At 41.6% G+C, this 118,827-nt stretch overlaps 1 protein-coding gene and 2 long non-coding RNA genes across 8 annotated transcripts; 2 read left to right on the top strand and 1 right to left on the bottom strand.

Moving 5' to 3' along the window:
* Positions 1-3,012: 3,012 nt before the first annotated feature.
* Positions 3,013-69,499, bottom strand: TAF1B (TATA-box binding protein associated factor, RNA polymerase I subunit B). 4 transcript variants are annotated; one of them, XM_025454686.3, is made up of 15 exons: positions 69,342-69,499; positions 67,628-67,726; positions 64,670-64,757; positions 62,256-62,353; positions 60,327-60,422; positions 54,813-54,966; positions 48,595-48,751; positions 42,266-42,365; positions 19,744-19,891; positions 17,548-17,725; positions 16,927-16,973; positions 14,998-15,088; positions 12,630-12,700; positions 11,391-11,613; positions 3,013-6,084 (listed from the first exon to the last, which is right to left on the bottom strand). In XM_025454686.3, exons 1-15 carry the CDS (start codon positions 69,357-69,359, stop codon positions 5,886-5,888), a joined length of 1,767 nt encoding a protein of 588 aa, XP_025310471.1. In that variant the 5' UTR covers positions 69,360-69,499; the 3' UTR covers positions 3,013-5,885. The 4 variants fall into 4 exon arrangements, with proteins under 4 accessions (XP_025310471.1, XP_048951493.1, XP_048951494.1 ...); XM_049095536.1 differs by lacking the exons at positions 16,927-16,973; positions 17,548-17,725; positions 19,744-19,891 and adding an exon at positions 40,411-40,482 and having other exon boundaries at positions 42,262-42,365; XM_049095537.1 differs by lacking the exons at positions 64,670-64,757; positions 69,342-69,499.
* Positions 48,750-51,107, top strand: LOC112664854 (uncharacterized). 3 transcript variants are annotated; one of them, XR_004806119.2, is made up of 4 exons: positions 48,750-48,961; positions 49,293-49,397; positions 50,261-50,354; positions 50,932-51,107. It is a non-coding gene; the product is annotated as an uncharacterized LOC112664854 (long non-coding RNA). The 3 variants fall into 3 exon arrangements; XR_007402934.1 differs by having other exon boundaries at positions 50,261-50,357; XR_004806118.2 differs by lacking the exon at positions 50,932-51,107 and having other exon boundaries at positions 50,261-50,900.
* Positions 69,500-82,122: 12,623 nt separating the features above from the next.
* Positions 82,123-97,012, top strand: LOC112665109 (uncharacterized). The gene is made up of 5 exons (XR_004806116.2): positions 82,123-82,241; positions 84,207-84,615; positions 86,182-86,295; positions 90,448-92,758; positions 95,247-97,012. It is a non-coding gene; the product is annotated as an uncharacterized LOC112665109 (long non-coding RNA).
* The last annotated feature ends 21,815 nt before the right edge of the window (positions 97,013-118,827 follow it).

Raw genomic sequence — 118,827 nt, 5'->3', positions numbered from 1 at the left:
CAGGCTCCATGCAGGGAGCCTGATGTGGGACTCGATCCTGGGTCTCCAGGATCAGGCCCTGGGCTGAAGGCGGCGCTAAACCGCTGAGTCACCTGGGCTGCCAAGTGTTCTGTATTCTTATGGGAAAAAATTCTCATTGTACCTCACTGGTTTAATTCTTTAATTTCAAAAATTTAGAAGTTTGTATGTTAATCTACTATGGTCAAACTTTTAATTCTGCAGATGAAGAAGGATAGATTTATCTGGAGACAGTGAGAAAACATGCAAAATGTTCAGTAGGTAGATAGATGTGGAGTAAGTGTGCTTCACACAGCTGTTTTCCATGAGGTTTTGATGATCCAAATTTGATAGACAATGAAGAACATAAAATTCTCTCTACTTCAGCACATATATCCTGTATTTGCATGGCTCTGAGCATAGACTGATGATCACTGACACAATTGAAAGACTGTTTTCCCAGCAGTAACTTGCTTTCTATTCTCACTCCCCTGGAAGTATCTGCTTTCCCACTATTACAATAGTTACTGGAACTGAGATCATATGAAATATTACTTGGTTTTATTTCCCTTTAGGGTGGTCACCTAATTTGTAAAATTGTATTTCATTGTAGAGGTAAGGAATTTAATTAAAAAAAAAAAACAAGTTTTGTTCATAAAAGAGATGCCACCCAAATCAACAAATATCACAAGTCACTCTAGTGGCAAAATAATTTATTTGCTCCCCCTGAAAGGAGATTAAAAAGTTGCTTCCTGCTCCGGGCAGGGGCAGCCTGGGAACAGGGGCACACCTCCCCGGAAGCCCAGCACTTCCATGCCACCTCTGCCAGCTGTGTTCTCTCTTCCTCCTCTGTGGTGCTGCTGGCCTCGATTTGTACACCCGGCATGGCACTCAGCCTGCTTCTCCCTTATTTCATCATTGCGCACCTTTCTAGTTTAGAAATAAACTGAGGCAAGTATTCAGGCAGAGATAGGCTGTGAGGAGACCACTTCAGAGTGCCCTGTGCCAACATGGTGGGGGAGGGCTCCAGCAAAGGAGAAACGGCTGTCCCCTCTGCTAAGGCACCCTTGAGCATGGAGGTGATGCAGAAGCACCTTCATTCTCGCAGTCGGAGTATGGGGGGCGCTGGTGGAGCTGAGCGCCAGTCTTTCTGAGCTAGTGGGGGCTGAGCAGAGGGATCAGCACCCATGACCATCTGCAGAGGTGCCAAGGCCCTAGAGGACACATATAGGGTGGAGCTCTTCTCTCATCTCACCCTTGAGCCCAGAGGCCATCTAGGGAAGATGGATGAGAAACAGCCTTAATAGGGATTTCAACTTTCATTTTGCTATTTATTCCGAGATGGCTGTTTTAACCCTGAAGAGATGAAGATATCTTTCAGTGGTAAGACTAAAGATTCAAAGCAGTATCTTTGCTGCCCTCCACCCTTCTCCTACAGAATGGAGAGTAGGGAAATTTACAGATAATAAAATCAAGTGGCATTAATTTTGCCTATCGAATGTGGTGAAATAAATTTGACACTGCTGGGGCACCTGGCTGGAGCATGTGACTCTTGATCTCAGGGTTGTGAGTTTGACTCCCACGTTGTATTTAGAGATTACTTAACAAATCTTTAGGGACACCTGGGTGGCTCAGTGGTTGAGCGTCTGCCTTTGGCTCAGTGTGATCCTGGGGTCCTGGGATGGAGTCTCCACATCAGGCTCCCCATGGGGAGCCTGCTTCTCCCTCTACCTATGTGTCTGCCTCTCTCTGTGTGTCTCTCATGAATAAATAAAACCTAAAAAAAAAAAAAAAACTTTAACAAAAAATTTGACTCTTCTAACATTGTAAACTTTGGGAGCAAAGACTAAGTCTCAGGAAAGAGTGTAGTACAGCAGTTTATTTCTAGCCTTGCTGTGCAACTTTGCTCAAATTATTCAACCCCTCTGTGTCTTGGGTTTCCCATCTGTAAAATGGAGTAATAGTGCTTACATCATGCAGTTGTTGTGAGGATAAATAACTAATCTATTAATTTGACTCCATTGTTAATATATATGAAAAAATATATGAAGCACTGAGAAAAATGTCTGGCACATCAGACATTATGCAAGCATTTATTACTATTAGGTCATTCTGTAAGACTAGAACAGATCTGGATGCTAAGAGTTAGAAAGCTCCTAACAGAATGCACTGGCGGTAGACAATCAACAGACATTAGGAATTGTTTTACCCATAACATCGTATTTTGCACATATAAAATGTTAAGACTAGAGAGGAGGGCCACATGTACAGACATTCTTATTGCCTATCAACAGTCCCTTTGCCTTTCCCTAATTGCACCCAATTTTGCTCAAATATTAGAAAAAGATCCTTCAGCCTAGGGTAGGTAGAAATGCCTACCATGTCATGATCAGCTAAAGCAGTCATGGTGATCCTACTCCCCTCTGCTAGGGATGGTGCAGTTCTGGCCAATGGAATGTAAAGGAAACTCTGCCGGGGGGCTTCTAGAAAAGGTTTTCTCATCAAAGAGACTCTTGAGAAAGTATTTAGTCATAGTTCCCTCTTTCTACCAGGATTTGTTTGTGTGGAATCGTAGCTTCCATCTTGTTTGTGATTGTGAAGCAGCAGCTGAAGAACAAAAGACCAACATGCCCAGAATGGCAGAGCAAAAACAATCTGGGTCCTTGATAACACTGTTGAGCCACTGAACCAAATCTGGAATGCCTTACTTCCAGAACATTTCTTATGTTACAATAAAAAAACACACACTTCTGGTTTGATAGTTAGGGATTTTGTTAATTGCAGCCTAAAAGCATTTCTTCCCATTCTATGTCGTTTATTTTTGGACCTTACTGATATGTGATTCAGCAGTGGTTTTCACATTAGTGTGCATCAGAATCACCTGAAGGGTATGTGGAAACATAAACTGAGTGTCCAAATTGGCAGGTCAGCGATAGGGCCTGGAATTTTGCATTTCTAGTAAGTTTTCAGGTGACATCAGTGTTGTTGGTACAAGGATCACACTTTGACAACCACTGTGATAACTACTCAAGACATTTTTATTGAATTAAATTTACCAAAATATCTACAACTCTTCCTTCTGGTAATGGAGAAAAGAAAGCTACAGAACATTTCTTACAAACATGGATGCAAAAATTCTTAATATTTCAGTAAATCAAACTCAACAATATGTAAAAAGGATGAAAGATCATGACCAAATGGGTTTATCCTAGGAATGCAAGGCTGGTTTAACATTTGAAACTCCATTGAATTTCTTATTAACCATATTATGAAAGCCATATTAATTGGCTAAAAAAGAAAAAAACATACTATCATCTCATAGATTCAGGAAAAGCATCTGAAAAACAACAACAAAAACACAACATAATTCCTGATTAAAAAAAAAAAAAAAAAACCTCACTGCAATCTAGGAGTAGAAAGCAACCTGGCTGAACAACAATTAGCATTCATGGAGACCTCAAACTCTCCAGAAGATCCTATCTGGCTTCACAGTTTGTTTTTTTTTTTTTTTTTAATTTTTTTAAATTTATTTATGATAGTCACACACAGAGAGAGAGAGAGGCAGAGACACAGGCAGAGGGAGAAGCAGGCTCCATGCACCGTGAGCCTGATGTGGGATTCGATCCCGGGTCTCCAGGATCGCGCCCTGGGCCAAAGGCAGGCGCCAAACCGCTGTGCCACCCAGGGATCCCGGCTTCACAGTTTTTAAATATGACTTATATTCTGATGCTCCCTACATTTACATTACCCCAGACCTCTGAACTATAGACCCCTTGCCCCTCCAGCTTTAGACTTGGATATCTCTCTGATGTCTAACAGGCATCCCAAACTCAACATGCCCCGAACACTTCCCGATCCCCACTCACCTGAGTTCCCCTGTGATGTAGGGCCTAAAATTAAGGCCTGGTATCACGTGCTGCCTTGACATCTGGTGAAACTGGGAAGGCCCCAAAATGGCTTAACTTTGACTTCCCCTCCCCACTCTGGTCCCACAGATCCGGGGGCCTTAATCAAACACACCTTATCAAGAGGACCAGGGGAATTCCTGCAGGCCCATGGGATTATTCAAATAAGCCAGTCACACCCTCTGGCAGGAACCAGGGGACACTCCATTCCCCAGTACAACAAAGCCTGCCTCCCTATCCCTGGTTGTTCACTGTTCCAAGCATGACCCTCGTTGGGCCTGCATAGTGTGCTACATCCTCTGCCAGGTGGGAAGTACATGTGATTAATTACTTAGTCAATCTCATCTATTCAATGCTGGGTAGCCTGTTTGGCTATTCCTGCAACCCTATAACACAAACTGGGTGATTAAGGGGAAATTAAAGCAGCCCCATCTTAATAAATGGTACAGGAAAAAAATTGGGGCATTTTGATTTCTCACACAACCAATCTATCACCAAGTCCTTATTTCATAAGTGTAAACTATACCCGGGACTTAATCCCTTCTTAACACTTCCACTACAATCTCTGTAGTTCAAATCACCATCTCTTGCCCAAACCAGAACAGTAGTCTGTATTGTGGCCTCTACAATCTATTTTCCCCTGCAATCTATTCAGCACAGAGCAAAGTAGTCCTTTTATGACATAGATCTCATCACACCATTCGTTTGCTCAGAATTTTCTAACGGCTTGGCTTCCTGAGACACTCTTGGGATAAAAGCCAAAGCTCTTACCATGGCCTTGAATGCAAACTCTTCCATTTCATGTGCTACTACTTTCCCTGACAACCCTAACACTCCAGCTGCCCTGAACAGCCTATTCCTTGAATCCATCAAGCGGAAATAACCTTCCCCCAGAGGGCAATGTGGCTTACTCCCCTGATTGAACTTCAAACCAGTTGATTTCTGCTCAAGGTCACCTTCCAGGCACCTTAACCACTTTTTATAATCACCCCTACCTACCTTGCTTTTTTCTTCATTGCACCTCATTGGCCCAACTATCATATATTTGTTTACTATCTGCCCCCACCCAATTAGAATAGAAGAACCTTAAAGACAGGGACCTCGTTTAACTATTCCATCTCCAATGCCCAGAATATGCCTGGAACACGGCTGCTATTTGTTGCACGAATAATCTCTGAACAAGAATGCCTCATTTTTCGATATCCTCACCAGATCTTATAGACCTTTATAAATCTCTGGTAATCTAACATGTGGGAAATAGTATATATTTTAATTTGTATCATTTTTTTGGGTTGGCCTTTGTATCTCTTTTCTTCCCCTTGAAGGCTATCTTTTCATATTCCTTGCTCAGCCTGTCTTTTTCCTCTTGCTTTGCAAGAGCTATTGATACTTTAAAGAAGTTATTCCTTTGTCTGTCATATGCTGCAAATATATTTTCCTAGTTTGCCATTTGCCTGTGACTTTGTGGTCACATTATCAATTTTTCCTTTTTGGCTTCTGGTTTGGGGGCATGCTTAGAAAGTTCTCCCCTGTTTCAAGATCATCAAAGCAGCCATACTTGTTTTCTTCTAATACTGTAATATATATGTATATGTAAAACATTATGATATTTAGATCTTTGATCTGGGATTTTCTTTAGGGCATAAAGAGTAAGGAAGTGATCTAGTTTAAAAGCAAAGTTAGCCTAAAAAAAGGGCAAAAAAAAAAAAAAGGCAAACTTAAAATACAATGAATAGAAATTTCTGGATACCATTTATAAAACTTACTGTTTTAATCTTCTCAAAAAATATTCATAATTTAAAAAATAAATTCAAACACTGTTTACTTATTTTCCAATACACATGTTATAAGCACATTTGATACATATATATGTGTGTACATACAATAAAATTCTATTTTCCATAATTTTCTAGAATATTATAATTTGACATTATTATCACTATTAAAATATTTTCCCAAGAAAGTTTGTTTCATTCTTCTCAGTTACTTTCTCCCTTTCCTGGATCTTGATTTCTTTTTCGTTTTACTATATTTTGCTTTAAAAAGTCTCTTTTCAATTAAGCTCACTTCTTCATGGAGAGAAGATGTCTTTATTCTTAGCAGGAAGGAGAAGAGATTTATTATAAACTGATAGCTCCGTGAAAAATTTGATTCTTCATAGGTTGTCACATGTTTACAATAGCTAGAAAGGGAAGAAAAATAAGTTATCTTAAAATGACCATATGAAAAAAAAAAATGACCATATGACATGTATCTATCCCTGAAACATCCCCCAAACTAGCAAATACATATAGTTAGGCTTAAAATAGTACTCAGAGTTGGAATGAAACTTGGAACAATTTGGTAAAACAACTTAATTTTACAGAGGAAAAAATGTTAGCACCGTCCCTGGGTTAGCTACCGTGCCAGGATAATAGAGCCAGGTCTCACAATTCCTTACCCACAAGTCCTTCCATTCCAAATGGGCTGCTTCTTTTTACCATGCTCAAGGCAAACAATAGCACACAGGAAGAGATTCTGAGCCTATTTTTAAAATAATCCCTAATCCCCACCCAAAATAACACACCAGACATGATAATGTAGCCTATAATCTTGCACTATTATAGAAAGAAGAGATTACAAAGCAATTTCACTTATCTTAAAAGTAGATCAAGTGCCCAACTACCACCAAATCTCTAATTATGAATCTTTAACACCCCATCTCTAACTATACCAAGGTGTAGGCAATCCAGGGGACAGAGGAACATGTTAAATGGTATCAGAGGTTGTAATCAGCAAAAGGCAGACTACGAAATTGTATAGGACACAAGACCTGGATTATTCAACAAGTAATTTTTTCCCTGCAGGGAAAAAAAAGACCTAAAAGGGGAATTTACCAACCCCAACAATTAAAGGATATCTTAGCTACTTGCAAAATAAGGCCCAATGTATGGGCCTTATTTGGATTGGCTTATATTAAAAATTTCATAGCAATTGGGAAAGCCTAAACATTGACTGAATGTTTGATAATATTAAGGAATTACTATTCATTTTTTTAATGTGTGATTGATGTTTATTGTGGTTTTGTTTTTAAAAATACTATGACATTTGAAAAAAAATACTATGACATTTGAGATATGCTTCCAAATAATCTGGGGGCAGAGGTGGAGGAGTGGGTTGGCATGTCCAAAGCAAGTCTATAGTAATATTGACAAATGTTAAGGCTGAATGACAGGCACATTATACTATTCTATTTTTTAATATACTTGAAATTTTCCATAATAAAAAGCTTTAAAAAAACCTTAACCCTACAGAAGATATGAACCTTTAGATATTAGGACTTATATAACATATATGGTCCTAAGTTCCTGAAAGTTTATGCATGCCTGAAAGTTTGTATGTACATCACAAAATTCTGCCCCCAACAGTTGTGACTAGGATAACTAGGCTTAGTTCTCTCACCTGTAAAACAGGAAAAAATAACAGTGCCTACCTCACAGATTGAACAAAAGTATCGAATGAGAATACATATCAAGCACTTAACCCAGTGGTCAGCACACAGTAAGGGCTCAAAAATGTTCACCTCCACTAGGTTCTTTTCAAATCAGTTTTTGTTTTCACTTAAAAATCTTAAGATTACTTTAACAATCTACAATAAAGCCAAAACCCTACCATATTCACTAATAGGGCATTTAGCCTCAACTACTCATTGCGGTAACAGAAATCAAATATAAGCCATTCACAGGAATTCTCACAAACTGGTGGCCTCTTGCTTTTCTTTTCTTTTCTTTTAAATTTCAGCAATTGTAAGAGAGATTCTTCCAGACAAACAGTTATAACAAAAAGGGTAAAAAAGTAATGTTTCTTTTACTTAGGGAAGCTCTATTTCTACACCAGAAAGATAAGGTATACAAATTATTTGCTCCCAAATAATTGAATCATGAACAATACCTTGTAAGAATTACACTCTTTATCACAAACTCAGAAAACTATCCTAGAGTTAAAAGCCATAAAACTGAATATAACATACAATTTGTTATTGCCAAGTATTTTGCTGTGCATAGAACATGTGCCAACAGATGTTCTTGAGCCCTGACATGGAAAATAAATGTGTGGCAAATGGATGCTGTCAGAATACGTTCATACAATTTTATGCAAAGGGATAAGCACAGGTTTACATTTAAAAGAAGGGTGTAAAGTCTTTAAAAATAAATAAATAAAAAAATAAAAAATAAAAGAAGGGTGTAAAGGTACATTTGAACTTCCTTATGAGAACTTCCTTGTGAGAAGTTCGAATGTATGCAAAAGGTATAGTCTCCCAAGTCCGTATACATATAAAAATAAATAAACCTGCTAACACAAGTTAATGTTTTGGTGGTCTGAAAGATACTAGATGTTCAAATTTGACATATGATTATTTGAGTACTTTTTTTTTTTTTTTAACTCTAAAGTATTAGTTAAAATCTTTTAAATTCAAATCAAATGTTTGTGGGATGTGTATGTATGGGGGAGTAAGAGGGCATCCAAAGCCTCTCCATTTCCTGTGGATGGCAATTTGAAGTACTTCTTCTTATGGAAGGAAAGAGGAACCACCTGCCCTACTCACGGAGGCCTAGGATAGATACTTGATTAGCCAGCGCCTACAATGGGTTGTTAGACCTAGCTAATTGTCAGTAACTGGCCTACTTACAGATCGGTACTTCTACAAATGTGAGGAATATTAAGGGTATTTAAATTCATGAAGACTGTTAGTTCTGCCTCAGATAAGAAGCATAAACAACTTTTTGTATCTGAAGTGCTCTTATGGCCTTTCTCTGCTTAGTTCTTAAGGCTTGAGTGTGAATGTTCTCATAATTATTTTACTGTACGATGCTTGTCTCTTGAACCCTCAGACATGAGTCCTTCTGTGGAACAAAATTCTCTATACAGTTGAAGATTTGCTTTCTGAAGCATCAAAACACTTCATTTTAACCATATTGTATGGACATCTTTTAAAACTGAGTTACATGCTATTTGGTTATTTTAAACAGAGCACACAGCATTTCTTTCTTTTTTTTCTTTTTTTTTTTTTTTTTTAGCCTTTACAATTATGGTATTATAAGTTGTTCATTTTTACTGTAAAAACATTAGAAAATACAGCTAAGAGAAACAAACCCAAAGAGAATGCACACAGCATTTTGGGTCATGCTCTGTGTTATAGCTGAGACCCCATTAGGCTTATTTTGTTAGGTGGAGCAATTAAACAGTGGTCATGAATGAACTTTCAGTCTGCTGGAACTTGAGTTCTTTTGTCTGCTTCTGATTCTGATGCTGGCTCCTCTCTCGTTTGTCAAGTGGATGTCATTTATGTTTGCAGTCAAGATGATTATCAGCAGAGCACCTCACAGTCTCCGTCCTTTGTTTCTTTTGATGATTAGGAGTTTGGAAATCAGACATCTCAGCCTGACAGAAACACACCTGAAGGCAGAGTAAGCTGGCTCGGAGTGAGGGGCTCAGAGGTTTTCTGAGAAAAGTGCATTAGCTCTAGTCAGGGACTTTGTGACATTTTTATTGGTTAGCAGGAGCCTTTTTGGCTTACTCTGTGGTTCTAGGCTATGGTCTAAATAAGCAAGGTTGACAAAATTTTGGTGCATAAAGTCATGATATCCCTAATGCTTCATCTATAGGTTATAATTTTTAGCCTTATAGTTCATGCAGAGAAAAAAATCTCAGTTGTTTCATCTCCAACTATACAAGGTCTATTTGTAACTAATTTTCTTATATTACTGTATTAAATCTGTGAAGATTTAGAAAGACCTAGAAATACACTGATTGCACCATAAAGGTAGAAGCTCCCCCCTAACTCACTCAGGACTAATTCCGCAGGCATGAGAGACAGAAGGGTGCCAGAACACCACTTCCTAACTTACAGGTCTCATGCCGGTGCTCCTCACCAGCCAGCACACTACAACCTTTTCTCTTCCTTCTGATGAAATCTTAAAATCGGAAAAAGCCATTGCACTGACCATTGCACAGGAATGTAACACCTCAGACGTGGAGTTGACCCTGGGGTTTGGATTCCAGCCTTTCCCTGTTCCTGTTGTAAAGACAGCGCCACTCTGTAGTCATTCTAGACTCAGCTAAACTTTTGGTGAGTAGTAAATTTTCATACAAATTGCTTCATTTTGTTATCTCCTAATGTGTTTTCTACATTTTACTTATCTTTGATTGATACTCAACTCAGGAAGAGAAACTCTTTAATAGAAAATTATGTTTTATTTAAAGTAATGATCAGTTACCATGTATTGAGAATTACTATATGACAGACACCAAAATCTCATTTAATTCTCATACTCTATTTTCTACACATTCAATCAGCAAAAGACTGGTGAGCACCTACTATATACTAGGCTCTGTTCTAGCCTCTGGGATTTTTCATTAATTAAGACAGAGTCTCTGTACTCAAGGACCTTATATTCTATTCTAGTGTGAGGAGGTAGACAAAAAAGCAAAATAAATATATAATAATCTATTCAATACTGATAAGAGCTTTAGGAAATAAAACACAGGCATGGGGAGTAGAGAATGATGAGGTGTGCATGTGAGGGTGAGGGGAGAGTAGGTGCTATTTTAGACAGGATGGGGAAGTGGAATTTGAGCAAAAACCCAACAGGACTGAGTCCATGTGGATACATAAGGAAAAGCATTCCAGGCTGGAGGCCTAACATGTGCAAAGGTCTGTGTGGGAAGTGTGCTTAGCAAGTTCAGGGAACAGTGAGGAGGTCGATGTGAACAGGGGCAGTGAGCACAGAGCAAAGGAGGTAAGCGAGGAAGGTCAGAGAATTGTAGGGGCCTGTAGGTCCCTCAGGGTCTTTGAACTTTACTCTGAATAAGATGGGAGCCATTGGAGGTTTTAAGAAGAGAAAAAAGATCAGTATTACATGCTCTCTGTGCCATGGGAAAAAGATAAAGATATAAGCTCCCTCATAATTCACTCATAGGCTGGTTTTACAATTGGGACGAGAGAGCTACAAGGATGGTCAACAGCTTTCTCACAATAAGCAAGCAGCAGCGTTGGGATATGAACAGCCCAATTCATTCGCACGTCCTCTTCACTGCTGGGAAATTGCCTTATAAACAATTTCTATGTATCAAGAGTGAGATTAGTATAAAATGAAATTAGTATAAAAATATGAGGTCACAATGAAAAAAGTCTTTATAATCTAAAACTTTTTCCAGCTTTATTGAGATACTTTCAACATGCAATGTTGTGAAATGATTATCACAATAAGGTTAGTTAACACCTTCCTCCCTAAAACTCTTAAACAAGACTCAATGTATAATCCCAATTTTCATGCTTATAAGCCCAACATCTTCTAATTCCAAGAAATAACCTATCTGGTTCTTATTATAGTCAACTGTAATTTTACGTGATTTTTTTTTTTTAAACTAGAAAAGAATACTACTTCATGCCAAACTGGATATTTCACGATGTTTTTTTATCCTTTGATTTCTAAAAGCATCACATACCTTCTACAGAATTTCTGTGTGCTAAGCCAATATAGTGAATTCTTGGTTGTCAGTGACTGGCCTTTCTTCTTCAGAATCCCCTGGAGGCCATGTCCGTGGAAACAGGTTCTTGTAGAGTCTCCTTCAGTCCAGTTGAACTGAAAACTTGAAGGCCTTTTTTTTTCAACAGTTGGTACTGAATCAACAAGTGTGCTAAATTGTTTTTGTAGATTCACCACCATTTCTGGAAATGGAGGACAAAAGGAAAGAAATCAAATAAAAAGTAATGTTAAATCATAGATGAGTTTAGTTGTTAGTCAAGTACTAATATTACTTTCTTAGTTTTGATAAATTCATCATGACAATGCAAGAGGACAACAACAGGAGGGAGTTGAAACTGGATGAGGGGCATTGGGGAACTACTTTAAAAAGGTTAAAATGGTAAATTTTGTTATATATTTTTAACACAATGAGAAAAAAATGAACAAGACAATCTACAGGCAATTCTCCACTTTCTCTCTGAAAGTCATACAAATATAGGGTGATTTTAGATTTTGGTGGGAACTTAAGTTCTGTTTTAAAGAATGCAACGTTCCTGAAACAGATTCCTCTGGAGATTTACGGAGGATGATATTTCTTTGGATGAGTGTTGGAATATTTGTTGAAGAAGTAAAATAATCCCTTAGTTTTTTTTAAGTTTATTTATTTATTTAAGTATTCTCTATACCCAATGGGAGCTTGAAACACAACCCTGAGATCAAGAGTCACATGCTCTAAAGACTGAGCCAGTCAGGTGCCCCTAGGCACACTATTCAAGATATTTATTTATTTTTAAAGATTTATTTATTTGAGAAAGAAAAGGAGAGCAAGAGAGAATCACAAGCAGGTGGGAAGGATAGAGGGAGAGGCAGACTCCCTGCTGAGCAGGGAGCCCAATGCAGGACTTGATCCCAGGACCCTGGGATCATGACCTGAGCCAAAGGCAGACACTTAACCGACTGAGCCACCCAAGCACCCCAAGTCAAGATATTTAGCTTTTCTTTCTTTCTTTTTTTTAAAATTAATTAATTATTTATTTATTAGAGACATAGAAAGAGGTAGAGAGAAGCAGGCTCCTCGAGGGGAGCCTGACATGGGACTCGATCCCAGGACCTCATGAGCCAAAGGCAGATGCTCAATCATTGAGCCACCCAGGTGTCCCGATATTTAGCTTTTCTACAACAGTATTGCTATATGGTGTTAAGAGAAAATGCAACTCACCTCTTCTTTTATATACTACTGCTTTGTCAATGGATGAGTGGTAGAGGGGCTTTTCGCTTTTCCATAGATACCTGTACAATATAGAAAAACATTTGGAGCAGGTTGGAGAAGAAATATATACAATGGTTTTCTGTTTTCTCATGGTATGAGAATTATTTATACATTCTGGATACAAATCTTTTACCAGATATGTAATGTACACATATTTTCTTCCACTGTATGGGTTCTCATTCTCTTAACAGTGTCTTCTGAAGAGAAGATATTCTTTCTTCTGATGAAGTCCAATTTATAATTTTTTTTATAGATCATACTTCTGGTATCATATCTACAAAATTCTGCCTAACCCAAAGGCTGCAAAGATTTCCTGTACATGCCTTTAAATTTTCCTCCATGTTCTTCCCAACATCTTCCATGACAATGGGAAGTCATCAAAGCAACCTCTTAAGCTGTTATTAGGTTTTCAACTACTGTTTACCAGTGTTTTTCGTAATCTCATACATAGGGACCCATACTTAGCTACAGAAATTGCTTTAATAACCTTCATCTGACAACATGGAAGATGATGATCAGAATAACAGGTAAAAATTACAAATTTATGTCAACAGTGAGGGTGAGGTAGGGTAAAACAGACAGGTAACAGATCACATACACAGGGGCTTTGTGCCCAAGCCCTAGTCAGCAGTGACTTACATATGGTATCTCACTTAGCCCAAAGCACCTACTCTATACAGAAGAATCTTGGTAATGTATCCCCTGGACAATCTCTTCCCTGACCCCTGGGCTCTCCCTGGAAGATGCCATTTTAAAAACAGACTCTCTTTGGTCACTAAATTCTCCCCAAAAGAGTCACTAAGAGTCACTAAGTCTAAGATGTGTAACTGAACACTGCCCAATTTGGGTTCTAATAGCTATGTCTGCAGTGTAAGTTGGTGCTCAGCTTGAGCTAATGAATTAATTCCTAGTTACCAATGAGATGCCTGAGTGGCATCATTGTTGAATACCTGGCCTCAGTATCAGTCAGGACAATCCCTGTTGACGCCATAAAAAGGAAGACCCAGTGGCTGGTTCTCCAAGATAGCCTAAGACAACAGAATGAACTTCTGTTCTTCCTGCTACTCTTGTACCACTGAGACCCAATGACTAAAGAGACATTCTTTCTCTGACAAGGAAGAGGAAGGACCCAGTTTCCTGGGTACCCATAGGCTGTCAGAATAAGTTCACACCCCACCTCTTTTCTTTCATCATTGTGTATCAAACCTGAATAGTGAGAAACTACTACACCTCTCCCCTTTTTGGCAAGGAGCCTCTTCCCCACAGTGCTTTATTCATCCCCAAAGTCTGTTTCTCTATTTAAAAGCTCTCTTAATATAGATGATAAATAATCCAGTTCTACCTGTGAAAACTAAATTTAGTTCTCAGAACACAAAGTGGCATTACTATCCCTATTTCATTGATGAGGATCCTGGAGCTGAATGAATTATCATTTTAACTAATTTGAAGAGCCTTGATTTTTCTCAAAGTATATAAGGTTAGTTGATCAAATGAGTATTACCATAAAGTTACATGAAATCCAGAGATGTTAACTTTTTCTTTAAGTCTTGTAAAGACTCAAAGTTCTAAGGATAGATATAAAACTGTTCAGAGATTAATAGAAAGATCAATACTCTATATTATGTAAGATATAGATAGCATCTATGAAAATTTATGAGCAAACTAACTTTCAGTGCACAGAGGCTAAGAAATCAAGCAACTTGCCCGTGGTCACACAACTTGTCTTAGTGCAATCAGGATTCAAACCCAGCACTGTCTGTCTCTACAGCCATCCTCCTTCCACCCTATCAATGAACCTACATCAGAATGAGAGTTCAAAGTCAAATGGCAAGACTTACTGAATTAAATATCCTCTCTTTGTGCTTTCCTCCATTTTGATTTTTGTAGGGATCTTTATTTGGGGGGAATATGCCAATTATGTATGTCACAGACTGATATTTATAATCTTTCTAATATTGGAAAACAGACGGGAAATGATCAACTTTAAGAAAGGAAGGAGGAGGAATATGAGAAATATAAGTGTGACTCATGCAAATTATAAAAAATTAATAACTAAGTATAATGTGGTACTCTGGATTGGATCCTGGATTGGAAAGAGGACATTAATGGAAACACTGGTCTAATCCAAATAAAATCTAGAGTTTAATTAATAATAACATACACACACAAAAAAGTTAATGAGAACACAGGGGTTAGTATTTGTAGAAAAAATGTAATAATGCTAAGGAGTCTAACTGATGAAACTTCAGCTTTCAAATACAAGGTAACAGATTTGGAAATCAAGCAGGTAAACCTAAAACCAGAAGAGACAACATACTTAGCCCTGGCTTCCTCCCACTTTTGTTTTTTCTCATCAATAGATCTCTTCATAACTTGGTACCATTTTCTGAAATCAAACCATGGCTTATCTGAAAGAAATGAAATCCTTGATTAGTAACCAAATCAGTCACATTTATAGCCATATATATTACTCATTTGAGTCTTCATGCACTGATATAACTAAACATTATGGAGTCACTGTCTCCTTTAACATGACTCCTGAATTCCTATCTATACTGTGGCCCTACCCAGATTATACTAAAAACTATCTTTTTTTTTTTTTTTTGAGACAGCATAAGAAGAGACATTAGAAGATACCTTGTTCAACCTTTTACTTTGTGTAGAGGCTGACATGAAGCAATGTCACAAATTGACTTCTAGCATTAAATCCAAGCTCCTAAAACCAATGAACATATATGTGAAATCTTGAAAGAAAAGTCAAACTCTTAGAGAGTAGAAAAGTAGTTTCCAGGACCTGAGGGATGGGAGGCTGATACAAGGGTACAACATTTTGGCTTTAAGATAAATAAGGTCTGAGAATCTAATATAAGACGTGGTGACTGCAGTTGATCATACTGTATCACACCAAGGAAGTCTGATAAGGAAACAGGACTTAAATGTTTACAAAAGGGACTCCTGGGTGGCTCAGTGGTTGAGTGTCTGCCTTCAGCTCAGGGCTTGATCTCAGAGTTCTGGGATCGAGTCCTGCATTGGGCAGGGAGCCTGCTTCTCCCTCTGCCTGTGTCTCTGTCTCTCTCTGTCTCTCACGAATAAATAAATACAATCTTAAAAAAAAAATGTTCACACACAATTACAAAAGATAAAAATGTGAGGTGATAAATGTGTCAATTAACCAGATAGGAGAATCCTTCCCCAGTGTACAAATATATCAAATTATCACAATATGCACTTTAAAGATCATATATTTTTATAGGTCAATTATACTCAATAAAGCTGAAGTTTAATTTAAAAACAATGAACATAAATCCTAGTGAGGGAGTTAAGAAACTAGAATTGAATTTAAGAACTCTTATCTACCCAACTTTACCAAATTGCTCTTAGACCAGACACTGTTAGGCACTAAAGATACATTAAATAGGGGATGCCCAGGTGGCTCAGCGGTTTAGCACCTGCCTTTGGCCCAGGGTGTGATCCTGGAGTCCCGGGATGGAGTCCCACATCAGGCTCCCTGCATGGATGGAGCCTGCTTGTGTCTCTCATGAATAAATAAAATCTTAAAAAAAAAATACATTAAATAAAACATAAAAAAATAAAAAGATGGCCCCTCCCTCTAGAAACTCACAGCCTACCTATCTTTCTATCATTTATCTTGTGCTTTACTCTACATCAGCTATTCCTAGCACTTTACAGGTACCGGCAGTCTAACAGGGATAGACACATTCGGTCCCCCAGTTTTAATTCCATGTGCTAAACCTGTAACAGATGTGTGAGTAGGAGTGGTTGTGGCAGGAGTGATTAGCTCTGATTGGAAGTGGTGAGGTCAGGAGTAGGTGTGAAGAGAAAGTAGAATCTTGAAGAATAAAGGTGGATGTGAGAGGGATTGAGGGAGGTGGGGAAACATTTCAGGTAGAAGGACCAGCATGAGCAAAAGTTGAGGCATTTGAACAGATGGTACAGTCACAAAACTGCCAGTATCTTCACAGTCTAGTACAGCTAGTGAAGAGAAGCTGGGAGTAAAAAAGCAGGCTGCTCTTTACACATAGTAGGAAATCACTGAAGTTTAGCAGCCTAGGTATATAATTGGATAATTATATGAAGAAATAATTCTGGTAAAAGGTACAATTTGTATACATGTGTATGTATACGTGTACTTGTATATTTTTCAAAGTTTCTTCCTCACATTTATTGCATCTTTTAATCTACCACTTACAATCACTTTGAATTTGAATGATAAAAAATTAAATACCTTCTTTGTTCTTTTCATTATATTTCTCAGCAATATTAGATAAAGTCCTGGAAAAAAGCAAATCAATTTATTTTGAAGTCACTTGTTTGAAGATAAATTTTGAATTCTGAAAAAAAAGTATGGAATACTTGAAACTGATGCTAATTTTTTTTTTTTTTTTCTGATGCTAATTTTTAATGGAGAAGCAATCACTATACACCCTGCCATTGTTTATTGGCATTTTGGGGGAAGAGACCCTTTTGTTTATTTTCCAAAATAAATAAATAATAATCTTTGAAGTTACATAGCACCAGGAACCTAAAGGCATACAGAAAAACTGCTACGAGATTCCTTAGGATTTGTGTATGATGATTTAAACTCAGGAATCAGTGAAGCAAGAAGAACATGTGATGTACCTAAAAAATAGGAATAAAACATGACACAAATAACTTACTAAGGTAGAATTAACTCTCTGACAGCTGAGTCAAAATTCATGTTAGAAGTAATTGTCACTACTAGTCAGTGTTCTATAAACAACAGAGGGCCTCTATTTTCTGTTGAGATAATATGTGGATTCCTTTACTCTGAATAATCAGGTGAAAACAGTACAATTTTTTCTTCATAAAACTGACATACACTTACCATTCTAAATTGTCATCCAATAAAAAGAGCAGTTTCAATACTACTACAATGACAGCAACAGCTTGAACATCATATTTAACAGTTTTTGCCATTTTAGCTATGGGATCAAATGTCAGAAAATCCACTTCTCCTATTCCAGTCATTTTTACCACCTGGCAGGTTAAATCATTCATTTCATCTGTTGAAGAATAAAACAGTAAAATATGAATTAAATTCTTCGCCTAACTAGATCATATTAATGTGTACCTCTGTAAGATAAGCTTTATCATCTTAAAACAGGGTACCATGCTAGAACTCAGGATGTGAATAAAATAAACTAAAAAATGATATCTGTATAGAAACACTAATGGTGGAGTCCTGGCAAGGCCTCTCTTTTCCTATTTGGACTTCCTAAAAACATCTACTATGTATAGGATACTTTCTGATACCTAACACACACCACAGGCTAGTTTTCTATCATTTTATACAACTCTCCTGTCTGTGTTTCTATAGCAATTTACATTTACTTGAAACAAAATCCCCTATAAGACCAAAAGCCTGTCTAGGAATGTATACTAACTAGCTGGCTGGCACCTTGGCTAGCACACTAGAAGCCTCAATGTATATTAAACTTGATGTACTGTTTTCCCAAAGAAATTATATGGTACCTTAGCCTCCATCCATTATTCAAGGCTGAATAATGTGGCACTTGGAACCAGAAAGCCTACCTAGTGCCTATATATTTAGGCTTTCCAATCATCAGCTTTGTGACTCTGCATTAGTCACTTAACTTCAGTTTCTTCATTTATAAAATGGGTTGTGAGAGAGTAAATTGAGATTAAATAAGATAGTGTAAGTGAATATACTTTGAAAACTCTAAATTACTAAGCACATTTCTTTACTCAGTAATCTAAGTACTTAAGATTTACAACGTTCTATTTTAATTAATTTTAAGTGAACAGTTAGTTATTATTTGGAAGAACATAATAAATTATACTGAATTAAGTTGCATTTCCTACACATATTCAGTCACCATGTCCTGCGGACTCTAGTCCCCCTCTCCATCCAACAGCAAGCATAGGAACCAGACCTTGCCATGAGCCAGTCTGTATCAGTTACATTTTGATAATCCCTTATGTTCTTTCTATTACCTAGTACTACATTTGTATATATATACACACATATATGTATGTTTGTGTGTGTATATATATATAACATATATATGTTACTACATATTTATTTTTATTTTTACTGTTGGAATTACACTATATATATATATATATATATATATATATAGTTTTGTATATTGCTTTATTAACATATGTATTTTCCTTCCTATTAACAATATCTTCAATCATTTTTTATATTGCTTAAGCAATAGGATAGCCACACCATGTTTGTATTTTCTCTTAAGAATATAAGTCCTGAGGGGGATCCCTGGGTGGCGCAGTGGTTTGGCGCCTGCCTTTGGCCCAGGGCGCGATCCTGGAGACCCAGGATCGAATCCCACGTCGGGCTCCCGGTGCATGGAGCCTGCTTCTCCCTCTGCCTGTGTCTCTGCCTCTCTCTCTCTCTCTCTGTGTGACTATCATAAATAAAAAAAAAAAAAAAAAAAAAGAATATGTCCTGAATTTCTCACATTTCTAGTTTTGTGAGAAATTCAGGGATGGATTCCATCGGCAGATTCCATCAGGTTACCTGCATCTTGGTATACTGTGAACAAGGTCTGTGTTTCATTGCCTTAAAGAGTTCACTGTGATCCTATCAGACTTTGACCTCCATTTGTTTTAGGGACTGGAAATAGCATTATGTTACCAAACAATAAAAATATTACCATAAGTTAGTTAACTTCTGCCATACTGTTTATTAGAATTCATTATATAATAATCATGCTTCATGTAAATGATGACTTGCTGTTTTTTTTTTTGGGGGGGAGGAAGGTGTCCAGCTGATTAATTATTGAAACATTTGTTACTTTAATTGTACTCAGCAAACTTACTGTAAAAACCAAGCATATCCCCAAATCAATTATTTATGAACAATGTCCTTTTAACATTTTTCAATAGCCTGAAATATTTTAAGAAAGGATTCTGAAATTAAGCTTCATGTTACGATGGACTCTGTCAGATGGGTCTGTGATTTGAGAGGATTCTATATTTTGCTCATTGTAATTCTACAATTCTATAAAAGCTTCCTCACCACATACACCACACGTACCAGGGAGATTGACTTCCATCAAGTATTTCATACACAAGATGTTTGGATGAAGATAGCAGTCTTCAGTTATGTCTGGAAAACGTGGCAAATCTAAGAATTTGCCAATTTCAATCGTTTTTTTATAGATATCCTCATAAGTAGGCCAAGACTGAAACAAAAAATAATCAAGGTAGCAACTTTTGCAACATAAACTATTTTTTAAAATATTTTCTGATTTTAGAAGTAGTATGTATTTACTGAATGAATTTTAGAATGTGGAGAAAAGTTACATTAAGGGGAAAACACCCATAAATCCCTAATATCCTAACAGCAATTTAAAATAGTAATAACACTAAATTAAAAAACCACTAAAAAATTCCATTTGGCTCATAAAACTCTTACTGGTCTTCCCCGTGATAGAGTGAAATCATTACTCCTTGCCAGTCACAGAAGAACCAGGGGAAGGGACAAAGCTGTGACCAAACTAGAGATCTAAAGCCGTCAGGACTGCTCTACAGAACGACTTCCCTCTCACACTTCCTCGCCACACCCTCTCATTCACCTTCAAGTTCACGGCTAACAAATTTAGCTGTTTCACAATATTCAGAAGCTTCTATGTGGGAGCTAACACCAGGGTTTAAGTCTAATAGTTAAAAATGCATAATCCAGGGACACCTGGGTGGCTCAGCGGTTGGGCGTCTGCCTTTGGTCCAGGGTGTGATCCCAGTCTGGGGATTGAGGTCCACATTGGGCTCCCTGCGGGGAACCTGCTTCTCCCTCTGCCTGTGTCTCTGCCTCTTTGTGTCTCTCATGAATAAATAAATAAAATCTTTTTTAAAAAATTAAAATACACAATTCAGGGATGCCAGGGTGGTTAACTGTCTGCTTAGGTCATGATCCCAGGGTCCTGGGATTGAACTTCCCTGTGTGTCTCTCTCTCACAAATAAAAATCTTAAAAAAAAACTCTGCATAATTCAACTTCATGTTCTCTCATGTAACTGCATATAAAATTGTCTTATAGAATCCAGGAAAATCTATGAGCTACTATTAATAAATTTGTTTCTGTTCACTTTAAGATTACCTCTGTAGCTCATCTAGTATGCTATTTTTATTTTTGCAACTTATAAACATCCTTGAAATTAATACTACATATGATTTTTCCTCATTTCCTCATCCATTTACATAAAAACACTTGATTTGGAATCTATGCAATGTACTTTGGGAAATGTAAAGATGAATAAAACAATGCCTTTAAGGGGTTTATAATCTAGAAAGGGAGATAAGGTGCGCGAACATATAGTATAAAATAGAAAGTTATCAAGTATCTCTAGTAAGATGGGTTTTTTTGTAAGTCTTGTGGAATTTTGGAAAAACTAACATTTCTGATAGGGTAGAAGTCTATTACAATTGCGCCTGAAGACAAACATTTGGGAAACCTGTTTGGCAGTATTAAAGTTGAGCACATGTACATTCTGTGGCAAAGCAATTCTACCCCTAGCTACATATCCCCAAAAGAAATGTGCATGATGTCCAGGGAAAGACATGGATTTGAATGTTCTTAGCAACACTATTTGTAAAAGCCCCAAGCTGGAAACTACACAAATGCCATTAACGGTAAGAAAATTTTGATATAGTCTCATAATTGAACATTTTATAGCAAGGAAGTGAATGCTCTGCCTGCAACAACATGAATGAGTCTTCAAAACATCATGTTAAAAGAAAGCAGACAGACGCAAAAGAGAATGATTCCAGGTATATAAAGTACAAAACTCAAGCAACTCAGCACCAAGTTCTATAGAGTGAGAAGCCAGGGTAGTGACTACTCTGGAGTGGGGGAGGTAACGAAGGGAGTGAACATCAGGGTGGAGCTTCAGGGGTGCTAGTAATGTTTCTCCATCTAGGGACTGGTTCAGGTTGTGAAAATTCATCAACTATGTACATTTGTGATATGCTTACTTTTCTGTGATCTAGTTTACCTCAAAAAGTGGCAAGGAAGGAAAGATAATACCAGGTAAGTAAAACCATGTTGTGTAATAGAAATACTTCATACATCACTTTGTAGGAGAAATAATCTAACTGGCCTATTCAGAATTGGGGACACCCTTAGAAGTTTATGGTCCAACTTTACAAAATCCCTAGCAGGCAGATGTCTGACCCCTCTTACAAATCTCCAGGGACAGGAACTCAATACCTTCCCCAAAGGTAGTCTATTTCACTGTTAATGGGTTTAATCATTAGAAAGTTCATCTGTATTCTAAGAAAAAATTTTCCCAATTTGAGCTAATAGTCAATTAAAATTCCCCAAGTTGTTTGTGAAAGTACGGCTGTTAAATCATGTCTTGCCCATCTTCTAAATGTGTGAGTGTGTTTGGGAGCCAACTAAAGGAATAAATATTTCTCTGCTAAATTTTACTTTGCAAATTCAGGTAAAGCACAAGGAAATGCTTTATAATGGTACTGGGATATGCTTATAGAAAACAATTACACTGTTAATTTCTAGAAAGTATAAGTGTGCTTGATTTTACTTTGCCTGAAGCTACAATCTCATTTGTATTTATTTTGCATTTATTTTGATATCACTATTTCAATATCTAAACTTTCAAGTTTTATTAGAAAAAAAGGTCTTTGGTTTATGCTGTATTATTAACAAATCATCAACCTGTAGCTGAAGACTACAAAATAAATTTCTGTCAATCCAAAGTAACAATGTTGCCTTTTAAGTTTTTTTAAAATGTTGAGATGGAATAATTCTACTTGTACACTCAAGTACTATAAACTGTATTCTAATCTGTGAATTTAAAAGAGAAAAAAAGGAAAAATTCTCAGTGACCTTTGGGAGGAAGTAGTCTTTTTTCTTTATAAAATGAACTCATTTAGAATGTTGCTTCATTTTGCACAAGATCTGAAGAATCTTCTCAAGATAATTTTAACATTACTGACAAGACTTATGGCAACTAATCCTTTCAAATAATGCAGGTAGGAGACGTAATTAAGCACTTTTATCTGCAAACAAAATAAGCACCAGAGCAGTGAATGTTTCCCTTAGAAAAATAATCATCTCAAAAAATCAATTTAATGTATGAATTCATGGACTAGTAATTGTAAGGAATGAAAAGGAATTGTAGTAAATGAAAAGGAATCTGTTAAGCCACAAAGATTTAATGTATTTTCAAATGTCCACCCAAAAAGCTGATATGTCAAACTAAGTATCTGGTGAAAAATAGGCTACCATTCTTTCACATGTGAACTGAAGATAAAATAATTATTAATAATGAAGGTCTATAGATTTATATTATAGTTTACAATAGGTTCTAGATTCTCATAGTCTCAAGTCAGTATGGTAGACTTCACTTTCAACATTTTCATTTATTCTAAACGGAATTTTCCTTTTTGAATAACGCTGAAAACTTTTTTTTTAAGTGCCTACAGAGTTTTCAATATCATTCTTATTTTTTTTACCAATCTTCAATCATTGTTATGCATATAAGTTGTTTCCAATTTATAAATAACTATAAATAACCCCATAATGAATGTATTCTAGCAACACTTAAATTTGATTATAAAAACAATACATGATTACAGAAAATTTTTGAAATATAAAATACTATGATAAAGACAATAAAAATTGCTCCTAACTTAGAGAAAGCCATTGTTAGCATATTGGAGACTTTTCTCTCAGCTGTTTGGGGCATATCCACATTTATAACACTGGGAATTTCAATTCAACAGCCTCTTTGACACCTCCACTAGAATATCTTTCCACTATGTCAAATGTACATGTTCCAAACTGAGTTTTTCATCTTCCATACCCCTGAATCTTATCCCTCCATCAGAGTTCCTTACCCTGTCACAAAACCCAAACATTTAGGAATCATCCTTGGCAGCTCCATTTCCTTGCACACCATATGCACACGCACTGTTTACCTCAAAGCTGAGTCTAGAATGCTATTTCTTATCACATCCACAATTGTTTCCTACACTAAGCCTCCAGAATGGACTCCCAACCAAACAGTATCCCCATATCTGCTTTTGCCACTTTGAAGCTACCAGCAAGAGTGATATTTCAAAATCCAAATCTGATATGTCACTCCTCTACTAAAATCTAATCATTTATCTTGCTCTTAGGCTAAGCTCACATCTGTCTGAGAACCTTTGTACAAACCGAGTTAGATGTAAATGGCTTTATCTCCTACATTTTCACCTAAAATTATATTTTGTATATATTTTCTAATGTCATGAGATAGCCTTTGAAAACATAATTTTTAGTGGCTGAAAAATATTTCCCTCTATGAACCCATCACTTCCTTATTATTGGGCACCTATGTTAGGTATACATTACATACATACATATTAAACAGCTATTAAAAAGTGTTTTCACAGGCTGTTCCATGACTTAGGAAAATACTCATAATGCAATACTGAGTTTTAAAAAGCAAGAGAGAAGTTTGTAGATAGTCTTGAAGTCTAATTTTGCAATTATGTACATTAAATAAGACAATCAAATATAACAAATATTAATGGCACCTAGGAGAAATTGGATTGTGGGTGATTTTTATTTCCTTCTTTATACATCTCACTGTTTTCTACATTTTTAAAATCACTCTGAATATATTTCTTTTATAAGAAAAAATAAATATTCAAAAACACAGTGGTCTAAAAAATTACACATAGAATTACCATATGATATAGCAATTGTGTTTCTGTGGAGATGCCCAAAACAACTTAAAGGGACTCTAACAGATATTTGCACACTAATGTTCATAGCAGCATTATTCACTATAGCCAAAGGTGAAAACAACCAAAGTGTCCAAGGATGAATAAACAAAATGTAGTATATACATACAATGGAATATTATTTAGACTTAAAAAGAAATTTTCATTTCTGACATATGCTATAACACGGATAAACCTTAAAAACATTATCCCATGTGAAATAAGTCAGACATAAAAAGACAAATATTATATTATTTCACTTACATGAAGTACTAAAATATCTACCGAATCTCTTGCTCTGGGTCTCTTTATATAGGAACTATTACTTAATGGTTCTAGTGCAATACCAAAAGGGATGGTCTTTTTACCGCCTCAAATGAGGGAAGAGTCGGAACTGAACATGACCACTGGATGCCATTCCTGACCCAGAGGACATCATCAAAAGAACCAGAATGCTACCCTTAGCTTCCAAAACACTTGAAGTGGTGGTCCAACTGTCCTTAGAGGGCTTGGCTATGAGCCAACCAATGTATACATCTGCTCCAATTCCAACTAAGACAGGCTAATTTGTGGGGCCTGCATTGCTAGTGCAGCAGAGTACCTAACCTCGGGCAGGAGACTGGGAGCACTGTTACATAGTACTGTTTTACAGAATAAGACCACAATGAAGCTTTTTTGTTCCTATCCCGTTGTCCTCAGCCCACAGAGTTGAATCAGGCTCTCATTTTGACAGGATTCTAAAACATGGATAACCATCATATAATATAGTAAACATTTAATGGCTGGGTTAGTATAGTCTTACTTTGGACTTAGAAAATGCATTCATGTAGAAAACACACCCAAGGAAAGGGTCTCACAGAAGTTGTAGGTATTCATACCGTATTTTCATTTGGTGTATATAATCTCCGGGATATTCAAGCAGAGTAAGAGGACTACCAGAATCCTGTTTAAAACTCTGCAGGTATAGTAAGGTATAACGACATTCTGTTTGATACTGGCCCTTTGGTTATCTAAGTAGTCTAATTCTACCTGGAATCTTCTGTGCAACAAGATGGAATAATAACAAAAGAAAGAGAGAAGACTAGTCTGTACTGTCCAAAGCACCATCTTTATCAGAATCACCTGCAAGATACTTGTTAAAAATGCATATTCCAGACTTAATGAATTTCTGACATCCAGTCAAAGAATCTATGCTTTAAACAAGCTCTCCAAGATATTCTTAAACGCACACCTCAAAAATAATAAAATAAAACGCAGTGGCTTCCAATCCTCATTTTTCTTGCAGCCTAGAAGAGAGCCTCAGATGGCTTTACTTCACAAGCTTGAAAAGAGAAGTGTGCCCACAAATCCTAGTGATGGTTAGGATATGGTGGGAGGTCAGGGACAAAAGAAAACATCAGCTGGTTTCTATTCATGCTGTCTGGCAGTGGTGACTCTGGAAGGAGGAGTGGGAGTGAGGGAAACTGAGAACACCTGTTCTTATTACACTCACCTCAATTTCCCTAGGGTAGATTTAAACCTGCCAGGTTATTACTCTAACAAAGGTTGCACAAACTATCTGAAGAGCTGCATATGGCCCACAGAGTAAGATGGCAAACAAAGCTAGGGTGAAGTTGGAAGACTCAAAGACCTTCACTTGGAGGTTCTCAGGGAGTAACCGACAGCTCTGGGGCAGTCTTTTTTCTCCTTCAACCGACAGGGACCTAGTTTCACAAAGGTGTAAGACTGCTCCAAGCCAGGATGAATCACCTTGGCAAAGTGCCACTCCGTGGGTTTGGCTAAACCAGCATTACATCTTTTCTTTTTACTCATTCAGAGAGAAGATCAGAATGTTGCTGATCAACATTCAAAATACGGGAGATGTACTTCAGAACGAATTTCCAGTTTCCTCCTTATCCCTTCTTGCTGAGTCTGGTGAGGGATGACGAAATGCCTAACTCTGGAGAGGATTTAGAAACACTGTCAAGGAGCACAGCAGAGTAACATGTATATGACATATTCTCTGTGTAGAAATCAGTCTGTGAGTTTAACATATCTAAAAATAAAATCAATACTGAAAAGATAGAAGTATCTTACTGTAAGTCATCAGCAGAATAAGGAGCACCTGTAATAGAGACACGTGTGTGTCTAGGCTCAGCTTTAGTTTGAGCTGTTTTCTGATTATTTGGGACTGCACAGAGATGGTCCCTGAAAGAGACTACATTTTTACCTTATTCCCCCAGAAAACCTGAAAGATTTTTGATAGAAGTAACTGATGCTCTGAATCAGCACCATGCTCCAGAAACTGAAGTCAAAAATAAAACAGCAAAAGAGGCAGAGGCAAAAAAAAGAAGGAAGAGGTTATTTTTAAATTAAATAAGTAAATAAGATGAAGAGCCTATCCACGTGGAGTTAGGAATGGGAACTCAGAAAAAGGAGACGGTGTGAAACACTAAAACTTGACTCGCACACCTTTGCCTCTTCTCCTGAGCTTTGCTCTTCAGGGAGAGTAATGGCAGGAAGACTTAAGTGCTCACGGCCTGCTTGGAAAAAGAAAACAAACCACATCAATGCTCTGTATTCTATAGTCCATTCCTCTCGGTTTTAAGTGAGTTCTGTCGGATTTCTTGTCCCTGGGACAGAGGAGCCCACTTAAATACTAACGAACAACTTAATGGAAAAAAAGAGGTCACCCAGTATAAAGGTTCAAGGGTCTTTAAAACTCTTTTTGGGAGTAGTGGTTTGTTTTTAAGGTGTGCTCAACTTTCTAGAATAACAAAAACAAAACAAAACCAAACACAGAAGAAAAACAGTCCCCAGCAGCCCACACACAAAACTCCACCAGCATTATCTTCACCGCCATCTCTTAGAACAATTGCACCTTTTGTCATTTCTGGTGGAGGTACAGCTGCTGAAGAAGCCAAGACTTACTGGAGAAAGCGAAGACATGGAAGGAGGGAAGAAAATGCTTCCTTTGTTAACAAAAAGCCATTTCCATTGAAAAGTTTCAACATACTATGGAACAGTGAATGCACTTTTGTGAGCAAAGGCAAAACATACAATGAAGAAAAGCTGCCTGTCAATTAAATAAACAGTCGTTTGAAGATATCTCAAACCTTCACCCTTTTTCTTGAAAAAAGGAGGGGACAGGAGAGGGGGAATGTGAACTATTACTAGACTTGGCCGGAAATATGTCTAAAAGGTACAGTAAATATGATACATAGGACTTCTGTAGTGATACAAATTCATTTAATTCTAACAGTAAGAAATCACAAGGTTAATATGTTTTTTAAAAGACCACAAAGCTATAATAAATTCTTGTAGCATGCATTAAAAACGAAGTGCTTGGGAAAGCATTTTATTGAATTTCACAAATATTCCAGTGAGTTTATTTTCCTTCATGAGGCAATGCCTTGAGACAGGTAAGGACAAGCTAGAGTTTCTGTTACACAACAGCAGGTTCTGGTGATAAACCTGATTACAATACCCTGTCAGAGGTGAACTTCCTGCTTAGCTATTTAAAAAAAAAAAAAAAAAAAAGTACAGTGCCTCACCCTTACTTATTCTTATGATTGTTTTGAAGCAAAGATTCAGCTAAGAAAAAGCTAGCGAATGGTACATGCACCAGTATGCAACCTCCAAACTTAAAACAAGACTTTCTATTATAACGGAAAATTAGTAAGAAATAAAAGTAAAGTCAGAAGTAATGACAAGGTATGTAATATTTATGAAGGAAGAATAAAATGATTTCCACATGTATTATGATTCACAAAACAGTTCACTTTGCATTTTTAGTCTGCTAGAATTATCTTAATGATTGTAAATTTACCATGTAGTAACATAAAATACTTTTTTATGTTCATAGTTGAGTCTGGAAGTTTGTGGTGAACACATTATTTTATGTGAGCTATAGTCTTGGTCCTGGGGATGAGACTATTTTAGAAATACATCATCAACTTGCACAGACAGACCTTTTGAATAAACACAAATTTACAAACTGATAACCAATTAGGACTTGTCAACTAGATGGGAAATTGCAATTTGTTCTGGGCCCACGATGAGAGCTGGGAAAAACCTACTGGAGTCCACCTTAAGATGTCTGTTGTCTAAATATTCTCCTGACTGTTGCTTAGCTATATTCAAATTTCACATATCTGTACTAACGAAGATTAAAAGTTAGTATCCAGAAAAGCACATGATCCCCGAATAATCTCTATTTGATTTTGGAAGGGTTATGCAATTATTTTTGCAGACTGACTTCTGTCATTATCCAGTTTTCTTTAGGCTAGTGTAAAACCTATCACTCCATCTCTCTTCTCCTGGGAAATAGAGATGAGGGGAGACCTGGGCTGAGCATGCTGGGTCCTGCGGATACTGGCCAAGAATCAAACTAATTAACAGATAATCCACATGAAATCACCAGTTTCACATAGCAGATATGAAGTATAATTTTCCCAAAAGAAGCATCCTCGACGTAGCCTCACATACGTATTTTCTGACCAGAGTAATATATTACTGGTTTCAGTATGTTGGTGAACAGTACAAATTAACTGATGAGATGATTTCTCTCACACACTGGTATTCATGAGTGATACTGACACACCCATAACTTGCATTTTTCAATGTCCTTGTTTATACATCGAAGTCATGTCCCTTAAATACTTATTGCTAAAATATCAGTAGAATGATTTTTATTTTTTCCATCAAATGCCACTATCTAATGGCCTCCTCATATTTTATGTAATAAATACATCTGAAAGTTTCCTAATAGATGAATTTGAAATCTCCTGAAAATAAAGCATTTGAATGTATTCTGTTTTTTAGCTTTTTTTTTTTTTAAGATTTTATTTTATTCATGAGAGACACTCACAGAGAGAGAGAGAGGCAGAGACACAGGCAGAGGGAGAAGCAGGCTCCATACAAGGAGCCTGATGTGGGACTCAATCCCCGGTCTCCAGGATCACTCCCTGGGCTGCAGGCAGCACTAAACCGCTGCGCCACTGGGGCTGCCCCTGTTTTTTAGCTATTTCAAATCACTTAATCAATAAACACAGACTGAATCCTTGCCATATATTCAGAATTATATTAGGTCTTATGGATAAAAAATAGAAGCATTAAATATAGTTCAAAGAGTAGTTGAGGATGCAGGACATAGACAAACCCATGCACCACATATTGCATGTTACTTCTATTTTAGAAACTCTATTTGGACAACATCTTCTAGTTGCCTTTACAGTCTTGAAAAATATAAAAGAATACATGTAACATATCTGTAATCTTGAAGCATGGTAATAAAATAAATACCCATAAATCCACTACCTGATTTAAGAACTAGAACACTGGATCCCTGGGTGGCTCAGCTGTTTAGCGCCTGCCTTTGGCCCAGGGCGCGATCCTAGAGTCCCGGGATTGAGTCCCACGTCGGGCTCTCGGCATGGAGCCTGCTTCTCCCTCCTCCTGCGTCTCTGCCTCTCTCTCTATCATAAACAAATAAATCTTAAAAAAAAAAAAAAAAAAAGAACTAGAACACTACCAACGCTGCTGCATCTACCAGTAACCTCCTTCCCTACCCTTCCCTCTGCTTCCCCTCCTTTTACATGTATAACTAGTATCCTGAATTTTGCTCATCACAAACTTACTTTTTAAAAAATACTATCATACACGGGCAGCCCAGGTGGCTCAGCGGTTTAGCGCAGCCTTCAGCCCAGGGCGTGATCCTGGAGACCTGGGATCAAGTCCCATGTGGGGCTCCCTGCATGGAGCCTGCTTCTCCCTCTGCCTGTGTCTCTGCCTCTCTCTCTCTGTCTCTCATGAATAAATAAACATCTTAAAAAAAAAAAAGATCCCCAACTTACTTAAAAAAAAATACTATCTTACACTAAACATACCTAAATAAATATACTTAGTTTACCTTCTTTTTGAGCTGAATACAAATGACAACATACTGTGTATGTATAGTTTGTGAATATTGCCATTTATACTCAACAGAATGTTTTTTAGATTCATTTTGCTTGTGGCTGTAGCTGTTTAATATACTAGCATCTGAATGTCACATTTTATCCATTTTCCTGTTGACAGACATTTAGATGGCTTCTACTTTTGTTTGCTTTTTTTCATTACCTAGCTGCCTTCTTTAGGCTTTTATCACCAAATACAAAACTCCATCAATAAAGAACTAGTTAAGTAAACTATGGCATATTGTATAGTGCAGTTCTTACAAAAATGAAGAGTTAACTAAATTGTAGTTATATAAGACAGTATCTCTATTCTTAGAAAATATACACTAAAAAATTTAGGGGTAATGAGCCATGATAAATGTAACTTACCCTCAATGATGCAGAAATAGAATTGTGCAGATACTCAGACCAATAGACAGGCAGTGAGAATTGCACAAATGATAAAACAAAATGGGATAAAATGTTAACAGCAGTTGAATCTGGGTTAAGGAAATATGGCTGTCCTTTGTACTATTTTCATTTTTTGCAACTTTTCTGTAAATCTAAAATTTTTTCAAAATAAAAAGTTTATTTCAAAAAATGGTAAGATATAAGCAGAAAAGGCAAAGTGCAATGGTTATTGTTACCAAGATATAATCTCATATTATTTTTATGTTTATACTTTCTACCAAAATCTCTATAAGAAATCACTCCCTTATCTTACCCTTGTCCCCTCACTCAAGATTAACTTAAAAATAGTTAAAAGATATTATCACTAGGGCAAGTATTTTGTGTAAACAAAAGCCTATAACCATGACCTTCCACTAATATGGTCCAGCGAGGGGAAAATTTTTAAGCAAAGATCAGACTAGTGATAACATTCATTAGTAGAGATTATAGTTTTTTTTTTTTTTTTAATCCAAGAATGGATGAGTAGTGAGATACTTTAGCCATTCAAGAAAGAATTCTCTTTTAGGTAACACTCCCCTAAAAAACATTTGAATATTGAATCTATTTCTAAATGTCTAAAAATTAGTATTTGGCACTTCCATTTCTGCCCATCAAGGAAACCGACTTCCCACTATAAACAGAGAAGTGGAAAAATTCATGAAATAACAGTTTTAGGCAATGGACAACAGGAAGCATAGGACTATAATCCCTGAAATAAGAGAAGTAAAAGGCCTAAGTTTACTGCCTGGAGGCAGCTTCCAAACTGTAGTGCAGGGAGCCAGGGAGTGAAACAGAGCCCTGTGGTCTTGCTGATTCAAGGAGACAGAGATTGGAGCTCCCAAAAGCTGAGGTGGCTACACTTTGCAGGCAGAGTACCAGCAAGGATAAAGCCACATACAGAGAAAACTCTGGAGATCTGCAGAGATCCTCTCAAGTCTTTGGCTGAGTACTGATCCATGCATGTGTGAGGAAATACCTCAGGCCAAGAAAAAAAAAAAATCATTGGATTCTTTCCGAGTGAATCCAAACAATTCCCAGAGCTCATACAAGGCACCAGCTGCAGTGGAAAGACTGTGTTAATAACACTGGGGGCACTGGATAAAGCCTTCTGAGGGAACATGCCATAGTAGAAGGGGTAAGTCCCAGAATAAAGGCCCTGGGCCAGCAATGAAACAGCTTTAAAACAAGCTTCTACAGGATCAAACTGATTTCTATGTTACATTACACCAGAACTAAAATGCAGTATTCAACAACATAAAATTTACAATGTCTGCATCCAATCAAAAATTACCAGGGATGAAGAGAAGCAGGAAAACATGACACATAATCAAGAGATAGACCAATCAATAGAAACATACGCAGCAATAACAGACACAATAGCATAAGTAGACAAGAACCTTAAAACATCTGTTAATAAATATTGTCAATGCACTCAAAGAGGTAAAAGAAAACAAACATAATTAGGGAAATGGAAAAAATAAACTAAAATGAAACTTCTAGAAAAGCACAGGATCTGAAATAAGAAATACATTTATTGGGTTTAACAGCAGATTAGACATTCAAAAACTAAAAATCAGTGAAACTGAAAACTTGACTACAGAAACTGTCCAAAACAGAACACACTGAGAAAGAAGATATAAAAAACAAACAAAAAACAGAAGTCTTAGTGAACTGTGGGCACTATCAAATGGTCTAACATGTAATTGGTATTCCAAAAAAAAAAAAAAAAAAAACAAAGGGAAGATAGGAAAAAATATTTGAAGAAGTAATGAATGAAAAATTTCCAAATTTGATGAAAACTATACACCCACAGACAATGAATTCCAAACAGGAAACATAAAAAAAAACCATGCCAAGGTACATCGCAATCCAACTGATGAAAAAGAGTGATAAATAGAAAATTTTAAAAAGCAGCTGGAGGAAAAAAAAAAACACATTACATAGAGAATAGAAAAGATAAGACTGACAGAATGGAAAAGATAAGAATCAGAAATCAGGCAGGCCTATTTCTGACAAGCCCACAGCTAACAGTATATATATATATACTCAATGATGAAAAGCTAAAAACGTTTCCTCTAAGATCAGGAAAACAAGGATGCCTACTCTCGCCACTTTTATTCAAGATAGTATTAGAAGTCCTAGCTAGAACAATTAGGCAGGAAAAAGAAATAAAATGCACCAAATCAGAAAGGAAGAAGTAAAATTGTCTCTATTTGCAGATGACATGGTATTACATCTAGAAAACACTAAAGACTCCACCAAAAAAACTATTAGAACTAGTAAAGAAATACAGTAAATTGCAGGATACAAAATCAATATATGAAAATCAGTTGTTTCTATACACTAACAGAAAACTATCAGGAAGAGAAATTAAGAAAACAATCCCATTTACAATGGCATCAAAAAGAATTAACAGGCACCTAGGTGGCTTAATTGGTCAAGTGTCTGCCTTTGGCTTAGGTCGTGATCCCAGGTTCCTGGGACTGAGCCCCACATCAGGTTCCCTGCTCGGTGGGGAGCCTACTTCTCCCTCTCCTCCCTGCTTGTGCACTCTCTTGCTATTTCTCTCTCAAATATATAAATAAAATCTTAAAAAAAAAAAAGAATAAAATACCTAGGAATAAATTTAACCAAGGAGGTAAAAGATCTGTAAACTGAAATCTATAAGGCACTGATGAAAGAATTGAAGACACAAATAAATGGAAAGATATTCTGTGCATGTGGATTAGGATTACTACTGTTAAAATGTCCATACTCCCAAAGCAATCTACAGTTCAATGCAATTCCTATCAAAATTCCAATAGCATTCTTCACAGAAGTAAAAAAACAAAACAAAACAAAACAAAACAAAACAACACAAAACAACACACACAAAAACACAAAAACATCCCCAAAACCCTAAAATTTGTGTGGAATCACACAAGACCCCAAGTAGGCAAAAACAATCTTGAAAAAGAAGAACAAAGCTGAAGGTATCATACTTTCTGATTTCAAACTATGTAACAAAACTTTGGTAATCAAAATAGTATGGTAATGGCATAAAAACAGACACATAGATCAAAGAAACAGAGAGTCCAGAAATAAACCCATGCATATATGGTCAATTGATTTACAACAAAGGAGCTAAGAACATACATAGGGAAAGGATAGTGTCTTCAATAAATGGTGCTGGGGGCAGGGGCACCAGGGAGGCTCAGTCAGTTAAGCATTTTTCTTTGGTTCAGGTCATGATCCTGGAATACTAGGATTGAACCCTGCACTGGGCTCCCTCCTCAGTAGGAAGTCTGCTTCACCCTTCCCTTCTGCCCTCCTCTGTGCTTGTGCTCTCTCTCTTGCTCACTCTCTCAAATAAAAAAATACATAAAATCTTTTATAAAAAGATTTAAAACAATCTGCTGGGAAAACTGGACAGCCTCAAGCAAAAGTATGAAACTGGACCACTATTTAACACCATACACAAAAATCAACTCAAAATTGATTAAAGACTTAAATTTAAGACTTAAAACCATAAAACCCCTAGAAGAAAACACAGGAGGTAAGCTTTGACAATGGTTTTAGAAACGAGTTTTTGGATTTGATACCAAAAACAAAGACAACAAGAACAAAAATAAATAAGCAGGACTACATCAAACTAAGAAGCTTCTGTACAGCAAAGGTAATCAACAAAATGAAAAGGCAATCTATGGAATGGGAAGAAATATTTACAAATGTGGTATTTGATAATGAGTTAATATCCAAATAATATAAAGCACTCACACACCTTTATAGCATTAATACTCCAGTTAAGAAAAGAATAGAGGGGGCTGCCTGGGTGGCTCAATGAGTTGGGCATCTGCATTCAGCTCAGGTCGTGATCTCAGGGGTCTTAGGGTTAAGCACCCTGTTGGCCTCCCTGATCAATGGGGAGCCTACTTCTCCCTCTCCCTCTGCTCCTCCCAGTCACTTGTGCTTGATCTCTATCTCAAATAAATAAAATCTTTAAAAAACATAAAAATAAAAAATAAAAAATGAACAGAGGAACTAAATGGACATTTTCCAAAGAAGACATAACAATGACCACCAGGTATATGACTCAATATCACTAATCATTGGGGAAATACAAATCAAAACCACAATGAGATGTCACCTCACACCTGTTAGAATGGCTACCATCAAAAAAACAAAGTAACCGGTGTTGGTGAGATTGTGGAGGAGGAGTACGATAAAGGAACTCTTGGGCACTGTTAGTGGGAATGTAAATTGGTACAACTATTATGAAAAATAGTACGGAGGTTCCTCAAATTAAAAATGTAGTTACCATATGATCCATCAATCCCATTTCTGGGTATACATCCAAAGGAAACGAAAACAAGATCTCAAAAAGATAACTGCACTTTCATGTTCATTGCAGCATTTTTCACAATAGCCAATATACTGGCTAAGTGTCCATCCACAAATGAATGGATAGAGAAGGTATGAGATACACACACACACACACACACACACACACACACAATATAACATTATTCAGCCACAAGGAAAAAGGAAATCTTGCCATTTGTGATGGCATGGAAGGACCCTGAAAGCATTAAGCTAAGCTGAATAATCTAGAGAAAGACAAATACTTCATGGTATCCTTACATGTCAAATCTTAAACACAACAACACCCCCATCAAACTCATAGAAACAGTGAGTAGAAAAGTGGTTGCCAGGGGGTGGGGGTTGGAGGAACACAGAGAGGTTGGTAAAAGAGTACAAACTTTCAGCTATGGATAAGGTCTGAGGATCCAGTGTAAAAACATGGTGACTGCAGTTGAAAACACTGTACTATGTGATTGAAATCTGCTAGGAAGGTAGAATTTAAATGACTTCACACACACACACACACACACACACACACACAGACAACTATGTGAGGTGATGGATGTGTTAACTCAATGCGGGAATCCTTTCTCGAGCTATATATAGAGCAAATCGCCATGATGTACATTCAAAATACCTGAACATTTTGTCAATTAAACTTTAATAAAGCTGGGAACGAGAGGAGTGGAGAAAGAAAAAAACCAGGCAGGCCTGTAGAAAATGAAACATCTTTAAAGTGCTGAAAGAGGGGATCCCTGGGTGGCTCGGCAGTTTGGCGCCTGCCTTTGGCCCAGGGTGCAAATCCCTGAGTCCCGGGATTGAGTCCCTGAGTCCCGGGATCGAGTCCCGCGTTGGGCTCCCGACATGGAGCCTGCTTCTCCCTCCTCCTGTGTCTCTGCCTCTCTCTCTATGTCTATCATGAAAAAATAAATAAATCATTTTTTTTAATAAAAAATAAATAAAAATAAAGTGCTGAAAGAAATTAGGTACAAACCCAGAATTCTGCACTAGTGAAAATATCTTTTCAAAAATGAGGACAAATAAAAACATTTTTAGACCAAGAAATGCCAAAAGAATTCACTGCCAACAGATCTGTACTGTAAGATATATTAAAGGAGTTTTTAGACAGGAAGAGTGCCAGAAATAGCAAATATGTAGGTAAATACAAAATCATTTTACTCGTTTTAATTTCTTAAAAAGATAAATGAATTTTTAAAGCAAAAATAATCCAATGCATTGTGAAAATTATAACAGATAAAAGTAAAATGTTTAGGGGGACCTGAGTGGCTCAGTTGTTAAGCATCTGACTCTTGATATTGGCTTAGGTTATGATCTTGGGATTGTAAGACAGAACCCCACGTTGGTGCCATACTCAGTGGCAAGGTCTGCTTGGGATTCTTTCCCTCCCCTTCTCCCCGGCCCCCCAGCTCTCTGTCTCTCTCAAATATAAGTAAATAAATAATGAAAAAAAAAGTAACATGTCTGACACTAGAGGATGAGAGCAAGGAAGTGAAAGTATATTGCTGAAAGGGTCCTACACTAGTATTTGAAGTAGACTGTGATAAGTTAAAAATGAATGTTATAAACTCTAGAGCAATCACACACAAAAAAAACCCCACAGAGGTATAGTTAATATATGGAGTGGAGATAAAATAGAATCATAAAAAAAGTCAATTCAAAAGAAGGCGGGAAAAGAAAAAAAACAGAAGACTAAATGGAACAAATAATAGCAGGATGGTATATTTAAACCCAATCATATTTATAATTATATTAAATGCCAATGGTTAAACATATAATTCTAAGGTAGATAATATCAGACTGCATAAAGAAACAGCTGTAATCCTAGGATGCTGGAGATTTTAATATACCTCTCTTGGTAACTAATAGGATGAGTAAAAATTAGTATTTGAATGGTTTCAGAGCAACTATAAAACATGTAAGTAAATATAAAAAACTCATTTTGTTTCTTAATTTACAAAATTTAAGTTTCAAATTATAAAAACTTAGGAGGGGCAGAGAACAGTCTAGATTCGATACCATAGTAAGAACATAGTATTCCAGGCTGACACTCCAAATCACCAGAAATGAATGTGGATATAACTGCAGGCACTCCTTCCCATACTGCCCATAGGAAGGCAAAGCCAATCTTAGCTTAAGACTTAAGCGAGGCTTCTGGGAAATATAAGCCACATTGGCTACAAGAGTAGTAGTCCCATGGTTCTGTGCATTATGTCACTCCTGCAGTCATTTCAACATTTGGCAATAGTGGACAAGGTATTGTCTGAAAGGACAAGGTATATATTTTTTGAAATAATTATTTTTATAGAGTGAAATTTGAGTGTCTATGTGAGTATAAAATGAAACCAAATTTCTTAATTCAAAAGAAAATTACTGGTTACCTACCACTCTCAAACATATAAACTCAGCCCAGGAAGCAATATCCTTTGCAAGAAGCTGAATTTATGTAACCAAAATTATAAAACACTGTAATGAAAAGCAAGAGTCATCCATGAACTTCCTGGCACCTCCTTGTAGCAAACTTAGAAATAGGCATATTCAAAGATGTTTTTTTGTTTATAACAGAGCTCTATTTTGTTATTTTTTAAAGATTTTATTTATTTATTCATGAAAGAGAGAGAGAGAGAGAGGCAAAGACACAGGCAGAGGGAGAAGCAGGCTCCATGCAGGGAGCCTGACGTGAGACTTGATCCCAGGACTCCAGGATCATGCCCTGGGCCAAATGCAGGCTCTAAACCGCTGAGCCACCCAGGGATCCCTATAGCAGATCTTTAAAATGCAAATCTTAATTTCCAAAAACAATACATTTTTTTCTTCCAAGTAGCTTGAGGATAACTCTTAATCTTCTCCACAGAGAAAAAGTTTTTCTATCCTGGGACCTAGAAGGAATGTCCATTTCAATGTCTATCATATACCTGCATTTTGAAGATATTATCTCATATAATCCTCATGAAAACCCTAATGAAGTAGAGGTTTACCTATTCCCAAATCACATTTTTTCTTAGGCCTGTTCCCTTACTAAAGAACAAAGAAAATGGACCAAGTGATGTCTAAATTTCCCTTCAGCTTTAATATTTTATGATCCCATATAAAAGATTCTGGTGTTTATTCCTGAGAAGCTTACAATTTGGTTAGGGAGTTAAATACAAGTAAGTAATTTCAGGCACCAGCAAAAAGTACAAATAACCTCAACCAAGCAAAAATTATCAATATAACTTGAGTGGTGAATGGTTCCGAGAAATCAGGCTAAAGCTCAGTTACAACATAAGATACAGAATGTACTGGAGGCTAAGGGAGAGGAGAGGGATGGGGAGAGGCAAGGGAGAGAAGGGTAGACGGAGAATAAGGGAGGGAAAGATAATTTTTTGTTAGCCAAGACTACACTGGGGAGATTAATACAAAAAATGATAACAAATGTAAAGACACCAAGAATTACTGAACTAAATGTCTTTTCCTTTTATTTTTATTTTTTAAAATATTTTATTTTATTTTATTTTTTAAATATTTTTAATTTTTTTTTTAATTTTTATTTATTTATGATAGTTACAGAGAGAGAGAGAGGCAGAGACACAGGCAGAGGGAGAAGCAGGCTCCATGCACCGGGAGCCCGACGTGGGATTCGATCCCGGGTCTCCAGGATCGCGCCCTGGGCCAAAGGCAGGCGCCAAACCGCTGCGCCACCCAGGGATCCCTTTAAAATATTTTATTTATTTATTCATGAAAGACACAGAGAGAGAGAGAGAGAGAGAGACCCAGGCAGAGGGAGGAGCAGGCTCCATGCAGGGAGCCTGATGTGGGACTCGATCCCGGGTCTCCAGGATCACGCCCTGGGCCGAAGGCGGCGCTAAACCACTGAGCCACACAGGGATCCGCATGTCTTTTCCTTTTAGCAGAACATTTAAACAAGGCTCAGATGACTAGCTACGACCAATTTTTTAGCAACTAAATTTGAAATTACTAATTAGTGAATTATACAGGTTCTCAAATCAATCATTAAAAAAAAAAAAAAAAAAAAACCCTTCTATGTGGCAGTTTTAGGGTAGATTCAGTTATAGTCCAAGGCATGCCCAGGAAATCCAGACACGTCTCACTGAGCATGGGATGCCATTTAAGAAGATGAAAAACCAATCAATCTTGAGTGCAGGCTGGTTCTGAAACTAAAAACTTGTGTTTTTCTTTTCCTAGAGGCAAACAGAGGTGGCACGGGGCACTTTGTACTTTGTAAATACCTCCCTGACTTTCAAGTTCAGCTATCCCACCACATCTCTGACAAATTACTTGGGGTCTGGATGCGGACTAGAAGAACAGGATGTGTCCTCTGTGTCCCCAGTCCTTTAAATAAATTATTGCAACCCTCCACAGTTACAGAATGAGTAAGTCACCAGAATAAGATGTATAGCATAGGGACTATAGTTGTGATACTGCAGCAGTGTTGTATGGTGACAAATAGCAGCTATGCTTGTGCTGAGCATAGTGAAAATGTATAGACATGCTGAATCACTCTGTTACACCTGAAACTAATGTAATGTTGTATGTCAAGTATGTTCAAATTTTAAAAACTAAAATAAAAGATAAATTATCAGAATCCTGTCCAAGCTAAGAAAAAATAGACTAATCTCCCATCTTTCAGGAAGGCTCCCTAGCCTGTGCTTCATGCCAGAACACATGGTTTGCACATTGTCACTTCTAGCCTGGACTATCTTTCAGTTGGATCCTCTATACCCTGTCTTTTGGTTCTGGTTGCCATCTCTACCACAGGGCCACCTCTTGGTTTTGGTAACCAGTCTAGAGCCTAGTGAGGGGCCTGAACTCAAGACCTGAGATCAAGACCTGAGCTAAGATCAAGAGTTGGACACTTAACCAACTGAGCCACTCAGGAGCCTCCAAGTCCAGAGCTTCTTTACTATCTCAATAACCTACTTCCACTTCCTGCCCCTGTTCTCCCTGTCCCACCCCTCATTGCTTGCTTGGTACAGTCCCACTTTTTTTGTCTCCCTACAAACCAAGGCTGCCTTGGCCATGCTGGATTATGTTCATTGTGAGAGTACCAGGCAAGTTACCTAATTTCTCTGTGTCTCAGTTTCCTTATCTGTAGAATAAGCATAATAATAATATGTATTTCACAGGGTTGATATTAATAATAGGAGTTTATAAAATATGTAAAACAGGGCCTACCTGAAAAAGCACTACCACTATTATTATTTCTTCTTTGTTTTTATCAGGTTAAGAGGTAGATGCAGCCATACCCACCTTCCCTGTGCTGCCCATGGATGTGGGCCACTGCAAGTGCAAGCGCGCATGGAGCTCGTCCCATCATCAATCCTGGCTGTAAAATAAATGAGGACTACATGGAAGCAGCCCTGGGAACCCACCTCCAAACTTGCTTTCTCTCTCTAAATCCATAGAACTGCTCCTGCATGAGTTGTTCTGACAGTGGAGCCATTTCTAGTTTAAAATTCTAATGTTCCCTACAAATCATTCGTAGTGATCAATACTCTAAATTCAATGCAGATGTAAAATGTTACAGAATGTTGCAAGCTTGTTTATCTGCATTTCCAATCATCCATAACTTCTGGCTCAATGCTTCAAAATTAGTATTTTATATAATTATATTTTCATAGCACCTACTTAAGGGTTTAGAAGAACCAGTGTATAAAGAAGGGCAGAATGGCAGGCAAACAGCCAAAGATGATACAGGAGCAAAAAGCTGCAAGTACTACAGTCCCAAGTCTGGGACCACCAACCATATGGCCTTGGCATTCATTCTGTCTTCCTGAAGTGTTTGCTCATGTGTAAAACTGAGATGACAGTGAACCACGATTATGCAGAGGTTTAGTAAGGATCACAAATGTCTCTTGAATTAAACTACAAACAACAGAAGGCTGTGAAGGTTAGGAAAGCCTATAAAAAAATAATTCCTTGGGATCCCTGGGTGGTGCTGCGGTTTGGCGCCTGCCTTTGGCCCAGGGCGCGATCCTGGAGACCCGGGATCGGATCCCACGTCGGGCTCCCGGTGCATGGAGCCTGCTTCTCCCTCTGCCTGTGTCTCTGCCTCTCTCTCTCTGTGACTATCATAAAAAATAATAATAATAATAATTCCTTAAGTGGCCAAATGGTAATATTTAATGTCAATATTTAAGATACTGAAAAGCTTCGGATGAAGAACAAAGAGAAGATAATCTTTGAGCACTATAAATAGTGATAAAGACTCATAATTAAAGGACAGAAGTCCTTCCACTGGAGACCTCTGAAAACAGATCTAGAAAAAGACCAACAAGTAAACAACTTATTAAAATAGTACCTCTTGAAACAAAAGAATAACTTTCTTCTCTTTTCTCAAAAGCAACATAGTATGCAAATAACAAAAAGCTTTTTTAAAAAATTTGAAATTATGGGGCAGCCCTGGTGGCTCAGCGGTTTAGCGCCGCCTTCAGTCCAGGGCATGATCCTGGAGACCCGGGATCGAGTCCCACGTCGGGCTCCTTGCACGGGGCCTGCTTCTCCCTCTACCTGTGTCTCTGCCTCTCTCTCTCTGTGTGTCTCTCATGAATAAATAAATAAAATCTTTAAAAAAAATTTTTGAAATTACCTAAATGTCTCTATAGAAAACTTCTAGGGATCTCTGGGTGGCTCAGCGGTTTAGTGCCTGCCTTTGGCCCAGGGCGTGATCCTGGAGTCCAGGGATCAAGTCCCACATAGGGCTTCCTGTGTGGGACCTGCTTCTCCCTCTGCCTGTGTCTATGCCTCTCTCTCTCGTGTCTCTCATGAATAAATAAATAAATAAATCTTAAAAAAAAGAAAAAGAAAGAAAACTTCTAAAGTTTAATCTCACCCAAACACCTATTGACAGTGCTCGCACCTCACACCATAGCTACATGTTCAGGACAACCGAAAGGATTAGAAGAGACCACATGAGGAAAATAAAAAATAATAATTCCACTCCTCATTAAATTATAATTAATGTTCTACATATACACAGAACAAAAACTAGATGCCATTTTCTAAAACTTCTAACACCAAATAATAAGTCAAGAAATAGAAATTATACTATATTATTTTTGTGTCTTATTAGTGAGTACAAAGTAAAAAAGAAATAATAACTTGCCTCTATGGCAAAGATTCCTTTGTCACGCCCATATAATTTCATCTCTTCTGGAAAACGCTGGAAAGCATGTATGTAAGGAATATGGCCCTCTTCAACAAATCTGCATTTAAAAAAAAAAGTGTTAATAAGAGATATGCACTGACTTAGCAAAGTGGGATAAAAGCTGAGGATGTGTTTCAAAGATCAGGTGAGAACCAGTTAAAAATGTTCCATCTGCCATGTTTTTAAGGATGATAAATCTGAAAAGATCTATTATTCTCTGTACCCATGTGTGGAGAAAACATTTAGCCAATTATCTAATGGTATCTTAAGTTTCTAACTAACTAGATGAAATATCTCTACAAAGTATGTATTCTTTTTTGTGAATTCACCACCAAGCTTGCAACACAGCATCCTTCTATCTCTGGCTCCCCTCACATGATTGGCATCTACTCTTCTAAATCACTTCCTTGGGGAGACCCTCCTTGATCCATTTTCCTTGTTGGAAAACCTCCCTTGTCTACCTGCCTGTCCTCAGTACCTATCATAGTAGACAGTAGATGCTTGCCCTCAGAGATATTTAAGGGAAAGGACCTTGCTCATTTGTTTATCACTCCATCCCAACATCCAGTACACAGCAATTAATCAAATATTTTGAGTAAATTATTGAGTTTGAAGAAAATAGCACATATATATAAGTACATATTTATTTACAATTCATTCATTAAGTCAACAGAAATTTATTAAGTACTAAAACTCAGCACTACTTGAAGCTGTGGGCACACAGCAGTGAACAAAACAGGAAAATATTCTTGTTCCCAAGGAGTGTATGTTCTCATGAAGGAAGATAACAAAACAAATGGATGAAATCTATAGTCTCTTAAGGAAAAATGGTAAGGAGAAAAATAAAATAGGGAAGAACATGGAGTGAAGAATGGTGGTACTGCAATCTAGGCCATATATATGTATCTATTAGATTTTTAAAATATGAAAATGGTTAAGGAAAATAAGATAAAGACAGGAATAAGTTAATATACAAATGTTTTGCATTAAACTCTTTCTTGTTGGGGTGCCTGGACATCTCAGTCACTTGAGCATCTGCCTTCAGCTCAGGTCATGATCCCAGAGGGGCTGGGATCGAGCCCCGTGTTGGGCTCCCTGCTCAGCAGGGAATCTGCCTCTCTACCCCCCAACTCGCTCACGCTCTGTATCTTTCCAGCGTTTTCCAGAAGAGATAATAAACAAACAAGTAAATCTTTAATAATAAAAAATTTTGTTCTTGTTCAAGCTAAACTGACATCTAGCTTCTGGCTTTCTGTGTGTGAAAGAATAACATTGCTTCAGCTTTAATTTCAAATTAAAAATGTGACTTCCTCAATCAGAGAAGGACAAACATTATATGGTCTCATTCATTTGGGGAATATAAAAAATAGTGAAAGGGAATAAAGGGAAAAGGAGAAAAAATAAGTGGGAAATATCAGAGAGACAGAACATGAAAGACTCCTAACTCTGGGAAAAGAACTAGGGGTGGTGGAAGGGGAGTTGGGCGGGGGGTGGGAGTGACTGGGTGACGGGCACTGAGGTGGGCACTTGACAGGATGAGCACTGGGTGTTATTCTATATGTTGGCAAATTGAACACCAATAAAAAATAAATTTATTTTTTTAAAAATGTGACTTCTTTAACTTTTTAGTCTACTGAAAGTTGAGAATTAAAGTAAATATTATATAAAAATGGTGTTTTATGAAGTTTAATGATAAAGCATGCTTCTTTAGAACAGTCCTACAGGGAAAATCATCCTCACCTAGGTTTTCATTCATTTCTTTCATTTACATGAAAGTATTTGTGCATAGTGATCAGTATTCATATTATTTTGGAACTACATTCTTGGTTTAATATTATTTTATATATAGGATATATTGCATGCTTATCATTTTTATAACTATGTAGTATTCCACAATGTTAACAGATTTACAATTTTTGTAGTCACTGCTCCGGTGTGACAATATACATATGCTTGCCCTGTGTTAGGGGTTAGTTCAGAGTCAATAGAACATGAAGAGTCCCCACCATGGCCCTAGCAAAACAGGCAGTGGCCCACAGAGGCACAGGCACAGTGCTGCAGGAGCAGAGGGGGAGCAGAGACATCCACACACAGCAGTCTTGGGCATCTGGAGTTTTAACAACTTTCACCATTTCTAATAGTGCTGCTTGTAACCTCTTTCCAAGTTTGGTGGGTTTTCCAAAAATTTCCTTTTAGAAATATATATACTTTTCCAAAGAATAGCTACTGAATAAAAGCTCTGAATTTTAATTTTGTTAATAGTATCAGATGAGTCTCTGAATCAACCCAGGAAGTTGACAGAGACTAAAGTATCCCATATGCCCTTCCTGGCCATGTCCCCCCGAAAAAAAGAGTCTCATTTTATAATTTTGTTGCATTTTTCAAAAGTTTTAATCTGTGATAGACTGGAAATTTAACAAATTGGTTCTTTAAAAAAAAAAAAGATTTTATTTATTTATTCATGAGACACAGAGAGAGAGAGAGAGAGGCAGAGACACAGGCAGAGGGAGAAGCAGGCTCCATGCAGGGAGCCTGATGCTGAACTCAATCCCGGGACTCTAGGATCATGCCCTGAGCTGAAGGCAGATGCTTAACCGCTGAGCCACCCAGGTGTCCCCAGATTGGTTCTTCATCACAAATAATTTAAGCAGCACTGCCCTGCAGTTAGGTTGTGTCTACCTGCAAAACATACCCAGAGCCCACTCAGCTTGTTCCATTTCTATTGCCACCATCCTCCTCCAGACCACTATCTCTTGCTTGAAATACAGCAAAAGACCACCTGGTCTCTCTGCTTTCACTCCTGCCTACCTAGAATCCATTTGCCTCATAGCTGCCTCCCTTGCTAAAATCTTCTATCACACTCAAAAGCCAAATTCCTAATGGGGGTTTCCTTCTGGAGTGATGATCTGGAAATAGAGGTGACGGTTGCACAACTTGTAAGTATCCTGAAAACCAGTGAATGGCACATTTAAAAGGGTGAATTTTACTGGACATGAATTATATCTCAATGAAAAAAAAAATCCAAACTCAGCCTGGCTCACAAAGACCTGTGCCTAGCCCCTGCTTATTAGCTCTCTGTCCTCACCTTCCTACTGCTTCTTCAAATTCTTATTCCTATCAAGCCTCCTCTGCTCCTTGATCACAGACCTGGATCTCACTTTAGGACTTGATGCTAGCAACTGCCTACCACACCCCCTGCCACCACTGCCACTGCCGCCGCCGCCGCCGCCACCGCCACCACCACTTGGAGTGCTAGTACTGCTGATACTCACTCACCTGCTGGGTCAACTCCCATTCAAAGTACTTCTCAGTGAGGCCTTCCCTAATGACCAGTCTAAAGTAGCCATCATCTGATTTCAATCTTCTACATTAACACTTCACTGTTTGATCATTTTTTATTCATTTAAATGCTCATCTGTTTCCTCTAGTCCTGAACTTCATGAGAGTAAGAATTTGTTCTATATGGTTTGCAACTGTGATTCAAGGATCTAGACTCTAGAACAATACCTGTACCTAGTAGGTGGTTCAATAAATATTTGTGGAATGAATACATATTGACTATTTTTATTTATTATTGTTTTTACCACTAAGTAGGTAGGGTTCTTTATTTTTTTTTTAAAGACGTATTTATTTGAAAGAGAGAGAAAGAGAATGAACGGGCAGGGTGAAGGGCAGAGAGGGGGAGAGAGAATCCCAAGCAGACTCCCCACTGAATGTAGAACCTAACTTGGGGCTTGATCCCACAACCCTGAGCCGAAATCAAGAATCAGATGCTCAACTGATTGAGCCACCTAGGCGCCCCAGACAGGGTTGATTAAAGTTTAAGAGTTATGAATTAATCCTAAGGACTATGGATGCAGCAAAGGAATTTAAACTGGAGAGAGACACGCTGGATGTATAAGATATATAATAAGTACTGGGGCCAGGATAATAATGTATTTCCCTCACATCAATGTTTTTTAAATACTTTTTTCCAAGTTTGGCAGTGGTTCTCAAACTTCAGCATCCATAAGAATCCGCTAGCTGAAAAAAAAGAAAAAAGAAAAAAAAAAAAAAAGAATCGGTTGGCTGGCTTATTAAAACAGAGATTGCCAGGCCCTACCCCCAGATTTTCTGATTCAGAAGATCAGAATGGGTTAAATTTGGTTAGAATTTTCATCCCTCATAAGTTGCCAGGTGATGCTGATGCTGCTAGTCAGGGAATCACAATCAGAACCTATGACTTGGGAGCTCTTTCTCTGAGAAAAACAGAAAGAGGATCAGTGGTAACAGTCCCCTTTCCTGTTGCTCCAAATACTAAGGCTCGGTTCCCAAATTTGTATGTCCAACAGAGCAAAATAAAAGCCCTCCAGCTAACTAGATCCAATCTCTATGAAGGCTCTTCAGAATTCTCCTTTAAGGGAGAGCAGGAAAGAGGGAGGAAGGGCAACAGAGAGGGAGACAGACAAATGTGTAGGATCTTACTCCCATCTTTCCAACCACATCTAATATTCTCTTTAAGAATAATTATGGGTAAAAAAAAATAAAAATAAAATAAAAATAAAATTAAAAAAAAAAAGAATAATTATGGGTGAATATTATTTTCTCCATCTTGTCAGGTCTCTAGGAATCTTGTTACTCCCTTATAGATTGCCCTGGGTAGTTGGACAGCCCCTTTACCCAGCTCTAGCGACATGATTTGATCAGTTTCTCTAAGACCCCTGGGCTATGGAAAGGAAAACGGACAGGAATGGCACAAGACTGAAGCACAGGGCCCACTTGGGAGGTTGCTAAGTAATGCAGGAGAAGATATGGAGGGGATGGGGAGAAAAATTGTTTCAAGCGTTGTTTTGGAAGTATAATTGACAGGATATGACTGACTATAGATGTGGAGAGAGGGAAGAGTCAGGGATGAATCTTAGGTTTCTGGATAGGAAGAAATGGAGTGTGTGATATTTATGAGGAAAGAAAACACTGGAGAAGGAGTTGGGTTGAGGAGAAAAATGATGAAAGATGAACCTCTTTTTGTCATACTGATTTTGTGATACCATAAAGACACCTAATAGTGTCCAACAGGCAGTTGTATGTATGAATATATGGGTCTGACACTCACTAGACAAGTCCGGGCTGCAGATATAAATTTGGGCGTCGTCATCATCATATAGATGGTAATTAAAGCCTTGGGAGAAGATGAGATCACCCAATGAAGGCATATAGAACAAGGTGAGGTTTTTAACTTAATAGTAAAATTCACTGAATCATGTACTATCTGTATGCAGGGCAATCACCTCTGAGAAAAGCCTTGTTATTTGGTTGATGTGGCCAAATTCAAAGGCACTATCATCATTTACTGGAGGCATTTTATTTAATCAAAAGGCCTAGTACTGATGATGATGATGATGATGATGATGATGATGATGAAAACAAAACAATAACTAGCATTGAGTTCTTATTATGTGCTAGGCACTGTCCTGAGTGCTTTTCATGCAGTAGTATTACTGGAAGTAGTTACAACTCTGTGAAGTAGATGTTATTATCAGCTCCATTTCACCAAGGATGACACAGAGTCAAAGAGAAATTAAATAATTTACTTAAGGTCACATATAAATGGCATAGTCAGGATTCAAACCCAGGAGTCTGGTTCTAAATCTGTGCTCTTAAAATCCCTCTAGACATCGATTAAACCCAAATGTTAATATTTAGAATACATATAAAACAAGGGAAACATGAACATACTATGATTTTGGCACATCTTCTATTTAATGGGAAAGTCTTATACACAATGCCCTATTTACTCATTAACTATAAAACGCTATAAATTATCCTGAAAAAATGTAAATATTGACCATTCACTAACGGGTTTTTCTAATAGTTTTGTTTTTAGTTTACCTTACAAACACCGACAACCTATATTCTAGCTCTTACCAATACCAACATAAGCTGCTATGGAGCTACTAACAACCATTTGCCAATATTCAGCTCTTTCTTAGAAATGCAAAATAATTAATACTACCACTCAGGTACTTAAGTGTCACTTTTCATAGATCATTTTACTCATATTGCATAATTAATTTTCCAACTACTTGTGTAAGGTAAATACCATTATTTCACTATATAAATAAAGAAACCAAGGAGATGAATTACCAGCCAGAGGAGGATTATATTTTAGATCTAGAATTCAGCTACCCAATCTTTCCTGTCTCTTCCTCAATTTAAGCCTCCTTGTAAAATTCAAGATATCCAAAGGTTGTCCCCTGGTTCACACAGATAATCAGCAAAGACATCATCATACGAGAGGTCAAGCTTACCGCAAAAGATCTGAAAGAGTAATTGTCTCTCTTTGCCACAGTAATGACAGATAGCAAAAAGCAAGTGTCCTTGGCACCGTCATCTTCACGATTCCTTTCTCCTTTTGTAGCGAATATGTAACTCCATCAAGAGATCCAGAACAGATGGATGCTGTTTCTTAGGGGATAAATGGAGTTGTTTGTTTTTTTAACTTAAAAAGTAAAGTAACTGTTTGAACAACAAAAGAAGAACAACAACAACAAGAAAAAAAAAATCCAAAGAGGCATTTTCAATATCTTAAAATCAAGTTATAATTGATACAATCTTTAACAAAGAACAATTTGGCAATAAAGAACAATGACAGCTTAGAGGAAACTGACCAAAAAGGTAATTGCTGGTTCTTTATGGGAGTGGGATAAGTGGTGGTATGAGCTGAGATTCTAAAGAGGGATGTGACCTGCTTGAATTTTTTACAATGAATAGGAACAATTCTTCAAATAAAAGAATAAACAATTAAAGCAAAACAAAAAGTATGTAACTGCTCTTGATCCAGGCCCCAAGCCACATGTCCCTCTAAAGCTCTGAAATACTCTCCAAAACACTAGCTAGGGCAGCACCTCATCTCACTCTCATCCTCCAGGCACCTTAACCATAGGACCATTATTTTTCCTCCCTCATTCATTCAACACTCATCTCATTCTTTGTACCACCGTTCTAGGTCTGGGGAAATGACAGGGAACAGCATCTTGTGTCCCTTGGAACTTCCATTCTAGTAATGAGAGATGGTCACTCAACAGGAAAAAATTACAACTGAAAGACAGTGGTAAGTGCTACACAGAATAGTAATATAGGGGCATACGAAGTGATGGGAAGAGGATATAGGTGATACTTTATATGGGTGGTCAGTGAAGCCCTTGGAGAAGATGGAATCTGAGCAGAGACCTAAATGAATTCAGAGTAAGTCTTGAGAATCTCAGGAAGAACACCAAGTTCATTAGCAGGAATGAACTTAAAGAAACAAGGGGACATGTGGGTGGCTCAGTTGGTTGAGTGACCGACTCTTGGTTTCGGCCCTGGTCATGGTCTCAGGGTTGTAGGGTCCAGCCTACATAGGGCTCCGAGCTCAGCACAAAGTCTGCTTACGATTCTCTCCCTCTCCTCCTGCCCCTCCCCCACTTGCATTTTCTCTAAATAAAATCTCTTAAAAAAAAACGAGCGGGGGGGGGGGGGGGAACAGCAAGAAAGCCAATGTGGTGAAAGCATCCTGGGTGAAAGGAAAGTAGTAGGAAATGATGTAAGAGGGCGCCTGGGTGGCTCAGTCGGGTAAGCATCTGATTCCTTTTTTTTTTTTTTTTTTTTTTTTTTTTAGCATCTGACTCTTGATTTCAGTTCAGGTCATGATCTCAGGGTTGTGAGACTGAGCCCTGCATAAGGCTCTGTGCTGGGCGTGGAACCTGTTTAAGATTCTCTCTCTCCCTCTGCCTCTCTCCCTCTCCTCTAAATGAAAGAAAGAGAAAGAAAGAAAGCAAGAAAGAAAGAACTATATTACACAGGGCTTTGTAGGAGGTCATCTTTTGTACTTTGGATTTTATTCTGGATATTATAAGGAGTTTCTGGAGAGTTTTAAAAAAGGGGAACAACCTGATCTCATTTGTGTTTTTAAAAAGCTCTCTCTGGCTGCTTTAGGAGAATGGAGCCATAGGAGGGCAAGAGTGGATATAGACCACCACCATCCAGGACAGCGATGACAAGCACTTGGACTGGAGTGGTAGCACTGCAGGTGGTGAGAAGTGGTTGGAATCTGGACATATTTTGAAGGCAGGGTCAGAAGAATTTGCTGGTGGATTGAATGTGAAGTAGGAGAGAAAAAGAGGAGTAGAAAATGTGATTCTGAGAGTTTAGGCCTGAGCAATAGGGAGAATGGAAATGCTATTTACGAGACAAGGAAGATAGTAAAAGAGCAGAGTTGATGGAAGAAATCAAGATTCAGAACTGCACGTGTTAAGTATAATGTCCTATTAACTATACAAATCGAAATGGTAAGTAGGCAGCTGAATATAAAAATCTGTAGTTAAAAAAAAATCTGTAGTTCAGAAGAGAACCTAGAGATAGAAATTTCTGAGTTGTCAGGATACAGCTGGTATTTAAAGCCAGAAGTAGGGTAAGTAGCAAGCAGGACTAAGAATGACCCCAAGTAAGAGACCCCATGCTTTCTTGGACAACTCTCTAAATTATTTCTCAAAATCCCTTTTTCCAAATCCTACAAATCCTTTCTTCATAGCATTTATCATTAACTGAACCTTTTTTTTTTTAAAGATTTACTTATTTATTCATTCATTCATTCATTCGAGACACAGAGAGAGGCAGAGACCTAGGCAGAAGGAGAAGCAGGCTCCATGCAGGAAGCCAAATGTGGGACTCGACTCTGAGACCCCAGGATCATCCCCTGAGCCAAAGGCAGATGCTCAACCACTGAGCCACCCAGGCATCCCAATAATTGAACTTTTGAATAAATGTGTGCATTTACTGTCTAGCACCTCCCACTACAATCTAAGTCCCTTGAAGGCAGACAACCTTGCCCACCACTATGTCTCCAGTGCCTAGAACAGGCTAGCACAAAGGAGGAACCCAATAAATATTTGATGACAAACAGGCTAGCAGTTCAAGATTTTCACCCTAGTGAAATGGTTTTTTTTTTTTTTTTTTTTTTAATTTTTATTTATTTATTTATGATAGGCACACAGTGAGAGAGAGAGAGGCAGAGACACAGGCAGAGGGAGAAGCAGGCTCCATGCACCGGGAGCCTGATGTGGGATTCGATCCCGGATCTCCAGGATCGCGCCCTGGGCCAAAGGCAGGCGCCAAACCGCTGCGCCACCCAGGGATCCCTGAAATGGTTTTTAAAACATGCAAAGATTCAAAGTCAAGGCATGTTGTAGCAGTACTGTTTATAATATGAAACAAATTTAAAACAACCAAAGTGAATAGAAATTTAATTAAATAACTCTATGCAATGGAATACTAATATCAATTCACTCAATGTTTAAGTCGGTGTTCTCAAGAGTATAGTCCCTAGACCAGGTGTATTAGCATGACCTGAGAACTTATCAGAGATGCAAATTATTGAGCCTATCTATCTGTGGTCTAAGAAGGATTCCAGTTGATTCCAAGGGAATTTAAAGTTTGAGGAGGATAGTTTTAAAAGAATTATAAGAATACAAATTTCAATAAAATATTATGTTAAAGTATACACATAGATATATATATATATACAACAACTTGTAGAGGCTTTCAGTTAAGATGGCAGATTGAAAACACATAGTAGCCTCTGCTCTGTCTCCCTACAATTATATATAAACTCAAGAACAAACAACACAGAAAAGGAGACAATAGTAATAAAAATTTAAAAGCTAGAAAGCTTACGTGGAGGTGATTACTGCCTTAGCAGTGTCAAGAAAGCTGGTTCAAAGCCAGAAGAAGGGAAAACCATAAAATAACAATTTTTCCCTGGGGACTGCTAAAGAAAGCTCTCAAATTGGTTAAACCCTGGAAATTGGGTGAAAATAGGTCTAACACCAGAAAGATCGCCCAAAAGTCTGATTGAGAAGCAGTCAGACACTCAGACTCCTACCCCAACTCTATGTAGCAAATGTCTGCCTGCCCCTTCCTAATTGGAAGTTTCTCCTCTGGAGACAGTAAAACAAAGGGTCTCTGGAATAGGGCATGTCAGTCATATACACAATTAAGCATAGGGTATATTATTAAAAACAGGAAGATTAAGTGAAAGTGTACATATTGAGTACAGAGAAAACCCCCACCCTCTACACTCCCCTGAGGCCTTCTACCCACCCAGTTCCTAGAACAGCCAGGATTACACACTCCAAACAGATGACTCAAAGAGATTTCTCTTGAAAATCCTATCAGCTCAGGGGGAAAAGATTTAAAGATGATAATGCTGGAAGCTTGTTAAGAAAATAATCCAGCTAGATCATGCACAGCACAACTGACAAAACTCAGCATGGGTACAAGGCTTTCACTCAATTTTTTAGTCTCCATTTTTAAGAAGACTAGTCATATTAGGATCCTAAACATTTGAAGAAACCCTCTAATTCAAAAAGCAATGGCCAAAAGAATCAAGTCGGGGGAACATAATCAATAGCTTTATCAATATCCTCAGTAAAAAAAGAAAAGATGCGCCACATAAATGAGAAAGCAAACCAGGAAAGATGAAATACGATCAAGGAAATAAGGAATTTAACAAAAGAGGAGTAAGAGAATCTTCAGGATGTTGGTGAAGAGATACCAAAGATAGCTGGGTCATAGGTTTAGAGATATATCATTGTAGATTAGAGTAAGTCAGAAGTTCCACAAAGACTTCTTCCAGAAGATGAAATTGGTAGAATATCTAAGAAATTGAGAGATTTTCAGAAATGGGAGGGCATGTGGAAATACACTAGTAATAAATTATAGATTAGTAACAAGCAAATAGAAAACTAAACAAATAATGAGGCAATTACCAAATGTGGGAAAACAAAAAGATGTACAGAAAGTGTCATCATAAGCTATATGGCTCACACTAAATACTGGACTAGTAAAAAATTATAATTATATTGTGAAGATAGAGAAAGAGAAATGCACAATTGTCTGCTGATGACTACATGGGGACAGGGGCGGTGAGGAATGTGTGAAAGAGCCAAGACTTCATCTTCAATAATGGTAATTTAATAGCTAATTTCCCAAAGCAGAAATCAAGATATAGTATTAGAAGCTATGGAAATTGCAGAAGAGCAGAAAATGAATCCCTCTCGGGAAAAGCACATTTAGGGGAATAATGAAACAATGAAACATAATATTAAACATGAAACAATGAAAATAATATTTTCATAACAGACTTTGTAAAAGTCTTTTTGAATTATATCCATGTAAAATTCTGATTAGAAAATGTAAAGAATGAAGAAATAGTTCACATTTTTTGTAAAAATAAACAATAAAACTCTTTCCCTCTCTCCCTATAAACACATGAATAAAAAATTTTCTGGAATGATCTACCACAGGAAAGTGGTTATTTTCAGATGGTACACTGGAGATTTTTTCTTTGTGAATATTTGTATTTTATAGTTTTAAAATAAGGGTTATATTTGCAGTTACTTTAAACGTAAAAACTAAAACAAAGCTGTAAGGATCATCATTTACTAAAAAACAAACACACAAACAAAAACTCTTAACATAGGTAAACAACCATGGTGCTCTAAAAGGCTTGGATGATTTGAGAGTCCTAGTCATCTGGGACAGTTTTAGTTCAGGCTTGTCTGAAAGCATGGAGCTAGAAACCAGAGATTCACTGCTGCTCAATTACTCTATGATCCTAACTTCTTTACTTCTTTGGACACAGAAAGTAACTTATCTGATATCTGTGTCACTGTGCAATCCAGCAAGTAATGCGGATATACTGATAAAAGGAATTTTTACTCTGGAGGGCAAGAGGCTTGCAAAGCAGTAGTCCATACAAGAAAGGTTTTGTTGAAAATTTTATATAACCGCACAATCTAGTTACCCACAATCCCTAACACCAGTTTGGAAGCTATTTCCCAAAGAACCCTGTCAGCACACATCAAGATTCTAGTAATCTATAATAAGAACTTGGTCTGTTCTTTGAGGTCTGTTTTCTACCATGTTGCTTGGAAAAAAAAAAAAAAAGTAATCTGGAAACAATAAAAATCACGAATATATCCTTTAAGAAGGTCTCTGTTACCTTAAGCATACTTCTTTTTTATTTAGAATTATGGAATTAAATCAGAAAGTAAAATTCACACACATACATATGATATAATAAGTTTTACTGCAGCCTATGCTTAGAAATTGGGCATATCATCTTTGATTCTTACCTATCTGACCATATGGCTAAGATCTACCATCTCTCTATTGCAACTTTTCTTTGAAAATTCTGAGCCCACACATATGTGATCTTTGTTGAGCTAGCTTCTTTCTCTCTGGATCCACATATTGTTAAATCTCCTTAAAAATCATACAAAAATACTCGTGTGGAAACAATGTACCTTTTTAAAAATTCCACTAAGGTTTCATTTATTTTACCTTTCTCCTAGCCATATTATTTAGCAAATCATTCTTTCTTGCTAGGCCAAGTTCCTTTCCTTGGAATATGAAAAGATTAGACTAAATTATTTTTAGGACATATTACTAGCTTTAAAATTCTAGGTAGTCTGATTCTCATTTTTACCTGATTGTGATGTTCTGCTGATGGGGAAAGGCTTCTGAGTGTGGCCATCAGGCTTAGAGTCTGTTCCACTTTCAACAAAAGAAGGGCAGCTAAAGTCACTCAGCAAGTCAGGCTCACTATCCCAGTCTGAATGACTTGGGTTATCTTCTAATACCTATTTGTAAAATAACATACATAAAATTATTACATAAGAATTTTTTTTAAGATTTTATTTATTTATTCATGAGAGAGAGAGAAGGGCAGAGACATACGCAGAGCGGGAGAAGCAGGCTCCATGAAGGGAGCCCGATGTGGGACTCGATCCCAGAACTCCGAGATCATGCCCTGAGCTGAAGGCAGCCGCTCAATCACTGAGCCACCCAGGTGTCCCGCTTATTACATAGGAATTTAAAATGCAGTTAATTTCCATGAGCTTAACCAAGTCCTGCCCATCTGAAACACCACAGAGTAAACTATTCTAGAAAACTGCAACCATTTACCAAGTTCCTAAAACCAAAGGATCTTTAGCTCTGCAATGTGCTCCCTGGCTGCTCCTGGCGAAAGGCTACAGATAAAGGTGAGCAAGGAAACAGGCTGCCAGCAGACACATCAGGATTCCTTCTCCTCTAACATCTCTCCTATAGCCCTACTAGCTACACCAATAAAAACATCAATAATGACTCCTGCACAATGCTGGCTTCTCTTCACTGAGCTTACCTGGGAATTTTCACTTTGATCTTTGCTAATTCCATTTCTCCTACCTGGGTTATCTTTTCTTCTCTTTCTCTTCAATTTCTTATTTACTCTATCATGCTTTCTAACCAACTCTTCTTCAATGAGTTCTCGATTCCCTGAACTCATCTGGTACTTTACTATTTATAACACTTAATTGACAAGGATATACTATTTGATAGCACTGTTTAATTTTTTACACATATACTGTTGAAATGGTGGTCAGAGTGTCCCTAAGAAAGCCAGATGGCTGGCTACCCAAAGGCCTCATTAGCTGACATTACTTTGGGGAAATTGATCACAGTCAAAAAGCCATGTTATCAGCCACATGGACCAAAAGACTCAATCTTATCAACAGGAAGTAAAACTCATGTTAAGGAAACTCACAACAGAATAAGGAAAAAAAAATCAGGGAAAAGATCCTCTCTCTACAGGTAAGCATATAAGACAAGGTATGCCATAAGACTGGCAAATAAGCATGGACTCAATGAGAAAACTGAAGCAATCACAGAAGAAAATGTCTACAAGCTTATGTAACCAACCATCTGCCAGGAATTTGACCACATACTCTACTCTCTGATTCTTCTGGTTGACTATCCAAGCTCCCATCTAAAAAGCCAGTTTCGGAACACCTGGGTGGCTCAGTGGTTGAGCTTCTGCCTTCGGCTCAAGATGTGATCCTGGGGTCTTGGGATCATGAGTCCCGCATCAAGCTCCCCGCAGGCAGCCTGCCCTGCCTATGTCTCTGCCTCTCATAAGTAAATCAATAAAATCTTTTAAAATATATAATAAATAAATAGCCAGTTTATCCCTCTGCACCTAATGCCACCCTTTCTACTCAAAGATTATCCCTCATTTCTATTCTCTCTATTGAGAATTTCTTCTTTCCTATATCATTTCTATCAAGTACACAAATATGCTATCATTTATCTCACTTAAAAAAATGTCCTTGACTCCAGCTACAAAATAATTTCTGTGTATTTCTTCGCAGAAAAATGCCTTGGAAGAGTTATCCAGACTCGCCATCTCCAATTTCTCCCTTCTCAGCCTATCTTATACCTCATTCTAATCAAACTTGCAGCCCCACTGCTCCACTCATCCATTTTTAGCCCTTTCCCTTCCTGACTGGGAAGCTGTATTTCTCGGTTGATCACTCCCCTCTTCTTGAAATACTTTGTTCCTTGAATTCCAGAACACCCCCTCCTCACTCTCTAGGCTTCCTCCTAATTTACCAGTTGCTCCTCAGACTTCTTTGCTGGTTCTGCTTTTATCCCAGATATCTTTACCCTAGAGTGGCCCAGAACTCAGTCCTTGGTCCCCTTCTGTCTTCACTCCTTGTTAATGTCACCTGGTATTGTGGTTTTAAATACTACTTACTACATTGTTTTCAACTCTAAAGTACACTGCCTCTCCCCATATTTTAGTAGCCCTGACATCAGGGTGTATCTTACAACCAATGGTATGTCACAGTTTGATTTGCAGCATTATTTTCTTTCTTGGGGCACATCTTCCGAACAATGGCATTTAAGATTTGAGGATTATAATGTAGACTGACAACATCCAAATCTGGATCTCCAACAGTCCTCTTTCCTGAATTGAAGAGTTGTAAATCTGAGTACTTACAATTTCCTCTTAGGTGTATAACAGCTATCTCAAACTTAATGTGTCCAAAACCTAAACTATACATCTTCCTGCTCCACCTGTTGCGTCGGGTCCCAAATTTAAGTCATCCTTGATAACTCCTCATTTTCTCTCACATCCTACATCCAATCCATCAGGAAATAATGATGACTCAATCCAAAGTTTATCTAGAATCTTAGCGCTTATCGTTTCCATTGCTACTACATGGCCCCAGCCACCACCATGTCTTATCTGGAAGAGGGCTTCTCAAACTTTAGTGTGCATAAGAAGCACCTAGGAACTGTGTTAAAATGCAGACTCTGATTCAGTAGGTCTGGGTGAGGCCTGAAATTCTGCATTTCTTCCCCTGGATAGCCTCATGGCTTATTCGCACCTAAGATTCCTCATCAGGGAGAGGAGACTTTCCCTGATCACTCCCCATGAAATAGCACTGATATTAGTGATTCATCAGCTGCATGTAACACTCAGTGCTCATTATATCAAGTGCCCTCCTTAATGCCCATTCCCAGTTACCCCATCCTTCCCCTCCTCTCCTCCAGCAACACTCAGTTTGTTTCCTAGAGTTAAGAGTCTCATGGTTTGTCTCCTTCTGATTTATTTCATCTTATTTTATTTTTTCCTTCATTCCCTGTGATCCTTTTTCTTAAATTCCACATATGAGTGAGATCATATAATAATTGTCTTTCTCTGATTGGCTTATTCCACTTAGCATAATATCCTCTAGTTCCATCCATGTCATTGCAAATGGCAAGATTTCTCCTTTTTGCTGGCTGAGTAATATTCCATTATATATATATATATATATATATATATATATATATATATATATATATATATATACACATACATACACACACACACCCCACAACTTCTTTATCCATTCATCTGTTGATGGACATATAGACTCTTTCCATAGTTTGGCTATTGTGGACACTGTTTCTATAAACATTGGGGTGAAGGTGCTCCTTCAGATTGCTACATTTGTATCTTTGGGGTAAATCCCTAGTAGTGCAACTGTTAGGTCATAGGATAGCTCTATTTTCAACTTTTTGAGGAACCTCCATACTGCTTTCCAGAGTGGCTGTACTAGCTTGCATTCCCACCAACAATCTAAAAGAGCTCCCCTTTCTCTGAATCCTTGCCAGCAACTGTTGTTTCCTGGCTTATTAATTTTAGCCATTCTGACTGGGGTGAGGTGGTATCTCATTGTGGTTTTGATTTGTATTTCCCTGATGATGAGTGATGTTGAGCATTTTTTCATGTGCCTATGGCCATTCGTATGTCTTCTTTAAAGAAATATCTTGTTCATATCTTTTGCCCATTTCTTGATTGGATTATTTGTTCTCTGGGTGTTGAGTTTGATTAAGTTCTCAAGATTTTGGATACCAGCCCTTAATCTGAAAAGACATTTGCAAATATCTTCTCCCATTCTGTCAGTTGTCCTTTAGTTTTGTCGACTGTTTCCTTTGCTGTGCAAAAGCTTTTTATATTGATAAAGTCCGAATAATTCATTTTTGCCTTTGTTTCCCTTGCCTTTAGAGAGGTATCTAGCAAGAAGTTGCTGCAGCTGAGATCACAGAGGCTGCTGCCTGTGTTCTCCTCTAGGATTTTGATGGAGTCCTGTCTCTCATTTAGCCCTTTCATCCATCTTGAGTCTTTTATGTATGGTGTAAGAAAATGGTCCAGTTTCATTCTTCTGCATGTGACTGTCCAATTTTCCCAATATCATTTGTTGAAGAGACTTTTTTCCATTGGATATTCTTTCCTGCTTTGTCAAAGATTAGTTGACCATAGAACTGAGAGTCCATTTCTGGGTTCTCTATTCTGTTCCATTGATCTGTGTCCATTTTAGTGCCAGTACCATACTGAAGACTAAGCTTCTAACTTAAAGTACGTGCTCCTTTATCCTTTCAAAAGAGAATATATTCAAAGTAGCTATACTCTTCGATAAAAATTATATTAACAATTTGTTTATCAGGTTAAAATTTTGCTTAGTGCTTATTTATTCCTCAAGAAGATTTTAGTGTGGGGGTGGCTCAGTTAGGCATCTGCCTTTGACTCAGGTCATGGGATCGAGTTCTGCATCAGGCTCAGAGCTCAGCGAGGAGTCTGCTTCTCCTCTCCCTCTGCCCTCCTCCCCAGGTCCCTACATCTGCTCATGTTTGCGCTCTCTTGTGTAGTCTCTCTAGCATAGTAAAATCTTTAAAAAAAAGAGAAGATTTTAGTGATACTAATATTACCTTAGACAGATGTTTATTCGAGTTAACAAAATCTTTTTAAATATCTTAACCTAAAAATGTTAAAATGTCAAAGAGAATTCCAGGTTCTGATTCAAATTTTCTATGTGCTAGGCAAACCCCCAGTATAAAAATATAACCAACCAATACCTTAACTATGTAATTCTAAAGATCAGAATTTTTAATAAAGATTTTATTTACTTATTTGAGAGAAAGAGAGTGTGAGTGCAAGAGGGGGAGGAGGGGCGGAGGGAGAAGGACAAGCAGATTCCCCACTGGGCAGGGAGCCTGACATGGGGCTCAATCCCAGTCCCCCAGGATCATGATGTGAGCTGAAGGCAGATGCTTAACCAACTGAGCCGGCTAGGCACCCCAAGATCATATTAGTTTATCAAACTTGCCTTTTTCACCAGTGGAATCCTCTCCTACCCCCAAATAAAACTTCCTATGATATACTCATAAAGTAGTTAAAAGCAAACTAAAAATATAAATGCTTTGGAGGATGTGGGAGGGGGTGATGAACCAGCCAGACTTATTTTTCTTCACATAAAGACCGCTGAGTAGAGAGAACAAGCTGAATCATGAAATATGAGGTAGTGGATATTCCAAGCAAAAGGAAAAACATGCAAAAACAAAACATTTTAATACTACAATAGAAATTCCTTAAGTTTCTACTTAGAAGTTAACTACAAATTTCTTTGTTTCAACTAGTCGAATTAGAAGTCAAAATTAGAAAAAAAAAAAAAAAAAGTCAAAATTAGTTCCAATGTCTAGATCAATAACCCTGTCCTTCTAGACTATGAGAGAAACCTCTTCATTGATAATTCTGACAAGCATCATAAATCCAGATGAAGATGAACTTGTCTTCATCTCTATCTCACACTAGGAATATCTTTTCATCCTGCTTCTCAGACTTGTGACTTACCGTAGCTTTTCTTTTACTGGTATAAACTGGGTTTTTACAATACGCCTGCTTGCTCTTCTGAAGGTAGCGCTTCCAAAAATTATGTAAAACTTCATTCTAAGGTAGAAGGGACAAGAGTGGTGATTCAGGTTATGACAAATACACTGATAAATCTATACCACCTGTATTTTATATATTGCCCTCTATCTAAATGTATTCTTAGCTTTCTTACCTACTTTTCTGAAAAAGAATTATCATTACAAAATCAGGTATATGCGAAATAGTGAATAAATTCTTAGTGAATAAATTCTTCATTCTTCCCTTCCTTTTGCACATTTAGTATATTGAAAATGAGAGAAAGAAAGTAACTTATCTGTAACTACACATCTAGTTAGAGGCAAAGCTGCTACTAGGTCCAAGTGGAAGTAAAATAAGATAACAAAACAACTTTTCTATTTATTCATCACCTCCTAGGTAAGAGGCATCCATTAGTTCTAATACAATACTGCAAGAGAGCTACTATCTCCTTTTTACCACCAAAGAAACTGAGTAAATTGGCCACAATGACCCAGCCAATAAGTAGAAAATCCATGAATAAGATTTGAAGCCAGTTTTGATTCCTGAGCCTGTGTTCTTAGCGTAATGCCATTCCTGTGCTATTGGAATGGTCAGGTCTAAACAGTTATATTCATTGGCTAATTTTAGACAAACCATTTTCAGGATTAACCCTGATGAAGTATGTAGAAAACTATACAGGAGTAAACCTACTGTAATTATTTGGTATAACCATACGAAATTATAAATTAAAAAGCATTTATAATATAGGATGACTTGAAACAAACCAGATTCACAAACCCCCAGACTACCACCATGGGTGCCATCTGGTCTCATGTTTTGTATTTTTAATTCCTATAATACTTCTCAGGGTAGGCCCAGAGTCCTTTTAGGCCATGCATTGATCTTGCCCCAAACACTGATTTGAACAGCAAAGGCTCCTTTACAAATCTTTCCTTGGTCACTTCAGTGCCAATTGATCTTTCTGCCTTCTCTTTCCCCTTAATGTCACTTATGAGCACATTGTTCTATCATTTCATGTTTACTCATTCCAGGTATACATTAAAAAAACCCCTCTCTCCAACTAGGCTGGATCTCTTAGAGCCTGGTTTCCAATAATGGGCATGAAGCAAGTGTATGATGACCACTTGCTGCTAAATAACTAGCTTTTTAAAGAATTCCTGAAATGGTTTCAACCGGATGAAAAAACATGAAATTCACACAATAGCAGAGATACTGTGCTACTCTAGAGGGGCAGCAAAGTCCAAATGTGTACTCTGGACCAGCAGCATCAGTGTCAGCTGGGAACTTGTTAGAAATGCAAATTCTTGGGCCCTACTCCAGACCTATTGAATCAGAAACTCTAGAATGAGGTTCAGTAATCTGTGGTTTAACCAGCCTTCCAGGTGATTCTGATACACATTCAAGGTTGAGAACCAGTGGTTTAATGTATCACTCCCCGAAGTACATTCTAGAACTCAAGTCCTAATAGATGCTACATTATATACACACACTACAGGATTTTGTTCTCAAACTGTGAATACTGCACACTATACCCTGAGCAATCAAACAAGCACATTAACACACAAAAGACACCAAAAAGGCTGCGAAGTTATTTGTTTTACTTTATTTAACCCATTGTTTCCTAAATTTCTAAAGAGTAAAACGTTTTTTATTTTCTTTTGGTTGTATTGCTTATTTATATCCTGTAGAACACACTTTGGGAATCAGTGATCTTAAAAAAGAATTAAAGCCAAAACACAAAAAAAGGAAAAGATTTTTCCAGTAGCCCTAGCGTCATTACTGATAACCATACTTTTCTCCTTAGTTTCATTCTAAATCTTACTGTTCTTCAAACAAAACATAAAGCTAATACCTAGGCACAAATGGACTTACCTTTAATTCTGGGCCTACTCCAAGGGTCTTTAAGGCTTCTGCTTGTTGATAAAGTATCTGCTGAAAACCTTCACACACATACCAATCCCAGCCTTTCTCTAAATAACAAATAACATGTTTCAGACATTTGTACTCCTATTTATTAATATGCTACTACATAGTTACAACCAGTGCTTTACACATTACAGCTAGGATTGTTTTGTATTCCTGAAGAGGGTTTCCATCCTTACACTCTCTTGGCTCCAATCCAGCAAATATGTACACAAATGCTGAAGCTAAACTCCATTTTTAGAATTTTTCAGATTTTAAATATTTTAAATTATCTACAATTTTTCTAAAATATTAATGTAATTACAAGGTAGAAAAATGAATAGTCACCATGTTAAAAAATTAAATAAGCTTTAAAAGTGTGTACTCAACGATGAAGTATATCGTACTGGATAATACCCAGCAGAATCCTGAAGGAAAGCATGCTCAACACTCAGCCTTTGCTTCTCTCCTCCTCTGTTCCAACTCACAAAGAAAGGAAACAATGAGTATTTGGATAATGAATGAACAAAAACCAAGATGTGATGGTCCAAGAGTACAAGAAAGGGCAATAAGAACATTCAGACAAAATAAACTATTTGATGGCACTCTGCTTTTCTGGAAACAGTTCCAGTATAGAGGGAGATATTGGGAGCAGGAAACTAATACTTACTGGGACCTGCCTAGGCATCAAGTATGTACTAGGTATTTTAAATAAGTTATTTTCTTTAATCTGCAATAAAACCATATGAGATTGTGAAGAAATATGCCACCACCAGACAGAGCTACATGTTTAAAGAGAACTACAAGTTAAAGAAAAATATTAAAATCTGTTAAGACCCTAATGTAGTACCCCTCCCTGCTGGATAAATGTTACAACTCTTTGAAAAACATACTATCGACACCTTTAGCACGTAGCTTATGAAGTCTATTACTAGGACTCCAAGATCCCCTCTCCACTGCAGAATGTCATAGGACTCTTCTTCCCTACCCTGTGACTACCTCAATTTCTTGGGTTGTATATGAGTGAAAGAGGAAACCTCTAATTTTGATGCATTCTGAATGTGAGGAAGTTTAAACTTCTCAAACTGTATACCTGTGCACTCTTCTTCCAGAACACTACTCTTACAAACTGGTAAAGTTGTATTATAAATTCTGAGTTTTTGTTTTACATAACAAATCGTATTACCATCCTCATTTTAAAGATAAGAAACTATGCAGGGTCAAGTAAGTTGAATCTAAGCCAGTTGATAGCTAATTTGAAGCATCTAAATTTCCTGCAGCAATTAAAGTTGAAACTATACATTTTAATTAAGTCAAATCCAAATTAATCAAGTTATACTCTAATAAAATTTAATTAAAAATTAACCAGCCTAATAAAAATAGTCACTATTAAAAGGTTAAACAGAAATAATAAACATTCAGGCATTCTCTCTGCTATTCTATTAAGAATACCAGTGTATTTCACATAGATATTTCACTAACACTTATATATCTAGGTTTCATGTGTGTGCAAACTGAAAGCTACCTCCTCTACAAGAATCCACCACCCTCATTAGCCTGGTTCCATACTGGAGAATCTGGCCCTAGATAGTTACAGAAACAAAAAGCATCAGTTAGACTTTACCTCAGATTCTTCTCTATAATGGTCATTCTATGTACTCACTGGATTAATGAAGTCGATTACCTTTAAAAAGCACACCCATGTTGAGATTATTTTAAGGAAAATAATTTTCCTATTTTAATAGAGTGTATTCAAAATTCAATGTGAGAAGTGGATTTCTATAAGTTGAACATCATGTTGAACTTGTCTAACTTGACAATTCCATACTCAAATCATTTTAGAAAGCATCTCTCTTAGAAGCACAGAAAATCATATTCTTAATAGATGACACAGAACAGAGAAACATATGTCAACAGATAAGAAGGAATACACTCCATTATCATTTTTTGCATAATAGTTGCTCCACTGGAAAAGCAACTCACAACCATAATCAGGATAAAAACAGGATATGCTTAAAGACATTTACTTCCAATTTTACCATCAACAATTACTCATTTTAATTCCACTTTGGATGACCTGTTTACAAATTTGGCAACTTCTTGACAATCTATTTAAAATTCTACGGGACACCTGGGTGGCTCAGCTGTTGAGCATCTGCCTTTGGCTCAGGGCATGATCCCGGAGTCCCAGGATCGAGTCCCACACCAAGCTTCCTGCATGGAGCCTGCTCCTCCCTCTGCCTATGTCTCTGCCTCTGTGTGTGTGTGTGTGTGTGTGTGTGTGTGTGTGTGTGTGTGTTTGTCTCATGAATAAATAAATATTTTTTAAAAATAAAATAAAATTCCATTGCATATCCCTAAGCACGTATAAAGAAAGGGCTTACCAAATTTTCTTTTTCTTTTAAGTCCCCGGTTGATGGCTTGTATTTTAGTATTAGGAATATCCCCAGTGTTTATAACTTCCTTAGATCGCTGCAGGAAACAAACAAACCATTAAAAAGTAGTTTTACATCTCCCTAAATAAATTTCCAAGCACGCTCTTGGAAGCATAATGAACCAAACTGCAGGACCAAGGACAGTAACATTCTGGTTAACCTTTACTTTGCTTTTTCATTCAAAATTTTTCACTACTCAAAACAGTACCTGGAACACAGTAAACACTAAATAAAAGTCTGATAAATGAATACTTATTTATTTATTTATTTACTCACTCACTCTTTTTTTTTTACTCACTCTTTTATTTTAAATCACTTTAAAATAAAACCTGAAGTTAAAATCAAATTTTTTCCATTTTTCCACCATCCAACCACACTCTGGAATTAAGAGAACTGTATTTTTTGTAACCAGCAATGCCTATGTTACATACAGATTCATTTTATCCTGCTTTTCTATGTATTTGAATAATATAGTTTTCATTTCTGAAATTATAAAAGTACTACTTTTTATTTTTAACCAAACCTACACAATTTTAGAATGACTGAATAGGGACTATAACTCATCCCATAGTCTTCAACTCCAAGTGCTCTCAAGGGCTGCTGCCTAAGATTCTGCCTCTCTCATAACCAAAATATAAAAGAATTAAGTCTTGGGCTAGTATCCAAGATCTATAAAGAACTTATTAAACTCAATAGCAAGGAAACAAACAATCTCGGGGTCATGAGATCAAGCTCCACATCGGGCGCTGTGCTCAGCCAGGAGTCTGCTGGAGTGGAGATTCTCTCCCTCTGCCCCCTCCCCCTGCTTGTACTCTCTCCCTCTCTCTAAAATAAATAAGTTAATTTCACAAAAAAGAAAAGAATGCTTCTTTCTTGACAAGTTACTCTATACAGGTTCTCTTTCAAATGTAGAACTCGGTAGTCCAGTAGTATTAAGATCTTTCAAGTTAAAATGACTGCAGTAGATTTTATCATTTAGAATCAAATAGGAACATTATCAAAGACAGAAATAAAAGAGGCAATTAGTTAATGTAGTTTAATTTCTACAAAAATAGCACACTGACTTCATCTACTAATGGCAAACAGTCCAATTAGACACAATCTTCCTTCACTACCTTTACATTTGCATTGCTGCTACAAAAACAACCGTGGGTAAAACTGCTAGTGCCTTACATGCATCAAAGCAAAGAGGATCAAACTGCATATATTTAAAGTGTATGCATTGGGGCCCCTAGGTGGTTCAGTCACTTGAGCGTCTGACTCTTGGTTTTGGCTCAAGTCATGACCTCAGGGTCATGGGATCAGGCCCCAATATGCTGAGTAAGGAGTCTGCTTGAGAATCTCCCTCTGTCCCTCCCCCACTAGTGTTCCACACACTCTTTCCCTCTCTCTTGAAAATAAATAAATCTAAAAACTAAATAAAGTGCAAGGGCACCTGAGTGGCTCAGTCGGTTAACTATCTGCCTTCGGCACAGGTCATGGTGCCAGGGTCCTGGGATTGAGTCCCACATCGGGCTGCCTGACCAGCAGAGTATTTCTCCCTCTGCCTCTCCACAACCCCCCCCCCCCCACCAGCCATGTTCTCTCTTAAATAAATAAATAAAATCTTTAAAATAAATAAAGTATATGAGTTAATGTGTATATGTATGCATATTCATGTATCTATACAAATACATACATATCTATACATCTTTACAAAACCATCACCATAATCAATGAAATATCCACCATCCACAAAATTTCACTGTGCTAGCATCTTTTTAATATTCTGTGTAACTTAAATGAAGCAGGCACAACAACTTCAGCTGCCTACTGAAGAACAATGATTGTTTCAAGAAAAGCTCTGTATAAGAAACAAAGTATATTAGGCACTTTCCCCAAAGGAAATTTTTTTTTTTTTTTTTTTTTTTTAGTTTTTTTATATATTATGCCCAAGTTTTCAGTTGTTTAAAGTAGGAAAATAAATCTAGTCCCTGCTACTCCATCTTGGCCAAAAGCAGAAGTCTACACAGTTACTTTTATCTGTCTCAAATTTGCCTTTCTTAAGTCTATGTGGTAAATGTAATATTTGTTCTTTCCTGGCTTTGGAGACTTTGAGCAAATCTTTTTCCAAAGTGGAGCCCTGGCATGTTTACCTGTCCAATAGCTGACTGTCCACACCCTTGATTATTTTGGTTATATTGCCCTGAATGTGTGGTGATTAGAACAGGACCTAACACTCACTCCCAGTGTGAAGGGGGCCTCATTTACCAAGGTTATATCAGACAGTATGACAATCTCTAGTGTAAGAGGCAGGTGTGATGGGGTAAAATGAGCACTGTAGTCACAAGACTCAGGTTCACGTCCTGGCTCAACACTTTATACTTGTGTGACTTTGGCAATCTCATTCAACTCCTGAGCCTTACTTGCCCCATCCATGGATTGGCATGGTACTATATCTCACAGGTGTTTATGAGGAGGAAATGAAATAATGAATAAGACTTTGTAATTTCTAAAGTACTGTACAAAGATAAAATGATAATGAAGCATATTTCCAATATTCCCGTCTTCAATCTTTACAACATTCCATCTTCCAAACCTCTAAGCTACCACAACACATAAAAACTTATATAGGTATTAACAAATAAAGAGAAATGCATCACCTTATAAGTACAATTTTAATTATTTTCCCTTATATTACACAGTCTGAATCATGAAATTATTTATAAATGCAGCCCAACATCTTTTCAAAAACCCATCCTAAATCTAATTCCTTAACTCACGTGTAAACACTTGAAGACTACTTACGTTCTTGGAATTTGGGCAGTACATGAGTGACAATGATTATTTGGGAACTAGGCTACATATCAGGCTAAAATAGCAATTTTTAAAACATTAGCAGACTCATAAATGATCTATATTACTTACTTCTGTAACGTTGTGGCAAGAAGTGCAATAATATTTGCCTTCATCAGTAAGACCCCAGGAGACAGCAGCACACTGAGTACATCTTTCCTTGAACTCTTTCTATAGAATATAGAAAAGCTGTTACTATCAAGCCATATTCAACACACTGCACCTAAACCCTGCAGTTCTACTTAAAGGGTTCCCTGGAATTTTAACCTACAGATTAAAAGAAAAAAAGGAAGGAAGGAAGGAAGGAAAGAAGGGAGGGAGGGAGGGAGGAAGGGAAGGGAAGGAGGGAGGGAGTGAAGAAAGAAAAATGTATCCAAGAGATTAACTATAAACAAAGAGAAAGAAAGAAAAATGTATCCGAGAGATTAACTATAAACAAAGAGAATAGTTCAGTCTTTTGAATAGTTTGAAGTGGAATTAAATGATTTAAAAAGTTTCTAAAACACAGTGTGTGAAGGGGGAAAAAGAGGAAGAAAAGGTGGTAGGGGTAAAATGGGAAAAAAGGATGAGTTACTAAAACTGCAAAGTGCTGTGAGAAAAAAAAAGAGGACAAGATTTAAGTAAAGACAAAACCTTAAAAATAAAAACTGCAAACCATTTGGAACTTTCTCAATGATACTAGAAACACATACAGCAAAAGAACCAGATTTTTATTGGGGTTGTTCCGAGTTTCGATTTATTCATCCAGCAATATAAGGAGCATCACCTGTGTACGCACGAGGCATTTAACTAGGGGCCGGGGATTCAGCGGTGAGCAAAACAGACGTGATCTCTACTCACAGCAAACACGGGCTAATGGTGAGATACAGTCACTAATTTCATTAACCCAGCAGGTACGGACGTTAGCCTCCATCATCCAACAAACATTTATTGAGCATCTATAACAAGTAAGGCCTTCTATCACCCTAACGCTTCTGTACCTACACAGGCAGACCCTAAAAGGATGGGTCTTTGACCTTCTCTTTGATCTAATTGCCGAATACTCCTTTACCGCAGCACAAGAGAGCAGTGGTTGGCGCAGTGTGTCAACAACAACAAAAAGGAATGCGGAGGGGCACCTGGGTGGGTGGCTCAGGGCGTGACCCCGGGGGGTCCTGGGATCCAGTCTCGCATCAGGCCCCTCCCTGCAGGGAGCCTGCTGCTCCCTCTGCCTGTGTCTCTGCCTCTCTCTCTCTGTGAGTCTTGAATGAATGAATGAATGAATGAAATCTTTAAAAAAAATGAACCCGAATTTATTTCAACAACAATCAATAAATAAAATCTTAAAAAAAAAAAACCGAACCCGAATTTATTTCAACAGGCCGGTGAAGTGTGCGGTGCCCGCGTCCTGATCACCTGGATAAATTACCCTGGAGAGTTTGGAATCACCGGACGGTGGCGGGGATGCCGAGGGACAGTTGCGGGGTGGCTGGCGGGGGGGGGGACTCAGGAGCCAGCCCGTCGGACCCGGCTCTCCCACGCCCACCCCGCCGTCCAAGGAAACTTGCGGGTGGCCCGGTCCAGAGGGGATGGGCCCGTGGGTGGCCACCCCATAAAACCCACAACTCCGTCCTCCTCCAGAAACACACCCACGTGGACGCCCCGCCCTCCCTCACCCCCACGCTCACCGGGCCCGAAACGCCGGCCTCTGTCCCCGAAGCGCGCGCCCCCCCCGCCCCGCCCCGGCTGCGCCAGCGCTTTCCCCGCCCCGCAGCCTTCCGCCTGCCCCGCTCCGGCCCGTGCTCACCGCCTCCTCCAGGTCCATAGCGGTGGTGGTGCCGCCGCCGCCGCCGCCCCCCGGCCGGGCCCGTTACCCGGGCAGCGAGCGCAGCTTCCGGGAGCGCCGGAAGGGGCCCGCCGGGCGGAAACCCAGACCGCGGCTTGGGGTTCCGGGCGCCTGGGGCTGCGGGTTCGTCTCCGCGCGCTGCGGGGAGCAAGCCCCGCGCGCCCTGCAGCCCCAGCCCAGCCTGCTCTCCTCCGCCCCGGCGACCGCCCTGCAGCCCACGTCGGAAGGAGGCCGCGCGCGCCTCCCGCTGAGCCCGCCGGGTCCCGGCGTGGACGCCGCCGCCCCGTCGGGCTTTCACAGGCGCGGGAGCGGCGTGGGCTCCGGGAGGGAGGCGCGCGCTCGCGGAGCTGGGCCCCGTGCAGGCCCCGTGTGGGCGCCCTGGGCCTCGGTTTCCCCCGCCGTCAGACTCGGCTACTGGCTGCCCCGGGTAGTTGGAAGCTGGGGGGGGGGGTCTACACCGTCTGGCCCCTGCTTTCAGCCCGACGCTCGAGGGGAGAAGAGTCCGACCGGGGCAGAGGCAGAGGTGGAGAGAAGGCCAGGTCCGCGGGGGCTTGCGCAGGATGAAGGCGCGGGAGACCGCGGGAAGCTCGGCCATTCTGGAGACGCGGGCTTCGAAGGGCCACGAGGATGCCCGACGGGCGGGAGGAGAGAGAGGCAGGGATGACCGCAGGGTCTCGGGCCTGAGCGGCCTGAGCGCCTGGGAGGGGTGAAGCCCGCCTGACGGAGCAGGGCCAGGCCGCGCGGGGACAGCGTGGGAATCGGGGAGAAGAGGAAGCAGGAGGCCCAGGTAGGATGAGAGGACAGCTTGATCAGGGAGCCGAGCGCTCCCAGGTGACGTCTGGACTGGGAATGCTCTCGGCCTCGATGGTATTTAAAGTCCTGAGACTTTCGAGATCATCAAGAGACTGGCTCTTCGCGGCGCCTGGGTGGCTCAGCGGTTGAGCATCTGCCTGCAGCCCAGGGCGTGACCTGGAGACCCAGATCGAGTCCCACATCGGGCTCCCTGCAGGGAGCCTGCTGCTCCCTCTGCCTGGGTCTCTCGTGAATTAAATAAATAAAATCTTAAAAAAAATAAAAATAAAAAAAGACACTGGCTCTTTATTCACTCACTCCTTATTTGCTTGTCTATTTATTTATTTCACAGTTATTCAACATCCACTCTACGCCAGGCACTGTGCCAGCTATTGGGAAATGAGAGGACAGAGTCCCTGCCTACAAGAGCCATCCAGTCCAGTGCAACAGTCGGTCACATTATTTTATCATGGCACTAGACAAGTGTTCTGTCCAGTTGTGTCACCCATGTCATTTGCCAGGCTTGCCTCTGTGCGACTTGAGACTCTTTCTGAAAAACCTTACCTATCTTTACAGCATTAAGGATTGTCCTAGAAACAGCTTGACCATAAGCCTTTTCTTTTCTTTTTTTTAAAGATTTTATTTTATTTATTCATGGGAGAGAGAGAGGCAGAGACACAGGCAGAGGGAGAAGCAGGCTCCCTGCAGGGGGCCCGAGGTGGGAATCTATCAGGGTCTCCAGGATCATGCCCTGGGCTGAAGGCAGGCACTAAACCGCCAAGCCACCCAGAGATCCCCCAGCCTTTTATTTTCTAGATCAGCCCTGATTTTAAAATGTTGAAATGTTAGAACAGGAAGTGACAGTACTGAATGCGCTACTAAAGAGTTTAGGCATTGAACTAAAATATGAGACCAGGAATCTTTGTCTTTTTGTTTATTGCTATATATCCAGGGCCTGGAACAGTACTTAGCTCACAGGATGCGATCAATAAATATTTGTTGACTGGGTGAATGACTTTGTAAGATGTTCATGTATATGCAAAATAGTTTAAATAGATGACATACCTTGATTTAAGACTTTGGTCTGGGGGTGCCTAGGTGGCTCAGTGGTTAAGCCTCCAGACCTTAAGGCCCAGGGCATGATCCTGGAGTCCTGGGATCGAGTCCCACATCGGGCTCCCTGCATGGAGCCTGCTTCTCCCTCTGTCTCTGCCTCTGTCTCTCTGTCTCTCTCTCTATCTCTCTCTGTGTGTCTCTCATGAAAAAATAAATAAAATCTTTTTTTTTTTTTTTTATGATAGTCACAGAGAGAGAGAGAGAGAGAGAGAGGCAGAGACACAGGCAGAGGGAGAAGCAGGCTCCATGCACCTGGAGCCCGATGTGGGATTCGATCCCGGGTCTCCAGGATCGCGCCCTGGGCCAAAGGTAGGCGCCAAACCACTGCACCACCCAGGGATCCCTAAAATCTTTTTTTAAAAAAAGACTTTGGACTGTGGTTGCACAGAAATGAGTCACAGAGTTTTCCAGCCATTTTTCACAGAAAATTGAGTGTTTTAAAAGAGCAAAGTCAGCCCTTTAGAAGAAAATGTTTTCATAGCCTATAAGACTTATAGGAGGATTTTAACAGACAAGCTTTAGTACGCAGTTCTTAAAACTCTGGCTCAGGTGGCCATTTTTGTCCAATTGACACAATTTTTTATGTGTAATAGAAATGATCAGTGGTGGAAGCACTCAGTGAGCTGGACTCCACCTTATGCTGCAGGTGAGCATGAATGTGTTTTTTGTTTTTTGTTTTTTTAGGATTTTTTTTTATCCATTTGACAGACAGAGTGAGAAAGTATTGGGGCTGGGGGCAGAAGGAGACTTCCCACTGAGCAGTGAGCCTACTCAGAGATGAGCTAGATCCTGGGACTCAGAGAGCACAGCCTGAGCCAAATGCAGACACTTAACCAACTGAGTCACCCAGGCACCTCATGGGTAAATTTCTGAAGAACAGTTGAGCTATATACAGGTGATATGGTGGAGCAACACTGGGGTAACCCCAAGAAGAGAAAACAAAAATAAAATTAAAACAGAGATAATAAACCTTTAAAGGGACCCAGGAGTCTGGGCCAAGATTTGACTGAACATATTAACATATAAAGGAAGAATGTGTACATTAGAAAAAGATACATTTAGCCCTTCAAGCCTAATAAAGGTGAGCCTAAATCTTAACAAGGACCCAGCTCTGCTATTTTGCACCAGCAGCTACTATACCCACGGTTCCACATAAGTGACAAACACAGAACCCAGCACTAACCATTACTCAATTCTGTAATAGGGCCAATAACTCTAGGTCAATAAATTTGAAATTTTGATAAGATGGATAAATTCCTAGAAAAATACAAGTTCCCAAAAAGCCTATGGAAGAAAGAAAATCTGAGCAATTCTATATGTAAAAAAAAAAGATTCCATGTATAAAAAAAACTCACTAAGAAAACCCCAGTTTCATATGGTTAAAGATGGTAAATTCTGGGCACCTGGGTGGCTCAGTGGTTGAGTGTCTGCCTTTAGCTCAGGTCATGATACCGGATCCTGGGATGGAATCCCACATCAGGCTTCCCACGGAGCCGGCTTCTTCCTCTGCCTGTGTCTCTGCCTCTCTTTCTGTGTCTTTCACAAATAAATAAAGTGTTTAAAAAAAAAAAAGATGATAAATTCTACTAAATGTTTAAGAAAGAAATGGTACCCATCAAAAACAGACTCTTCCAGATAATGGGAAAAGTTAACACATTTACCAACACATCTTATGAGGCCAGCATGACCTTGACATCAAAACATGGCAAGAATATTTGAAGAAAAGTAAAAATTAAAGTCCATTCTGTTTCAGAAACATAGTTGTAAAAATTTCAAACAAAATATCAGCAAATTGAATGCAAGTCCTATGTTATATTGAACAATATATATAAATAGGTTAATAAATCAAAACCAAGTTTATTCTAGGAATGTAAAGTTGTATATAAGTCAAACAGTAGTACAAGAAAAGGCCTAAAGATAAATGGAACAGAATAGAAAGTCCAGAAACTGAAAGTCCCAAAACATGTTAGATAACCTGATTTACAACAAAGGTGCTACTAAAATTCAGTGGGGAAAGTATAGTTTTTCAATAAATAATTTTGGATCAACTAGACAATCATATGAAAATTATTGACCTCTACATCACATCATATACAAAAACTAATTTGAAATGGATCACAGCCCCACATGTAATAAGGAAAGCCATAAAGCTTCTAGGAAAAAAATCAGAAAATATCTTGAGATAGAACAGATTTTCTGAAAAGCACCCTAAAAGCACTGTCCATGAAAAGATTAAGTTGGACTTCATTAAAATTGAGAACTTCAGGGATCCCTGGGTGGCGCAGCGGTTTGGCGCCTGCCTTTGGCCCAGGGCGCGATCCTGGAGACCCGGGATCGAATCCCACGTCGGTCTCCTGGCATGGAGCCTGCTTCTCCCTCTGCCTGGGTCTCTGCCTCTCTCTCTCTCTCTCTGTGACTATCATAAATAATAAAAAAAAAAATAAAAAATTAAATTAAAAAAAATAAAATTGAGAACTTCAGTTAATCAAAAGACATGAAAAAGTAACCACTTTTTTGGAAGACATATGTGCTATACCACATTTTGAGAATGGATATTTGCAAATATTTCCATTGGTATGAAAGTCAGTTTGCCTGGTTTTAAGTCAGGATGCCTGGGTGGCTCAGGGATTGAGCATCTGCCTTTGACTCAGGGAGTGATCCTGGAGTACCCTATCAGGCTCCCTGCGTGGAGCCTGCTTCTCCCTCTGCCTGTGTCTCTGCCTGTCTCTCTCTCTCTCTCTCTCTCTGTCTCTCATGAATAAATAAATAAATCTTTTTTTTTTAATAAATAAATCTTTAAAAAAAAAGATGATATTGAGGTTTGGCAAAAACATGGATAATCTCAGTCTCTTCTACATTGCTGATGGGAGTATAAATTGGCAGAAACATTTTGGTAAGTTGTTTGGAAGTAATGCTAACTGTATGCTAATTATGACTTGGCAACTCTACCATTAGATATATATATATACCCAAGAGAAATTAGTACATATGTTCACTAAAAGATACATACAAATATTTTCATTAAGCTTTATTTATAATAGCCACAAATTACAACCAACCAAATGTCCATCAATAGGAGAATCAATAGCAAATTGTGATAGTCAAACCATGGAATCTTATACAGTAATGAGAAAGTAAATACCTGCTACAGGCAACAACATGGATGAGTCTCACAAAATGATGATGTGCAAAAAAAGCCTGGTAGATTTAAAAATGGACTTCCCACTCTTCCCATTGAAAAATGAGGTCCATCTCCCTGTCCCTTGAATCGGGGCATGGTCTTGTGAGCAGCTTTGAGCAACAGAATGCTGAGTCACTGGTATTGTATAACCTCCAAACTGTCTTTGCAGGTTTTGTTTTTAGTCAAATGCACTATCCCGAAAGACAGTGGTGAGAAGTCCAAATCCCTTGAGACAACCATGCTGTGAGGAAGCCCAAACTTACTACGTATATTAGCAAAACTACACAGAAAACTGAGGTGCCCTTCACATGAGTGAAGCCTTCTTGGATCTCCCAGCCTGGCCCTGTCACTAGCCCCATGCAGCTCCTACCCCATGCGAGGTGAAACAGAAAACCACCTAGCCAAGCCCTCCCCAAATTCCTGACTGCAGAATTCCAAGTCAACAAAATGGTTACTGTTTTTAAGTCACTAAATTCTGACATACTTTGTTATACTAGATAGTAGTTTGTTACAAAGGAATAGATAAGCCACAGAAATTGGTTCTGGAAGTAGAATGTTATGTAACAAAACCCTAAAATATGTGCCTGGATCTAATCCTATCCAAGCATCTCCTCCTCTAAATAGCAACCTCTCAGGAAAGAATTTTGAGCATATATCCCCATTTTAAAGATATGTATTTTGTATAAATTATGCATATGCAGGATTCTTCTTTTGATGTATATTATAGGACACTCATAAAATCAAAATAAGCTAACAATATAAATTAGTAATGTAAATAATCTCCCTTTCAATGAAAATATTAGTAATACCATAATTAGAGTAATATTGGCTTAATGCTATGTGATACAGGGGTACCTGGGTGGCTCAGTGTTTGAGCATCTGCCTTTGGCTCAGGTCATGATCCTGGGATCCTGGGATCAAGTCCCACATCAGGCTACCCACAGGGAGCCTGCTTCTCCCTCTGCCTGTGTCTCTGCTTCCCTCTCTGTGTCTCTCATGAATAAATAAATTAAATCTTTAAAAAAAATGTGATACAGAGATTTGCAGTTCTTGTCCTAAATTTAGTTTACCTTAGTACTTCTTTTTAATGGGGATCATAATGGAAAAAGATACCTCGCAAAGATACAGAAAACCAAGTATTTTCATACCAATGTAAACATTTGCAAACATCCATTCTCAAAATGTGGTATAGCACATATGTCTTCCAAAAAAGTGATTACTTTTTCATTCTTTAAACAAAGGAGTAGGGGATCCCTGGGTGGCTCAGTGGTTTGGCACCTGCCTTTGGCCCAGGGCGCGATCCTGGAGCCCTGGGATCGAGTCCCGCGTTGGGCTCCTGGCATGGAGCCTGCTTCTCCCTTCTCCTGTGTCTCTGCCTCTCTCTCTCTCTATGTCTATCATAAATAAGTAAATAAATCTTTTTAAATAATAATAAATAAATAAATAAATAATAAATAAACAAACAAAGGAGTACCTAGCATGTGCTAGACATTGTTTTAGTCATAGAGAATAAAGCAATGATCAAACACAATCTCTACCTCATGAAGCTTACATTCTAGCTGGCAGAGTCACATAATAATAAGTAAGTAAATCATTATAAAATATGTCAGGTGGTAAATAAAACTTCCAGGTGGAAAAAGAAGGTAGAATATGAAAAAAAAAAAAAAAAAGAGTAGACAGGCTGAAAGGAGGTGGGAGTTGTTATTTTATTTTATTTTTAAAGATTTATTTGTTTATTTTAGAGAGAGGGGAGGGGCAGAGGGAGAGGGAGAAACAGACTCCCCGCTGAGTGTGGAGCCCAACACGGGCTGGATCCCAGGACGCTGAGATCACAACCTGAGCTGAAATCAAGAGTCAGCTGCCCAACCAACTGAGCCACTCCAGAGCCCTGGGAGTTGCTAATTTTAGACAGAGTGGTCTGGGAAGGCCTCTAAATATTGAGTTTCTCTTTCTTTCTTTCTTTCTTTCTTTCTTTCTTTCTTTCTTTCTTTCTCTCTTTCTTTCTTTCTTTCTTTCTTTCTTCTTTCTTTTTCTTCTTTCTTTCTTTCTTTCTTTCTTTCTTTCTTTCTTTCTTTCTTTCTTTCTTTCTTTCTTTCTTCTTTTCTTCCTTTCTTTCTTCTTTTTGGTGGGCAGCAAATCAAGTTTATTGAATGATAGTACAAGGCTCCCAAAAAGGGAGGGGACCCGAGTGGGTTGCCCTTGAGAGGAGATTTAAAAGAAAGTAGGGGACTGAGCCATGCAAATAGGTGGGGGATCAGAACTTCAGGTGCAAAGACCCCAAGACAGTGAGGCAGCCCCGAGGAAGCAAGGAGGTGGGTGGTAGAGGCCATGAGGTGGGAGAGGGGCCATCACTGAGCTGAGGAGACAGGATGGATCTGCAGCTCAGACAGAGGGATTGGCCTTAGTGTAGACAACTCCACCTGCGATAGGACCAGGAAGGCCCGGTGGGGATGTGGGGGAAGGGCTCCTCTAACGCTCCTGGTGAAGTGGGAAGGAGGTCAGGAGCTGAGGGTGAGAGTCGGGAGGGTTCCTTGAGGTCAGAGGTGTAATACCTCTGGGGAATGGAGAGTTAAATCAGAAATCTACTGAAGTGTCAGGCACCTTGAGGGCGCCCCCTGGACATCTGAGATCATAAATACGAAGATAAGGCCAGTCAACACACCCAGCCATTCAGCTGCTGCTTTGTGAAACATCCCCTTTACCCTGAAGGGACAGATTAACTGTATTCACAATTCCAAAAAGACCTGCCAGGCAGTAATACTACTGACAGCCACTTGTCCTTGCAGAAATACTTGCCTTTTCTTTTAAGGAGAAAAAAGATAACTCATCTGTAAGTCTGACAGGTCTTTTAAGTGTTTTGCCACAAGATACACAACAGCCTTCAATGTGGAACAACGGACTTTTATGGATCTTCCACTCATTACAGGTTAGGGTAAGGATCCATGACACCTGAAAGGTCCTGAGTTTATAAAATCAACTATGTCCATGGCATCCCACAGCCAGCATGCCCCTCTGCCTGTAGCCTTCGCTGCCATTTGCTGCTGGTGAAGGAGGTGGCGGGCGAATCTCCTGAGGCCTGTCTGCAGCCTCATCCCAGGGCTCTTCCGCCATTCTAGTCAAAGGGGTTCTAGTCAGTGGTTCCATGGACAGGGTATGGCCAAGTATCTCTTGTATAAAAGACACAATTTACTGGGAGAACACATGTTCTCTGAAGCATCTTCCCCTGGATGGCCCCTCAGAGGCCGTCCTTCCTACGTTCCACAACTGAAATGGAATCCAGTGACCACTCTGAGCAGGGACTTGTTAGAAATCTCTATATTTTATCCTGCTGGATAGCAAACCTTCACAATGCGAATCTGTGTCATTCTAATACATGTTTTCTTCTAAATTTTCAGCAGTTTCTGTGTCTTTCAACAGTATTTGGAACAGTGTTTGTCATCTGCTCTTTCAGCCATATCTATCGTGGCAGAATGATAGAAACAAATAAATACAAAATATAAACTTTAGGGAATGATCCATGCTTTAAAGCCATATAGGTATATATGGTGACTGGGGTGGGGTGAAGTGAACAGAATTTTTAGAGGCTCATGAGGAAGACTTCTCTGAAGAAGGGCCAGTTGAGTCAAGATGGGAATGCAGTGAGAGCCATGCAGGAATGTGGGGAAATGTATCCCAGGGAAAGGGAAAAGGCCCTGGGGCTGGACTAGGCTTGATGCATTTAAGAAACAAAAGGAAGCCAGTGTGGCCAGGATAATGGGTAAGAGGTAGAGCTGTGGGCCTCAGGGTGAGAGCACTAGGCAGGGCCCTGACTGTCCCCAGGTCTCCTGGACCCACAGGGCTGTATCAGCCAGTACATCCATAGTTTGTCCCATGCATTATCCCAGATGTCCCCAGTAGATCCCACCTCCTGGCCACCATCACTGGCTCTCACCAGGGAAGAGGGAAGGGAGAACCTCATGAATCAACCTGGGGCCAGGCAGCAGGCCATGGCTGCCTTGTACTTCCCACTTAACCCATGCCAGCCTGTAGGGATGATAACCTTCATGGAGTTTTGGCTCAGAGAGAGCTGGGGAGAGCAAGGGAGCAGACAAGGAGGGAGCCCACACAGGTACTAGCCAGGTATTTGGGGCTTTGTTGGAATAGCAGCACTCCTTCCACTGGAGGTAGGCTGCAAGGAAGGAAGGGCCTGAGGATTCCAGAGTGTAGCTCCCACTTTTCACTATTCTTCCTGAATTTCACTTCCATTTAAGGGTGTATGTTTATTAAAACCCACCACAGGCCTTCTAATCAAGGGCATTAACAACAGTGTTCTTTGGTAAAGTGAGAACTAATGTATATCTAGCATTTTCTGAGCCAGGCACCATTCTAAATATGTTAATTCACCATTAGCCTCACTTTTTCAAACAAGAAAACTAAAAGAGAGGTTGTCTAGCATTTGTGTAAGTGTCTGAGCCTGGAGTTAAAACTGGGTAGCCTAGTGGAGCATGGAGTTTTGGCTGCCATATTCTGAGCCTCTCAGGAAGCATTGGGCTCAACATCATTAGACATGGAACTCCACAAAAGGGTTCTGTGGCTTAGCCAATAATAAGATATTGAATATGAAAGAATCTCAGAATCTGATACTGTGAGGATCAGAAAATATTTGAATATAATTACTCTCGATTGAATAGCAACTGAGAGACAATTTATTACCACAAACAATATTGTTATTGACAAATTCTCTATGTTGAGACTACAAGTTAACCTAGTGGTTACTGGGACTACCTGGGTGGCTCAGTGGTTGAGCATCTGCCTTCAGCTCAGGTCATGATCCTGGGGTCCTGGGATTGAGTCCCCTATCAGGTTCCTTGCAGGGAGCCTGCTTCTCCTTCTGCCTATGTCTCTGCCTATCTTATGTGTCTCATGAATAAATAAATACAATATTTAAAAAATAAAGAAAGGTAGTGGCTACTGATTTATTGGGGAAGTTACTGGAAAAGTTGGGTGCATTTCTCTCTGTCAAACCATAGCTCCAATAGGGGCATTATTTAATTAGTGAGAACATATCAAAAGATCACAACAATAATTTCTGAAAACCAACAAGTGACTTAGAAATTATGAGACTGATTTGGTGAATGCTCTAACTTACATCATTTTGTTGGCAGTTTTGTTACTTTTTCAAAGATTTATTTATTTATTTCAGAGATGGCAGCAAAGGAGCAGGGTGAGAGGGAGAGACAGAAGCTCAAAAAGACTCCACATCCAGCACAGAGCACCACTTGGAGCTCGATCTTGAGATCATGATCTGAGCTGAAATTTCTTAACCAACTGAGCCATCCCGGTGCCCCCACAGTTTTATTCTATAAACAGATTTAGTTTGATATATTTAGAAAATAAAAGGGAATACATTTTAAAATTTCCATTTATATAAACTCATATAGATGGATATATTATTGAATATGAGTGTTTTGAATATTCCTTCTGAGGCCATGGTTAGATATATCAATTTAATTCTAAGTGTGCTGAGAAGTCATTGAAGGATTTTGAACAGAAGAGTGGCATGGTCTAATTTACACTTTGAAGTGTTGTTCAGGTCTCTGTGGGGAACGGACCACAGAGGAAGAGGAATAAAGATGACTCACTGGGAGGATCAGTCCTTGGTTTTGGGTACTATAGAGGGCAAGGAGAAACTTAGTATAGTTTATCTTAGTATAGTATATCTATACTATACTAAGATATACTTTGAAGGTGATGCCAATGATGGATTGGGTGTAGCTGTGAGAAAAAGAGAGGAATCGAGGATGGCATAGTGAGGTCACAGTGGAGCCCTTCACTGGGATGGTTGTGGGCAGGCTGGTGGGGGAAGATCTAAACTTGGGACATGTTAAGTTTAATATAACTGTAAGAAATACAAGAGGAGATACTGAATAGGAAATTGGACCAGTGAGTCTGGAATTCAGGGGAGGTGTTCTGGCTGGAGATGTGAATTGGGAGCCATGGTGTAAACATAAGATTTAAAGCCCAAGACTAAATGCAGACACCTAGGGAGTGAGGGTAGATCGTAGGTGAGGGGGAAAGGACCCTGGCTGAGACAAGGGTATATAACAGGTAGAAGTCAGGCAGACAGGACAATCCAGCAAAGGTGGTAGAAGGAGAACTAGTGGAGGGTAGTGACCAGAGTCACATGAATAGAATTTCAAGAAAGAAGAAACGTCAAATGCTGTTAAGAGTTCAGTGAGCTTAGCCTAGGATCCAGCAAGATAGTCATCATGGACAAGATGATTTGTCCAAGTATGAAGAGTAGAAGCCTGCTTGGCATGGGTTCAAGGCAGGACAGGAGGAAAGAGACAGTAAAGACGAAGCCTGTGGGAGTTTTGCCGAAAGGAAGAGTAAATAAAGAGTTGGTCAACCATGTGGGGAGACACAGTGGGGTTAAACAGGGGATTGTGGCAGCACATTTATATGATCATGGAAAATATCGGCTAGTAGGAGAGAGAGGGGAGATCGCAGGCAAACTCCAAGCAAAGCCTTTGAGTGGGTGAGAGGGACAGATCTGGCCCCTGATGAGCCTGAGGGGCTGCATTATTCTGTCCTGACCAGGCCATGGGAATTCCAGGAATGTGACCACCACTCCACCAGGCAGGGACCCTGGTCTGGGGCCCTGGTGGCCACATTAGAGCTGGTCCCACTGCCTCCTCCAGACTTCCTGATGCTGCCAGCATCCCAGGGCTTGAAACCCAGGACACCTCAGCTAGAAGTTTACTCAAGGGGGTTCTACGAAGTGTGGAAATAACTAAATACTATTTCAAGGAGGCAACAGAACAATAAGGAGAGTAGATTCGAATCCTGGCCCTGATATACATAGGGTAACTACATGACCTGGACAGGTCACTTCTCCAGGGCTGTTTTCTCATCTGCAGTGTGGGGATAATAACTTTAACAAAACACCTTCTGAGATTGTAAGGTACAAATGAGATGATGGACGTGCAAAGGCTGTTGAAAATTGTAAAATGGAAAGTGAGAACAAATGCCATAAAGTGTCATGAGGTTAAATTTACTAAATCATTGCCCCCATTTATCTCACTCAACAGGCACAGCTTGTAGAAGAGGCATTTCTAGGGACACATTCCTGTACCACTTCTCTCTGTGGGCTTAATTTTCATAACTAGACTTTTAAAGTTGGTGGGGTTTTTTTTATAAAGAGCAAGTCTTGGCTTCTTGCAAGAGCCTCTAAATTTCATTACAGACAAACATGTATCACTTGAAGATCATCTGTTGAAAGGGACGGGAGACATATTATTAACTTCAAAGCTTTCTTGAAACCTATTAAATGTTAATCACAAAGCACAGGAGTGTTCCTGAAAGCAAACACCATCCTCACACTTCTTAGATGCATGAGCCTTCCTCCTTAGGTACCCATCAACATTTCTTGCTGAAGGGAAGAGAGACTCTAGTGCATCCCCAATGAATGGACCTTCTGGGTATTCCAAGGCCTGCTTGTGGCCTGATCTGTCCACAATTGAAGCTGAAATCTTTTGTGGTTTGCCTAGTGCTGGGAAGAAAGCTGAAGGAAAGCATACTTGCTGGACCCATTGTGTGTCAGGCGCTGCATCAGACCATTACACGGGTCCTCTCATCATTGAGCTGGGAGCTAATTATTCTCTTCTCATCAAACAGGAAGAGAAACTGAGATTCAGGAGGTCAAATCAGGTCATGCAGCCAGCAGGAGAAAGAGGGGGGATCTTAACTCAGCTACGCCTGTTCTAAAGAGCCCACTCTCCTCCCTCACAGAGGTGAGGTGCTTCCTAAAGGCTTCTTTAGTGAATGAGGAGATGGATGAATAAAGTCCTCTGGATGCAAAATTGCTTTGTCAAAGGACATCAACAGCCAGAAGGCACAGCCTCAATTAAACAGAAGCAAAACAACCTTCTAAGATTGTGTGAGGTACTCAGAGTTTGCCTTAAATAACTCAGGAGTTTCCCAGACTGTTGAGTGATAAGATCTCAGGCAAGTTGCAGAACCTGTTGGGGGCTGGTTTATCCATTTCTAGTCATGGGGCACTCCTCACCATGCTCCTCCCTCCCTTTCAGGAAGCAGACTCAACCCAGCCAAGGACTTGTAACTCTAGATATGGGCTGGAAAATCCTTGAAAGAGGAGTTCTGGCTGGTGACCATCCCCTGGCCAGGACTACCTACATAATTCATGGGGCCCTGCACAAAATGAAAATGTGGCACCCCTTGTTCAAAAATTAGTAAGAATTTTAAGGTGGGAACAGCAGAGCACTAAACCAAGCTTGGGACCCTTCTGAGTACAGGGTCCTGTGTGACTGTAGAAGCTGCACACTCTTGAAGCCAGCCTTTGCCTATAGCCATTGATTCAGGAGAAAGGGAGAAGAAATCTTAGAAGGAGACTGGTGGGGAATGCACCTGGGTGGCTCAGTTAAGCATCCAACTCTTGATTTTGGCTCAGGTCATGATCTCAGGATAGTGAGATCGAGCACCCTGTCTGGGCTCTGCACTGGATGTGGAAACTACTTAAGATCCTCTCTCTCCCTCTGCTCCTCCTCCGCTCCCAAAAGAAGGGGATTGGTGGGACATCATGAAAGCACCAAAAATATGATAAATAAAATAGCCCTGGAGAGACATCTGGGTGGCTCCGTCGGTTAAGTGTCTAACTCTTGGTTTTAGTTCAAGTCATGACCTCAGGGTCTGAAATTGAGCCTTGCATCAGGTGTCCTGATTAGTGGGGAGTCTGGTTCTCCTTTCCCTCTGCCTCCCCACACTTATGCACTCTCTCTGTCTCTAAAAAGGGATAAATAAATCTTAAAAAAAAAAAAAAAGTGAAGATCAGGTTCTGATTTCTTGAAACATACAATTTTCCAGAATATAAATTTTCTGAAATTCATCTAGAACTACTCTTCCATTTTATGGATGAGGAAGTTGAGATTTAGACAGAAGTAGTAACTTGGGGAGTCATGTTGCCCCACAGAGAAGGCACCCCCTCTCTAAATCTCAGTCTCCTTATCACTGAAACAACACAGGTCAGGCTGAATAATGCATTATTTCCTTTTTTTCCCTTCCCCAACTCCCGCTAAAATAGCCAAATAAAAGGGTCCACAAGGACCAAGGAAATGGAGGAGGCATGGTAACTGAAGAGGCATCGGAGAGTGGGCGGGTCAGGTAGAAGGAAGCAGAGGCAGGAAAAAGGGGGAGTGAAAATCTGAATACTGCCCTTAACTTCCTTCCCAGAATGTCAGTAGCAAGTTTACATCTTCCCAGGTAGGAGATGAGCATCTTCTCTGGTGTAAATTCCAGAGACTACCATTTGGGATTCTTCATTGTGAATGGGTTTGAATTCTGTCCTATAAGCCAGAAGCCCTAAGCCCAAGTCTGGCTTATGTGCAAAGAGCTTTCTAGGCTCCTAAGTGAGAGCTGATGGCGAAGCACCTTTGGACATGGGAAAAAGCTTCTAACTTGAAAGACAGATAACAAGTGAAACAGAGACCTCGGAGAAATCCGACAGCTTAAAACCTGAAAATCTCCCTAAGAAGTGTGAGGATGATACTGTGTCCATGAAACAAGAACCAGAAAGCTTTAAAAAAAAATACCACCACCTGAAAAAAAGGGAAAACCTCTGTAAGGTTAAATATATGAGTCAAAATAAAAATTTTATTTAAAATTTATGTTAAGTGAAAATATTTTTATTTAAAATTTATATTAAAATATTAAATTTTTATTTAATATAAAAATAAATTCAGAGAACATTCCAGAAGATAGAACAAAAAGATGGGAAAATACCAGAGAAAAGATAAAGCAAGAAAATAAGTCTAAATGGTTGAAAACCATCTGCTAGAAAATACCAAGAAGAGAGCCAAGGGGATAAAATTATCAAGGAAATAATACAAAGAGATTTCTGAGAACTAAAGCATAAGTTTCCAACTCAAAAGGGCTAGCACAAGGATTGAAAAAGACTGGAGTCAAGTAACATCATTGTGAACTCTCGAATATCAGGGATACAGAGAAGATGCTATAAACTTAAAGGGGGAAGAAGAAAATCGGAACCTCTCCACAGCATACTGAATTCTAGTGGACAAGGGACTGACACCTTCGGTGTTCTAATCTACACCCTGCACCTCTATATTCAGCCAAACTATCCATCAAATGAAGGTAAAACATTTCAGACGTGTAAGAATTGATATAATTTATTTCCCTTGTACCCTTCCCTTGTGCCTTTAGTGGACTACTAGAGGTAATGATCCAATAAACATGGGAGTAAACCAAGAAAGGAACCCCGTAGAATGGAGGAAGCAAGGGATCTAAAACATACGAGGCAATGTGAGTCCACCTGATGATAGTGGATAGAAATTTCCAGATGACATCTGTATAATGTCCAGGCTAAATTGAAGAATGTGGAAGGAAGGCTCTGAGAGGACAGTCTCCAGGAGTAAGATGCATATAACATATTAGAGATTATGGAAAACATAGATAGAATTGAGGTAGACTTTATTAAAATTTTAGGAAAAATAATGTGTAGAAAATCAAGCACATGAGAAGAAAAGGAGAAAACGAGTAACCATAATAAAAGTGAAGGACTGAATAAGAAATTTGATATGAACATAGTGGTAACGTGGTTCTCTAGTAAATGCCATTTGGGCATCATGATCAAGTATATACTGACTATTGATATAACTAAAATTGTTTTATAACTATGTTAGGGGATAGGAAAGGGGAAGTAGAGAGGTATAGGAGATCTCAGTCCTTATTTATCATTGTGGGAAGTCAGTATAGTGTCTCAAAATGTAAAGTGATACTTTAAGAAATATGGACAGCTCCAGTCCTGTGGTTTTAAATATCATCTATAAGATTTCCATGTTTAAGATGGTGAGGAGATGTTCCTATTTCTCTCAAAAATTTACTCTCAATTTTTTGATTTACTCTAAAAAATTACCTCAAAACAAAAAGGAAAATAACAAACAAAAATACAAACTCTACCCTTGACATCAGAAGACACTGCAATTCTGAACCATTACATGTGACATCAAGTGGCTAAAAGAATGACAAATGACAAAAAAGTGAACAAAGGTGAATTCGAATGCCAGTAGAAGTATAATTTATTAACAATAAAATTCACTAATTTTAAGTGAAGTGATGAGCTTTGACATATGTATGTATATATATATATATATATATATATATATATATATATATATATACAACCATTACCCAAAATAGTCAGTTCCCATCTCCAAGCCCAAACCTCTAGGAACCACTGATCTGCTATCATCACCATATACTTGTCATTTCTAGAACTTTGTTTACGTACATACAGTGTGTAGGGGTGCCTGTGTTGTTCAGTCGGTTAAGCATCCGACTCTCAATTTCAGCTTAGGTCATGATCTCAGGGTTGTGGGATTGCATCAGGCTCTGTGCTCAGTATGGAGTCTGTCTCTCTTCCTCTGCTCCTTTTCCCCACCCAACCCCCCCTACTACTCCCACTCTCTCTGTCTCTCTGTCACTCTCTTAAATACATACATACATACTTTAAAAAAATACAATGTGTAGTCATTTGGATCATTTGGATTTGGCTTTTTTTTCCCCTTAGTAATGGTTTTGTGATTCATCCATGGTATTGCATGTATCAGTAGTTCATACCTATTAATTGCTAAGCAGTATTCCATTTAGTTATAGATTTTTTGTTATTTATCAACTGATGGACATTTGGATTATTTCCAGTTTTGGGCTACTCCAAACAAGGCTGTTATGAGTCTTCATGTACAAATCTTTGTGTGGACATATGTTTTCATTTCACTTGAAAAATATCCAAGAGTGGAATTTCTGAGTCATGTGGTAAGTAAATGTTTAACTTTGTAAGTAAATGCTAAACTGTTACTTCACATTGTAGCCACCACTTGGCATTGTCCATCTTTTAAGCTTTATCCACTTCAGTGGGTATGTAGTGGTATCTCTTTTTGGTTTAAATTTACATTTCCCTGATGACTAATTATATTGAACATCTTTTTATGTGTTTATTTGGCATCTGTATTTTTTTTAAAGATTTTATTTATGTATTCATGAGAGACAGAGAGAGAGAGAGAGAGAGAGAGAGGCAGAGACACAGGCAGAGGGAGAAGCAGGCTCCGTGCAGGGAGCCCGACATGGGACTCGATTCCGGGTCTCCAGGATGGCGTCCTGGGCTGAAGGCAGGTGCTAAGCCCCTGAGCCAACCAGGGATTCCCCCCATCTGTATTTTTTTAATAAAATATCTACTCAAATCTTTTGCCTAATTTTAATTATCCTTTCTCATTATTGAGTTGTGAGAATTCTTATATCTTATGAATACAAATCCTTTATTTTATGTATGTTTTGCAGATATGATCTCCCAGTCTGTGGCTTGCTTTTTCATTTTCCTGATTGCACTTTCAAAAAGCAAACATTTTTAATTTTGATGGTCCAAATTATTGATTTTTCTATGTATCATATTTAAAATATTTTTTGCCTAATTCATGGTCATTAAGATTTTCTGCTGTTTTTTCAAAATAAGGTTTATTGTTTCAGTTCATTTTTGTGCAAGTAGCCAACCAATTATTCTAGCACCTTTTATTGAAAAGATTATCCTTTCCCCATTTAATTGTCTTGGCATCTTTGCCAGGTCAGTTGACCATATTTTTGTGGGGGTCTCTTTCTGGACTTTCTATTCTGTTCCATTAGTCTAAAATATATGTATCTTTAGTTCAGTACCATAATACCTTGATTACTGTTACCTTTATAGTAGGTCCTGAAACTAGTCCTCCAACTCTGCTCTTTTTCAGTTTTGTTTTGGATTTGCACATACATTTTCAATTTGCTTACTGAATTTTAAAATAACCCTGCTAATATTTTGAATGTCACTGTGTTTAAACTATGTATCAGTTTGTGGGAGAACTGGCATTTGGCGTTGGGGGGAACAGGTGAGAATTGACATTATAACAAAATTGAATCTTCCAGTCCAGGAATATGGTATATGTCACCATTTATACTAATCTTTAATTTCTCTCAGTAATGTTTCATGGTTTTCAGAGTATACTTATTGCACATATTTGTTAAATTTATCCCTATTTCATAATTTTTTCTCTCTCTTTCCCTCTCTCTGTGTGTATGTGTGTGTGTGTGTGTTTGAGAAAGAGAGAGAGAACGAGGGAGGGAGGAAGAGAGGGAGTTTCCTCTATGTTTCCCAAAGTTGAGTAAAAGAAAATTGGTTAATTAAGGATTGTGGTTAGCTGAATTCCAGTTAAGTCATATTTTACTGTATTTGGCATTCACACTAATAGCTCTGATTATGTCACACTCATGTTCAAAAACCTTCATTGGGAAATAATTATGGGATGTGCTCAAAGAATGTAGTATCAATTTACAAAGGAGAAAATTGGAAACAACTGAGCAGACTGATTAACTAGATGGTGTTGTATTCTTACCATGTAGCCATAAAAATGATGTGATGCAACCGTGGTTTTCAGAATGGGGTCAGGGCATTTTACAGGGTCAGGCAGGCGTCAGGGCCTCCACTCATGTTCTAATCATTGTAGCCTTATTTTTATTCTTTTCAGCTTTTCAGATTCCTGGTAGGATTTTGTTTAAAAACAGAGTTCCAATTTATCAAATGTTTAAAAACCATTATTGCAGAAAAAAATTTAATGACCAAGAAAGACATATGTGGAATTATAATAAGATTAGAAAAGAATCAGTATGCTGTGTCTCTGGGGGAAAAAGAAGATATATGTGTGCAGAAAGGAATTGGAAGTTTATACATGTATCGAACATTAATAGCAATTTTATTTGCACAGATTGTAAATTATTTCTAAATGTTCTTGTTTGTATGTTTCTAAATGTGTACAGTGTATGGTGTAATGTTCTTTAATGAGAATACAAAATCCTTAAGGGGCCATTCAAGGCTCTCCACTATCTGACACTGAACATCTTTCCAGACTCCCTGCCACACTGCAACTCCTCACTGAACCACAAGGTTAGCCTCACAGAATTACTCACCGTTTCCTGAGTTTCCTGTACCCACACCTTTTCTCCAGTTCTGCTAAGTTCTTAGCACAGCATTCCCTAATCACACACCATCACTTCCTACTGGAGTTCAACCCATTCAAAATGTACGTGATAAAATGTAAGGTAAAGAGAAAAAACAGTTCAAAATTATATTAAGACTGTGATTTCAGGAGATCCCTGGGTGGTTCAGCAGTTTAGCGCCTGCCTTTGGCCCAGGGTGTGATCCTGAAGTCCTGGGATCGAGTCCCACGTCGGGCTCCCTGCATGGAGCCTCCTTCTTCCTCCGCTTGTTTCTCTGCCTCTCTCTCTGTGTGTCTCTCATGAATAAATAAGTAAAATCTTAAAAAGAAAAAAAGACTGTGATTTCAACTATTTCAAGAAAAAAATGCAAAGGAAAACTGGAGCAATATAAATCATTTACAGTGGCAATACCTGTGTATTGGGATTATAAATCCTTCATTTTGTTTGTTAGCTTGGTTTTTGCATTTTATTATACTTTCCAGATCTATGATGACCTATTCAAACAGGAAAAAAAAAAATCATACTCATCTTAATCCTATGTCAAATGTTAACACCTCCAAAAGTCTTTCATAAAGAACAATAATAATACATTTCTTGAACACCCCTAGCCTGTGTCTCCCAACAATTTAACTGTATGTGTGTCGCAGAACCCTGAATCCAGAGGCAGAAGACTTCACATTTAACACTGGCCTCTCCTTACTGAAATCACCTGACCTCTCGGAGTTTCTGATTCCACTCAGGGTTGTAGTAAGGATTAACTCTGACCATGTGAATATGCTCTGTAACTGTAAAGTGTTGTACAAATGTAGGCCACGTCTGATTCCCCTATGAGGCTGAGGCTCAGTCACCCCAGACTATCTACCAGAGGTGACACTCAACAAATGGATATTTTAAATTTATTTTATTTTATTTTTTAAAGATTTTAATTTATTTATTCATGAGAGACACAGAGAGAGGCAGAGACACAGGCAGAGGGAGAAGCAGACTCCATCCAAGAAGCCTGATGAGGGACTCGATTCCAGAACCCCAGGATCACCCTCTGAGCCAAAGGCAAACGCTCAACCACTGAGCCACCCAGGCATCCCAACAAATTGTTATTGATTTAAATCTTCCCCCAGGAAGACTTTTTTTTTTTTTTTTTTTTTCAAAAAATAGAGCAAAAATCTCTGTATCCTGAAATGTTAATAGTAGCCTGGGATTTGATAAAGGTCTGTGCTGAAGAGAGCCCATGATTTTTATCAAGATTTGATTTTCCTTTGCTGTTCCCAGGAATTGTGGCATTAATAAGCCACTTAGCACTGGGTCAGCAATCAGTGGGCTCTGGCACAGCCCTGCAGGGTGCTCTTCAGAGTTATTAGAGATAGAAAACTATAGGCTGGAGCAACACTTAGCCTGAAGATGGCTCTGCAGCCCTGGGCAAAAACCTATTCCTTGTCAATTTATCTAAAAAAGATGGCCTAGAACAGAATCAGCCTGTGGGTTGGCCCAGCCATGGCCTTTATCAACTGGACAGACTTCCAGAGAGACAGAGGGGTAACCACCTGAGTTGTCCAGTCCAGCCTCCCGTTCCTTGGAGGGTTCTTAAAGCCCCTAGAGAGGAGGTAGCTTGCCAAGGGCACATGCTAGTTAGTAACAACTAGTTAGGACTGGAACTAGAGCTTATATGTGTGTTATTTGGGTCAGCTGAGATTGCTCTAAGGAAGCGGAATTCCCACTCTACCCCATACCCTTCCATACCAAGCAGGGCCTGGCCATAGCTGGTCCTCTGTGAGTATTTGTGAACACAGCTGTGCACGAGCGAGCGTGTCTCTTTCCTTGAGATCCAACTACTGCCTGCCCTCAGAAAAGATTCTTTCTAGACTAAGAAAGATTGAGCCACCTGTCCAAGACCAGAGCTCCCTATGCTTTGGAGTGATGTAAACATTAGTTACCATGGTTCTATTACAGGTAGAAGCAACCATGGAAATCACAATGATGAGAACCAAGCAAAGCAGACACACCACAGAAGGAAAACCTGCTAAACAGAGATAAGAAGGCTCCAGTTTTGCCAGAGCTTCCAGATTTCTTTGGAAAAACACAAATCAGAAATCCTCACTTTTAAAGAAGTCCCTGGATTTTAAAATGCTGGCTTAAGATGTTTTAAGACAATCTGAGGCCGAACAAAAGAAGTTTGCCCACATGTGTCGCTACTTCCATGATGGAAATTCGTCCTGCCAATGGCCAAGGAGTCTTGGCTCCCAAGCCTCTGTGGTTGGAGGGAAGGATCCTTGGGAGTCAAATACTACTGGCAAGTGTCTAATTCATCTGTCTAAGCCTTCAGGTCCTGATGATAGAAAAACCATGAATACCTACCTTGTGGAGTTGTTGAGAGAATTAAGTAAGATCATGCAGGAAAAAGTCCTTTGTAAACAATAAAGCAACATACCAAGAGTGAATACATGAATAATAGTAATATGTAATATAATCTCCTTAAGCACATAATTGCAGTAATTACCTCTTCGACCTGCATTGAAGACCCTAACTGTGACTACTACCGAGAGGTAAGCATAGGTGTGCTCAGGATGAGTACATCCAGATCATAATCTGCACCTATTAGTATATTCATCCCAACGGCAAGGTGTGGGAGATGTAGAATTGCAAACCAGAATTCCACCCCAGTGTTGCGACCAGAGCCATGTGTCCCCTGGGTAAGTTCTTCCTTTACTCTGGGCCTCAGTTTCTTGATCAACAAGGTGAACATACTGGACCAGCCTCCTTCCAGCTCCAGAGCTCTTAGATTTTAACATTTACATCAGTCGTTTTAAAAAGTAAACAGGACTAAAAACTAATGATAAAAACATAAAAGTAAACAGGACTGAGCCAATGAGCTCTTTTCATGTGCCATTCTGATATTTCTGAGAGGGAAGGGAAGAACCCTGACTCATGCCAGCTCAACTTTCTGGTGCTCCAATCTGTACCCTGCTGTAGGGGACCTGCCTCTGCTGACCTGCCTACATGACCTGGTGCTGTCACCTCACAGCCAGATGTCAAGCAAGCCCTTGAGACTCACAAGGACAATATTCTAGACACTTCTAAAAGTCTCTAATTCACAAATACAACTTCTACGAACAATGAATGCCAAAAACACTAGAACTGAAAACGTTCACAGGACCCGTTGGCCCCTTGGTGAGGACAGCTTTGCTGCAGAAGCTGAGCAGTCCCACAGCCATGCAGGGGTCATGACTGGTTTGGGCACCTGTCCCCAGCTCTGTGCCTGGCCACTCCATACTGTGTCAGGAACACAACACCTCACCATGTGTGGCAGCTTCCAGGAGAGCTCATGTGAAACAGAGACTCTGAAAGCAAGACACCTCCAGGGACACTTTGGGTCCTTAAGAGCTAACATGCATATTCCCTGCAACCAGGAAGCCCTTTTCAAGATTTCTCACAGTATTTCTGTCAATTTCCACATCTTTGTGTGTGTTTTTTTAAGATTTTGTTTATTTACTTGAGAGAGAGAGAGAGATAAAGCAGGTGAGTGGGAGGGAGAGCAAGAGAGAATCTGAAGCAGACTTCATGCCGAGCGCAGAGCCTAACACGGGGCTCCATCTCATTACCTTGAGATCACGACCTGAGTGGAAACAAGAATGGGGTGGGCGCTTAACCAACTGAGCCACCCAGGCATCCCATATCAATTTCCACATCTTTGAAGTCTTCCCTGGAAAATGCTGCACGACAAAACAACAACAAAACCAAAAAAACACAAAACCATTTTTGGGGTGTTTCACCACTGCCATGAAAACTGGGGGACCCTATAGTGAGTTCTTTTTCACCGTACTCAGAACTGAGAGAATGGAATAACAGGAAAAGATGCAGTGTGCATGACACCCTGTCTTTTTTTTGGGGGGGGGGGCGTGTCTCCATCCTGGCAGAAGAGGGAGATGCTATGAGACAAAAAACCAAATGTGAGGTCTGGCTCTGTCACTACTCAGTTCCTTTCAGTCTGACAAATATTTATCAATAGCTTCTGTCTGCAGGACTCTGTGCAAAGTACCTGGGGGAGCCACCCCAGCGAACCTCTAGGAGAAAAAGCAGCTGGAATTACCGAGTACCTGCTGGGTTCCCAGTTATGCCAGAAGATTTTCACAGCGATTGTTTTACTTCATCACCATGCAACCTTATGAAGCTGCTTACAATCATTTATGCTTTTCAGAATGAGAAAACTAACACTGGACAAGAGGAAGCAGCTTACCTCCAAATAACACCTATAATAAAATGGGTAATCCAGAATTTTAATGCATTCCTACGTGTCTGTAAAGCCTGAGAATGAGTGAAAAGGAAAGGGTCATTTTCTGTAAGCATAGCGAAAACACGAGAAGGAAACACTAAAATGGCAACTGATGCTTCTTTCTGAGTGGTAGGGCCACAGGAATTTCTTGTGCATCCTTATGCTATTCCATCTCCCATCCTTTCTCTTTTCTTGGACTGTAGAGGATGGTATTAATCCACTCCTCCGTCCGTGGTAGACAGTCATCATTGGTCTTTAAAAACCCCTCCATCCTAAATGGAGCCAGAGAGTATTACACTAAGCAAAATAAGTCAGTCAGAGGAAGACAAATACCATATGATTTTACTTATGTGGGATTTAAGGAACAAAATAAATGAGCAAAGGGGAAAAAGTGAGAGAGAAAGAGTCAAATAAACAAACAGACTCTTAACTATAGAGAACAAAATGGTGGTCACCAGAGGGGATGGGGATGGGATAAACAGAAGATGGGGATGAAGGAGGGCACTTGTGATGAGCACCAGTTGTATGGCAGTGCTGAATCACTAAATTGTGCACCTGAAACTAATATTACACTGTATGTTAACTGAAATTTAAATAAAAACTAAAAAAAAAAGAGAAAAAAACGTAATTCCCTTTATCCTCATTCCTTACTCTCACACGTTAGATGCTACCACTTTGTGCTCTTGTAAAGTGTATGCTGTTCTGTGTATAGATACTTCACTTACCTAAGTGGGATCAGCTAAAAATAAGTCTCATTTTGCTTATTATGTTTAAAAACACTCACCACAAGGGGTGCTTGGGTGGCTTTGTCAATTAATCATCTGACTCTTAGTTTTGGCTCAGGTCGTTGATCTCAGGGTTGTGAGATCGAGCCCTGAGTCAGCTTGCTTTCTCTCTCCCTTTCTTAAAAAAAAAAAGAAAGAAAGAAATACTCTCACACAAAATTATTTTAACTACAGAAATTTTCAGGTGTTTAAGAGTAGAGAGAATAATATAGCCCCAGACATTTCTATTACCCAGCATCAGAGATTGCTGGTCTGTGGCCAATCCTGTCTATATGTACCTCCTCCTCTTAACCCTCTGGTTTATTTTGAACCAAATCACAGACCTACTATTTCATCCCAGACATGTCCCAGACATAATATTTCATCCAGTAGTTCTTAAAAGTGACTTAAAAGTGATCCATTGTGATTATTTGCTATATTTTTTCAGTCTGCCAATCTGTTGACGTCTCCTCTATTTTATTTTCCTTATAATTTTTTTGTTGAAGAAACCAGATATTGTCAAATTTCCCACACTCTGGATTCTGCTAATTGCATCCTGTGGTATTGGTTAACATGTCCCCCGATTCTTGTAGTTTCTGTAAATTACTGGTTAGATCTAAAAGTTTTTCAGGCTCGGGGTTGTTTTGCTTGGTTTCGCTGTTTTTGTTAGCTTGGAGAAGACCGCCACCTGAGTGGGAGCATTAGGAGGTACCTATGTCTGGTTCTCTCTCTTTTGTGGTGTTATCAGCCATGATGATCATTGCCCAGATCCGTTCATTCATAAAGAGTTGTGAAATGCTGTGTGTATTCATTAGTCTTCTCGGGCTGCCATAATGGAATACCACAAATTGGTGGCGCCTGGGTGGCTCAGTTGGCTAAACGTCCCACTCTTGATTTCGGCTCAGGTCGTGATCTTAGGGTTGTGGGATGGAGTCCCACGTCAGGCTCCCGCTCAGCACAGAGTCTGCTTCTCCCTCTCCCTCTGCTCCTCCCCTGGCTCATGCTCATGGGCTCTTTCTCTTTCTCTCTCAAATAAATAAATAAAATCTTAAAAAAAAAAAAAAAAAGAAAGAATATCACAAACTGGGTGGCTTAAACAACTGAAGTTATTTTCTCAGCCCTGGAAATCCAAGATCAATGTCGTGGCAAGATTGATTTCTGGTGCTCATGCTCATGCGGCTGGCCTTCCCTCTGTGAGCATGATAGACCTCTGGCGTCTCTTCCTCTCCTCATAAGGATACTAGCCCTATTAGATTGGGGCCCCATCTTAATGCTCTCATCTAACCTTAATTACCTCCACAAGGGCCCTATCTCCACACGGGAGGGTTAGAGCTCCCATACGTGAATTTGGAAAGAAGGGGGGCAAAATCCAAGCCATAAGAGTGATATTTTAATTTCCTTCATTCTTTGTTAGTTTATTAGTTGGAATATGTAAATAAAGAGAAACATGCCTTTGTCACCTATTTGGTTTAACTCTGAGGTACAATTCATATCAGAAAAGCAGAAAAAATACTTAATTTTTTCCCCTTACTTAGCCACTTTCAAAATAATGAAGCAGTTTCCTAGTGTTGTCTAAAGGGTAATCAATATGTTTTTGCTTGTTTGTTCTTTCGTTATCATTATAAACTCATGAACATAAGCACGTTTGATTGTCTTCATCCGTTTCAATGATCAACCTTATTAACGCTCAAATTGTCTTATCTTTGGGCCTGTAGGGCTTTCTTCAGGTTTGATGCTGTCCTTTAACGACTGATCTCTTCAGTTGCTTCCTTCTGAATCTGCTCTGACCTACCTCGACCTGGAATCAATCATGACCTTCCCCAGGGATGGGACCACAATGAAGGCCACAAAGAACATCCTTGTCCTGTGGAGGCGTGGCATCACAGGGTCCTCTACTGGATTAACCTTATTTAGAATTAGGTTAAGGAATTCGATTACAAATTTCCAGATCACTCCAGAGGATGGCTGCACAAATTCACAATCTCACCACCCAGCGTAAGAAGCATTTACCCACTTCCTGCCTCTCCCCAGTGCTTGGTTTATTCAGCCCTTTGGTGTGGGAAACTGTTTTGTTGTTCTGGTTTCCTTTTCTCTGATTACTGATGAATTTAGCAGAGCATGCTTGCTTGCCTTTCATGTTTCTTTCTTGTAATATGTCAGTGTACCTTTGGAAGAGATTATATGATGTTAGGTAAGGAACTAGTTTTTTTTTTTCCTCTATATGTAGGGAACCAATTTTCCCAACAACATTTACCTAGATGTGTGTGTATATATATATATAATCTTTTCACTATTGATAGTGATGCCAGACCCTTATACTAGGTTGCCAAATATTCTTGGGTCTGTCTGGTATCTCTTCCTCTCCTTATAAGGACACTAGTCCTATTAGATTAAGGCCCCCCATGGGTCTGAGTGCTCCATTCTCTTGCCTCGGTCTGTTGGTCTGTTTTAGTGCTATTTTCCTTAAAATGGCTTTGTAGTACATCTTAATTTCTGGCAAGGTCAATCCTCTTTCTACCCGGTTTTAAAACCTGACTTACCTATCCAAGGATCTTTTATACCTCTAACGTAAATGTTAGGGTAAATTTACAAAGCTTCTGTAAAACATCTCATTATTTTAATCTGGAAAAGTTTCACAGCCAGTCTCTCTTTGTCTTTTGTGACACCGACATATTTGAAGAATACAAACCTGTTATTTTGAGAAGGTCTCTCAATTTGCATTTGTTGGATTGATTCCTCAAGATCTGACTCAGATTGTTATTTTGGCAGGAATGCTACCTGACTGACATCGTGTCCTTCTCCATCCATTACACCAGGAGGCATGTGACGTCAGACTATCCTGTTATGTTCATGTTTACTCTGAGTACTTGGCGAAGGTGGTATCCTCCAGATTTCTCCATGGCAAAGATACTGTTCTTTTCTCTTATTTATTTATTTAGGAGAGAGCACAGGCAGTGGTGGGGGAGCAGAGAGAGAGGGAGAAACAGACTTCACACGGAGCATGGAGCCTGATGCGGGACTCGATCCCATGACCTTGAGTTCATGACCTGAGTAGGAATCATGAGTCACACACTTAACTGACCCACACAGGCGCCCCCTTTTCTCTTTATAATTACTAAGTGATCTCCAGGGAGATGATTTGAGGCTATAAATATCTAGTTACCCAACACACTCAATGATTTTAGAATTCTCGTTTGAAGCAGGGATTCAACAATAGTTGTGAAATATTTTTCACGCTCTCATTTTCTACATTGGTTGTCTTTCTGCTATAAAGAAAAGCTTTCCTGTCTCCCCAATTTACTTGTATGTTTGTTTCATTGTTTCATTTGTAGAATCAGCACGGACTCCTGCATTCTTGTTGATCCACGTATTAGAGTCCATTGCTATTATCATCCTTCTAGATGCTTCTAGTATCAATGTATTTACCCATTTTCTCAGTCTTACAATACACAAAAATTGTTTCAGAATTGTTCTATCTCTCCCAACCACAAAATTATTAAGTAAATTTATGATTTTCTTTTTTCCAGGTTTTTTTTTTTAAGATTTATTTATTTGAGAGAGAGAAAGAGAAGGCAGTGGGGAGGGGCAGAGAGAGTGAGAGAATCCCCAGCAGACTCCCCACTCAGTGCAGAGCCTGATGTGGGGCTCAATCTCACAACCCTGAGATCATGACCTGAGCCAAAATCGAGTCAATGCTCAACCGGCTGAGCCACCCAGGTGCCCCTCCTGTTCTTTTTGTGTTTAGACTGAGGGTATAAAGTACTGTATTCAAAGTTATTTGAATCAGTTCTTTTTCTTGTGTGGTTATGTTATCTATTTGTTATAGAGTTTTGTTGTTTTGGCTTTTTCAATTTTAGAGGTGACCTCCCCATTCATACTGATTTAATTTTATTTACTGAATGTGTTACACATTAGCAAGGATCCAAAGTTTGCCAAAACTAAGCTAAAAAGATGCAGTCAGAGAAATATCATTCTCCTTTCCCCTCCACTCCATTCTGACCCACCCTGTTAAGTTATTTGCTCAATTAGTTTCTAGTTTACCCTTCCCGTGTTTCTTTTTTGCAAGAACATGCAGATTTATATGTATATGTTCTTATTTCTCTTTCTTATGGAAAAGATAGAATATCACACATACACTTTATTTTTTTCTACTTAATAGATCTTATAAATCATTCCATGGCAGTTTTTAGAACTCTCTCTCTCTCTCTCTCTTTTTACAGCTGCCTAGTACTCCATTTTGTGGGCCTACCACATTTAATTCATGCTGTCTCAGATTATGGCATTGAGGCAGTTTCCAAGAATTTGCGGTTATATATAATGTTGCAATGAATATCCACGTGCCTATGTTTGTTCACGTTGTTGGAAACATATCTTCAGGATAAATTCCTAGAAAGGGGGTTGCTAGGGCATAAATACATATCTAGTTTTGTTCAGTATTGTCAAATCATTTCCAAAAGGCTTTACTATTTTGATTTCCACTAGCAATGTATGAGAATGCCAACTTTTCTATGGCCTCTCCAACACAGTGTGTTCACAGGCTTTTGAATTTTTGCCAATCTGATAGGTGAAGATGCCATTTTAGTGTAGTTACAATTTTTAAAAAGATTTTACTTATTTATTCATGAGAGACAGAGAGACAGACAGAAACACAGGCAGAGGGAAAGTTCCTCTCAGGGAGTCCGATGTGGGATTCAATCCCAGACCCCAGGATCACGCCCTGGGCCGAATGTAGACACTCAACCATTGAGCCACCCAGGCATCCCTAGGGTTTGTTATGATGTATGTTTCTCTAATGATGAGTGAAGTTGAACATCTTTTCATATGTTTCAGAGCCATTTTATTTCATGTTCATGGTTTTTTATGTAGTTCACTATTGGAATTTGGGTCTTTCAAATTTTAAACTTTTTTTTTTCTTTTTTTTTAAAGTAGGTTCCATGCTGGGTATGGAGCCCAATGCAGGGCTTGAACTCACAATGGTGAGATCAAGACGTCAGCTAAGGATAGGAGTCGGATGCCTAACCAACTGAGCCACTCAGTTGCTCCTCTTTCAAATTTTAGAGTTCTTTTTTTTTTTTAAAGATGTTATTCATTTATTCATGAGAAACACACACACACACACACACACACACACACAGAGAAGCAGAGACACAGGCAGAGGGAGAAGCAGGCTCCCTGCAGGGAGCCTGATGTAGGACCCGTTCCCGGGACCCCAGGACCACACCCTGGGCCGAAGGCAGGCGCTAAATGGCTGAGCCACCCTGGGATCCCCTAGAGAGATCTTTAAATATTAACCATATTAGTCCTTTATCTTTGATATATATTACAAATACTTTCCCCTAATATGTCATTTTGACTTCCCTTATACTTGCCACGTAAAAGCATCTTTTCTTTCTTTTTTAACATTTAGGAGTAAGATTTATTATTTTTTTGAGACTGCATCTGTGTTATATTCAAAGTGTTCGCTGGCTAAAGCATTAATAGCATCCCGGTTAAATCCTTTGCAAACAAAACACTGGCTTAACTAGATTTTGTCAAATGCCAGTAATTCTGACCTAATCTGCTCCTCCGTCTGAAACTATTATGGCAAATAACGAACAAGACTTCCTCTTATAAAAGGCATGTACATAAACCATTGGTCTTAGACCTACAGAGACACAATTCTGAGCTGGCTGCGATTAAGATTTATCACAGAACCTTGAATAAGTGACTTACTTCGTCTCACTGAGCCAAAAACGGCCCCTGGCTCCGAGTTCAAACTGTAGTCACCTTCCCATTTCAGTACAAGGATCTGGGGTAGGACAGAGCTGAATGCTAACCCCAGGCCAACTGGCCAACACGTTGTCCCCGTGAATTAAGCAGGAGATGGCCTTGGGAACCAGAGAAGGGCCCTTGATCAAAGGGGGCTGATTTTACTGGCGATTCCAGTGGGCTTATTTCTCTGATAGGATTTGAGGCACTTCAGAGGCTTCTCCCTCCCACACTTGGTCGTCCCCAGCTATTGGTTGGCCCTTCTGCCTGACATTTCACTACTGGTCACTGCTTTGGACTGGGACAGTGAATGCAGGAGGTTCCTGTTAAAACACCCTCCGCCGCCGGACAGTGCTGGGCGTGCACACGTCACCGGCTAATGCAGTGGCACCGACTGGCTGGTGGGCTCATCAGCGCGCTCTTAGAGCTCTGAAGGAATGGGATGGAAGGAAGTCTTCCAGAGGAAGACCGAGGCTGTGCTCAGGGCTGGTGCAGGGCATCGACCTGGGAGGAAGTGTCCTTGTGTGGCCACCAGAGAAGGATGTAGAGCTAGTAATGATCCTGGGCAGCGGACCAAAGGGCATGGGGAGAAGGGGCGATGGGCACAGTCTCTGCTAACTTCCTCTCTGCCCCCCTTCCCCATCCAGCCCCCCCAGTTCAGGGCACAGCTTTCTTCCTAGTCACCTGTGGTTTCCCCCATCCTTCCCTCACATGGAGCCTTTCCGAGGCTCCCTGTCTCTCCTGTCCTGAAGAAACTCCGTACCCTAGATTTTTAAAAAAATATTTTATTTATTTATTCCCGAGAGACACACAGAGAGAGGCAGAGACGCAGGCAGGGGGAGAAGCAGGCTCCTCGTAGGGAGCCCGATGTGGGACTCGATCCCGGGACCCCCGGTCACGCCCTGGGCTGAAGGCAGACGCTCAAGCGCTGGACCACCCAGGTGCCCCTTACCCTGGTTCTTAAGGCCTGTCTCTCTGGGATCTCATCCGCAGACCTAGGAATATTCTCTGAGCCACACTGGGGCATGTGAAATGACAAGAACAAGGCATCACGACGAACTGTGATTTAAAACTAAGACCTCTCTTCCAAATCCAGGCTGGGGCCTATCAGGGTCGGGAACCGTGTCCGCAAGACACGCTTTCTCGCCGCAGGCTCTCCTAGGGCTCCCTGGCTTTGAGGGTCCTTTCCCCGTCAGTCACCGGGCTCACTGAGCCCAGGCACCCTGAAGGCCTCCGGGATGCCCCTCTGCGCCCCAGCCCTGCCCCCAGGCTCCTGGAGGACTGCGGGGGCGGGGGTGGGGAGTGGGGGGGTGGTCCCCGAAGGTCCTGCGAGCAGGGTGCGGGCGCCACCTCGTGGCCGCACGCCGTCATCGCACCAAAGGCCCTTGACCCACGGATCTGAAGATCCCGAAGTTTGGGGGCCCCGGACCCAAAAACTCACTCTGCCAGTCTGCCTGTCCTGACACCCCACCCCTGCCGGGACAGGCCACCGGGGTGCGCAGGGCCTCCTTCCAGGGAAAAACGGCATTAGCCCTTGGAAGGGGAAGGTCTCGTTGGTCCTGTTCCTACAGGTCCTGATGCCTCTCCCTCCTTGTCCCCTTCCCCCTCCTCCCCAGACCTGCGCAGGGTTGCACCAACTCTGAGGCCACCAGGTAGGATGCAGTGTGGGTGGGAGATGAGGGTGCGCTTGGGAGGCAGGGAGGCCTGGGGTGATCAGCTCTGCCATCTTTTGGGGCCTTGGGCTTTCATTAGAGCACCTGGGTGGCTCAGTGGTTGAACGTCTGCCCTCGGCTCAGGTTGTGATCCGGCGGGGGTCCTGGAACCGAGTCCCGCATCCGATTCCCTGCAGAGAGCCTGCTTCTCCCTCTGCCTGTGTCTCTGCTTCTCTGTGTTTCTCATGAATGAATAAATGGTCTTTTTTAAAAAAAGAAGATAATTATTTATACCCTGGAGTTTCCCTAAGAATTGGAGACAGGGATGTAAACTCTTGGCACCTAATAGGTGCTAAACATGGCAGCTGTTAACATTATGAACTTCTCTGGCAGCCGTGGCTTCTTCTCCAGGAGCGTGGTCCCTGCTGTCTGGAGGTGTCTCCCTTCAGGGGCCCCCGGGTGCCCTCGTTGGGACACACACCTGTGCTGTGCGGCTGCCCGCCTGTGGCTGCCCCACCCGGCCTGGGAAGTGGTCAGTGGCAGGTACAGGATCATCTTCCACAGCACCAGGCACCTGTCTCGGGTCAGAGGCGAGTCCTGACACGGAAGCTGTTAGGCCAGTACATAATGGATGAGAACTTTGTCCGCAGGTCTCCTAAGACACGGTCAGTGAGTGAAGAAGTGGGGTGGCCTGCACTCCCCAAGTATCTCTCAGGAGAACCTAAGTGTTGAAACTCCAACCAAGAGACCAGAGCATTGCACCAGGGGATCCAAGCAGAGGTGCCCGCCCTCCCACTGGAAGACAGCTACAGAAAATGCACCTGCACCCCTGCTGCTCACCAGCCACAGGCCATGAGGATTGGCCGGCAGGGCTCCTGGGTCTGGGTGTGATCCAGGAAAAACTGAACTGGATTATTTCCAGAACTGTCTGGGGAAAAAAAGGACTCCTACTCCCAGCCTCCTCTCCTCATCTTTCCAAACAGCCTTCCACCTCCATGTGGAAGAGGAGGCAATGTAGGGCCAGTGCTGGGGGCGCTGGTCTCAGAATGCCTTTGAGTCTCCATCAGGATGGGGTGGGAAAGGCCGTGGGCCCCGCAGTCTCTCGGTCCCATGTTCCCAGGCACCGCTCTTGCTGATGCCTGGAGTGCTCCCACTCAGACCTCACTGGAGTCATTCCTACAGAAGAAATCACCTTCCTGTCTCCTTCCACCTAGCTTGATTCACCTCCACAAATATTTTCCAATCACCTACTCCACGCTAGGCCTTGTGCTGAGTTACAGTGATGATGGAGAACACAGACAGGTAAACAGATCCTGTCAATGAAGCCACCCCTCCTTAGTTTGGCTGGAACCCCACTTCCTGGAGAAAGCCTTCCCTGAGCACTCATGTGTAGTTGGTTGACTTGAGAACAGGCAGGCACTCAGCACCCAGTGGCACCTATGGCTGGTATGGACATCCTGCCGCCCCCATGGGCAGGGCACACAAGAAACTTCTCTGGGGTCTGGTCTGAAGGCCCCTCCGCTCGTTTCAGTCCTGGTGGCTGAGGCAGACAGAGGGCCCTGGGAGTCTGGTCGGCACCTTCTCTGAGCTGTTGCGCCACAAGATCCTTGTGGCCTCACTGCCAGGCACCTGAGGGCGAAGCCTGAGCTGCCATCCTTCCTCCAGGACCTTAATCGGGAAGCATATGGGGCCTTGCCACCCTGAGGCCCAGCTTCCCTCAGGTGGTGGCCCGGGGCTGGATTCTGCTGATGGAATCTAACAGCGGGACAGGAACAGCAAACATTAACAGTGACACAAGAGAGCATCTGCCAGGAACAGGCCAGGCACAAATGAGACACAAATGGAGCTCTGAGTAGCGAAGTAGTGAAATGACTTGTCCACGGTCACACAGCCAATGCAGGCGGATGCCTGGTTTAGTAATAAGTCTCCTGCTCCCTCTGGCCAACCTCAGGGATTCCCACACATTCTTGAAGACAGGGGGTCTGTTCATTTCCTAGGGCTGCTGTAATAAGGTTCCACAGACCAGGAGGCTTAAAACAACAGAAATGTAGTCCCTCGCAGTTCTGGAGGCCAGAAGACACCAAAATCAAGGTGTCAGGCCGCCACGCGTCCTCGGAGACTCGGCAGAATCCTTCCTGGCCTCCTGCCAGCTTCTGGCCCTCAATCCTTGTCATCCTGTGGCCTACAGCTGTCACTCTGGTCTCTGCCACATGGCTCTCTCCCTGTTTCTGACTTTACATGGAATGTGCTCTTATAAGGACACCAGTCATGCTGGATTTAGGGGCCACTTTCGCAGCCTTATCTTAAACTGGACTACATCTGCAAAAACCCTATTCCAAGTAAAGTCACACTCACAGGATATATCTTTGGGGAGCGGAGGGCACAGTCCAACCCATACCAGGGAAGAATCTGAGCTGCGGTGAGATCAGACACGGAGGTTGGAGCTAGGAGCTCCCTATTTGAAGTTTCTTTGAAGCCTCAGTTTTTATCCTTAAAATTCCTAACTTTTTAACACCATTCTCCATTATAAAGTCATGTTGGTTTGAATATGAAATCATATCTCCTCCGATCTTTGACACTTTGGCAAAGCGACATGTTTATCCTATGGCTTCATGAGCCTTCAGTACGTTTCTGAATTTTTTCAAGTGAACTCATGGCCCAGTTGGAAAAGTATAAACCAACATCAATTCACTTAGTTCCCATAAAAACCCAGCGAGGCGGGTCTATTTAATGCAAGAGGAAACTGTGGTTCACAGTGGTTAATGAGCTACTAAAGTCACATCCTACTGGATCAGGGGCCAGGACCAGAATTCAGAGCTCTGGCTGCCTCATCAGCTTGTCTGCTATTCACATATGACGGGGGGGGGAGATGAGGGAAGGGGGAAAAACCCCGTATGTCCTCCCAACATTGCCACATCTGGGGAGAGGAGCTTTTGGCACTTGTTGAGAAAATCAATGACGTGAATTCCAAAACAGAAACACTGTCCTAAATAAATAAATAAGTAGATAGATAGATAAATAAAAAGAGAAGAAAGAAAGAAAGAAAGAAAGAAAGAAAGAAGAAAAAAGAAAGAAAGAAAGAAAGAAAGAAAGAAAGAAAGAAAGAAAGAAAGAAAGAAAGAAAGAAAGAGAGACACAGTTCTCCGCATGGCAAAACCCATACCAATTTCATTAAGATAGAAACAACAACAACAACAAAACCAAAACCCCACTCACACCACATTCGAATATCATATTCCCAAATATTCATGTTAGAAATGCCCTTCAAAGTTTCTACGTGAAAAGGAGGGGGCGCACCGTTATTAGTCCCGCTCTTTATTTGGAGGTTGCTTCAAAGATCATTAAGTGCGCTCTTTTTTAGAGAAACGTTTCTGGTCACTACCGTGAGCGTCTCTAAGTGAGGTTCCTCGCTGGAGCGGCACCACCACTACCTGAACCCACCCCTCCGTCCACATCCACGCAGCAAGCCTCCCCAGGCACCTATAGCTGCACCAGGAGGTTCACCCCTGAATGACATGCACCCCTGCCCGGGTAGGAATCCCAGACATGGAGAAATAAGGGTCGGTGTATCCTAAAGAGTAGCAAACGTTGATCCACACGTGGGCAGGGGGGCGTTGTGTGCTGCGCTGTCAGTGTGTGGGCGAGGCTGAGTGTGCTTCCCCCCCCCATTAACGAGGTAACTGCCTGTCTACTCAGTTTCGCCCGTCACCCCAGTCCCCTCCTATAATCTACTAATTTAGGGCGGATGAAGCCAGGACACCTGCTGCAGACAGTGAGCACCTGCCAGGTTGCCCTGTGCCTTTCCCAAGTCAACCCCCAGGGGAATCCAGGCTGGGACACCTGGACACCCCTTCCCTTCCCCCAGGGATGTTGAGCAGCCTAGTCCCTGTCTTCCTCCGTGTTTCCAGGCTGGCCCCAGACAGCCTGTTGTCCCTTTGTGCTCCCAGGAGCCAGCGACCTTTCCTCTGGGGGGTTTGTGAGCCCCTGGTTTTCACCCACAGATCCCAAGGGTTCTCCAGGCAGGATTTGCTAGAGGAGGGAGATCGTTAAGGCGGCACCCATTCTGGGTGGGTCAGGGTGAGCCTATGGCCTGTGTGGGAGGCTTTTGTCTCTTAGTTATACCATCTCATTGGGTGCGGGAACATCAACCACTATTTCTGAGTATCTGTGCAAGGCCCGGTGCTCGCCCACTGCACTCTTGCTAATCCACTCGACAGGAATTACTTGTTTCTTTTTTTCAGAGAGGTTGACTAACTGACTCATTGTCTCCCATCCAGGAAGTGGCGGAGCAGGGCTGCCTGCTATACGCTGTGGCCTCTTGGCGATTTCAGCTTCTTGGTGCTGCCCTGGGAGAACAGCCACCAGCCGGTCACTAGCCAAGGGCCACTCTGGGGACTGAGCGAATGCCCACCAAGTGGCTTCTGGAGCTCTTGGCCAAGCTGCAGGGTTGAGCCACGAGAAGCTCAAGCAGCAGATGCCCAGGAGGTGCACCCAGAAGGACTCCAAGGGCCCCAGGGCATCTGGGTGGAATGGGGGGAGTGTCCACTGCAGGCAGCAAAACTGAGGAAGGGGGCAAGGGCCAGCCAGGTTCTTCCTCGGACCTCCGCAGGCCCCCACTCTGACTTTATCCCCACTGCCCTCCCAGCCCATCTCGAAGCCTCAGCCTCTTGGGCTCAGTTTTCTCCAGAGACTCTTTCGCGAGATTCCCATGGAAGGGAGTCTCCTGGCTACATGGTGGGGGAACATCTGGGGGTCATTTCCCTGAATGAAGACTTCCCCTCCATTCCCCTCTTTTCGATGCCAGGCTTCTTTTTTTTTTTTTTTTAAAGATTTATTTTCATTTATTTATTCATGATAGAAAGAGAGAGAGAGAGAGAGAGAGAGAGAGAGGCAGAGACACAGGCAGAGGGAGAAGCAGGCTCCATGCCGGGAGCTCGACGTGGGATTCGATCCCAGGTCTCCAGGATCGCACCCTTGTCCAAAAGCAGGCACTAAACCGCTGAGCCACCCAGGGATCCCCTCGATGCCAGGCTTCTGTGCTTCCATCCACCTCACATGCTGCAAGAGTTGTCAGTTGTTCTGCAGGGCACACTTGACCTTATCACTGCTGTCTTGCTCTGTGGGCCCTTGTGTAAAACTTTGGTGCTGCTCAATTGGTCGCTTCGCCTCCCTTTGCTTCCAAACAGTCTGTGAACTCTCACTATTGTCTGTCTTTGTGCCCTCATCATCCTCTGGGGGCTAGGGGAACTGTGGGTGACATGCACAGGGCCCAATCTGTTGCTGTGCAGGGAGCTGGGCCCTAACTGTTCTCCCATCGGCCGGCCTGGGACCGGTGCCCATCCCGGGGTCAAAGGCAGAACCAGACTTGGGGTTTGGAGCCAAGGTTCTGACTTGAGCAGAGACAGGGCTTGAGCCAGAAGTTAGGGTGGAGGGCTGAGGCCCCACGTGACAGCCAGGCCAGCCCGAGGTGGGTGTGACAGGCTGGCCAGGAGAGGGCTCACAAGCTGGGGCTTTGACTGGGGCAGGGTGACCAGGCGGGACCACCCGCAGAGGCCAGGCCTCAGGTTGTAGGGTCAGGACACATCCCAGAGGAGCGGGCCTGAGGAAGCTGGTCGGAGGTGGTGGGTAGTGGAGCTCCAAGCACCGCAGGAGCAGAACAATGGAGTCAGAGACAGGAGAGTTGGAGGTGTGGGAGGGGCTGGATAGGCCTGGCAGGCCGTGTCCCTGCGCTGAGGCAGCAGAAGCAGTGCCTCCTGTGGTCGGGCCTGGGGGTCAGCTCTGGTTTGGAGCAGAAGCTGTTTGTCCATAGCTCTCCATGACGGCTCCTGGTCCAGGTGGGCCATTGGCACCACAGCTCGAGGGGAGGCTAAACAAAGGTGGTGGGTTGGGGAGAAGAGGCCAGTGGGCACAGGTCACATAACAGAAAAAAATGAGATTGTGCAAGGGCTCGAGGGAGTGTCACTCTGGAGGAAGCCACGCAGTGGTAAGTGAGTAAAGAACATGGGAGACTTTCCTTGGGGAAGCCTAGAGACCAGGGGGCTCCACCCCTTGGGGGAGACTCTCAGAGGAGAGGTGATTTATTCAGAGTTCCATTAAGATTCATCTTTGGCTGCACCATGGTGGTGAGAGGCAGCGTGTGTGGCACAGGCCACACCAGGACCTTCTACAAAGCCCGTCCTCAAGCTCTTCCTACGGTGTGAAGGAACGTAGAACTAACAGCCAGTGCAGGCAGGTCAGGGAGGGACAGTGTGCAGTGGAAACGGACGGGCTTGCTCTCTCCCAGAAAGGCTGCTGCAGGGCCTGGTCCTCCCAGCCTTAAAGGACTTACCCACCAGGGCCTCTGGGTACCACCAGTCCTGCAGGCTCAAAACCAGATTTGTCAACTGGCCATAATGGATCCTTCTCTCACAGAAGGAGTCGTACCAACCCAGTTCCTGTGACTCATATAAAATGTCAACATATCCTTTTCTATTGAGAAATGAATGTCCTACAGACCAACTTTTTGCACAGACGTGATTAGTGCATTTTTGTTTCTAGGAAGCCAAAGTCCACTTGATGAAAATGGAATCGGAATATGGGAGTTGGAGCACTTGGATACTTAATGGCCTTAGACTGTTCCAGCCGATGTAGTCAGCTCCTCTGTGGGGGTGGCTTCGCCAGCTGGCCAGATAGTCTCAAGTTGTGTTAACTAAGCTCCTTGGACTGTTTGAGGGATGTTGCCAGCAGTTATCCCCGTTGTTTCTTTTCTCTTATCTCCATGATTGAACAAGCTCTTAGCCTTAGCGATTAACACTTTTTTAAGAAATAGCATTTAAAAAAAAAAATTCAATCAAGGGGCGCCTGGGTGGCTCAGGTCATGATCTCTGGTTCCTGGGACCCAGCCCCACACCAGGCTCCCTGCTCAGCAAGTAGTCTGCTTCTCCCTCTCCCTCTGCCTGCTACTCCCCCTGCTTGTGCTCTCTCTCTGTCTCTGTCAAATAAATACAATCTTAAAAAAAAAAAAAAATCAAAAGAGAAAAACCTTTCATTCTGTCTTATCAGAGTTTTTTGACTGCAAGAGGTGAAACTTTGGTTAATGTAAGCAAATGTTAATTTATCGGAAGGATATGTGAGAGACTGTATCTGGGTTCTGCAGAGAAACAGACGAGGCTGGGAGAGAGGGAGAGAGAGAGAGAGAGAGAGCTAGAGAGAGGGAGAGAGAGGCAGAGACAGAGAGGTGTATTTGAAGCAATTGTGTCACATGGTTGTGGGGGTTGGCAAGTCCGCATTTTGCAGGCTGGCAGCCTGGAAACTCAGGCAGGATTTCTCTGGAGCAGCCTTGAGGAGAATCCTTTCAGCCTACCTCGTTCTTCTCACATTTCAGTTCTGGAGGCCAGAAGCCCAGGGTCCAGGTGTCAGCAGCACTGGTTACTTTGGAGGGCTTTGGGGGAGAGTGTGCTGGGGGTGCGGGGGGCCTCCTCGGCTCATAGACCCGGTCTTCAAGGTCACAGTGTGCTCTCCCAATATGTATGCAAATGTCCCCTTTTCTAAAGATACCAGTCATATTGGATGAGGGTCCCACCCTGCTCTAGAACCTCATCTTAACTCAGTCTATCTGTCGCCACCCCATTTCCAAATAAGGTCCCTTTCTGACATCCTGGGGGTTAGGACTTCAATATTCTAATTTGGGCGAACACAATTCAACTGGTAACAGAGACAAATTCAGAGGAGAGGAGAGGACCAGGGCTCAGGCATGGCCAGAAGCCAAGGTGGTTCTAGAGGCTTCTGAGCAGGACACACGACTGACGCGGAGTCTACACAGCCAGGCCGGCTGCTGCCTCTTCGCTTCCCAAGAGGACTGGCCCACGATGTCCACTCGCTCTGGGCCTCATTCAGAATTCAAACTCTAGGAGGGAGCAGGTGGCTGGCTCCTGTGGTGCCACCAGGACGTGTCCCATGTGCGTGTGGGGGTCATTCTCGTCTTGCACACGGGGAGCTGTTAAGAAGAGGGGATGGAGGCAGGTAGCAAATACATCAGTCCTGGCTCCCTTAAGAGGCCGTCACCCTGTGTGTCCACTTCATGGCCTGGTTCTCAGAGGTTTCACATTTGTGGACTCTGAGGCTCGGAGGCCTTGGAGCGGCCTGTGGTTGGAGCGGCCAGAGGTCTGGCTGGGAGCCAGGAGGCCCGGGGTACCCATGTCCTCCGGTCAAGCCAGGGGACATTGCAGCAGAGGTTAGGCAGAGACACCGCCACCCAGCCCTGGGCATGCCCTGCCCCTCCCCCAGCCCTGGGTATGGCCCTGCCCCTCCCCCTAGCCCTGGGCATGCCCTGCCCCTCCCCCCAGCCCTGGGCATGCCCTGCCCCTCCCCCCAGCCCTGGGCATGCCCTGCCCCTCCCCCCAGCCCTGGGTATGGCCCTGCCCCTCCCCCCAGCCCTGGGCAAGCCCTGCCCCTCCCCCCCAGCCCTGGGCAAGCCCTGCCCCTCCCTCCAGCCCCCCTCATGGCCCTCCACCCCCCAGCCCTATAGCCCAGCCTTTGGTCAGAGAGGACCCTGCCTGTGGCCAGCCTGCCGGGCAGCCCCTGAAGCCCAGTGTCTGAGGGGCCACAGCGCCTGGGATGCGTCAGAGGAATCAAAGGTGCCTGAGCTGCAAGGAGCCTTCGAGGCTCAGAGAACGGTGGGCACTTGGACAACTGGCGGGCAAACCAGACGCAGGGCTAGTCCCCAGGCCCTGACTCCTGCTCTCTGAATGTTTCTCAAGCGGGGTCTTCCCGGGTCCTTTTGGGAGCCCAGGAATTTTTTGTGAAGAATTTTATTTGGGTGTTTGTAATCCAAGAAAAATCTAAACAGTACCACCTGCATCCTGGACCATCGGACAAAGCTCTTATAAAGGGGATGGGGGCGGCAGCTGCCTTGGCCCGTCGGGCCCCCACCTGCTCGGGGGCACTAAGCCCGGGGGCTGTTGGGACTCCGCGGGCTGAGGAGACCTGGGAGAAGCCGGATGGTGTCATGGCCCAGAGGGAGGCCACGGGGAGGGCAGGGGCCTGTGGCTCGGACAGCCTCTGGCAGCTCCTGAGCATGCGCCTCCCTGCCACAGCCCTGTGATGCAGGCCTCAACCTGGCTCAGCTACTGGGGCCCCGAGCCAGGGGCAGAGTTTTCTAGGCCGCGGCAACAAGATCAGCCATCCCGAGAGCATTGGCTGCGCCGAGGCTGGGGGCGGTGGAGGGGTGGGGGGGCGCGGCAGCAACGGGGAGGCTCTGAGTCACCCCGGGGCAGCAGGAGGCCGGGGCCTGGGACTGGGAGAGTCACAAAGTTAAACTAGCCCCAGACACAAACGGCGCCCTCCGCCCCAGGCTCTTACATCTTCTGTGCCCCCAAATGCCTCTGTTGGCTGCTACCTACTCTCTATTCCCTGAGACAGCCTCGGGGTGTCGGGGAGGCTGAGCCAGGCACCCACCAGGAAGCCCATGGCAGCCATTTGTGCCCTGTGAGGAAGCCCCCTCCCCCCTCCCCCACCTCAGGGGACTCCCCTCCCTCCCCTCCCCCACCTCAGGGGACTTCCCTTCCTCCCCTCCCCCACCTCAGGGGACTCCCTCTCCCCTCCCCCACCTCTCCTCCCCCAGCAGGTTGGGTCCCTGTGATGTTGGTCACGGATTCTGTTGAGGCCTCTGAGAAGCCACGTTTGCCCTGCCCCGGAGGTGTTGACAGAGTGGCCTGGAAATCTGGGTCAGCAACGGGCAAGTCCCTGCAGGCGGCCCCAGTGCCCGGAGAGGGAGACAGGCCTGGCTCTAAGAGCGGTGAGCTCAGCCGCGACCCAGAACCCGCTGCTATGACACATCTCATTTCCGTGCGCGCCCAGAAACCCTTTCTGCGGAGGCAGCATAGCATCAGGAGAGGACAGGAGCTTAGGAGTCACCCAGACTCTGGACCCGGCTCGGAGGTTTGTCTGTGGGTTGTCACATCATCCCCCGTTCCCTGGGGAGCATGCAGGGTCCCCTCTGGCCAACCCTTTGGCCAATGACTTCCTCTGAAGCTGGCCGGCTGGTCCTGCAGCAGAACAAGGAAACCCTCACAGGTCTCAAAATCCTTCCCCCCAGCCTCCCCAGGACAGCGGCCACCACCAAGGACAAAGGTCCACGAGGGCCGCTGTCGGTAGGGAATCCCAAGGAGACAAGGAGCCTCGAAGGGGGACAGGCCGTCGATTGACTCCAGTTGAAGCCGAGCTCCGAGGAGCCTAAGAAGGCCCTAGGGTTCTGCAGGCAGTGGGTACGGAAGTCCCTTTGCTACAAATGCTCTGAACAATTCATGAATTTTTCTCACTGACACCTTTATCCATCCACTTGTTCCTCTGGCTCATCTGTTCGGGAACAGAGCAGACCGGTTGTGTCCTTGTGTCCTGTGTCCTTGAGGCTGGAGGAGGAGTGGCCCTCCTGGTTCAGCAGGCCTGGAGACTTCTGGCACCAGAGCTGGGGCAGGAGGCCCCAGGGTGACAAGTAAAGCCCTGCGCTGGCGAACCCAAATCCCCAGGGGGCAGAAATGCACGTGATTTTCCCATTTCACAGATGAGAAAACTAAGAGAGGAAGGTGTCTGACCAAAGTCGCAGACTTTGTGAGGTGGAGATTGAGCCAGGAACCTGGAGAGGCAAGAGGGGAGGGAAGGAGGGGAGGGAGGAGGGAGGAGGGAAGGGGGGAGGCCCCGGAGCCCAGGCTGGAGTCAGCGGGGGGAAGTGCAGAGAGGCTCCCCGCCCCAGCCGGCCGGACCCTGGGGTCTGAGGCACCCCTCCCGCCCCACGGAGGCCCGGCTCCGCCAGCGCTCCAGCTGCTGTGTGCCCCTGCCCTCTGGTGGCAAGATCTGGAATCGTCACCGCTGCCCAGGAGCGCGTCTAATGGAAAGTGGATGCAGGTCGGTCCAGCAGCTTCTGTGTGCCAGGACCTGAGCTGGGGATCCAAGAAAGAGGAGAATGGCCTTGTGTCTGAGAGTGCACCATTTAGGGGAGAAGCTAGAGGAGGAATAGACCCTGACAATACAATGAGGGATGGTCATGGCTGGGGGGAGCTTGGGGTGCCACAGAATAGGACTGTTTTAAAACAATGTGGCGGCCCCAAATCTATCAGTAGGAGACTTTCCCAGCTGAAGGCCCCACCAGACCCAGGAGAAGTTCGCCAGTCCCTGCTCTGGAGGCCCTAGGCTGCCCATCAGGGTGGGGTTCCAGAGGGTGCATCTGAGAGAGGTTTTCAGCTGTGTCTGCAAAGGAGCCTCAGGGTTTGTGGGGTGAGTGGGATGGGCCCCACGCCTTTTCACTGGCCTACCAGTGGGGCACAGGGACTGGAGCCTTCCTCCATCTCAGCATTCACTCGCCACTGCGGCAGTGACTGTAGGGAGGCCCAGCTGACAGTAGAAGCCACCAGGCCCTGACCTTGGCCAACACCCCCTAGAATTTCCAGGTCCTGGAACCTATGCTACCCAGGGAAGACACGTGCATCACTCTGCAGTTCACCTGAGCCCAGGGGCTCGAGACACTCTCACTCCTCCATCTTCCCACACTGGAGAGGCCAAGTAACAAGTTGGTTGGGGCCTTATGGCATCCTGTGACCTTTAGACATTTTCTTGGGACTTCAATGTCCTCATCAGTGAGATGCTGATAAGAAGACTAGTGCCCACTCCGAGGGATGTGGATGGCGCCATAAGGATGAAAGGTATTGGCACAAGAGAAGCACATAGAACAGTGTTTGGCAGCTGGTGAGTGCTGTTTACACCAGCCCTTCTTTCTTTTGGCAGATGGTACCTATGAGGACCTCTGGAGGCCCAGGAGAAGGAGGTGCCTCGCCTGAGGACACCATGCAAGTCAGGGCCATGCTGAGTGTGGAGCCTGAGAGCAGGGCTCCATCCTGTGTGCTCCTGAGACCATGCCACAGCCTGGAATTGGTACAGCCCCTCGTGTGAGAGTCCCTGAGCAGCTCTCTTCACTGAGGACTTAGCTCAGGAATCTCCTGTGGGACCTGCAGGGCAGCTGCCATCTGGTTTCAGAGCCACATCACCCACAGTTTGCACTGGCTAAGGGCAATATATCTCCCGAGCTTGTCTTTCTGGAAGCTGATGAGCTCTCAAGCCTCACTACTCGGAGTGTGATTCTTGAACTAGCGGCATTGATATCACCTGGGAGCTGGTGGGAAATGCAGAATGCCAGGCCCTGCCCCAGACCCACAGAGTCAGAATCTGCATTTTAACAAGAGCCTGAGTGATCGGTGTGCACGGTTACGGTTGGAGGAATGAGTGTCTCAAGCACCTGGGCTCAGGTGGGCCATGAACTGCAGGGTGATACTTGTGCCTTCACTTGGGCAGCATCTATGCCAGGATCTGGAGATTCTAGGGGTGATGGCCAAGGTCAGGGCCTCATGGCTCCTCCTGACAGCCAGGCCTCCCCACAGTCACTGAAGCACTGCAGCACTGGCGAAGGAGTGCTGAGCTAGAGGAAGGTTCCAAGTCCCTGTGAGCCTCCATCTGCCCCGGGGGAGTCAGGAATCTGAGCTGGCACTTGAGGGGAAAATTGGAATTGGCCAGGCAGACCCATGGAGGAGGGTGCTTCAGCGAAGGAAGCCGCCTGTACCAATTCCCAAGCTGGTGTTTTCAGAGGACGGGGTTGGCAGACCTTACTCAAACACCGTCAGAGCCCAGGCCCATGCGTTCAATGTCTACACATTCAAAAGTTATAAATCAAGTTCATAAACAATTAAACTATGTTCCAGCCTCTTACCTTGACAAATAAGCTTCATAGGGACCTAGAAGTCCAGGATCAAATTTAGAATTTTTGGCTTTCTTGGACTTATATGCCCAAATGGGATGGTGTGGAGTGAGCCAGCCCCTGCCCACCCTCTTCTTGCTCCGCACCCCCACTGCACCCCACCTGGAGGACATGTGCAGGCAGGCACACAGCCTACCCATCATGCACACCATCCTACACACAGATCTCTCCCCGGTGTATGCAAAGGGCTGGGTAAGCTCCAGGGTAATAGATGGGGTGGGGAACCCAAGGAGTCCCTGGAAATGAGGGGGGGTGGGGTAGGCCCTGGGAAGACTCATCATAACCCCATGAGGAAGGCTCCAGCTGGAGAGGCCCTGTGACAATTAGACTGCAACACAACCTCACTTATAAGATACACTGATTTCAGGGATATTAAAATGTGGAGAAAAAACATGCATCTCCTATTCAACATCCAGTTGCCTTCTGATTCTCTGCCCATGAGAGTTTGTTTAAACTGAACATTGCATTGCATCTGTAGGTCAATTTGCCCAGCACCAACAATATTAGCAATTTTAAATCTTAACAATATTAAGTCTTCCAATCCATGAACATGGGCTGTCTTTTCATTTATTTAAGTCATTTAAAGATGTTTTGCAGTTTTCCAAGTAAAAGTCTTGCACTTTTTATTTATTTATTTTTTAGATTTCATTTATTTATTCATGAGAGACACAGAGAGAGGCAGAGACACAGGCAGAGGAAAAAGCAGGCTCCCTGCAGGGAGCCCCATACAAGACTTGATCCCAGGACTCCAGGATCATGACCTGAGCTGAAGGCAGATGCTCAACCACTGAACAACCCAGGTACCCCCTTGCTCTTCTTTATAAAGTGTTCTTATATTCATTTCCTCTTTGGAGCCTTGCAAACCCTCTGTGAAGTAAGTAGCTTGGTGGTCATTATTAATTCCATTTTGTAGATTAAAGAAGCCTCAACCAGTTAGTGGCAGAGCTGAGATTTGAACCTGTGTCCCCAGTCCTGCAGCAGAGCTAGGCCTTGGATTTGCTCTGGTGGTGGCAACTTATTCCAGCTTCTCCCTGCACAGGGGCAGGATGTCTCTCCTCCATGCTCCGTGGGAGGAGCTGACTGGCCAGGTGGCAATCTCCTCTTCCCCACTGACTTGGAGGGAGGAACAGAAGCAGGGCTGGAGCCAGATGCTTAGGGTCAGGGAAGGACGTCCAGAGGAAGGTTCTCCACACAGGCCACAGGCAGGGAGGGAACCTCTTTTGTTTAGTGTCCTCTGCCCTTGGCTGCAGTAAAAATCATTTGAGTGCTTTAAAAATTCCCAATGTCCAGTCTCCACGTCAGACCATTTCAAGCCGAAGTCCAGGGAGCAGGGCCCAGAACTTGTGATTTTGAAGTGTTTAGGTGAGGTTGCCACCAGGGTGGGAACCACTAGGTTAGATGTTGAAGTTAGAAGTCAGTCCTGAGCCATGGCTCTGCCAAGGCACACACGGAGTGAGACAGGCGGGTGGCAGGGCAGAGAGTGCAGACTTTAGATCCACGCAGACCAGGCTACCATCCCAGGCATGAAGCTTGGTTCTGTCTCACAAGTTCTGTAACTCTGCACACTTCACCTCTCTGAGCCTCGATCTACTAATCCATAGGAAGGAGACAAGTACACCTACCTTGACAGGTGTGGTCATTCTCTCCTCTCTTTGAGTCTGGCCTATCCTGGGACTGCTTTGACCAGGAGGGTGCCGCAGAAGGGACATGGCACCAGCTCTGAGCCTAAACTTCTCCCTCAGCCTCTTCCCTGACTTTTCTGGTAAGGAGAATAAGACTGGGAGGCAACTGGCCCAAGTGGAAGGAACAGCATGCAACCCTTCCTCTTGAGCAACAGACTTGGCCAGGCTTTCCAAGTGTGAGTCCTAGTTCGGCCTCTCCCCAGCTGTGTAACCTTGGGCTGGTTCATTAACCTCTCTGTGCAGATGCCTCCTCTTTTGTTAAGTGCTGATAAAATGGGCTGTTGTAGGGTTTAAGTGGGAGTGGCACCAGCCCTGTACGCCCTGCCCTGTGTTAGCGGTTAGGCTCGAGGACTCCCAGTGGCTCCTACAGGCACCAGGGGGCAGCGAGGTCTTCCCCGGGTGGGGGCCCCTTGGCTCTGTCCTGATACAGTGGCTGCAGGTTATTTTTAACCAGGAAGCTCTGCCAGCCCTGGCGGAGAGGTTATTTGGGACCCAGCCACAGCTGTGCAGGTCTGTGGGCTTGTTTTTGAGGAGGAAGCGCAGGAGGGCCTGGGAAAACCCCCTGTTTCCCACTGGTCCCCTCTTTTCCCCTCTGGAAACAACAGACCATGCAGGGGGTGTCAGGGTGGGGCAGGATTTCCCCTCTTGGGGAGGCCCTCACTTCCCCCCAGAGCTCGTACATCCGAAATCCGCTTAAAGCCTCGGGCGGGCCTGTGGGGCCTCGGAGGTTCCATCCTCTTTGCCAAACCAAAGGCACCGGGACCCCACTTCCTGGAGCCTGGGCACATCCTCCAGGTTCTCATGTGCTGCCCACGTCTGACCAATTCCCAAGAGCCTTGGGGCTCCTGTGCCTCCAAGGAGTCTGTTCTCTGAGCTTCTCCCTGGTGAGAAGGCTTCTGAGAAGCTCAGACAGCTTCTTTTCTTTTTTAAGATTTTATTTATTTATGAGAGACAGAGGCAGAGGGAGAAGCAGGCTCCACTCAGGGAGCCCGATGCGATGCGGGACTCGATCCCTGGTCTCCAGGATCACGCCCTGGGCTGAAGGCAGCGCTAAACCGCTGAGCCACCTGGACAGCTTCTTTGAGGAGGCCTTTCTCTCATCATTAGAGCCCTTCCACCTTTGCAGCCTCTGTGTCTCCTTTGGTCACCCCTCCCCCACCTCAGTGGGCTCCCCTCTCCCCCCCTCCCCACCTCAAAGGGCTCCCCCTCTCCCCTCCTCCACCTCGGGGAGCTCACTTCTCCCTTCTCCCCTTTGTAGAACTAAAATCTCAAGTGCCCTTTTGTCCTACTTAGAACAACTTCCACCCTCCTGGAAGGCCCTGGGGGTCACTTAAGGTATTTCCCCCCCACCCAACAAAGACAGTCCTTCTCCTTCCACCAAGAGGCATTATGATACCAGTTGATAAACTTTCAGGGCACCTGGGTGGCTCAGAGGTTGAGCGTCTGCCTTCACCTCAGGGCGTGATTCCGGGGTCCTGGGAACAAGTCCCACATCTGGCTCCCTGTGGGGAGCCTGCTTCTCCCTCTGCTTGTGTCTCTGCCTCTCTCTCTGCGTCTCTCACGAATAAATGAAAAAATCTTTTTAAAAAATCCTTTTCACTTCATTATGTAATATTTGAATTTAAGTTTTGTATGTATTTACTCCTTTGACTTGTATCCTATTTGGAAGACTAGAGACAACAAAAAACAGAAGGGCTACTCCTAGTTTTTAGCAAAAACATCCTGCTTCTCTCTCTCCCCACCAGTTTTTCCACCATGGGTTGCGGTGCTCACCAGGTGCCCAGGACTTTGGCAGGGCCTTCCTCACCCACAGAATACCCACATCTTGAAGTGCTCAGCAGGAGGGGGCGCCTCCGGGAGGATGGAGAAGGAGCTCAGCAGAGCAGACAGGGCAGGGGTCATGACTCAGCCCACAGAGTGCTGAATCTGGTGCTGTAGGGGCCTGAGAGTTGATCTGACAGCAACTGACCAGATCTTTTTTTTTTTTTATGATTTTATTTATTTACGTATTTGACAGAGAGAGGGAGAGATTGAAAGAGAGCGAGGGAGCACACAGGCAGGCCGAATGGTGGACAGAGGCAGAGAGAGAAGCAGGCGCTGAGCAGGGAGCCTGACTCGGGACTCAATCCCAGGACCCCAGGGTCACAACCTGAGCCAAAGGCAGACGCTCAACCGCGGAACCACACAGGCGCCCCGATCAGATCTTTTATTGTGGTAAAATATAAATGGGATTTCCCATTGTAACCATCTTTAAGTGTACTGTTCAGTGGTGATTGGCTTTTCTAGCTAAGGTAACATTTGTTCAAATGAAATCTTAAGCAGAAGCCTGATATGAGACTGTTGGTGCACGGAAAGGAGGGCCAAGGCTGCCCCCCCATCAGACATCTGACCCCCTTATCCACTGCCCTCTGGGCCTGCTCCCATCCTCGAGCCCCATATCCACATGGGGATCCCTGGCCACAGGTAAAGGCAGTTTGGACAGTGGCTCATGGTGGGTTTGGGTGGTGGACAGGAAGCTGCTAGGCCTGAGCCTGCCAGAGAGGAAACAGGACCACAAGATGTTGCTGAAGCATCAAGAGCAGCCCAGTCAGTGAGAAAAGGGCCTGCTGCCTGGTGGAGCTGCCTCAGAGGTACACTACTGAGACAACCAGGCATCTGAGCTGGGCAGTGAGCTCAAGGTGCAGGCCCATGGGGGAAGGCACCTGGCCATGGGTCACCCCTGTCCCTGCTGGGGAGTCTCGTCCAGGAATGTTTGGCCTGAACAGGGCCAACTGGCTCCATTGAACATTTGTGAAATATTAAGACTTTGCCCACTTGGATGAATTTCTCCTGACTTCTGGGTGGAAAGCAGGTCGTGAGTGAATCCCATGGGTGAGGTCCTTCAGTCCTCTGCCCCTGCCCTGAGGAGGTAGCAGACATGAATGAGGGAAGGGCCTGCAGGGAGGGAGAAGGAAGCCCCATGACCTTGGTAGGCAGGCTGGGTGGGCTGCCAGCTGCAGAAGGAAGCTCGAAGTCAGGAGAAGACGCCTCAGGAGGGGATGTGGTACATTTGTCCTCTCTGCAGCGCACACATCACACACCCCAACGTGCTCTCCAGCAGCACAGGGGTCTCAGTGTGGCCTTGCTTTGGTCCCTAGGTTTCCTGGAGGGCCAGCTGGGGCCAGAGGTGGCTCAGCTGTAGCAGCCCTGTCCACCACCCTCATACACTAGACAGACACATAGTGCATGTTCTGTTTGGGCAGTGACCAGGGCAAGGACAGAGGGCCTTGTCTTATAGTGCCTGGCCTCCCCTCCCCTAGCCCACCAGGGGTCTGTCCTGGTTTGGGGACACTTGTCTGGGTCAGAGTTCTGGAATATTCCTCAGGGTTCCTTGTGGTCAGTTGTGGCAGACAGGGACACAGCAAACACGGGCAGGGCTGCGGTGCTCTTTGGA

The sequence above is a fragment of the Canis lupus genome, chromosome 17 (assembly GCF_003254725.2).
Source record: "Canis lupus dingo isolate Sandy chromosome 17, ASM325472v2, whole genome shotgun sequence".
Classification (NCBI taxonomy): Eukaryota; Metazoa; Chordata; class Mammalia; order Carnivora; family Canidae; genus Canis; species Canis lupus.
This window is presented reverse-complemented; position numbering and strand designations above follow the sequence as displayed.

Bases quoted from the DNA above. Each gene is read 5' to 3' on its own strand.
- TAF1B (XM_025454686.3), bottom strand. The intron at 64,758-67,627 runs GTAAGTAATATA...TGTTTCCTGCAG, and splicing joins CTTGCCACAACGTTACAGAA to CGATCTAAGGAAGTTATAAA. The intron at 6,085-11,390 runs GTATGTGATGCT...TTCCCTTTCTAG, and splicing joins ACACAGAAATTCTGTAGAAG to CTATTGTAAACATGTGACAA.